Source organism: Coturnix japonica, chromosome 3 (assembly GCF_001577835.2).
Source record: "Coturnix japonica isolate 7356 chromosome 3, Coturnix japonica 2.1, whole genome shotgun sequence".
Taxonomy (NCBI): domain Eukaryota; kingdom Metazoa; phylum Chordata; class Aves; order Galliformes; family Phasianidae; genus Coturnix; species Coturnix japonica.
Window position 1 is genome coordinate 66,370,702 of NC_029518.1, and position 144,179 is coordinate 66,514,880.

A 144,179-nucleotide genomic window follows, 5' to 3' on the forward strand; every position below is an offset into this window, starting at 1 on the left:
AAAGGTTGGAATCACACAGCTGAACTATGAAGGACTTTCATAGTAATCAAGGGAGGGAAGGCAGGACCAATTTTAGTTTTGAATATGGTTCACATTTCATGTAAGATCAGTTGTAGAACTTTGTTTTCATTGTGAAGAAATTGCCACTAAAAGGGGTCAATTAATAATGAAGATCAGATTACAGTGTCTGGTGCATGGTGGAAAAATGTGGTCTTATATATCCATTTCCCACATGCCCCTGTATCTACTCCTGCAGACCTGGTTCATAGTCTCACTGGAGCCAGATCTCAAAGGGATTTGAATGCTCCCCACTTTATGGACAGGCAAGGAGGGCAATTCAGTGGGGCTGAAGGTGAGAGTACATGAACCCAAGCAATGGCAAGTCTCCAGGCATTCATTAAAGAGAACTGAAACCTGTCTGTGTTTTATAGAGAAGAATGGTACCAAAACATCTGCTTGTGCTTCCACATATAATGTCACGATGCCAACATTAGCAGCAGTGAATTAGCTTTATCCACATGCTGCTGCCTCTGAGGTGTGCAGCTGACTTCAGTGTTGCTGGCAGCATGCTGTTTAACACTTCGGTGAGCTAATGCAGGTACAGCTAGATAAGCTTTCAATTAACTCTCACAGCAGATTTACTTTGAGAGAAACGATGGCATCAGACAGTCTGCCACCTGCTGCTATATCCAAATTGCATGACATTGGGATTGCCTGAAGAAAGCACACAGACTGGTAAATGTATAAGAAAGGGATTTTAGAAGTTGGCCAGTGAACACGGTGCTGGTATTGGTCTCCAGGAATGAAAAGCTGTGGTATCTGTAGGTCATGTTTCATATGCGAAGAAGGAAAGTTTGATGATACTTCTATATGAGAACATAAGGATCAAAATGAGTTAGACCTGGAGTCCATCTAGCCCAGTGATCTCTCTCCAAGAGCAGACACAAGCAGATCCACAAGTGTGGAGTGCAGTAGGCTGCCTAAAATAGTTTTCTTTAATGATGACTTTGCTGCATGCTCATTTGTGAACAGCTTGTAATATAATGGTCAGGGAATAAATGATCCTGAGGTAAAAACACTTAGCGGTCATTCTCATGTTCAAAAATTGCTATGTGTGCACTTGGAAAATATTGTCTTTGTAGGTGAGACAAGAAGAGAAACTCTGCAAGAAAGAAACTTCATGTGATTCTTACAGAATCAGAAATCTGAGGAAGAAGGAAGTTTGAAAAGGTAATGAAAGTGAAGCAGTGGTTGTTTCAGCACAGAGAATGGCTTTGTCTTTCTTGTTTCTTCATGGAAGGTGACAGGTTGTGCTTGTGTTCTCTAGCGGTGTGTAACTAGCAGATATTTATATTGCTGCATGGTGGAATTAGCTATGTATCAGAATGACATATTTTAGTCTTCTAAGGATAGGTCTCTATCTTGTGTTTCACTGTTTGGCTGTATTTTTCACACTCAGTAATTTATCAGTGTATGTGCTGATTTCACAGAAAGTCTTTGGATGCAGATACAGTATGTTCATATAAGGCTCACTGAAATAGGCAACTGGACAGTTCAAAGTGTCCTGCAGTGTCTCCCTTCTGAAAGAAAACCTGACATCTGAATGCAACCCTCCAGAGACACAAGAGAATCCATAAGAGAGAGCTATTATGAATGTTCCAATTGTGAGAAAATCTTTAATCAGATATCACACCTAATTATATGCCAGATAATCCAGCTACAGGACCTGAATTCATTAAAGCAGACTTAATTCCTCCTTCTCCTGAAGGATCCTAAAAGAATTAAATGTGTTAAGAGGATGGGGCTGTTTTTGAACTTGACTGAATGAGTATTTTGGAGAAGCATTGTTTTGTTTAGGAAAGAGTGAGACTGAGCAGCATGTTGTCTAGGTAAAAACTGGTGATGCAGAGGGATGTTTCAAGATTTTTGTTTTAAACTGGAATACATCATGAAGCAAAAGCCATGAAAGTAATTAGCTTGGAGGACAGGAGAAAGCTTGTTAAGCACGTTTTCTGTCTTGGGGAGTGTCATATCATACAGTACGGATATTACCGCAAGTATTAGAACAATGCAATCAACAGTGCCTTGAAATTAATGTTTCTGGACTTCACAAGCAATTTCAATTATATTATGCTAATATGTTAGATTGGGAAAACAAGAATTATGTAAGGCTTTTAGATAACATTAGGGTGGTGAGCTGGTAAATGAATTAAGGGAATTCTCCTGTAGTGGGGAAAAAAGGACTCAGAAACAGTTAAAGGAGGAGAAGTGAGCAATAACCTCAAGCTGAAGCAATCAGCTACTGGGAAACAATAAAAAATAAGGACAAAGATGTCACCAAGAAGGGGTTCTTTGGGGTGGGGTCTCAAAAGCAGGTGGAAAAGGAATCAATCACTTTAGAGAAGCTTTCTCTAAAAGCATCTTTAAAAGTCTCTGAGGATGGTGTTACCATGCATTTCAAATGGCATGTAGAAGTCTGGCCACTCACATTCAGGAACAGTAAATTGCTCCTGACAGCTGAAAATATCAGGGCATGGCAAGATTATGGTGGAAAAAGGAAAAGGAAAAGCAAACTAAAAATGGAAAAGGGGTGCAACAGTATGAAAACACATCATGAAGGTAAACTTAAGGGAGAAAGAAAACAGTATCTTCCCTTTTAAGCTGAAGAACAGGACTGTCACAAGGTGACATGGGCTTCAGTGAGGAGGAATACATTACCTATTGAAGCTGAATTATTCCAAAGCAGCAGAACAGCTTCCTAAGTAATTTTAAGCTAAAGTATGAAAAAAAGTATGATCAGGCTACTTCTGAGATTTCTGCCCCAGAACATGTTCTTTCCATCCTGTATTAAATCCAGCTATCAAATTGACTGTAATGTAGAAAAAAGACAGGAAGCTACAGGGTAGGAAAAAAACGGGTCTAGCAGATCCCTTACAAAAGTGCAATGGCTGGAGGTGAGCTAGCACAGGTATAGGTGAGTGGTTACATTGGTGTACAGCCATGATGTACAATAGCTGAGCTTTTTCATTCTGCTTGTGGCTGAGCTGTGCTGTGCAGACATTCTGAGTACCTGAAGTGGGCTGTGCCGTTCATAAACTCTGCCTCCATTCTTTAATGCAGGGGATTGAAAACACTTTTTTACATGACATACTAGTTTGTCTGGAAATCAAAGGCCCTAATTTTGCAAACATTTGTGCAGATTATTTTCTTAAGTACGGAAGGAGCATTATAGCCTTTTAGTTCAATAGTTGTCATGATTGAGGAAAAACAGCTTTTAAAATGCTGAAAGTCATTTCATTCAGATCTATTTCATTATCTCTTTGATCTCTTTGGTTGAATGGGATTAGGAGAAGTGAGAATTATTATCTTTATGGTGCACATTCCTGCATTTTTTTTTTTTCTGATAAGAAAGGGATCGTCAGCTCTGTTTTCATTTGTAAATATGAAGTTGAGCCTCATAAAAACAGGTAAAAGAACTCTATCTTGCTCTTCAGTATACGTATCTCAGAGTATGTGAAAGCATTCATCTCAAATACAAACTAAAATGTAGTGCATCAGAGACATGTAAAATCACAAAAAAAGATTAAGGTTTTGGTTCTGTTGATTTTTTTTGTTGCTTGTTTTGTTTTGTTTGTTTTTGTGAGAGGTTCTGAATGATAATATTGTGCCACTGCTTTCAGAGCTAGTGAGAAAGAGGTTACCTTTTAATATCAAACAAATGGAAGATGAAAGAATTTTTCAGACATCCAGCATGAAAGGCAGAAAAATGAAAGAAGAGGTGGAGACAAAGAAAGCTGCACTTTTGAACATGCTCTCTTTTTGACCCAGATAATGTATGGCTGATGGGTGGTCTTCAAGCTCAGTGCTGCTTATAGGCAGTGTTGTCCAGTTCTCAGAAGTGCTGGGAAATGCAGCTATGCTTTTTTGTTGCTGGGCAGGTTGTCCAGAGTGCTGGAGAGCTCTGTGGATCAGTATGGTGTGATAGGATGGCAGCTTTTCCAGTAAGCTAGAGAGCTCTGTGGTACTGGTAGTTCCAGGATTTACACACTTAAGGACTGTTATGAGACAGAGCTGATAATGATGCAGGACATGAGCTGTGCGGGTGGGTATTGCTGCAGTAAATTTTATGGCATGCTCAACTGCAGCTTATGTTTGTTTTTCTGTTAATCATGGAATCTTGGATAACAGACTACTACACAGCCCTCCTATGATATTGGTCTGTTTTGAGCTCAAGGCTGGGTTTCTTACAGTACAACCATATGGCAGCTTGGAGCAATACTGGAATAAAAGGTTTCCAGGGTAAAACTGCAATTCTGGATGTGACTTATGCATGCAATTGATTGCATTACAATGTATTTGATTGACAAGCAGAACCAATTAAAAAACGCCTGATAGCCCATGTACTTTGTTACATTTAATCTGCGTGCTCACCAGTGAATTAAACCTAGTTAAATGAGGTTGAGAGGGTGGTGGTGGTAGAGTGTAGGGCTCTGTAGCTCAAGAGTGCAGAGGCTTGAATCTTTCTAGCTAGGTATGCATTTTTTTATTTTTTTTTTCTTCTGTCAAAATAGTCAGAACATGAAAATATAGTTTCAGTTTAGGAGAGGATATGATATGGAAGGTATCATGATATGATGAGGAAGCCAAGCTGACATAAGGTGGACCCAATGTCAACAAATGCCAGAAACTGTGATGGTGCTGAAAAACAAAACTGATTTCAAAGTGAACTCAGTAACTTGAAAAAATTAGCCTGAACAATGACAATGACCTATTAAATGATTGCTTCTACTGCAGGAATAACATGATTATGGTATATCAGGAAGGCTATGACCATTTAGAAATTATTTTGACTTGTTTTGCAACAACTCTTCCATTTTGATCAACCACATCCCACTGAGTGTGTGCTTTTCACACATGACAGAGGCCAAGTGAAGAATGAAAATGCAGCTGATGACATTTTCCTCATTCAAGATTTCTGTCACTGAAAAATAGACTCCTCTGGGGAAGAACATTGAAATTAATATGGAGTTTCTCAGATTTATCTTAATATTATTTTAGCTGTTACTGAAACATTGATGTTATTTTAATTTTTTGATAAAGGCAAAAATGTTGAGAATAATGTTGATCTTTCATAAATCTATCAGTTAGAACAAAGTGAGGGACTAATTTTTACTGAAAAAATTACACCTAATTTTCAACTTTCAACACAATCAACTTTGTTTTCTTTGTTTTCTGAATTATCACACATAAAAATAAATTGCAAATAAATTGTTACTGAACTGATAATTAATGTTCTTTTTAATGTGATCTTAGGTAGGACTGAAGATGAAGACGAAGTAGGTGCATTGAGATGCTTCTCAGAATACTTTTTTTAACTTGTGACTCCTTCTCATGTAGTGGGAACTTATTCATTGCACCTCTACACACCTACATGAAACCATCTGCTCTGAGATATATTAAACTACAGCCAGGTATTCTGCCTAAAGGCCTGTTTTTCTATCCAAAGACTTTACTGGAATTAAAATATGTGTTGAGACAATATTACATCTGAAAAGAAGCTGCAGTTTAGTGAGTGTGAGAATTGATGTGTGGTATTTTGCAATGTGCAGTCAGAATGCAACCAGCTGATGTACCCATAAGTGTTGTAACTATTTGTCTTTACCTTCTTTATCAGCCTCACTGTGAAGTGCTAGCCTGTTTTTAGACTGTGCTGGCTTCATGTGCAGTTCAGTGCATTGTTTTGTGCCAAGGTACCGGCCTGTGTAAAGCTAACATGGGGTTATTGATTGTATCACTGCATGAGGGAATGGTGCCCACAGCCTTATGGTCACAGACATGGATTTGACTATGAACAGCTCCTCCTGCATCTCCTGTGCGTAACTGTTTCTTTTAGCTTTCATTACAGGGCTGTGCTTCCAGAAGTAGATCATTAAGTCAGCTGCTTCTGACATTTAGGGGTAGAGATCTGGCTTTCTAAATACACAAGGCTTTATGTCCAATAAGTTGGTGAATCCAGGGAGGGTTTGTAAGTGAAAGGGAAATAAAGTTCTGTTTTAAAAATAGAAAGCTATATTTGCTGTCTTAGCTTTACTTTCTGCTGTGACATGTAAATGCAAGAAAGAGAAATTAGAAGGAAAGAATAAATGAAATATGGTGGAGAGTTCTTTTCTATGTACAGTTAAAAACTAGTTCATCCCTGCACTTGTCATGAGCAAGTTCAGATAATGATAAGTTTGATTTGAGCAAATGACATAAGTGAAATAATTTTTTAAGGAATATATTCAGATTAGCAAATCTTTACTAGCTCAGGAGGAAAGCAACTTGCCTCTCTAATGGGAAGGAGAAAGATTTTCAAAGACCTTAACTACAAGCAGCTCTGTAGCCTAACATAATGTTCTGACTTGCTTTGTGATCAGTGGGACCAAATTCTCTATTCTACTGGGAAAATCCTGTTAATTATGACATTTATTTCAGTGATAGCTATTGATTATTATTATTATTATTATTCTCATATGTACTTGAAAATAAAACTGACACCATCATGTTAACCATTTCCTTTTGTAGAGATGTAGTTAAGCTCTGCAAATATAGGTTATTTATTGGGTTATTATTTTATATTTAGGACTAGAGAGAATGGTTTTAAGCTGTGGCAGGGCAGATTCAGGCTGGACATTTAGAAATATTACTTCTCAGAAAGGGTGGTCAGGCACAGGAATGGACTTCCCAGGGAGGTGGTGGAGTCACAGACCCTGGGGGTGTTCAAGGACCAATTAGATATTGTGTTGAGGGACATGATTTAGTGGAAGCTGTTGGTAACAGGAGAACGGTTGGACTGGATGATCTTTTAGGTCTTTTCCAACCCTGGTGATTCTATGATTCTATGATTCTGTTTTTTACAGTGAAGCAATGAAATATGAACACATAAATTATTACTTATCAGCTTCTAATTTTTTTTTATAATTTGTTTTGTGAGATTAAATAGACATAATAAAGCCTATATTCAAGTAATAAACATCTTACACTTTCAGGAAAATCAAATGATTGCTCTAATAGTCCTGCTTGACTATGTTGCAATAGAAAGACAAAGTAACCTCAGGTGTAGCACCATACCCATTCAGTTATATTGTTTGCTGCACATAGCAAAATGAAAAAAAAAAATAAAAATCATGCAGTAGTCTGTATGAATTCAGTCTGACTCAGTGCACTTGCAAGGATTTCTTGTATAACAGCTTTAAAAAAAACCAGATTCTGTTTGCGAAAGAGAAGCCATAAGAATGACAAGCAACATTCTGTAGATCCAGCCCTCAGTGAGAACTACAACAAGGAAAAGGAATGGTATTAGACCTACAAAATAATGATCAAAGACTGTAGTACACTTAGAAGTTTTTATTTTAAATATAACTATTACAGTAATTTATTAGGCTTATTTAGAGCACTATTATTTACATAAGTCAGTGTTTATGCTTTGGGGAGAATTCCAGTGCTCAGTAGGTAAGAGTCAGTGAGCTGCTTGTTTACCATGTCAGATTTCAGAGAGATTAATTTCACATAAATGATGAATGTCCTTGAAATGGTTACAGTTACCTGTAGCTTCATACATATCTCCTGACTGCTGTTAAATTGTGTTTAAGATTCTGAGCATAGTTATAGGTAATCAGAAGAAAGTTTAACAACAACATCAAATTAAAAATATACTGAAAAGCATCAGTGGTTAAACTTCTACATTTTTCAGACGTACCTCAGGGTGATGAGATTATTCAAAGGGAACAAAGAAATAGTCTGATAGAATCTCTTTTATAAATGTCATGAGCCAAAAGATATAATCACTAATAAATAAAAAAATGCAGCTTTTTACAAGATTTCCTTTTAACATGGCATCTTAAAATGTGCCTGAATGTAAGAATGGTTTTCATAATTTTATTAAAATCCAGTTTTCCATGGTTATTATTTCTTACACAGGAATTTATGCTTTATATATATTATATAAAACACATAAAAGTTTTCTGTACAAGGAACATCATTAGTTGAAAACATGAAGAAAGGATTTATATCAGATCCCATAGAATGCTACATGTGTAAGCTCCAGTATACAAGAAAGGGACTTTGGTCCTGATCTTGCACTAAGAGAACAAACGTGGTCCCATGTTTTTACATACAGAACTTACTATATTTGTTGAGACACAGTCCTGAGTACAACAATCAATAATCCCACATTAAGATGACTGATTCCCAAAGTGGATTTGTATCAGCACAGGCAGCTTGAGGGGTTTTCTCCTAAATAACATCAATATATTTTGGAGTTCAAGTTCATGCCATGTTATCAAAGTGTTTGACTATGGCAACCTGTATCATTTTGCCAGTGTACAGAAAGAAAGAATAGAAATGCAGCTCATAACCATCAGATATTTATCCGAGTGAATGTAACATTATCAACATTATGGTGGACCAGACATCATTGTTTATGACAGTGTGCTTGCTTTTTCAATAAAACATCTCAGATTTCAGCAGCATTACAATTTGTCATATAGTAGTTTCTGAATTACCTTTTTTACGGTTTTGAATCTCTGGCACATTTAAGACACCCACTCACCTGTTTAAATAATATTTTGAAGTAAAATTAATGTTTGATATAAAATAACAGTTGTGCTGTAAATGTGGAAAAATAGTCTACAAAAAATAAGTATAAAAATGATACCAGATTTGTGAATATGTATCGTATATAAACAAGTCCAGGTGAATAATCTTGTATGTTAGGAATGACCCTTGGTAGGCTGTGTCACAACAGTACATCACATTTTTCACAGTTCACAATAATACAGTTAGATTCACTATGTGATGACACCTTATATAAGAAAAATAGTATTTTACAAACTATACATTTGGCATCTATTTTTAGATTTTTTTTTCTCTGTTTCATTCTCAGTTCCTTTTCCTTTTTTTTTTTTTTTTTTTTTTTTTTTTTTAAATTTTCTTACAAAATAGTGCAAAATTACAGTGCGGTAGTAGAAGATTTGCAAATCCTAATAAAAAGTCGTTATATTTAACTGCTTTTTTCATTCACTGGAAACAGTTTGGCACATTAGGATTTTGTGTAGATGGAAAATCTTCTCACTTTATTGTCTTCAATGCCTTCTTTGTATCTTTAAAACATTAACTTGCACCAAGAGAGTTAACTTCCCATACTTTTAAGTCCTGTCTAACATATGTGTTACAAAAGAAAAAATCAAAAGAAAATTTAGATTTTAGGGATAAATTATTTGCCAAGCAGCATTTATAAGACTGGCCTTTTGTACCATGTTATAAAGAAAAGAATTGATGGGAGCATTTTAATCTGGTGACTGCTGAAGTGCTGAGTTATATATAGCAAATTTATCCCAATTTCGTATATGTAAGCATTGATTTGTGGTATATCTTGCAAATTTTGCAGCCATGGATGTCCCTGTACATCAGTCCAAACTGATATTTAGTCAGGGGGATAAGATTTCTTCACAGCCTATTTTACATTTGAGTAATTCATATAAAGACTAAGTAACAGTTGCTTTTGCTGCCAATTTGCAATGATTAGATAATTTTCTTATTAAGTATTTACTTAGGAATGTTAATGAAGAGTTCTTCCAGGTATAAATACTTCATTTGTCCAGACAAACACCATGCTTCAAAAAAAGCCAATGTTCTTGAGGACAGCAGAATCTTCTGTGCAATTGTAAGCAGTCGTGGTGCTGGCTGCAGGACTGAGAGCATCCTGGGCCATCCTGTCTGTGTGCTGAGAAATGCACAGAGATGTCAAATGACTCTCACTTTAGTTCTTTGTCTCCTTTACTGAAAGTAGAAATAAGAAACCCTACTGAGATAACAGTATCATCTACTAGACGTTTCCAAATAGCTGCCTGCACCAACCTACTCATAATTTAGGCTATTAACCTGGAGGTGAAAGGCTGTCTGCAACGCAACCAAATCTCTGAACTATCCACTGCACAGAAACTGTTGGTTTCAGTTAATTGCATGGAGAATGTGATGACATAAAAGATCCTCAATTAATTACCTTTCCAATAGCATAATTAAGTGACTTTTTCCAGTATGGAAACTGCAAGATGCTGTCTCTAGACCTAATTATTTCTCATGAATTTATGGTTTTATTATCTGTATCACTTGATAATATTTGTGCCATGAATTAAAATTACTATTGCATGGTTTATTACATCAATTTATTGGCAATCTTGTAACATTAATGGACACATCTAACCAGTATGATTGTTACACTGATTCTCTGAAGGTAGTCTATAGCACTAGAATTATTCCAATATTAAAGGGGAAGCATACATGAATAAGAAGGTTGTTTTAACTCCAGCCATTCCACTCTACACTCAAACCTGTATTACCATGTGGGAATCTTCCAAACCAGTTTCTGACTTCAGTGGGAGATTTCCCTGAGCAAGGAGTGAAAGTTAAAGCTGAAACATCTATTCTGTATGAATTACACTGATTGAAGTCTAACACTTAAAAATTGCATATGTTAGGAAAGAAACACACAAAAAAACCCTGAAACCATAATGGAATTATTAACCAGTATTAATTAGAAAGCCCACCAACTGTCAGATAATCACCTAGATTCTCTTTTCTTTAGCACACTGGTTTTTACTAAGGAAGCACCTGAAAATTTGACTAACTGACTTTGACTATCTGAAAACTGACTGTTAGATTTAAATAGGTCAGAAGCTTCCTTGTCAGCCTGCACAGATACACTGATACCCTTTATCTCTCCCAGACTGTGGACCTCTTGTTACCAATTTGCACACATGGCTGTTCGATCACTGAGTTCCATCCAGACCAAACAAAATATTTTCTTCCAAGAGGAAAGTCGTGTATGGCTTATTCTGATCCCTCTAGGACACTCTCAGCTGAGTAAACTGGATGCAGACATGATCAGATTTTATGCTTTCTTCCTAGGACTGTTGTCTAAATGCTATCTCATCTCCTCTCAGTTCTATTTCTCGCACACAAGCACACTCTCAGCAGTAAGGAGGGGTGCTGTGCTTAGTGGATGGCATGAGGAAATGGTGGAACAGGCGGTGTCCTGAAGCAGAAGAGTGGGGGGTAAGTCGAATTAATTAACACTAAGCCAAAATTAGTCCAAAGATTTTTCAGCTTGGAGTTGCAAGACTAATCACGGGGTAGACTCATGGATTCAATAAGGAGCACAGAAGATGGCCTCTGCTATATGCTGTGCTTTTTCACACAGCTCCCAAAGCCAATAATAATATAATGCTAAAAGCTCCATTGCATTAAGCCAGTTAAGATGCTCTTAAATTTAAGCACGTGCTTAAGTCTCCAAGTCATATGCATGTGCTTAAGGCTCTTCCTGAACTAGATCCAAAAAAGCATTGTTGCATAAAAGAAGAATCCGTTTCAAAATCAAAAAAGAAAAGATAATGAGATTCTTCATGTTGGACTTGAGACATGACTACCTCACTGACAGATTTCACCCTTCACCCCAAATGTTATCTTTTATAATATGAGACAGAATCCAGTACTAACAGGAGTGACATTCTTGAATGATCTGCAACAGTTATTGGTTATTTAACCGATGCTTGCCTGATTAGAAATGGGAGAATATTACATGGTATGTTTTTTATATTCAGGTTGAGAAACAAGCATGAGGAGCTAGAGCCAGTAACTAGTTGTTTTCATGCTCAGCAATGCTCACAGGCAGCGCTCAGTCTGCATGAACTTTGCAACTCTGTGTTTTGCTGTTCTTTTTGTCCATCTTTCATTTTATTTGATATGCTTCCTACAGGACAAATATGTTGCTCATAATTACTCGGACAATCTGTGGACAGCCTCAGATAGCAAGAGGCATTCAAAGAAACTCGCAATCAGCCTTTGCTAAGGAAGGGAGATCTCCTGTTGAGCAGGAGCTGCTGTGGTCATTGAGTGTTGGTAAAATTAAAGGAAAAGTCTATTTCAGAATGATCTACTGCCAGTTCATCTGACATCTGTTCATTCCCACATTCAGTGGGATAGCAGTGTATTTGCTATTTGTATTTTATCTGTTTTGTGTCTTATTTTCCATACTGATAAGGATAGTAGTGTTCATAGCTCATTGTATGACAGAGCACCTAAAAACATCCAAAAGAAAGTATTCTAAAATATTCTCTGCTTTTAATGAGGTAATTTGTGACAAGTAAGTAAGTAACTGTGCAACTGGATTATTGTGGGCTGGCAAATAAACACAATAACAGAAGTAAATTGTTGAGAAAAAATAAGAATTGGTTCAATTTCTCATCTTTTATTTCTCTTTAATTGTATGATTACCTTCTTTTGCCAGCAGTATCAAGACATAAACAATACCTTGTTTTCATTGAATAGAAACAGGACCTTTAAGATCATGTAGTTCCAACCCTGCTACTACAGGCAGGGACACTTCCCTCTAAACCAGGTTATTCAAAGCCCCATCCAGCCTGTAGATCCCTGTAAGATCTTCATAAAATGACTGGCTCACTTATATACAGTCAACATGCTTCAGGAATGTCACTAAAGCATTAGAGCCTTGTCTGTTGTTTAGAATTTAATATTAATTCTTTGTTGTTTCAATATAAAATAGATTTCTCTCTTGTTTTATTAATCTTTGAAACAATTTGACCAGTGCATCCTGAAGGCAACATATACAAACTTGAGTGGAGTTTCTATGAAGTACTCTGCTTCCATTTGCAGCAAAAAACTTTCACATACCTTAGAACTTAGAATAGGAATTTCCACACTGACTGAATCCAGTGCTCACTGAGGTCAACATTACTTACAGTCTTAATACTTAGGATATATTTCAAAAATTTTCAGTGTATACATCTGACCTGGTTTCAGCAGGGATAGCTTTCTTTCTAAAAGTATGGTGCTGTGATTTGGATTTAGTTGTTGCTGAGCATTTTTTGTGCTGAATCAAGGACAGTTCAACTTCTCATGCTGCCCTGACAGAGAGGGGGCGGGGGGACACGAGGAGCTGGGAGTAAACATAACCAGGAGAAGTGAACTGAACTGGCCAAAGGGATATTCCATACCATATGAACACTGTCATGGGCAAATTGGCTGGAGCTGGGCACTGCTTAGGGACTAGCTGGGCATCAGTCAGTAGTAATTGCATTGTGCATATATATATATATATATATATATATATATATATATCTCTTCCTTTTCTGTCCTGATAAACTGTCTTGATTTCAACCCTTGAGTTTTATATTTTTTTCTTATTCTCTCCCCCATCCCAGTGCAGGGTGAATAAGTAAATGGTGGCAGTACATTGTGTGGTACTTAGCTGCCAGACAGATTAAACCACAGCAGTCCTTTTGGCACCCAGCAGAGGGTTCAAATAGTTAAGAAAATGATAGATATAAACAGGTTATGTTTAAACAAAATTGTTGCGAGCATTATAGCATTTTCATTGTTGCAGGTCACAATGTTGGCTTTTCTGCTCTCCAAGTTGTGCTTGTTCAACCAGATGGCTGGAAACATATCCCATGCTCCATGCCTCCATCCAAAACACTATCCTGAGCCCTTAAAAGCAAGTTTTGTGGTGACAAAGCACCCCAGGAAGAACTAAATCAGATAATGGGACTCATTCTTGAAATAACTTTGTGAATACCTGAGCCAAGGAACATGGCACTGAGTGAGTATATCACATCCCCAGTCATGCACCAGCCTCTGGTAAAACTGAATGCTACAATGGACTTCTAAAGACTTCACTGAGAGCAGCGAGTACTGGGCCATTCAAACATTGGGATACACATTTAGCACAAGCCATGAGATTAGTCACTAGTGGATTTGACAACTGAGCTGGCTCTGTCCAGTCACATGCAGAAGGAGATAAAGTCCTTGTAATGCACGTGAAAAAACATGTTGGGCAAGACAGCCTGAGTTATTTCTGCCCCAGGCAAAGGCAAACCCAACTTTTGCTTGGGGACCTGGGTGCATTTGGTGGGTGACACAGGATGATAAGGAAGTCCAGTGTGTACCTCAAGGGAATTTGATGCTGTGTGAGAATAGTCAATGATTTGAATTGTATAGTGTTAATTGCTGCATAATACTGCATCACTATTATATGTAATCACTATTATGGTTGCCATATGCCATATTAATGGTATTACAATAAGAATTACCCAGACTAATGAAGAATGAATTCTGATGATTCTGAAATTCTGAAATCCTGATTCTTTAGTTGATGATGTCTTATAACAAGTCAAGGACTTTTCAACTCCTTGTGGTGCCCTGAGAATGAGTAGGCAGGTGTCACAAGAAGCTGGGATGGGACAGAATCAAGACAGCTGATCCAAACTGTCCAAAGGGGTATTCCATACTATATGACACTGTGATGAACAATAAGACTGGGGGAGTTGGCTGAGAGTGGCTTAGGGACTGCTGGAGTGTTGATTGGCAAGTGATGAGCAATTGCATTACATTCTTTTATAATTATTATTTTAAATTAATTCTTTAAATTAAATCTTCCTTTTCTGTCATGTTAAACTGTCTTCATCTCAACCCATTTGTTTCACATTTTTTCTGATTGTCTCTCCTATCTCACTTTGAGGGGAATTAGTGAACAGCTGTGTGGTGGTTATCTGTCTGCTAGGTTTAACCACAATACCAATATATTTTCATAGTAACAAGTAATATTTTTTGTCATTTCATTATTGTGCTCACTATTTAATAAAGTAAGAGCTGATATGCTGAATCTTGAAGCTAAGGAACTGGTCATACCTGAATAAGTCCTTGTAATACCCAGCAGAACTCCTGCTGTCTGGTGTGAGGAATGAAGTGCGGGACAGTGGAAGTTCACAAATGAGTGAATATAATTCTAGTGAGGTCAATGCAAAAAAAAATCTGAATTCCATCATCAAGGAGATCAGGTTACCTAACCACAGCAATGGCATTTTCAGCAGCTGAAAACTTCACAACCCTCCTGAAAACAAAAGGTATGAAGAAATAGAAAGGTTTTGTTCATGTAGGTAATAGACACTTGCCTTCAAAACAATATAAATGCTATTCACCTTACATATATGTCAGCACTTTGTTTTTAGAAGACTGTTTCCTTCTATTGCATTAATTTGTAAGGTAAGATCATCTTTTTTCCTTCTGGAATGCTGGTGAATCTAGAAGGCTCACATGTCTTGTAAATAAACTTTTAAAGGCAGCAAAATAAATTAATATCTGGATCCGAAAAAAGCTTTTGAAGCCATAGGGAGGATCACAAGTTTGTCTGTAACACTTCCAAATGAGGTTCTGAGTTTAAATGCTTAACTATATTTCTCATACAACCTTCCATGTTTGTATTCCAGCCTGAGGTAAAAGAAGTATCTCACAGATCACATTATTTTTTGCTAAATTTTATCATCGCTTATCCCCTAATCTCTCCATCAGAGTTTTGTCTTCAGGTTTAATCTTACATATTTGATCAATTATGTTGATTGAATAAGGTCTTCTATATCACATAAGCTGAAGTTTTTTACTAACTTTTATGATCTTTTCATCTTTTGACTTTTTTTTTCTTTTTGATAGTTTCTGTTACCAGGCCTTACTTTAGTAGCAGAGCATATATTTGTTCACAGTAAATGAAAATGCACCTTCATTCGTCAACATTTTTACAACTCATTTCATTTTACTCATGGATAGTCTTAAAAGTTTCAAGTCAATGTTCACTTGCTAACTATTGGAATAATGTACTAGTTTACTGTGTGATGTTTGCCAGTGAGTTTGTAACTTTTAACATTTATTTCAATTTCTTTTACAACCCTTTCTGTAATTTAAAGAAAATAATGAACATATTCAGTATGGTTTGAAACGTATTAAAAAAGTAGACATATGATTCTGGAGCTGTCTGCAGCTCATTAGTAAGAGTGATCTGCGATATTTGGCATAAAACCAAACAAGCTGATTTGCTTCCAGTTCCTAACGAAATATCTGTATGTCCATGTCATTAAACAAACCTTATACATAAGACAATACATAGCAATTCAGTATTTAAGTCTTGGCTGCTGAAAAAAAAAAAAAAAAAAATAGTAACAAGATCAAATAACAGACATTAGAAACAGACATACTTTAAACAATCATAACAATCATCACATTTTTGTATTTGCTATCAGAGCAAATTTAATACATAAGAACTTGCCTTTGAAAGCATCTACTGTTCTTGAGATTGCTTTTGCTTATACCTGTCACATAAAATAGTTTCAAAAACCAGAACTCATTAGCTTAATGAGTTGAACGGTTGAATACTTCAGCATAACTTATTTACTGATTTTCAGGATATTTCTTTCAGAAATGAAACTTGCCACTCAGCAAGTCATCCATCTATCAATAAAGTTCAACAGACCTTCATAGAAGTGGAGAGAAACACAATTACAAAAATGATTATGAGATAAATTTCCAGAATTTCTCAACAAGCTATTTCTAAACAATCACTACTACCAGCTGAATTCAGTGCATGAACTTGATTCAATCAAATGCCTAAATTAAAATCTGTTTACTTCTGCATTAGCATAATACCAATTACAGCCCAGGTTCATATAAACTGTACTTGAGACACGAGGAAACTTAAGGACACGCTACATTTAAATTCAATGAAAAGCTGGATAAACCAGGGCTTTGGTCCTGAAGATTGTTTATTTTCTCAATATGTTGTTTCTCTGTTCTTCAGAAGGTAAGAACTGACATATTGCTAAAGTGACTCTAGGAGTTGTTTATTGTGAAATCTTTTATTTTTTTTAAACAAAGACTGTCTGCTACAGGGATTCGTTTTTAAAAACTGTATTTCTAGATTGTGCACCCTTAAAAAGGGATGCATTTTATCACACTGAAATAATTGTAGATACTGAACTGTCTCTTTCTTGTTCTTTTTTGTTGTTGTTGTTTTAAATCAAATATTACACATATTTCAGACAAGTAGAGCAAATTATCCTTTTAAAATTCTCTATGGCATTTGGGAGTTGTGTTCTCATTTTGCAAATAGATTAGACGGTGAATAAAATGTTTAAAAAAAAAAAACTAAGGGAAAAAAAAACAAGAAAAGAATTTTTTTAAATGTCAACTTTATGTGTAAGACTGAGACATACTCCACAGAAAATGTGAAAAATCTTGTTTAAAAATTATAGTAAACAATCATATATTCTTCAGTGCATGTAATTAGTATGTACATTATAATTTAAAACTGCGTATTGATGACTGCTGCTCATAATTTTTAAAATCTCTTACAAAATATAAATAGGATTGCCAAGAGAGGATGGCTGATAAACCTTGTCGTAAGGTTCTGTGAGGTTCATCCTTCCTTCTTTTTTCCTTATTCCTTTACTCTTCACTTAGACTACAGATCCATTAGCTTCTTCAAAAAAAAGTGCATATAGACACTCATACAAATTAGTTCCAAAACCATTTTTCTAAATTTCCAATTGATTTGTATTCCTGGTGTCTTTTCACATGATCACAAGCAAGACATGCATGCGATTCCCAGAATTTAGGAAGATACACTGAGAAATCCTTCTTCCAGTTGAAGTAACTAAGGTACATCTTGTTATTTTTGTCAAGCATCAGAAGATATTCTGCCAGCTCTCTTGGGGATAGAAAATCTTCCACATGGATAAAGGAGTCTGCTGGAATGTAATTCTCGTAGTTTTCTCTGGAAGGGCCCAGTACAACTGGTACTGATCCAGCCAGAAGAGCATTGTAAAGTTTCTCAGTAATGTAATCTTTGTGGATTGAGTTTTCAAATGAAAGGTAGAATTTGCAACTGGAGATAGTTGGAATTAAGTTTTTATCATTGACGTAGTCTCCAAAGGCTTGCCCGTAGGTATGGATTTCAATGTATTTGCTAAGCTCATTGTAATACTTGACTCGAGCGTGCTCAGGGTTCCAGTTACTTACAACCCAACAAACCAAGTTTTCTTTACTTGGCACTTCATACGTAAAGGAGCTTGTACCGACCATCATGGAGCCATAAGGCACCTGAATATCTGAATCACGTCGGTAAGTCAGGGTTAGGTTAAAGAGGTGTTCAATGCCACTCTTCTGTGGTGTATGAGTTGGAGATTCCAAGTTCATCCAAATCCATTTCTGGAATGGTGGCCTGGCTTGCTGAGGTAAATTAGTCAGATCCCAGTTAATGTCCCTGTGATGAATAAGAACTGCGTGGGACTTGTTATATAGTGAGCGGTCAATAGTCAGATGGCACCCGTGGATGTTGAACATTGTTTGGCAGGATGTTAGATCAAATGTCTGGCCAAATGGCCAAAGCCAAACCAAAATAATAGTTTCATTAAAATTATCAGTTTTGGAAGAAAAGAAGCTCTTCATTTTCAAAACTGAGCTGGCTGATTCCACAGGACTAGAGATCCAGCTGCTTGTTGGTTTAATATAAATTAGTATAAATGCCATGAAACAACCAAGGACAATGAAGATAATCAAAAATGGCCGGAAAATTCCTTTAGATGTTGATGTCATAATTTGTTCTGAGGAAAAAGAGAGGAAGACAAAGAGAGAAAATAACATCAGGTTTTTCAAATACATATATACCCCCTCTTAAAGCAATCAGACATCAAAATGGACACCCTTCAATATTACTGACCTGTAACTTCAGGAACTTTTAAGTAAAAAAAGGATGCCCTACCCCTGTAAGTGCTCATATTCATGATGGACAGGGCTTTGAACAACGTGATCTAGTCCAGTGGAAGGTGCCCCTGTTCACAGCAGAGGGCTTGGAACGAGATGATTTTTAAAGGTTCCTTCCAACTCAGATCATTCTATGATTTTGTGAATCTATTCTATAAATGTATGAGTTCTTGAACAGCATTCATAGAAAAGTTTTAGATAATGACATATTCATATTTATCTTCTTCACACAAGAATCTAACATATAAATTAGAGTTTTAAGGTATGTCATACTGATATTTATCAGCACATATCTTAAGTGTTTTTACTTAGAACTTAGGCCAAGAGTTTGAGACTCACAAAATTACCTGTTGATTCTTTGCTTGCGTATGGGTAAGGGTTAATATCTTGCAGTTTTTGTCCATACATATTTGTGTGCATATAGAGGATATAGATTTAAAGGAATGAAAAAAAAAATTGTACTGGAACTTTTATTTCTGGATCAATAAGACTTAAAAAACTAACTTTTGACTGATGAGTATATGGAGATGAATTCTTACTTTTTCCTTGGGAATCCTAAAACAGATGATAGAGTCATAGAATCATAGAATTACTAAGGTTGGAAAAGATCTTAAAGATCATCAAGTCCAACCACAGCCTAACCATAGTACCCTAACTCTAACAACCCTCTGCTAAATCATATCCCCGAGCACCACATCCAAATGGCTCTTAAACATATCCAGGACAGTGACTCAGCCACCTCCCTGGGGAGCCTATTCCAGTGTTTAACTGCCCTTTCTGTAAAGAAGTGTTTCCTAACATCCAACCTAAGGGAAGGAAAGAAGTAATACAGGTTCTCAGCACAGACTATGTTCTCATAGTCAGCCTTACATAGTCCCTATACAAAGAAAAATGAACAATAAAATATCTTTAAAACATTTAAGCATGTTTTTATGTCATAGTCCTGTGTTAAAATTTAAGAAAAGTATAGATACCAGATACACTGCTTCTTTGTGAGGCACCTTTTCATTTTCTATAGAGAAAAAAGAGTGAGAATTTCATATAGTTTCCTTTGTCCTTTCTCTAACTGTTTCTTCCTGAGAGAATTGATATATCTCTTTCCAGCACTTGTCTTCCATATGTTTCTTGTGAAACCTGGCAGAGTTAGGGATAGCTTTTGGCTAACCTCTACTCCTAAATGTAGCCCTAGAACACAAAAGTTACGTATGTGAAAAGTGTTGGGACTTAAAAAGGAAAATGAATAGAAATTAGTTACAGAAAAAAAGTGTACTGTATTTGTTGGCATACAGTAAAAAGGCAATTGAGCATTTCAATTACTACAAAATTTGTTTGGCTTTCTTTTTCTGCATATTTCTCAGTGCTTTCGATTTCTGTTATCTTTGATAGCTAGCTGCACAAAAAAGCCCAAACAAACAAGAACAATAACAAAAAACACCAAAAAACAAACAAAAAAAAAGCATGGATATATACATATATATATGTTCAATTCCTAAAAATAGATGTAAAATATATTCTCTAAATAAAAGAAAGAAATTGATGGCAGAAAGCAGAATTTCTTTTAAGTCAGTTCATCTCGTTTAATGTGAGAGAAAAATAATTACATTCAGCACAAAGACACAATAGAATGTGATTCAGAGGTCCACTAATGCAACATACATGTACTGCTTTGTGAGTGTAAAAGCTGATGTGTGTGTAGCAACACAATACAACAAAAAGCATTTTCACATTCGTTATTGAGGAAAGGGACAAAAAGGGAATGTCCTACTGAGTTCTACACTAACATTAGATCTTGAGGAAAAAATAATTTGCCACAGTTTCTTCCTTATTTTGGGAAGTCACATAGTCTTTGTTCTGGTTGTATGTATTGTGATGGATTAACCTTGGCTGACTGCCACTTGCCCCCACCCCCAGCTGCCCTCTCCTCAGCAGGACAGGGCCGGGGGGGCGGGTAGCAGGAATTAAGATGGAAAGACTCATTGAGATAAGGGCAGAGAGATCACTTACCAATTACTGTCATAGATGGACTCACTTTGGGGAAAATGAATGTAATTTATTGCCAATTAGAAAAGATGTGGATAATAAGAAGCATACAAAAAATCAAACACTTCTCCCCCTCGCCCCCCTCTCCCAGACTCATCTTCAGTCCTTCATTCCCACTTCTTCTGCATCCCATCTGAGCATTGCATGAGAGCTGGGTAACAGGGGGTTGTGTTCAGTCCATAACAGCTCTTGTGTCTCTCCTTCTTCCTAACACTTTCCACTTATTCCAGCATATTCCATCTTCACTGCTGGGTCCAGCCATGCCCTGGAGTGGGACTGAGGGAGCAGACTGGAACCAGTTGTGTCTGGCATGCAGCAGCCTTGACTTTTCTGCACAGTGGAACCTGGCAGCCACCTGCCATCAACTGGACATAGGCACCTAGTACAGTCATTTAAAATATAGGGATGTGCTGAGTATGCCTGTCATCTCAATCCCCTCCTTTTGGATAGAGTTTAGCAAGTCCTCTATGCTTTTAGCAAAGCATCTTGAAAGGAGTAGAGGGGAAAAACTGTTGTGTCCACAACTTTTTCATTTAGTCCAATCAGTTCAAGTTCAGTTTGTGGTTCTGCGGATATATCACATAGGCTTTTCTTCAGCTTCTGTTGATTTTTGCTGGAAATACATCTAGAGGGAAGTTTATGACCTGACCCATGAGAACAGAAGACTGTTTTCCTTCTTTTCTATGAATAAAATTGGAGCATGTACTCTAAGGTGTAAGGGATTTGGGTCAAACAGCTCAAAGAGATTAAACTTGAGTTAGAAACAAGGGGCTGAACCAATCTTCATGTGGCCATTCTTAGTTTCTCTTCTACTGAAACTAACACACAGAATAGGTATGTCTTTTCACTCAAGAGGTACCGTGAGTTGAGTACAAAAATAGGTTGAGGAAGGTGTCTGTTCACAGAAGCTGATGATTTTTTGAAGACCAAAATTGCTGGGAAATCAGAAAAGTACCTTAACACTGTGTCTTGTTATGTACTCACCCTCCAATTAAAAGCTCTTTGGTGCTCTCTGGCAGGGGCTATTTTAAACTAAGCTCATCTGCTAACTAATGAAAACCCCTGCATAAACACATGATAGTTCCTGCTATGTAGGAAATAGTCAAATATTATTTATTCTGTTCTCTGCATGAAATTCTGTGTCTACTGTGTGGTATTTATGCCTTTGAATTTTAGTGTCAATGTGAGGATAAACTGCTTCTGTATCCAGAAGGCTGATATTAGCATCTTGCAACATTAAACAAGTAAGTTTACTTATTCTGTCTTTTCAACGTCTTTTTCCTCACATTGCATTGGTGCCCTCTGTATTCAAGTGCCCCCTACTGATATGGGATCATGGTTCTTAGTTTTAACTTTCACCAAAACAGTAGCCCACAGCCAGGATACCACTGTTTAGTTTTTCATCTTTGGGGTTCAGAAAACTATTATTATGCAAACTCACACATCTATTAGGAGATACATAAGTGTTTTTCATTTTGAAGCTTCTGCTAATGGAATGCTGGAAAAGTGTTGCAAAAGTAAGACACATTATAACATGGAATGAGAGGCTCACAAGGAAGCAGAAGAGATAATACTTCCAGCAATATTATTTGCCTATACCCAAAGAAGCTGACAAGATTTTGTTTTAACTCCGGCAATGACTTTTGAGATGTACACAGGGAATAGCAGCCATTTTTCAGAATGAAGTACTAATCTCAGAAGCAATAACTTTTGTCCTCAGTAAAGCAGACTGAGGAACCAACAGACTGCTTTCATGACTTCTGGGACTCTGTCCTTAACAAAGACAGCAGCACAGTGAAGGCATGTGGTAAACACCTGTTAGCAAATTGTATTTTCTTGAAAAATAGCTTGTCTGTAATGCTAGTATATATAGGTTGATTCTTTGTTTAATTTGCCCACTAAAATTTGTGGAAGATATTTTTCACAATGTTATTCAAAATGCATCTTTCATATTTAACATTTTCTTCTTCCCTTTTGTACCCAAGGTAGCTGCTGATCTCTTGCTGTGTTTCTTTCTCACTATAAAGGTGACATACACCATGGAGACATTCACTGCAACACATCCAGCCAAGTAACCTTAGCTCACCCTTCCTCTTTCACGGCTTTCTTTCCACCACAGAAGCACACACTTCCCTTTTGCAGATCCCCTCCCCCATCAATTTCTGTCATGGCAGCCTTTAAAAAGAAAACTTGTCAAAGAAATGTGTTTACTGAGACCATTACCAACAAGAAGAATTCAGTATCCTTTGTAGTTTCATTATGAACTACATCTCTGAGTGTTGTGGCCTATCAACAATTTTCTAGGTGCCATTTTCCTATTTGAAAGCATAGTATCATCAGTGCAAGACTATTTTCCTCAGCAGAAAACTTTGCAAGACTTTCTTTTAAGTGCAGACTTCGGCATTCCATCACCAAGCAACTGCATGTAGTAGCAACGCAGCCACAGGGATAGTGGGCAGGGAGCTAGCAGCATTAACCCTAAGTACACCAGGAATGGCTTGTAAAATATTGTATGTGTGCATCACGTTCTCAAATAAATAAAATGCAAATCTATAGGACCTATTTTATCATGACTCCTTTACAATGATGACTTCTTAATTATTCCAGGATAGGTATACCCTCAAGGTTTTGACAGTAGCCCCAAATATGAGACTACTGGCAGAGGTATAACTGTCGTTACTAGTCTAATACTGAGATATTCCAAAGGCTTAGTGGTGCAGTCCTATGATTTTGCAATCCAAAAAAGCTGGCTGCTGTGTCCATGGAAAAAACACTTACTGTCAGCACAGGCAGCCACTGCAAATCTTCTAGAAGAGCTAAAATGACTTTCTGGAGGATTTTGAGGTGTGCAGGAATGAAATGTTTCCAAGAGTGCAAAGAGATACTAAGGACAGTATTTTAAAAGTAAGCTGGAACAAAGGTACAGTGTTGTTTCTGAAATCATTGACATTGATTAATGAATAAAGATCACTTGTTACTTCTCTTGTCTTACTTAGAATTCTGAAATATTCCAGGCTAATTCTTATCAGCACCCTGTATCAGGAGAGTTCAAGAATATATACTTTAAAATCTCAAGTTATCCTTGGAGGATCACTCTGGGGATCAGACTTGGCATCTGTGGCACAGCAGATTTATTGAAAGTGAGAAGCAGAAGGACACTGGGGCAAACAGAGGTGACAGAGGCCCAGAGGCCCTGCTAGCAGGAGATAGCATCTATGGAGATACTCTGGAAATATTAAAAGAACATTTGAATACAGTGTGAACTGATAAGGATCACATGCAAACAAACATTGTTGGAAAGAACACTCCTTTGAAATTGCTGTATCTGTCCTTTGGCATATTGCACCAGTCCCAGCCACTGCATATCAACATTTATGCAGGGAGCACTGTCTTCTTAGACCACACTTCCAGATAGCCGGAATTTTTCACTTGCAGTATAAAATGAAAACTTAATGCCTTAGGATTGCATGAGTGTAATTTCTTATCTTCAAGTGCCCCAAGCTGCTTTTGGTTCAGTTCCCTGAGACTGAAGAATGCTTCTTTTTGATGGAATTAACTCTTATTGTTCCCAGTTATACTTCCTTTTCAGCAACTGGAATGGTAGATAGTTTTCCCTACTGTCTAAACATGAGCTAGCTACCATGCCTTTACATGCCTGTCCTGCAGATTTCTGAAAGCTGCCTAGTCTGAAAAGACACAGCTGAGCTGCATACAGTTAAACGCTTTTAGGCTGAGAGTTGAATGAGCTGCTAATCTCAGGCTGTGTATTTTTATTCTATTGTCTGCAGCATTCTTTTTCTTTCCCTCACCACCTCCTTTGTTTTCAAGTTATTTGTTCAGTTCCTTAGATTCCAGTTCCGCATATTTGCACTTTGAGAACAATATAGAATGGTTCCATACAACACTGGCATATATTGTTACGAATAGCTTAAAAAAAATAAATAAATGATTTAAGACCTTAATTAAGATGGACTAGTTTAGGGGTGGTGCTGGAGCTGCCACTGTAGAATGTTAAGAACAGGTTAGACATGAATCCTTCAACAATGAGACTGGACTCTGCCCGCAGGTTCTGGGTTGGGTTAGACAACCTCCCTTGATTCCTTCCAGCTCAGTGATGATATTAAACACAGATGATTGTTGTAAAATGTACCTAGTAAAAATGCAACTTGGTAACCAACAACTGCAGAAAACAGCTGAATAAATTGTGTAAAAAAATCTTCCATCTTGAAGCTTTTGATGAAGTCTATGGAAGAGCAATACTTCATACACTGAAAAGCTAAGAGAAACTGAAAAATTGTATGGGCAAAAAAACATTTCCTGTCTTCAAAGGCAAAATGTAAAGATTCCTGGCAGTTGCTAGCTGGGGTACTGCTTCTATTTTGCAAATCTCCGAATCTCTATCTCTCACCCAGTTTGGCCTTGGTGAGAAATAGCCAACTCTCAGCTCCATTCTCCAAGTTGCCATGCAGTGCACAGTGTGCTGCAATGCTTCTGCAGCCTCCAGCCTTCCCTTGATTGTCATACATCTTCTCCTCCTCCCAGCAGCACTCACATGCTGTCATTCCCCAGCTGCTGAAGCACCAGTTCAGTGGTTCCTTTCTGCAATCTGATTGCACAGCAAAAGGCATCAGCCAGCTGTGCAGGGTCTCTTAATAACAGAGGAGTGTGGCTATAGCATTTCAGTCCATACTGGCATACTGGAGTGATTCTCCTTCAATCCCCTACAGCCTCATATTTATAAAAAGAAAAAAGAAAAAAAAAAAATTAAAAAAAAAAAAAAAAAGAAGAATTACATGAAAATCCTATCTGTGAGAAGTATTTTCCAGAAAAATACATTATTATCATCAGAACCCTGCTTCACACTCTAGCTGTACTAGTTTCTACACATGAACCCTAAGGTCTGACTTGGAATATAAGAAAACAGTTGGTTCCCTCACTGGCACAACTAGAAAGTTTGTTCATGCAAAGCTTTACTAAAATTTGGCAGCATTGTCAGTCTTGATAACATGCAGAGATAGGTCCATATTGACAAGTCTACGTCAAATCTAGCTTACAACTAATAACCTTCTCTGAAGGGAGTGGTGGCTTTCCATACTGTGCTAATCACAGAAAAGAATGCTCTTCAACAGCTTTATCTGCCTCTCCAGGAAAGCACCTTGTCTTCCTGAAGATAAAACTCATCCTAGCTATACAGCACAATCCAATCTTCTTTCAAAAGCACTGAAAATGCTCTGCATCAAGTGAAGCTGTAGAAAGAAAAGCAGAAGTACAAAAGATAGTTTCTTTCCATTTCCTTTGGGGACAGCAAATTGCTGTTCTCTCCAACTGAGGAAAGAGCTGTACAGTAGATTTGTGGCCGGCTGGTAAAACTGCACCCAATTGAAATACATAGAACATAACTGAACAAACGATGCATATGTGATGGCCACCAGCCCACCAGGAAGTCCTAGTTAACTCCCAGTAGCTATGAAAATGGTATGAGTTAAGGCAAACAGAGATGGGACACAAAATAGCAAAAGAAGAACCTTAGGCTTTGCTGTGCATGTATGCTAAATTCCACATCCTATCATCACTGTTATTTCTATCTGATTTCCTACTATACATTTCTTTGGTACACTGGAAAAAAATATAAATATTTTTGTTGACAAAGCAGACAAAGCAGTCAGTAAAGGGTGGAAGACACCTGCTTAAAATAGTGATCACTTATTAGAGGGCATTACTTTTGTGGCAGAGAGGCTTTTGGACCTCTAAGTACCAGCAGTTTCTGTAGATACAATTAGAGGCTGTATGCAGTAGTCACAGTGTTGAATCTTGCTGCATAGGCAAGCTTGAATATTTTAATTGGGATTTAATGCTGCTCTTTTTGTAGATACAACTGCACTAATCTGGAGGATTCTGCCTGTGGCAGTGTAGCTCTTGAGATGGTTCTGCAGTCTAGTAAGAAAACCTGAAAGCCCTCTTAAACATTGCATAAAATCCTCATAATTTGGTCTCTCTTAACGATTCAGTTCCCTGTCTGCCTCACACTTTTTTCTTCAGAAACTCATTATACCTTTGTGTTTGGGATCTCTACTGATGTCCCTGTTTTTTGGGGTCTTTTTTTTTGGATGTTAGTCAACAATCTTTCTTTAATTTACAAAGGATGCTACTTGCCAGACAGACAGTGACTACCCTAAAGAGTGAAGGGAGAAACTGAAGTGCTCACAACCACTGCAAACAGCTATGCGCCTGAAAGGGAGAACGACATTTACTTGGACAGTCAAAAGGAAAATGGAGAAGAGAGCTGTTGATTTTCAGATCTTTTCTCCCCTTCTTTTTAATATGGCCATATTCTTTGCAAATAAGACTTCTTCTTGCCCTTCAAAGGGTGAAAGCACAACTGTTCTCTTAGAAATCCATACAACTTATGTGATTATCCTGAGCAAAGAAGTAACCAAATGTTGGTCAACAGGACTCACGGTGGCTAAGAGTCCTTATCCAAGTTCTGCATCTTGAGCAGAGTCCCACATTGCTCCTGTTTTCTTAAAAGAGAGTTCATTACTCAAAGCTTCAGGTGAAAGTCTGTGTATTAAAACTACAAATCCATCCTATCTTAAGATCATGTGTGCCAAAAAAAATCACTGCTTATTTTCCATCTGGGAAAAATGCACTTCAGCTAAGTGAGAACTTGTTGGTATAATACCTAAGCACAAAATTAATGGACAATTGGAAAACAAGAAGAATAGAAACAATCACTGTCCTCTTGAACCACAACAGGTTAGCTTTCAAGGTGACTTGTATTGGTTAAGTATTAACTATTTTAAAGAAAGAGCCTGGTAGGTGTGAGATGGAAGGTAATCATAAGAATAGGACTCTTAAATAGTTTGCTGTAGCAAACAAGTTACTAATTCACTATGAACATTATATAGGTTTGGTAATTAAAAAAAAATTTAAAAGGAAACTTAATAAAAAAAAAAAAAGAACCCAAGTGACTTCCTACTCATCCACAGAAATAGAGGAAGATTCAGAAATTAAATGAAAAGTTGTTTCTAAGAATTTTAAACAAAAATAAAAATGTAATCCCCAAAATCTAAGCAGCAAAACACAAAACAGCGAGAATGAAAACATATTTGAAATAGAATTATTTTAGATAGTATATATTGGAAAAATGATTGATACAGCATATACTGCAAAACCAGCAAAAACGACAACACCAAACCTCACAAACTGCACATTCCTCTGAGAAAACAAAACCCCAGTTGAGGGAAACCAGTGGTTAATTCCTTGGAGTTTTTCTTTGTGTGCACAGTAAAAGGAAGAGCGGTGAGCCGGAACTACTAGTCTAACAAGCTGAAAAATACAAAGCTTAACAAAAAGTCACTGAAAAGATATTTTGTATAGGAAAAGAAAAGCAATCCTCCAGTAAAGAAACAACAAATATGTAAGAGTAATGAGTTGAAGGAATTACAGACTGGAAAATATCCTACAGCAGTTACCAACACCTACATGTTTTAAGATGTTTACTTGTTACTTCTTATTGTCCAGGTAAACAGATGGACTGATGCCTTGAGAGCAACTCTCAAGCTTGGAATATGGGAAGGAAGAATATTCTGCACTGTCTGTTGACAGTAAATTGGACAAAACAGGCTGATAGTTTGTACAAAGCTTGTGCTTAATTTGGAAAGACTCAAGAAACTTGCGGTGGAAGCTGCTATTTCCTTGCTTATTTTCTTCCTTCTATGCCTGCTGAAAAAACAAGTATCTGTGGCAAAAGTAAAAAGCAGTCCATTCTGATGCTCAGTTACTGAATTTTACTGTCATACATTATTCTATTGTTAATAGAGCAAAAATTCCATAATGAATTCATGTCCTTTTTACCACTATAGTAGCGAGTTAATATAAAATTATTTACTATATCTTGAAAATAGAATTTCCTAGGCAATCTTTTTACCATTTCAAGGTTTGTAGCCCATACTTTTCCTCTGCTACAACCCTGCCATACATATTAGAAAGAAGCATTTAAGCAGGGGAAAGAAAAAGTTCTAATTTGTTTCTGATACACGAGGAAACCTGTATATAGCCATCTTGCTCAGAAAGCAGCTTATAAAAGAAAGTTAATTGAGATATTTTGGAGGATATACAAGGAGAAAGAAAGAAGTAATGGAAAAATAAATGAAAAAGAAAAAAAAAAAAAAAAAGAGCTAGGTATGAGGACAGCAGTGCTCTACTTAATTCTGTATTCCTCTGCTTTGAGGATGCTGGTGTAAAGAAAAATTATGGCAAGCAGTTGCCTTTACAAACAATGTGTGTCTCCCTGCAATTAGCACAGCTCAGCAAGAATGAGTAAGATTAATTTGATGGCAAGGGTGATAAGAAGGGTCGAACCCCATGCTTGGCTAGTCTACTCCCAGTCCTAAGGAGCCCCAAACCAGAAGCAGGCTCTACTAACAGGGCTCGAGGGAAACACTGGTGTGACTTTGAAAATGCAACCATGAAAGCCTCTGCTCGTTTGTTTTTCAGTGCTAGTCATGCTTTAACTCCCCCTGGCTCTCTGCCTTTCAGCCTCCTGTGCACTCAGCAGCCTGGTGCCAGCACATGCCCAGGAGGGGCTCATTCTTCATAGGGATGGGGACACTCATATCAATAAACCAGCAATTTTCCTAGCTCTCAGCCCTGAGAAGGACTTAATGGCTTCACTTACAGCAGCAGACTCCATCTCAAATGCAGTGGTAGCAGCTGCTTTTTCTTCTCTATTTCTAAAGGAATAGGCATAGGGTGAAGTCAATTTATGCAGCGTTTGGAGCTACAACCTTGGATGAGGGATACAAATCCTACTTGAGTCTGATCTGGACCTAGAGATTTCACTTGCCTTAAAAATTTCCTAGCTCCTCGATGGCAGTGGCAGTTGATTCTAAAATGTGTGAAAAGCTTTATGATTAGGTGGAAAGAATCCTTTCATCCCTACTGCTGCCCTAGCTGCTAATCCAGACACTACTCTTTTCCCTTGACCTCTTTCTGTCTCTTGCCTATTGACTCCCTAATGATTTATGCCCAGGGCGCATCTGCAGCAGTAGACCGTGGAGTCTGCCTCCTTCCCTGTGTAGTTGCAATTTTATAATGGGAATACTGTAGGGGGGTGGCAGAGGTGGTTTGAATCCTCTCTTTTGGAAAGATCAGGAAAAAAAAAAAAGACCTTATTTTGAATAATTGTTTTTGCCATTCTCCTCTGGCTAGGTTTAAGAGGTGTAATACCCTGATTTCTTCATAAAGGAAAGGAGTTATCCCTCTGAGCACAAGGGAAGATAAACAGCTGTAAAATTCAAGAAGGAGAGCCCAATCCTGAAGAACACCAGATGTACTTTGGTGATGGATGGAGGAAGGCATATGCCAGTCCTGTTCTGGGCAGCCTCTTCCATTGCTTGTCCTGCATGTCTCCATACTTAGAGACCTAGGTAAATTCTTTCAGTAAGCGAACACCCTAGACACTCTAAGGAAGCTTTTGGATTCCTATCCCAAGGCTGGCAGTTAACAACCAGCCCTGCTAATGCCTATTTTGAGTGCATTACAGGCTTTGGTCTGTGAGGTCAGATGCAGACTAGACATCAAACAAAACAGAGATTAAATTACCACGAAGTCTCCCTCCCAGCCAAATTAAATGGAAGTAAATAGGATTCTTATATTGTAATCTTTCATGAGGGAGTGAAATCAAAAGCAATAAAAATGGTATTAGGAAATATTGGTATTACTGCCCAGCATACAAACAGGATGAAAGACAGTACGGTTTTGCCATGACAATTAGAGTCTGTTGGTGCCCTAAAAAGCATCTCCCATAGTACAGAGGACACGGAGAACTTCCTGGCTCATCCATCACTTTAACTTCAGTTCAGTTAAATGAAATTAAATTTGAGTTAATCTAAGAATTAATTGCTTTCTATCTCATCTTCTGCACTATAGTATGAAATGCGATACTTCTCCTTCAATAAACATTAAAATCTGCAGATTAAAAGCTAAACCAGTACTGCTTTGGATGCAGCAACACTTCTGAAATGCCTTAAATATTCTTAAGGGCTTTTATTAACGGTAGACATTCTAACAAACATTCTAGTCACACCGCAGTTACAAAACTACTACTGAAACTGCTTTAGTGGGAGTAAAGGAGGGATGAAAATGAAGTCCAAGTCAGACTAAGTGATTAACATAATACCATAAAGTTTTTATGATATGTGACAATGATTATTTTAATTTACATGAAAACAGTTGCATCTGTGGGATAGAATATTTTTCTTCAAACAAATGTCACATGAAAGTAGTCATACCACATTAATTCAGATCAGATACCACTGGCATAGATCGTTGTTTCAGAGCTCTGAATGCATTCTGATCTTCTTGACTGTAGTACATTAGTAGAGGAAAATGGAAGGTATAATCAGGTTTAAGCCAATGACCTCTTGATCTGTGCAGTAAAAAAAATGCAGAACACTTCTCAGAACTATAGTAGAAAATCTGTCTGTAAAGTTGGATTTCTTGAATGACAAGAGAAATGAGAGATGAAATCTTTTTCACTTGAACAATGACAAGCCTTCTGTTAATTTCAGAATGGTTAGGGTTTTGTTCTTTGAGTTGAATGCAGCTACATGTGAGAGGCAAGAACAAGAGAACAAAAGCTATTCTTCTGTGAATAAAGTCAATTTAGAAATGAAAAACCTACGGCAACTCAAGGCACAGCAAGGCAGATATGAGACACGATCAGGGAACCAAAACTCTGGAGCAAGTTATAAATAATGAACACTCCCCTACACAGACACATATGCACCCATGATCTGTAACCTGAAGAAATTTAATCATGTATTCAAGGCATCTCAGTTTACATTCTTGCAGTGCATTATAAATATAAATATGCACACATATATATGACATTTATGTGATATTTGAAACACATTTTTTAGATTCACTGAAATATGTCGTATCAATTCTGCGTCCATATCTTTACATCTATATGTGTGTAAGTATATATACATGCGTGTCTGCTTATGAAACTACTGTCCAGACTGGTGGATGTAGGCAGAAGCAGTGGACACTGAGCAGTTGTGGATGGCAGTGGAGCAGCTACTAATGCCACAGACACCTACTGGGAGAGAAACAGAAATCAGTGAGGCACCAAGCAGAGAGGGATGGGTAGAAAGAGGAAAGCAAAAATGAAGATGGGGTTATTGTTTATAAGAAATACAGTATTTTTCTTTCTTATGCCTTAACCCTTTTATTGAGGAAGAAATGAAAGAGAGCATTGATTTCAAACAGTTCCCTTAGAAATATGCACAGCAGCAGGCTGAATCCTGCAATCCTGAAAATCATTTATAGCATGAGACTTCTGTAATGTATCTGGAGATCTAGAATTTTCTTGAGGGTTTTGGAAAAAATACAGCAAGGAAGAGAAGGCAGTTGCTCATACAAGGATGCTGATATATGTGTCCATACCATGCCAGTAGGTTGGATTTACTCGAGAATTGTTCCTTATACGCAAGTGAGTGTATCTACTGGGTAGCTAATGTGAATAGAATGTGAATAGAAAGCCTTAAAATCCTTATTATTTTTCATTTCTAGTCTGCCCATTTTTGCATTTTCAGTGTCAATGATTATCAGCTGCATTTTAATTACCAGTGAATATCTTTCAATTTTACTGTTCTTTCAGGTTTTGGATCATAAATACGATAAATATGACAACTGTTTACATCCAGCTATTTCTAGTGGATTGACTTGAGCTGGTAATGCAGAGGTCTAAGATTTTTTAAATGAACCAAATGAAAAATATTTCTAAGGACATTTTAGAATAAGTTCTCCAAATGTTTCAGGAAAAAAATATATTTATTTGTTTACATATTTATTTACCACATATCTTCTGTTCATTTTATGAGTTATTCTGATTAGGTTCTTGTGTCATGTCTGACAACTTACCACCTGGCTTTGCTACTTGTTCTTATGGAATTTCTGCAATGCAAAAATGGAAGGTTAAAGTGTAAGCAGGATATGTTAGAATTTATTCTGCCTCAACTGTTCTGTACTCATAGAGGTTCTTTTGCTCTATATAAGAATGAGAGAAGGATGACATGAGTGCACACAGCTGCTTTACTTCCTTAATATTCCTGAGTCTAGGTGCCTGGCTGGGAAAATGTACCTTTAGCAGAGTCCAGTTTTTGTGCAACTTCAGTCTCTTACTGTCAAGTTTCTATCATAGGATGTTCACTGATAGAGAGGATTTCTTTCGCAGAGCTCCTGCAGACCACTAGAGAAAGTATGGCCAAGACAGAACAAGGAAGACATTGTAGGAAATTTCATGAAGACAGGAGAGTTTTTAATTTTGGTGTTTTTTAGCTTTGGCATTCATTATAGGATAGTCAGCAGGTAGCAGCTAATGTGTGCTATATAGTAAATGAATACGGCATATGTCACACACTCTGTGAATTAATTTTGCTTCCTTTAAACTATAACAACAACTAGAACAAAACAAACAAACAAAAAAAACCAAACAAAAACAAAACAAAACAAAAAAAAACAAAAAACCCACCCAGTTTCCAATTATTAGAAACTAGAAACATTCATTAGAAGCCAGAGATAAAAAATCTATCTGTGAGTCATTGCTACCTTATGTCAACCCTTTTGGGCATGCATGAAAAAGAAGACCCTTTGCAAAACTCGAGAACCATTTCAGGCTGTGGTGGGAGGTCTGGATGTTTTGTGAGCCCTGTTGCTGTGTGCAGGTAGGGTTCATGTTGCAGAATCACAGGCTTCCTTCACATTGATTTGGATCTGAATACACTCACAGAGCTCTGGAGTAATTTTGAAACAAAGCCTCTGATTAGTATGTGCACACCTAATTCTCTCTAAGAACTGAACCAAAACAAGTAAGGAGAGACAGAAGGGGACCCCTATGTGTTTCAAAATTGAAACATGGCTCCCAAGCAGATCTATATAGGGAACTGGCACAGCAATGAAGTCACAATAATAATGAACTGTGGTTCATTATTTTTTATTTTATTTTATCTTTTTCTGTCTCAGCAGTAAAATGTGCCAAGACCTGGTATATCTGCCAAAGGGTCAGAAATAACCCTGCATAGCTATATGCCTAGAGATATAGTAGCACATTTAGCATATCTATGAGCTCTTTCTATGACTGTAGCTTTGTAGCTCCTGATGAGCTCTCAATGACATCTGTTACGAACACTAAATACAACAGGAGAAACACTATATTGACACATCAGAGTGCTTTTAAAAATTGAACTACTTTGGATTTTCAGAGGCATGTCCATGTGGAAAAGACATTTTCCAGATTACAAAAACATGTAATATACCTTTAAAATATATTTTCAACATAATAGGAACTCATTAAACATTTAGAAATATTTGTAAAGCTTAAAGGAAGTCTTCCTGCTTTAAGCTACCTTTTTGAATGCCAAAAAAGCATTCATTCAATACCCATAGTGCAAGTATTTAAACAGAAAGTAAAAGATCGCTTAACAGAACTGATGTATGATTGACAAATATTGGAATTTGATTGTGTTTCCGTGTTACTTAAGATGATAACAAATGAAATGTGTGCATCAGGAAAAAACTGGTTTTGAATAGATGACCTTTACTTGCTGATAAAAGTAAAACGAAACAAATTACTTTTCAGCTGCTCTGAAACTACCCTATTATGCTGAAGTGAACTGTAAGTATTTCACCAGGAAGTTCTAACATGTTTGCAAAGATTTTCTTTTTTTTTTCTTTTTTTTTTTTTTTTTTTAAACAGAGAATAAAATATGATAATCTCCCAGGAGACTTCTGGAAAGGTACTTTAAATTGTCATTTTGTGCAAGGAAGCAAGACGGAGCTCTACAGAGCTGAAGCATTGATAGTATGATTGCTCCAGCTAGATTTATTTTTCCATTGGGATTTTACATCACTGCTTTATTTAACTGCAATATATAGGGGAAATTACATAAAAAGAGATAGTGTTGAGGCAAATGTAGCACAGAATTTAGATTTGGAATATTTTGATTTATAAAGCTAAAAACAATAGAAATGTTCTGTCTGCTTAAAATACAGACATGAGTTTTATTTCTTTTACAAATTCCTGCGCTGTGTAGGCTGTTGTTCTCTATTAGTGTAAGGCAAACTGTGATTTAGTGGACAGTTAAATGTAAACATAAAATATTGACTTCCTACTCATAAAATGACTTTTTTGTTTTCACTAGACAAGGTGAATTAAAGTATTTTTGTTTCTTACTTTCTCTCCATGCGTTATTTCAGAAATGGTTTTGGATTCTGATGTACTGAGCATAAACTATGTTTTTTTCCTGTGAAGGTTCAAGGATACGTGATTACAAAATATTAAGTGAATTGTGAGGGGTTGTTAGAGTAAAAGCAAAACCTTTCCCAAGAACATCAATTTTGTTAACACCCATATGTTAACACCCAAGGATATTTTTTGGCAGATAGTGAAAAAATATTCAGGAAAGCCCATAGATTATTTAACTTCAGCATAGCTTATTAGGAGGGGAATGGTTTGAAAGATTTCAATTTTGCCCTGATGAAAGTGAGAACATTTTCAGCATCATAAAAATTTACAGAGGACAAGAAATTGTTCTAGCTATCAATTCACCATAACTTTAATCACTGGAGGATGATCCTTTGTGAAATCTGAAGGACATGTACACATTGTTGCACGATGCCAGGATGGGACATGATTACAGCATTACCTATTGATCTGTACAACTGGAACACCTAAAGAAAAGCAAGGGCAGAAGAAGTGCACCTCACCTTGATACAGACATAGCCTGAGGGAGAACTAACTTCTATCAGGAAGCAGTCCAGAAACTGTAGCTGAGGCAGCAAATACCCAGAGGAGTACCTTGCTTCCCAGTTCTCCCTAAATTTTTTATGTAAGGGTAATTTGAAGACTCAACCTCAAAGAGCTTGAATCTGCATCATCCCCATCTACAATATCTCTGAGACAGCTTAGGGAAATTTCAGTATTCTTACTAGTCCTGCACTAGTCACCTCTATAAACAGCATGGAACACAGTGAGAACTTCGTGCTCTCAGCCTCAAACATCATAATTCCTACTGAGAACAATCTCAACTCACTCTCTTAACTGCCTATCTCTTACTTTTCCTCCATTTTTAATTGATATTTCTACTGCTCTCCCACTTTCGCTCTGTTTCAATCTTTACACCAGTTGCTTTTGTGGCAAACTTGCAGTCTCTCCATATCTCAGAGTTAGCATTAAATATGGGAATCTGGCAGCTCCAGCAATATCCTAACTATCTGAACAGTACAAATAGTACTGCTTTTGACACTTTTTTGTCTTTATTCTTCACTTAGCTTTTGATGTTTTCTGTGCATTTTCAGTGTATTTTAAGGATGATCAGTGAATTTTGAGTGTTCTTGGTAGGATATGGTGTGTTAATCAAACAATAATTACTACGTAAATGGAATAAAGACCAATGAGAAGATCAGGAGGTAAACATTTCTTTCTGGCGATATACTCCAATGAGGGAAGGAAAATATGATTATCTGACTTCCTAGACAAAGAAATGGAAACTTTAGGACTCTGCTCAGGAAAGACAGGACCTCTAGGCCTGCCCACAAGAAAGATTGCATAATAGAGACTGTTGATAGCAGTATTTGTTTGCTAAGGATATTTTATATTACATACAGACATAAAGAACCATGAGTTTTCTGTGTTATTTTCTGTGCAGAATTAATTCCTCACCTACAAGTGTGTATCTAATTAACAGAGCCACTGTGACTTTCAGGGAGATATGGTACAGCACGTATTACTTCCTGCAGACTTCTTACTTAATTTTACACGCATTCCATACCAGCCTCACTCTGCTTATTACTCATTACCAGAGTTACTCCTTGTTCCCCCAGCAGCATACGCTCCAAATTAAAAATGTCTGCAGAACCCAAATCACTGATGCTTTCAGGTGAAACCTCTGTCCGATTAATCAGCATAAATTAAAATCCCATGAATTTGGCTATAACAGTGGTGTTTTGCATACATTTTCTGGATTTATGACTGCAGGCATCGTGTAGATGACTATGTAAATGCCTCATTTGAAATGAGAGGCCTTATGTTTTTCCAACTGTGTTCCTCTCTGTCTGCTTCCAGCCCCATTTCCCTCCCCACTCTGCTTCTCAAGCCTTCTGGAAGATTTTGGATGCAGGTGACAGTGCTGACAGCAACTGATACCACGCTGATCCATCAAGTCACTATTTCCTCTGTTCTCCATATGCCATTTCCGGAGCCCTGTACTGACTCAATATCCATCCAGCAAAGGTTCTGAGCTCTCATTTACTGAAGCTGCATACCATGCCTCAAATTGTTTTTACCTTGCCTATCGGGAATTACTGTTCTTAGAGTTTCTCTGGTGTTTGGCCATGGTCCAGATATGACCAGTAAGCCATCAGGATCTATACACTCCAAACCGATTGGCCATAATGCCGCATAAAGCAGCATAAACAAATGATAAACACTGATAAAGAAAACTAATACCAAATTGAACACAGGAGACTGAAGTCACACTTGCTTTAGTCGCAGATGAGAAAATCACTATGATACAGTATGGCAAGGGAGGCTTAATAAATAAATGATATCATGAAGGCAACTCTTTGCCCTCTTTCTCTTGATGTTAATGGAAAAGCCTCCTAAGCAGAGTGATTCCAAATGGAGGGTTGAGAAAAGATAATAGAAGTACTTTTCTTCTAAGTGCAAAAGCACATCCTGCAAATTTGGTTTTCCTGGTCCTCAGTCATCAACATACTCCCTCTTGCTTTACATCTTGCTGTTGTCACTCCCTGCACAGTAAGTCCCACTTTCGCCATAATAATGTATTAGATGCTTGCTATTGTGTGTCATAAGTCTGAAGGCATATATCCATTGTTAACAAAGAGTGTAAGACCCAGTATTTGAATGTCATTCCCACAGCTCAACTAACACTCTGTCACTGTCATTTCAGCATCCCAATTACATCAACATTGTCCTTTGTGACTCATACTGCAGATTTCCAATCAAAATGTCTCTGATGAGGGAAGAAGCATTATGGCAATCAAGCAGTAGAACATAGAACAACATCTCTGAATAATCCCAGCTTGTTCAACATCCAGCTACGCTGTAGGAAGGTGATCTGAACAGCTAACTATGTCAGAAAAGTACACATCTCCCTGTGAAGTGCTCTGTCTGAAACTGATGTTCAGAAAACTTTAAATATGGCTGAGAATTGCCAGAGTTCCATGCATCTCACTTGCTGAACCCCATAATGGTTAATGATCATGAAGAACAGGTGAAAAAATATACTATATGCCTGTTGGTAACCCTCTTGTATCCTTGTATCTGAACTACTGTATTACTGTCACAGAATGACTGCTATAATTCGGATAAATTTTTAATTGATTCAGTACTCCATGCCACTTTGCTGCATTCTGTTAAGCTAGACAGTATGTGCTATGAGATATTTTTTGCATATATTTTTGGTATTCTGTTTTTCTCCCAGATTGATCCATGAGTATCAGTAGTGGAGTCCCCTCCTCTCTGCAGTGCCCCAGGACTGGGACACAGGGAAGACCAAGTCAACTCCTTAGGCTTGCCTCTTCCATGAGAACACTATACCACTGCTGTCTGTGTAAGATTGCCATTTGGTCGAATAACCAAAGCCTGTGGTTTGCCTGCAGCTTTAAAATCACTGCCCTATTGCTCCAACATGAAGAAAGGTAAAGAACATTTTTATTCTGTGATAGTGGAAAAAATTGCAGAACTTCTTCTGGGAGAAAGATATGCAGAAGACAGAAGGAAAATGTCTTGTTTCAGAGATGCTTATAAATAGTTTAAAGTGTCTTGATTCTTATTTTATTTGAAAAATAAATCAACACTCTTGCAGAGCTTTTACTTCTGGGATTTGCTTTTGGGCAAAACTCCTATTCTGAGAACTGTCTGTACTGATCAAACTGCTGGCCAGCAGCAAGTCTTCCAGAATACACACATCCCTCCCATTCACATTCTACTCTCTTCCACAGAACTTCCTCAGATTCTCAAACTTAACACTTAATTATGGTACCATTTTTTGCCACTGCTTCTAAAAAATTCCTAGCTGGTACAGCACAGGTTTGGAAATGACAGTATCTCTAGGGTGGTAGCTAGATAGAGTTCTTGCCTGGCCAAGCTGCCAACAAGCTTCTTTTTCAAAATAACTATGGAAAGCATAATGACTGGGCTGGTATTTAATTTTGCAATGAAAAAATGTTTTATCTTACTTAAATAAAATCCTCCCTCTAGACCAACAGGAAGAGTTTTATCTCAGTATAAATTAATTTACACATTTAAAATATCATTTAATCTCTTTACATAGAAAAACACTCTTTAAGCAACGATTAAAAAAAAAACACCTATGATCATAGTTTTGACAGAGAATGGACATGAGAGGAAACAACTAGGAGGATATTTGCAATTTCAGTGCTGGATGACATTTATATTTGCTTTGTTTGAGTGGTGGGACAGATGATGATGACACTGAGAATTTGGATTTCCATTCTATTTGAGTTTCCTCAAATGTAAAATGAAATTAAAGATATGTGCCTTGTTTGTAAAGTGTTCTGAAAAGATGTTCAGAAATTACCATGTAACTAAAATTAGTTCCCTTGTATTGATTCAATCCTGTGTTAAGTGAAAGTCTGGGAGCTGTGGCTGCTTTGTGATTGCAAACCAGCACAGTTTAGATCTAACAGATTGGAAAACTTACAACCAATGTATGATCTATCAAATTACTTCTTAATATCAATTTTATGTCATCTGTAAGAAGTAGCATTTACTGACGGCAGAAGGAAATCTGACTTGATCTACTGATAGACCAATAGGTCTATATCTTCTGATATAGAGGGCTCTTGCCTCCAAAAATGCCCAAAGTCACTTGACTTCAAAGATGATGTGAGCAGATCATCACAGACATTATCTAGCTAAGATGACCTATTCAACCTTTAGCAAAGTATCAGCAAGGTAGGCTGTGCTGATGATAGTAAAGACAGCCCATAGCAGGGCTGGCTCGTTTATCAAGTACAGCCAGAGCAGTTATAAAGCAGAGATTTTATCAGTACAGATATTGCGATAGTCCTTATAAATGATAATTAAGTTTTATTAATTTGTGCAAAGGGACAATGAGGTTAGAATTTTGCTTACATAAGGTGATAACATACTGCACAGTACTTGCCATCTGAGAGACCGTCGTGCACTTTTTCTGATGGTCATCGAGGTTTTTTGTTTGTTCTTGTATGACTTGAATACCTGGAAGAAGTGCATAGTCCTAAGATGAGATGAAGGGACAGATGGAATTGAGGCAAACAGAGGAATAGGTAAATACACTCAGAGCTGATATGTAGTACATCTATTACTTTTGCATTTCCTTTCTTTATATAATGTATCGCTGGATCAATAAATATTCTATAAAAAAGCAATATTAGGTGAAGATAAATATGTCACAGTGCTATGACCCAAAATTTCAATGTTTTCTGTGATATAGGAGTAGATATTATGAGTAGTCTCTGCTAATACATTCAATACTTTTACAAACAGTTTCATTGCTGTTTAGCTGGCATGGCTCTAGAAACAAGTAAATCAACAAATAAATAAAATGACTGTGACATAGTTATGCATTACTTAATAAAACAGGTATTTATGTCTTATATCACCACCTTAGTGAATGTTACTATTGAGGTGCATAATCCATTTAAACAGAATGACAAATCACTATACTGGAAGGGATTATAAAGTTGCTGGTGGTGATGACTGTACTCTCCCCAAGGCGGAAGTTACCTCTGACTGAGTTCTTTACTCTCAGATTTCCAGATTATTTGTGCAAATCATAATTTCCAATCCAGAAATATTTTGTTGTCAGATATGAATTGCAGTTGTGATCACGGGTAACACTCTCTAGAGAGTAACTTCAAAATCATCCATTGCAAATCTGTAAGACCATTCCCTTTGTAAACTCATAGTACTGTTTTATAACACAATCATAATTATGCTAAGGGGGAGTGAAACCCATGATTACTGCACATACAGAAGTATATATATATATGTATGTACCGTATAAATATCACAAATTTCAATGGTATACATATATATATATATAATCTTACAATTTGCATCTCATAACAACAGCCACATTAAAGTTTCTTGATTAACACATCCAATGGTTTTAAAACCAAGTATAATTTAAACTATCGTTATAAATCTTGGATTTCTCACAAAATTCTTCCTTGAAAAATGGAAATAGTACATTTAGCGTGCAGTATGTGTTGCACAGTTCTATAAAGCTACAAGTTAAAAAAGTATGCTCAATGAAATGCATTAGTGTGCTATTTGCAGAGGTGTTATATGCCTATATGCTTTGGAAATCTATCACATTTTTAAAAACTAGCCAAGGCATTTTCATTGGGATTTCGCTATCCTAAAGGTTAGGTATCCATTTTAAGCTGGTAGTATAATCTACTTATATTTAAGGAGAGAGACTCAGTAAGCCATTCAGCTCATCATAAGATAATTGTGCTGGAGGATAGATGCTTACTTCTCTAAGAGAACTTTTTTTTTTTTTTTTTTGTATATATTTCACTGGATGTATTTTCCTTAACCTTCTTTTGGAGTTAGGTCAGTCCTTTCTGGGTTGGAAGGAGAATCAAATTATAATCACACATGCAATTGATTTGATTTCCTATCTTCTAGGCAAGACACCTAACAACTAAGTCGTAACATGGCATTCAGAAATAAGATCTGTAGATCTGTGCATCCCAAAGTGAAACTTAAATTCTTGTCTAATACAGCAGAACCTGAATCTGACCAAGCCACTGTGGTTGTGAAGGCAAATATCCTTTTCCTGTGATGCATCCCAGAACAAAGCAGCTGCATGTGCGGGAGAGGAGAAGGTGTAAATCTCTGCTTTGGATCTTCAAACCAAACAAACTTTTACAATATCCTGTGGCATTGAGAGCAAATGCTTTTAGATACTTGTCAAATAGCTGTCCTTCCTCTCTGCCCATGCTGACTCAGGAAGCTCAGGCAAAATTGCTGATGGGGTCCAAATACTCAGGCAACAAGGGCAGAGGCCTTCTATCAGAGGTGGCCCCTATCAGAAGAGCCCCACTGCATAGAGCAGAGCCAGCTCCAGCTGCTCTGATGGGACCCACCGCTGCTGGAGCTGAGACATGAGTGATGTTTGGTGTGCTCTGGGAGAGCAGATTTAAGAAAAGCTGCTAGATAGCAACAGCTGAGAAAGAAGAGCGAGAAATGTGTGAAAACAGGCCTGCAGGCACCATAGTCAGTACAGGAGGAGCTCCAGGCACATGGCAGCAGCTCCCAGCAGCCCAGGAGAGGCCCATGGAGGAGAAAGCCTTCCCCCCACAGCCTATGGGCACGTCAGAGAGAGAGTGGGTGGGGTTGGCAGGCGCTTTTAGCTCTCACTGCTCTAATCTACTATTGGTTAGCATTAATTTCCTTATACTGAGCCTGTTTTGCCTGTGATGGTAAATGGTCAGTGATCTCCCTGCCTCTTTCCAGAAATGCCTATAGATCAAACGTTGTATGTCATTCAGTTAATGTGCTAGGGGAAGTACCTAAAGTTTCTGGGTACAATTCATTGATTAATATTCATATATTTGTTTGTTTTGTTTTTTAAATACTCTCCTGCTTTTCTAAAAAATAAAAAATAAAAAATAAAAAATAAAAAATAAAAAATAAAAAATAAAAAATAAAAAGGCAGCTCCTGGTGCTTCAAAAAGTGCTTTTAATTTTCATAACAACAGGTCTACTAAAAGCATAAAGCAGAATAAATAAAGAGTTAAGAGAATGTAAATAATAATTTTTAGTGCCTTGTTGCGTTTGAAAACTGAATCCAACTAAGACTACGTATTTTCAGTTCTTTGTCTTAGTAAAGTTGCCGTGGGTGTTTTCTGCTATTTAAACCATCAAAACATGGAGAAACATCATGATTATTTTCAGATTTGTGTTTAGATATCTTCACTATATAATTGCAAGAGAAAACTGCTTGAATGTATTCAATATTAAAATCAGCAAATAGTTTTTAATGCTGAGAAGGTAATTAACTTCCCCTTTTAATGATGCTTCTAATTTAGACTACGTATGAGATGCACAGAGATTTTGCAGGAAAAGACTGTTCTTTGGCTAAAGTACCAAACTCAAAATCAGCAGAATTTGATTCAATTTACACATCTTCAGCAGATTTCCTGTGTAAATCTTAACCAAAGTATTTAATTATTCTTCTCCTCAATTTGTTTGTAACACTGAAAAAATGACAGGGAACTTGGTGAGAGAGAGGTTGTGAGAATTAATTACTTTATATTTATATATTCAGATAGACTACAGATAGAATTACATATGGTGAATGAGTAGTTTTATTTTGCTATTATGAAAATCTAAAAACGTAATCTGGCTATTTTACCGTACAAAAACATTTACTTGTCAAATATAGGCTTGCATCTAAAAAAAAGAAATATATAGAAAGTTATTCTGTTGGCTCTTAAATCCAATTAATGCTCAAATTACTTCCAGAAAAAATGGACAACAATAATATAAGAGTTTGCCTTTGTTGTTCCCACCTGCTAGTTCCATAGAAAACTGAGTAAAGGGTGTCTTCCAGATAATATACATGTACCATAATCTAACAGTGTAACAACAACCAAACAAACAAACAGAAACTGAAAGCAAGCAAACAAACAAACAAAAAACAATACACAGTATGTGGAATGCAGGCTTAGGATGCAGGTCCTGGAGACTAAATAAAATAAAATAAAATGCTTTCTGCTTCTGGCCAGAGCAGATAAGTATACTTAAAGGCACAGACAGGAATTGTTTCAAAGATGATGGGCTTTTGAAGTACAGGTCATGACCATAGACCTTCTGAATCTGAGTATGGCAGACAGTAAGTTGCACAAACACATCAGGGAACAGTTAAAAGAAAAAGGCTGCATGCCCTTTACAGCAATTGCACAGTAATATTCATGATGTGTAAGTACTGCCATTTTGAATCAACAAGTCAACAATCACCATCCAATTTCTTTAAAATAGTTTTTTTGGGGGACATTTGTGGTTTCTTTGAGATTGGTAGATCAGGTTTTTCCTGTTCTTATGATTCAGAATCAGGCTCTGTGGAGGATTAAACTGCCCTCAAATAATTCATTTTTATTCCATGAAAATAATACCTTGAAATTTTGTGTGAATTTTTCCAGCTGCCTACCATATGATTCTGGCTTTGAGCAGCAGTCAGGCAAGAAACTATGTGCTTCAGAGGTCCTCCTGGTTTTCCTTTTTTTATGTTGTAGAACGAGTAGAGCTCACATTTGCTCATCAAGACTAAGAAAAACAAACTTCTCCAGGCTAATAGGGGTGTTAATGCTTGTTTATGGCAATGTAGGATATAGAGTTTTTCAGAAATATTATTTTCAAGTCTAAGGGTGATACTGATAAGAGAATTATCAGGAGAGTTTCAGGGCAAAGGCGAAAAATCTTTCCTCCTTTTTTTCTATGTTGCATTTATGTAAGTTGGGTATTTAAAATGACCTGTGCCACAGCATTCACAGAAAATACATAAAAAGGAGAGGTCATTGTGGACAGTTTATTCTATTAGGACTTTTGGGGGCATCAAGTGGCAAGAACCTTCACAGAATGCTTCTTTCACATGGTATATGTTTTCCTTGTAGCCTTTTACTTCAATGTAAAAAGAAACAGTGGCTGGTACTTTCCTATGTACCAGCATTGGCTTTCTCTTTTTTCATTTTTTTCCCCTTCCCCCTTAGTGTTTGCATGACCTTTTTGTTCTCCAAGCTGTCCTTCAGTACTACAGTTAAAATAACTTTTCCTTGCACATATGCTGAGCTGTGAGCAAACCTGGGGTTTGCTGTGTTCCCTGCCTTGATAAGGGGCAGACACTGGCATGCAGGACTCATCTTAGGATATGGTCTCAGGTGTAGCAGTCGTCCATTCAATGTCTATTCCTTTTAATTCTAGGAATGATACATACTATCTTCTTCTAGCTTGTGCTGATAAATCAAACATGTAGGAAGTTCAACTTGATAGCTGCACTTGTTATTTAAAGAAGATGAAGACCTTTGTCCAGTTCAAAGTAATAATTCACGCAGTATAGCTAGTAATGTCAAGGAAGTGTTCGAATTATTAAGACCATTGAACCCTATATAATCAACAGAACTATGTAAGAAATTTTCAAAGGGCACAACAAAGTTTTCTGATAAGGTGGTTAGTCCTGTTTAATCACTTTAAATAACCTTACTGAGACCTGACAGGATATGCGAAAGACAGAAAAGTAAGTCCAGTAATCAAAAACTCTCAGGTAAATTCCTAAGAACATGAACCCAGAAATGGTGATTGCTCAATGAGATTCGTTCATACTAAGGCTAAGGTCTTTTTAGCCAGTAAATAGAAAATAATAATAATATCACATGTTCATGCTTTAGCATGCATAAAACTCTAATGATACAACATAAAAAAATAATTAGCATGGAGAAAAATCTAATGCTATCATTAAAAATATCTAATAGTAAATGAAAGTAAGAGATTAAGAAGTTTCTTTGTTGTCACAGAGAAGAGATACACTTGCAAGTGTAAAGCATAAATATGTTTATCGATATACCGCAGTGATTAAACTACAGTGAACCATAAAAAAGACCATAGTTTAACAGCATTCAGTGGAGAAGTACACACGGGCATTTACTGCATGGAGGACAATGTCAGACAAAACTGTCACAGAGACCCTCCCATCAAATCAGTAGGCTTGCTTTCTAAACTCCTCAGAGGAACATGAGTGTAGCTGGGTTCAAGTTCCAGACTCAATCAACAGTTGATGCTTAAAGGATTATGTTCAAAATCAGTCCAAAATTCAGTTTAGCAAAGTTTGCAAAGCTATTAGTGACTTACTGAGAATCTGTTGTGGGTAAGGAATCTCTCAGCCTTGAGAAGTAATCTTGAGAGGCGTCCCAACTCAAGGGAAGATCTTCGCATGCAGCCCACTGCCATGCAGGAGAGTTCAACTAGTTCTTGGCTATGCTATTTATGGTTTAAGATATTGACTCATATTGCATACCAGCTGTGTTTGGTTCACGCATGCTCTGTTAGCCATTGGTTATTGTGTAACCAAACGCAGCCATCACAACTGCCACTGGCTACTGCTTGAACAAGGATTCTGCAAAATGGACGTGTTGAGGAAGTACGCTGTCACACCTGTCTGTGTTTAACCAGCTCTGTGGACTTTGCATAGATATATTGTCATGGTAATTAATTATGAAACATGATTAAATTGGAAATGTTCTACACCCCATCTAGGCTGAACTGTGTAATTTTAACCAGTAAAAGCAGAGTGTAAGGTGGTAGATACGCGCATCCTGTCTGCATTTTAGAATCACTATCTAATGAACAGTGTCACTAACTAGTATGTTAAAGGCTTTGAGAAGCTCGCTGTCAGTCAACTGCCAACATGAACTCAGGACTGAACTTCCGCCAAGGAAAAAAGCAATTGCAAAAATGAAATGAAAAAGAAGACAACCCTACCAAATAAACAAAAAAATCCAGAAGTGCGTGTTATAAAAATCTTAATGCAAATAAAACATGATTAAAATAGTTAGCAAGGCAGGACACAAGTATGACAGTTTAGTTTTTTTTTGGTTAAAATAAAAACTTATCTTTAAAATTCAGAGTGATGTTAGTAGCATGAAAAATTATACATAAAATTTATAATAATGTAGAAAACCAGTGATTTTTTGAACAGAATCTCTTCTATCAAGCTCAGAAGAAATTGTATGCTTTTTGTGAACATTCTTAAATTGGGAAAAACAAGATACAGAGGGAAAAAAAAAAAAGTACAATTTCATATTATTGCCATATTATTGAATGACAGCTATGGGCATCTGACCCTGGCAAGTGAAACTGCCAAATCTGAACCGTGCAATAAATAACTAAAATTCCAAATGCGCTGAGTAGACTAAGATTATAAAATAAACATTATTTCTGACTTACACGTCAAAAAATTAGGAATGCCCTTAGGAGGACAAGACTCAGATACCTCAGATTTATATGTTTATATTTTTAACGTGTGTTGATTACTTTTAAAGCCCTGAATACACATTTGCAATCTATCAGATTAATGTAACTAAATAAGTGTCAGATGTGATTTGAAGCAACAGAAGGAGGCAATGCAGTTAGAATATCAAAAAGGCACAACATGGTTAGCTCTTTTCTGCCTTCTGTTCTATCCAACTTCCCTACATGTTTGCCACACCTCTCTGCTCTGGACTTGAGGGAAACAACCGAATACGTAAAATGTAAGGTATCTTACAGAATTACAGCCTTTCTCTCATTTCTTAGAAATTACGGATACTTTAGATATTTCAGTTGTTGCATAGATTTTTCCACATATAAGCAGAAGTTCTTATTTTGTAAAGTTTAAAAATGTTACAAAAAAATTGATTTTTATGTGCTTCATACATGCTAAGCAATAGACTGTCACTGACTTTATCAGGAAATGACTCAGTGTTGCTCTTGGTTAGCCCCCAGTTTTCACTGGATTATGCCTCATTCCCCAGCAGCATTGAGGTCAAAGCCAAAGTGTTCTGAATATTTCCAGGTCTTGGCTGTGTAAGACAAGCATTTCAAGTGACCTTTGTTGTTTGCATTAAAATTATTTGGTCTGCTGAAGATGTAGTTATTCCTGTCCAAAATATATAGGAGGCTTTGGAGCATAACTCCTACTGGTAAAGACGATGCTGCATAGCGTTACCTTCTAGCAGTCAAAGAACCTGTAGCTTAGGGGATTTGTTAAATACATTCATATAAGGATAAGACTGTTCAGCTACTTGCTGCTACACTGAAATTTCCTGGTTAGAGGCTCCCATGAATACCCTGGGCAATATCTGACAGAAAATATTGGAAACAGATAGCAATACAAAACTTGTCAACTCTTTTCTTTCCAAGGGCATTCATTACCACCCACTCTCCTCCAACAGAATTTTTCTCACAGTACCTCTGTTTACCTCATCAGAGAAATCAAAAGAGAGTATGTACTTTTGTTCCACCTCATATCACGTCAGCACTCAATCACTCGCATTCTCACAAGCTCTCAGTCTGATCTCGTCTAGGAATCATTAACTTAGCTTAAACAGAATTTTATAAAGATATCACTAACATAGTGCATGTAGTACATGGCCAAGGTTAGGCTGCTTAATGTATGTGTTTGCCCAGGTGTTTTTGTTGTTTTTTTTTTGTAGGTTTTTTTTTTTTTTTTTTTTTTTCCTGCAAAAGTGAGCTTGTGGACTGGCCTAGCAAGCTGGATGCTCTCAAAAATTATAAATGAAATAATTAGAGGTAAGTTTCTTCAGCTGCATCCATGAAACTGTGTACTCAGACTAGATTTTTAACAAGATGAAATACCACGTCTTGCACTTTGGCCACAACAAACCCAGGCAACGATACAGGTTTGGGGAAGAGTGGCAGGAGACTGTGTAGAAGAAATGGACCTGAGCATGCTGGTTGATGCTCAGCTGAACATAAGCCAGAAATGTGTCCAGGTGGCCAAGAAGGCCAAAGGCATCCTGGCTTGCATCAGAAACAGTGTTGCCAGCTGGAGCACAGAAGAAATAGTCCCTCTGTACTCAGCTCAGGTGTGATAATCACTGGGTTAGCCCATTCTCACAATAGGACTAGAGAAAATGGCCTCAAGTTACAACAGGGAAGATTTGGGTTGGATATTAGGAAATACTTCTCTGATAGACTGGTTGGGTGCTGGAACAGGCTTCCCAGGCAGATGGTTGAATCACCATCCTTGGAGGTGTTCAAGAAAGTTTTAGATGTTGTACTGAGAAATATGGTTTAGTGGGAAATACTGCTGATACATGGATGGTTGGACTGGATGATCTTAGAGGTTGTTTTCAATCTTGGTGATTCTATGATTCTATGTTCTTTTACAGTTTTAGAGACATAAGTTTAACTTTTTTTTTTCAGAAAAATATTAACTATTATGTAGAGAAAAAACAATGTTAAAGGGCATTGCATTATCTGTGATTTACTGAAATATTTGTAAATGTTGTCTATACCATGACATGTAGATTAAGAGTAGGGTTAAGATTGCAAAGGGAACTTGTGAGTCCTAATGATAATCATAATTTATCTATACTACTATATCACCAGAAAAATTGTCACGCAAATACCATGCATAGAAAATTTCGGCCATACAGAAATTTTAAATGATTTTGCATATCCAGAATATGAATTTTGGTACTTCGATGAAATTTGTGTTACTTTTACTTGTTAAGAGTGATGACTTACTTACATGATGGACAGAATCTGCTTCATAACTGGAGCTGTGAGTGATGAGGATATACCTTTTAGCATTTTGCAAAATACCTCAACGTTTCTTTTGCAGAGGCATATATTTTTGGCTGGTTGATGCACCACCTAGTTAGAGTTTCTATATTAATATAGAAATAACATCTATTTCAGTAGGTTCCTGCAGTACTCCATCAGAACAGAAATTTTTATTTGCTTATTGAGCATTCATGTGCACATGGAAAATTTTCCATAAGGAATATTTTGTCTGAGCAAAGATACAACAAATGTTTGCAGCAAAAGATAAAAAGAAAGACAAGAAGAAAAACAGAGATAGCAGAAATAAGATCATGTGTTTAAGTATTCATACTCAAAATAGATTTATATCAGCCATCTCAGTTGCTCTTGACTTCCTATCAGATCAGAGTACTTCTTTCCAAACATTGTATCCTTAGATCTTAGTGGAAAGACACTAGGATAAATTTATAGAGCTACTGTAAAAATGTATTGTAGAATTAAGAGGCTACCTAGGAAGAGCTTTTAAGATGTTTGCTCCCGTAAACAAAAGAGTGAATAGAGATTGTAGAATCATAGAATCACAAAGTTGGAAAGGACCTACAAGATCATCTAATCCAACCATCCTCCCGTAACCATTGCTACCACTAGCCACTTAACCATATCTCATAGCTCCTCATCCAGATGCCTCTTGAACACTGCTAATATCCTCCTAATATCTAATCTAACCCTCCCCTGTCTCAGTTTAAAACCATTCTGTCTTGTCTTATCACTATCCACCCCTGTAAACAGCTGTTCCCCCTTCTGTTTATCTGCACCCTTAATGTATGGAAAGGCCACAATGAGGTCTCACTGGAGCCTTCTCTTCTACAAGCTAAACAGTCCCAGTTCTCTCAACCTTTCCTCATAGGAGAGATGCTTCAGCCCTCTGATCATCTTAGTGGCCCTCCTCTGCACCTGCTCCAAGAGCTCCATGTCCTTCTTCTACCGGGGGCCCCAGACCTGGACTCAGTACTCAGATGGGGCCTTAGAAAATCTGAGTAGAGAGGGACAATCATATCCCTCTCCCTGCTGGCCACCCCCTTTTTAATGCAACCCAGCACACAGTTGGCTTTCCAGGCTGCAAGCATGCACTGCTGGCTCATGTCCAGCTTCTCATCCACCAGGACCCCCAAGTCCTTCTCTGCAGAGTTGTTCTCAAGAAGATCTTCCCCAGATTTGTATAAATACCTGGGATTGCCATGACCCAAGTGCAGCACCCTGCACTTGGCCTTATTGAACCTAATTGGAGGGCATGTTTGAAAGTGATGTGCTGTGTCAAGACTGTAATGGTTGGCCCTGATTTGGCAGGATACAGTGCAAAAAAAGTAAAGCTTCAAAATAGAGGCAGGCATGCCATAATATTATCTTGGCAGCTCTGTTTTTTATAAGCTGAAGAGTGGCTTAAAACCCGGCAGAGTAGATAATGGAACACCGGTGACGGCTTTAAGACCAGTGACAGGAAAACAGAATATAAACCACTTAGTTGGAACAAATGGTAAGAAATGGCCTTATCATGGCAACAAAAGCAAAGCAGAAGAAAGACATGAAAACTCTCTTGTTAAGAGCTCACTCTTTTTCTGGTTGAGTTGTCTGTGTGCTCTGCAAGTGCTGTCTCATGGCAATTCAGTCTGAAGGTGAGAAGAGGTGGCCATCTGGGTAAGTGAAACACAGAGCACTCCTGTGTACACTACTTCTCATCAGTTTATTCTTTTTCCTGTGTACACTGAAATTGTTCAATTTAACAAACATTTCCCAACACGGTCCAAGTTTCATATACTGATTTCCATTTGTTCATTGTTTGCTGAATCCCCTAAATAATCCAAATACTTTAAATCTAAATGCATTATTTATTAGCTTAGGGCTGTTTTGTGTTTTGTTTTTTTTCTTTTTTTTTTTTTTTTTTCCCCTACAACTAACTTTTTATTTTGCATTTGAGATATAGGAAGCTGTGAGGACATTTTACTGGCTGTCACTGCATTATCTACTTTTTTCTCTCCTGTAGATAGGGCACCTCAATAAAAGTGTTCTAACCTTGCCCCTTAGAATGAAGGGATTTTCTCTACAGGGTATGTCCCCTTTGAGCTCAAGTTAGGAGGGAGCTTTATAAAATATATTCATGCTCAATAGGTAGAAGTTAAAAGACACATTTTGCCAATCCCAGGCATGCTGCTTGTGTGAATTGTTTCTCAATAATTGCACTGCTCCTGAGTTAAATGATTTCCTTAGCCATTTTCCATCAATTTTATCCATCAAATCACAGATGCATTATCTAAATGTAAAATAGCTCTAAAATTACCCTAGCATACTACAATCCTTTCCCAAACTGAAAGTTTCCATCCCAGATTACATTTCACAAATCAGCTTTCCATGCTGCAGCTTCTCACTTCACTTCAAGCATTAATCTCTGAGATGAAATCATCTTAAATACTTTTTGAAATAAATCCTGTGCAGGAATTAATGGCAATTTTCCCTGCTCAGAACTCATATATATCTTCTGTCCATTTCTGCAGGCAGCAAAGTGGCCACTTCTTTCTTATGCTTTTTCTTTCAGTAGCAGGTTGATTTTAATGGAACTCTCAGGGGTATTTTCTGCTTGTTTTTTTGTTTTCCAATGGAAGGAAAAATGGAGAATGGGAGAATACAGTGCTCAGTGTTACCTGTTTTAAGAGCTAGAAAAGGGTTAAGGCAACTTCAGTTTAATGCTACAGTGACCAAATCCTACACACTCTAAACAGAGTATAACATTTGCACTGAAATGTAAGTTTGCAATATGGTCACTTGTACCCTGGTGTGCAGTACTGCTGGAAGGGTGAGGGAAGAGATTGTCCTGCTCTGCTGTGTGCTGGTGAAGCTTCATCTCCAGCACTGGGTGCAGTTGTGAGTGAGTATTGTTAAATATATAAAGAATCAAAAAACGATCTAAATGAGCTGAATATCTGATGTACTTCACATTAACAAAAGTCACTATAAAGACAAAGACATTTAGTATAAAATTATAGGAATGTACCGCTCTTATTTTTCAATGTAAAATTTTTAAATTTTACCTACATGATTTTCAATTCAAATAGCTAAGCTTGATATGACTATCTTTACTTAGACATTTCTTTTGGCATATTCCAGCTTCTAGAAAAAAGGGCAATGAATCACTACAATTTAGTGGTTAAGAAGGACAACTGGACCAGATTACCTTCAGAGGTCCCTTCCAACCTAAAGCATTCTGTGATTCAGTAGAAAAAAAATATGTATGTTGTTTCCTACTGGAAATTCTGCTTTAACAAAGAATACACAATCAATTCCCATGTCAAGGCTTAAAAGAATATAGGTCCCAGCATGCATGTCTGCATCCTGAATCCTTTGAAGAAACTGCAGATAAGTCAAGGTAAGTAAATTAAAATGATAAACTATAGATTTGTTTGAATAAGGAAGGCATGATCAGGCTATTTACTAGCAGGCTGGAATCTAAGGCCACCGGACATTATATGGAAAACAGTATTCTGTGCAAACAGTGAGTTTGTTAGAATTTAGAATTAAAATTATTATTATTTGAGAACTGGTATCTATATACCAGGGATGTATAAAAACATTATATTTCTGCTATATTTCTGCAGGTGCTACACAACACATGCTTGATCTGTGCTGTTGCTAGAATTTTCATCTTTATGATTAAGGATAAGCTGTTTACCTCAGAGCTTTTTCCTGCTCACTGTTTCCTCTTACTTACTATTCCCTAAAAAAGTAAAATAAAACACAAGTGAGTTGCTAGTGTTAGACAAGGCAAGATAAGTGACGTTTTGCTGTGTTTCTCTTTTATCCACCTAAGATGATTAATTGATGTAGCACAGACATTTCTTGAAGAGAATCCTAAGATGCTTAAATCCAGGTGCATGAATCTTTTCTCTGAAGTGAAATGCTCTTAATATTGCAAATGTACAGGGCCGAGAAGCAGATACCTGTCCTTTTGTTAGTGCGTCTTTCAGACTTATGTTATTTATGCTACCAAAGAATGATATAGCTAATGCAGTCTGTGACACCAACCCAGATAAAACAGTTACATAGAAAAAATATATTTGTTTCTTTGTATGTACACAGGAATTAGAGTGTTCAACCATTTCCTGTAATTCCTGAAATTCCTGTATATATATATATATATATATATACGCAATATGTATATTGTGAGTGAAGAAATAATTTCCATGGGATAAGGTTTGTAAAAAATGTGATTCAAATCAAGAAAGAAATTGTCTGGTCTAAATTTGAATGTTGCATAATTTCTCAAATAAAGTGATTTCATTGTGCATTACATTGATTAACTTTTCCTACTTTATTCTCAGAATACCCTGGCATGATGTCTTGATATTACTTCATACATTTTTGTGCCTCTCAGTCAACTCCTCATAGTGGTGAATTGTTTATTTTATGACTAAATATATTTATGTTGCAGGTTAAAGTGGATCTGGTCTGAATTTACAAGTTAGTCTAGATCAGCATTTGAACTTCATAATTTAAAAACAAAGTAAACATTTCTGAGGAATTTTTGCATACTGTTTCTCAACTATGCTAATTTTTGTAAATGAGAACCTGTTTGGTGCAATTTGCTGCATTCTGGAGTAAAAATAATAAAAATGTGTAAATAGAAGCTAGATTCTAAGAACTGTTTCTCTCTGCCATTTCTCTGAGTTGTACTATTTGTTCTATCCAGTCTTGCAAGAGCTGAGATCTTCTCTGGTAAGAAAGGCTTGTTCAGTTCTCATCACTTGTCCCAGCAGCTTGATGGATGCTAAATGACTTTGAGTTTATTACTTCTGATCATATACCAGCAGGATTTTCTCACTGTCACCATTTTGAGATTACTTTAAGTCTACAATTTTCTTATTAAACTAAGTGGGGAAATAAAATGACATAGGCAACTGCAGATATAAACCTAAGCTACTTGGTCATAAAAACATGATATATTTACCATAATTTCTAACTCTGTGTGAAACAAGCTGCAGATACTGGGTTCAGTGAACAAAGCTCCATCTATTTCTTAGCATCTGGACCTCCAGATTTCTAAAGCAATAATACCACTATAAAGTCAAAGTTGCCTGCCATCTGTTCTGTTTTATGAAGATTATTTGTTGCCTTTGTAATACTGGAAAAATTCCAACAAATATTCTAGGAAATTTGAGTATAATCAGGTGCAAGGCATACAGCAATTATTGTGTGTGATGTGCTATAAAGCGTGAAGCAGCAGGGAAACAAGAAGGAAAACAAAATAGAGCACCAAGCAAAAGAAAATAAATGTTATTGGAGACAAATATTTTTTGATAATTTTTTTTCCATTTCCGTTGAAAAGTATTTAAGTTCTATTCATAGAAAAAGGCAATGATAAAAGTTGCAATTTCAAAAATTTGAAAGCCAGAAAATATGCTGTCAGTGAACTCTTGATCACCTGGGGATGGGTCTCTTTTTGCTTTAGGAGAATCTGCACAACCTGAGTAGAGCAAAGCCAACTTGTGGCAAGGAATCCAAGATAACAGTGTCAAGTGTTAAATGGATGGCAGCAAAGAGCATATAACAGGAGGGAGGCAGAATATTTGGGTAAAACTTCAAATTGAAATGAAATGTTGGTAACAACATTAGACTTAGAAAAATGTTCTGATCGGTAGATACACAACAGGAGGAATGGTGTTTTGAACAAAATGGAAGGCCAGCATTTCTGATTTCTGTTCAGAGTTTTAACATAGCCATTGTCTCTGGTCATGGAGAAGACATCTAAGAGCCTGGAAGGTCTGGCAGAAATTGAACATTGGTTGACACAGCCAGTTAGAATCTTTTTCATTTGGACTTCTAATGCACTTTTTTAATTCTTTGATTTCATCAAAATTTAGTTGGAATCCTATGAAATACCAATAGAATTAAAGAACAAAAACCAACAGCTACTCCTCAAAACCTGAATGGAAAAAACAAAACAAAACAAAACAGTTTTCATCTCCCATTCATTTGCATTCAGTTTTGTGAGCTGGTATGAGATATTTGGTTAGTGCTTCTATATTACGAAATAGAGAGATCTTGAGCAAGATACAATTTAAAATGGTCAAGAATAGTCAACACACTGTTGTTTCACTTTTCCATCAGTATAACTATACTTTCTCTGGAACCATTCTCCTCAATAGGCTTTTAGCATGTTTTGACCAGCCAAGAAACAAACACAGTCTTTATTTTGAAAAGAAAAGAACAAGGCTATGTACCGTCATGAAGAGAATACAAGCTACTAGAACTTTCACTTTACCAGAAAACTGAGAAAATATATTCCAGTTCAGGATTTATTTAGCTGTTTTTTAGTTACGATACTTTTTCATGTAACATTTAAAAAAAATAAAATCAAATAAAATAATATGTAACTAAGCTGTTTTGAAGATGCATCATAAGAAATAAATAAAAAGGCCAAATCTTTTTGTACCACTCAGGGGAGGTTGTGGCCCGAAATATCAAAGGTTTAGGGAGTACTGATGAAAACAGAATGAGACTGGGAAACAAGAAAAGTGATAAAGAGTTCTGAAGGAACTGTTTCATGAGAAAGATCAAAAAGGTGAAACAAATCTATAGCTAAGCATTGGATAAGGATAAGAGAGAGCCATAGAAGTTGGAATGCTTTATGGCCATGCAGGGAAATGATAATGGAATAATACCAGTGTTTTAAGGAATGATTGTCCTGTGAACTAATTCTGGAAGGAGCAGGTAGAGGAGCAAAGGAAGCTGACTAACATCTTTGAAAACAAAGTGAGAAAAGACATTAGTCATTGTAGGCAGATGACAGGGAGAACACAAATAGATTTTTAGTTCCAAACTCAGTTAATACAACTGCAGAAAGTGATGCTGGCTTCTATAGTACCTGGTCTCAGCTTGCAACATTACTTGCATTTTTTTTAGCTATCACCTTTATCATACTGGCAAGGAAGTACAAAAATATTGCATACGTATGATGCTAAGTTGCTTGTGAGGCATGAAGAATGTAAAACCTTCATTCTTTTGGAATCCAGTGCATAGGATCATGGAATAACTGAATTTTTAAATTAGTGCCTGACTATCTGAATTCATTAGCCATAATCAGTCATTCATAAGAGGACAGACAAATAACTTCTCAGTCAAGTGACCACAAATCGAATACCATCCACTTGGAAAAGAAATACGTTTTGTTGACCTAAATTGAAATACTGAAGAAATTATATAGTGTGTGAGTTGACAGAAATATACTGATATCAATCACCAAAAAGGCATTCCTGAATTTATTGTATGAATTACAGAGCTTGGAAGGAACATCTGCAGGACAAAAAAAGCCAGTAGGAAAATGTTCACTTCTTTCTCTTTTGGAAGAGGCAAAAATCCTTGGATCCCTACTGGGGGAAAAATACAACATATGTATGAGTGAACCTGTCTGCTAGTAATAAGTCTGGTTCCAGGATTTATGGCACTGAAAAGCCAGTGGCTGGGATGTAGCATATCAGGAAGGAGATTAAAAATATATATTAAATATATATTATCTGAATATTCAAAGAGAACACCTGGGTACAGGAAACTGGGATGTCCAGAAGCATTTAAATGAGTGTACATTGAAGTGAAATCAAAGAGGATTTTACCTATTTCTCTAGAGCACTAGATTTAAAGCTAAATCTACTGAACTGTATCTAACTGACTTTATGAATAATCTCAACAGGACTTCACTTCCACTTTATTCAAAATAGAAGCAAGCTATTTTCTTCTTACAGTTACACTGACTTAAGTGGTTGCTTTTCTATACTTTGGCATATACAACGAGGTGTAGGCTTACTGATATCCTAGAACAGTACCAAATAAGAAATAATGATTCAGTATATTCAAGAGAAAAGCAAGATTATAGCCCAGAAGAACATTCTTCCCATTATTTCTATGTATTATTTAAACAAGAAATACAGAACTATCATTTTGTTACCAAGCCATTTTGAAAGGCAAGTTAGTGATGCTCAAGTGACTTACAATACAACAGCACTTTCCCTAAGCTTCATTTTCAATCTAATTTATTTGCTCTAGCAAACATAACAATACAGCGTGCAAGGTAGACTTTTCTAGTTTAAGATTAGTTTGTATGTGAGAAAGTGCATATACTTCAGAAAAAAAAACAACTTTTTTTGCTTTATCTGCCAATCAAAAAATATTTTAAATACAAGGACATCTTATTTATCTTGTAATTGCCTTTGCCAAAGTTGCTGGTTTTATACTTATGCATTGACAACAATGTTAATTTTCTCCATTGCCACAGACATTTGAAATCAATGATACTGACAGCATAACTGGAAAATCTACACTGTAGAGTCTACACATGCTAACTGTATCAACGTAGAATGTTATTAAAACAAAGTAACAACAGAAGCAAATTTGTTAACTAGTTAGAGTAATGGTGAAATCAGATTTTCATTTATGTTTACTGTGTTGAGAATCTTTGTACTTTTAAAAAATATGTTTTAAAATTATCCTTTTGTGTATACATTTACTTTTTACCTCTCTTATTCTTCCTTTATTGTTTGCTTTCTCTGCCCTTCTTCTTACATTCTGGAAGTTATCCAATTATCCCTGTCTTGGATCTTGACACTTGCTTTCCCAATTATGTTCTAACTATCTCCTTCCCTCCTTTCCCTACTTCTTTGGTATAGACTCATCTTGCTTTTATTCCTAGCCATAGCTTGATACCTGCTACTCTCAAGTGTGAATAACACTCTGTAATGTCTCAGGAGAGATAACAGCATGAAGAAGAAGCATGCAAGGTACTGGAAAGAGGGATGGATAAAAATTCAGTAGAGGAGAATGGCTGAACTGAAAAGAGAATATTCAGAGAGAGACCTCACTGTTCCTTCACACCAAGTGACTCAGGGTAGAACTGACATTGAGTTGTGTGTGATGAAACATCAGCAGAGTGGCAGCTGTGGTGGGCTTCCAGACAAACACGGAGAAGGTAATATAAAATTAACAAAAAAATTACAGCATATACTTCTGATATATACATCATTATTGCTATTACATTTCCTTACTTTTTGTGTTTCTGGTTTCAGAACTAGAAAATCTCTAATCCTTTCAGTATTTTTTATATCAGAATTGATCTCTTTTTAAACACTGTTTCAGCCATCAACTACATGCTTTCACCATAAGCTGCGTAATTATGAGAACTGTCCTAAAATAATGAGCACTGTACAAATTAAATTATCTGTGAAAGATGTAAAAGTAGTTCTAATTATGGAATAGGAAACCTTAGAGTAAACAATCAGAGCATTGCTTGACTTTCATTTGAAGAACAAGGCACTGTAATTGAGTGTAAGTTATACAAAATAAAAATCATTAAAATATTTATTGCAACTAATTAATAAGTACAATAATACAATAGTACAATTCAGAAGTCACAATAGAGATGTTAATATTTTCTGAAACTCTCTTAAAATGCAAAGATATATGCTTTTTACCAGAAGATTTAAACCATATCATATTTAAGTTTCCTGATTAAACAGTTATTTTGTAAAATCTTCTGCACTGTAAAATGAAAAATACCACTTTTCATTAACTGAAATTAAGTGGGGTAGTTTCAAGCTATGTACCTTGGATTTTTAAAGAAATCTATTAAGTAATTAAGGATAAGAAGATGGCCAACCTCATAAATAATGAGGATATTTTGTTTTCAAAGTATAAATATGGATTAGCATTTATTCAAGATGGAAAAAATTGATTTTTGCTGACAGATGAGGAGGAAAAAATGTTTTTCATGTGGAATTACATAACTTATATCTTAAATGTGATTACAGAAATACTGTATGATTTCTGATGAAAATATTAAAATAAACCACATTAGAGGAAACCCAGGTGTCTCCATAAATCACCATTCATGATTCATGTTTCAAATTATTTTTTAGTATAGTGACCTTCTGAACTTTTACAACACGGAGCATCCTCTTCCAAATTTGATGTTATGGAGAGAAAAATTGAATCCTCACTGTTGCCAGGTGAACAGAATAGGTCATACTCTACTGGTACAGCATAAACCTCTAGATCTGGTGCGTTATTTTAGGCCGATTTCCCAAGAGGGTTTAGCATTTTGATTCAACGAAATTAAAACAGGAAGCAAGTATGTATTTCAGAGGAACAGACACTGCCTGTGCAAATGTGCGCAAGAACTTCTTTACGGTGAGGGTGACGGAGCACTGGAACAGGCTGCCCAGGGAGGTGGTGGAGTCTCCTTCTCTGCAGATATTCAAGACCCGACTGGACGCCTACCTGTGTGACATGGTGAAGGGAACCTGCTTTGGCAGGGGGGTTGGACTCGATGACCTCTAGAGGTCCCTTCCAACCCCTACAATTCTGTGATTCTGTGACAATGAGGATGTTGCCACTCAGAGTGGAGAAGCACAGCATAACTCCACAGAGGTGTTTGCAAACAACTGCCTTCTACAATAGTCCTTAATCAAATAGATTGCTCTTCTTTTTGTGTCCTAAAGCCCCTCATTTGCCCTTTATTTCCATGTATTTCTTCTCTTGCAGTCACTAGGGATGACAGAGAGTTCATGTAGCACTTTTAACATTGCAAGGAAGAAAGGACAGGTCTTGTTCTACTGACTGAGTGGGATTCTCCAAGGGCCATGCTACTGATAGTCACTATGAACAAACATTGGGCAGATAGGAAGTGCATACACGTTCGTGTGTGACTCAAAACAAACCTAATTAAAAAGAAAATTATCTCTTAAAATTGCATTCCTGATGTGTAGGGAGAAAAATTTCAATTAGAATTTCATGATCCCAAATGGGAAATAATTCTGAGATGAAGCAGTGCTTGGAAAGCACTTTTAAATTTTGTATCACATTCTTGGAGGTAGAAGCTAACATATTCCTGCTGTGCACTCTGAAGTGCTGTGACAGGTGCCTTCATTTGTTACATTGCTTGGCTTTTCTCAGATAAAAAGCTATTATATCACCAACCCCACACTGATTATCTTGTAATTATGCCTTTTATTTTTCTTAAGTTACCTTTTTTTCCTCCCCAGTTTTTAGGGTAGTGCTAATAATTATTTAGAAAAAAAAAAAATAAAAATTATACTGAACAACATTTTTTACCATTTATATTGATTACATCTTTACGTGATCATCCCTTTCTATTGATTTATTTTAGTAATCGCCTCCATGTTCATTAGTTACATCATTAACAGAACTTTTTTTTTCTTACATCTGTAATTTATTAATATAATATTTCCTAACTCTTTTCATGTGGCTTGAAGTGTGTGTAACAGTTGTTGTGCTTCTGTGTTGTGTATTCTCTAGACTGAAAACAGTGGATGCTACTTTCTCCAAGTATTTAATATGATGCCTTGAAAATATTGGTATTTTAAATATATATTTAACAATTTATTTCAAATTATAATAGAACAAATGTACAGAAAATACACTTTTTTACCTTTGCAGACTAATAAAATCTAATTGCCATTGTAATTTAATTATGAGTATGCTTAATAAACATTAAATGTTTGCATCAAGGCAATGATCCTTATCTGAAGTAAACATGCAATATCTTTCTGTATGTAACATATTTACGAGAATAAGAAATGTGAGTGGAAGAACAGAACAATAGAACTAAAGAATTTCCCTTCATAACAGGATCAAACTCTTTTTGCATCCTAGATTTTGTGGGGCAGAATAGACTCAACTCAGGATTATTTATTTTGATGTCTTCTAGTTGGATGGATAAAAACATATCTAAGTAGATAAATGATTTCTTGTAGGCATCACAGACGAATAGGATATTCAGAAGGAATGTAAAAGAAAGGCTAGGAGATCTATGGCTATTTTTAGATGAACTTATAGGCAGAACACAGAGGAAAGAAAGAGGCATAGGAGAAAAAGAAAACAAGAAATTGAGGCTAAAATAACCACACAGAAGAAGCTGAGGTACCAATATTTAGTGCAGACAAAATGCCCACTAAGTTCTGCACCTGAAGAACTAGCTAACAAAACGGAAAGAGTGTATACTAATGAATTTGTAGAAAATAATTCTGTTAAAGTCTGTTCTGCTAGTGCATTCCCACCCTGAATTAGAAGAGACCCACAAGGGTCATTGAGTCCAGCTCCTGGATAACAAAAACTAGAAACAAAAATAGAGCACAAAAAGACACCATGATTTAGTATTCAGTTTCTGGGAGCAAAATTATACAAATTTTATCAGCTCCTAGAAAACATATTAAGGAATTTATTTCTAAATGCATTGTTCCCTAAAGTAAAAATATACTTCCATACAAGTATGGTGTTTCAGGTATGTATATGGTGGCCTGAGTGGTGCACATTGGGTTTTTTTCAAGGAAGTGTTTACCAGAATAAAATTAAGTCCTCTAGGACCATGGACAAATGAATGCATATAGGATCAAGTGGTTATAGTGCTTGAGGTAATGTTTGATTTATGCAATGTTATTCAAATGGAAAATGTGACAAGAATATGTAACTTTTAATGTAATAATTCTTGCAAGTACAAATAGTTTCAGTACCACTTTTTCTGTTCAAGAAAGACTGTAGAACCTCCTATGCAATATTTAATTTCAAATAATTTTGTTTTCTTATGTTAATTCAATGGAGAGAAGAAACCTAAGAAGTATCCAAAAAAGAAACATTACCTAGGGCTGTGCTGGCTTCTGTAGAAATAAATAGCGCAAAAGGACTTGTTTGTTTATTCAGGTCAAGAGACAGATCTTGAAAATTCTAATGTTCACATTCTTATCCACCTGGTTTCTGCAGTCAGCTGCCAGTAAGGATGAAGTTACTCATGTGCTGGAGATTCCTAGGTGCTGATTCCTAAGGCCTGGTCCCTCCTGAGTTGTGAAGTATAAAGTGTAAGCCTAAGGTGTGCGCCTGACTGAGAATTTTGGCTCCAGCAAATTCTGAGTATTGGTACAATATTATCAAAGAACTGAAGAACATATTTGCATTTGTTAAAAAAGACCAAAATCCTTTTCAACTCTGATTTTGGGCCATAAAACATCACAGGGACTGAGCAATTTACTGAGCACTTAATTATTGAGTGCAAATTTTCTCAAGTGCCTAGCTAATGGGTTTAGCAAAAACAAGAAAAGAAATAATCAGAAAGAGATTCAACACAGGCTGAGTATTATGGATATAATGTAAATGCCTTAGCCAATTTACATATATGTAACACCTGATAAGATTGCTTTTTTAATTCCAACTGGAAAAATTTTGCTTCTATAATCACCTTTAAACCTTACAGTTTTCTTGCTACGTGCTATTGATATGGTGTTACATTTTAACTCCAAACTGTGTATTCTTTCATGGCTTCAGTTAACATATTGAATAAGGGGATGAGCCTTCATCTTTGATTCACATGTATATTCTTTATTTGATTCACATTTATATTCTTTACTTATCTGAGCTATCTATTCATAAAAGTAAAAATCTGTAAAAATTACTTTTGCAGCTCTTCAAGTACTTTCAACTAAAACAGGAATTACAGTTCTATAGCAGATTTCTCATCTCTCTACTACAATATTTTGTTTCTTTTGTAACCCACGCTACAGCATTTAGAAACTCACATTCTTTTGCTAAAATTGTGCTTCCTTTAATTTGGACTTTTCCAAGGTTTAAGACTCAAAACATGAAGCCACTAGGACTTTTGTGAGTAGTAAAGATCACAATCATAGCATGTCACGTTCTTTATTCTCTTTTTATTGAATGAGACCTAACATAACACAAACATAGTTATCACACAATTGATCTCACTGCATTACACCTTGTGGAACAGCTCACAACAATATCAAAGTGGTGTAAAAACCCACAAGATCTGAATAGTTCCTGTCTATTACCATTCTGGAACTACATTGGTAAACATGTTCTGATAAAGGAGAGAGGGAGTAAGACAAGGAAGCAGACCTCCACAGTTTAGACAAAGTTTAATTTGGGTTTATTACTGAATTCCTGTAACTGGCACAATGCCTAGTAAAGTCTGTTTCTTGCATAAAATTCCAGAACATAGGAAAATACATCTTTCTAACCTGGTAAAAATAAAATTTCTTTATAATGTGGACTGTTGAAAATCATTTTAGATTTGTTGTCAAATAGACTCACTTAACTACTCAAAGAGCCTTGCAATTTTCAGTCTGCATCAAGAGAAAAAGTCTTCAACAGTGAAAAAGGCATGAGGGAAGTGAAGCACATTAGTATAGCATGCCAAAGGGTAACCAAAAGAGAAAGAAACCACTCAACCCTTAAAATTAAATGTTGCTGGGTGTGCTTTAATGTGTTCTATATAGGTTACTCTGAAAGTAATGCCTCCTATTACTATGAAAATAACAAATACAAGGAGAAAAATAACACTATTTGATGCATCAAATTCTTTCCTACAAAACATTATTTTTCAGTATATTCACTACCATAACCTATGCACTTTTGCCACTGATGAACAAGAGCCTGCATATTGCACCCTTAAAAATCTGCAAGGACATCCAGAATACGGCACATCTTTCATGTAGCAGTCACCTCTGCTGAACCACCCACTGCCTCACTGTGCACAGTGAGTGTTAGGCAAATGTCGATGAATTCAGTAGGTGCAATTCAATGATACACATTTCCTTCATATGCTCTTCCACTTCAGGCATCATTCTGTCAGACTGCCCCTCTGCTGCCATCTGTTGCACAGCAACAAAACATAATGGAATACTGGCAGGAAGGTTCAATCTCTACTGCCATATCACCAACATCTGCCTCTGATGTCGTGGGCCAATGTAATAAAATAGGAGGTGTTACTTTTGGAGCAGCCTGTGTATAGCCAAGGCTATTCTTTTCACTTTTCTTGAAGGTCCTTTCCAAGCCAGAGACAACAGCTATTACTATAGACATTCAGAATTAATTTACAGCATATTTTATTGCATATATTTTACAACTAAATTTCTATTCAAGTCAGCCTTACCAGCGTATAATTATCAATCATGACTTTCTCCTGGAATATTATCAGTAAATTTCAAATAATCCTGCTGCCTGGGAAATAAATGGAATTCACAACTCTATTTCTGTAAAACCGTTGAGATCAATACTTCTGAGGCTGTGGAGTACTCTATTTTTATGAATATTTTGTGAATTATGTTATTGCCATGACTGATGTGCTAAAAAGCATTATTTATTATTTCAGCCCAATCTCACTGAAATCTTTGACCTGTTCTGATATGTAACTCAAATTCTACTCATTTTCTCCCAATTACTAACTGACACAGAAAATAAAATCAGTCTACAGAATTGTTCCCAGGATATTCTAAGGCGAAACTTCATTTACCTCAGTAGTGCAGGGCAAATTCTAGTAGTTTTAAACTAATAAATTTGTTTAACCACATCAATTTCTGAACTGATCTCCTTTATGATTAAGATACATCTTCTGCCAATGTGTGTACTGGTAAAAAACATATGTAGTAAACAGGGAGATGTACTAGTAAGTGTATTACTTGAATATGAAGATAAGTTTGGAGTTCAAATCTGAAGTATTAGGACACATTTGTAGTCGCCTATTTTCTGGGTACTCTGTAAGACCTTGAGCCACTTGCATATTTTAGGAGTACTGCTCTGAATGTAATACCCCCCTTTTTTTTATTTCATTTGCCTGTGAGATCAGAGGAAGATATTGGTGGTATAGCAGTAGAAGTTAAATCTTCCCACCAGTATTCTCTTACATGTTTTTGCCACAAGACAGATGGCAGAAGGGGGTAGTCTGAAAAAATGACGTCTGCTATGGAAGTGCATATGAAGCAAATGTGTGTCACTGAGTTGTACCCACTGACATTCACCAACACTTGCTGATCAGTTGTGGAGACCAAAGAGTGGATATTCGAAAACACAGTAAAATAACTTAATAAGAGCACAATAAAACAGGAGGAATTACTTTTGGAGCAGCCCTTGTATTTACAAATAATATGTAGTTTACAACTCAGAAACACATACATAGTGTAAAATACTTCCTTGTTTCCTGCACCTTATAAGGTCAGTAAACAGAGACAGAGAGAAAACAGAGCCTTTAACTTAAAGATACATAATATTTTTCTCTTAGAATAAAAAGGAAGAATTTTGGAACAACAGTCAATATTTTTCTGTATGAAAAGTGTGGTTTTCCAGAACCAAAATTGCTTGGGTAAACAACACTTCCAATGAAACGTATTTTTAGGTAAATGTCCAGAATAAAATATCACATAATAATAACAATGACCATGACCATATTCCTCCTGTCAAAAAGCTTTTTAACCCTAGGGAGGAACTTTTAGTCAAGATATTGGAATATCACATTCAAGAAAGTCTCCTGACAACAGTGACTATAAGGTAATTTGTCTGAAAGAAAAAAAGTGTCAGGAGCCTAAGGCTACTTTATGCCCATGTGACTAAGCAGTAAGCACTTTTTTTTCTCTCTCTCTTTTTTTTTTTTTTTACATTTTTTTTCCTCCTAGAATGGATAGAGTCACCCAGTTGGCTGAGTTGATTCTATGTGTTTTGCCAACTTATGAACCGTGGCTTTGGCATTTTTTTTGCACATGAGCAAATCAAATCAGTGCATGGGCTAAAAGCTGAAGAATGCTGGTGGTACTAGAGCCTTGCTTGTTTTACCAGTGCTGATATAGACTTCATGTCCTGCATTCCAGATTTCCCTTCATTATTAGGGTTATTTTTAGAATAGCAGCAGAATGTAAATATTTACTCTCAATAGAAAGGGGAACAATAAGATCAACTTAAGTCACTTAAGTATAGTCACTTCCGAATGCCTCAGTGCAAAGCACTGGAAGAAAAGCATATGAAGCAGGAGAGAGGAGTGATGTTGCTCATTTTGAGCAAAATTAAGTCAGAAGAGCCACAGCCCAGTTTCTGTTTCCTGTTTTGTTTTGTTTTTGACAAAAAATAATAAAAATAAAATAAAATATAATAAAATAATAAAAAAATCAATAGAAAATCATCAAACATCTGTGTCACTCACCCCTTTCCTTTATTTAGTGGCCCTTGTATGATGCTTTCAACAGCAGAAAATACCCCTAGCTGTTTTTACTGTTCTGATTAGCAGTGCTAGTTACTCAGGCACTTGGCTAAAATGAAGCAGCCATCCTGTTTCTTGTTCTGAATATAACCTATTGAATCTGAGGACTTCTTCATGATTTGGTTGTATGAGCTGCACCTTGTCCTTCATAGTATTGGCTGAAACAGCACTGTGACACAGATGACTGCCCTACACTGATATATGTTGTACAGTACTGCACATGTTGTCTTCTCCTTTGAGTACCAGTCTCCTTATAGCCAAATACTCAGGACTGAAAGCACTATGGTACTTTACACTGATGTTTCTGTTCATGCCTATTGTAGCGAAGCAATGATGTCCCCTCCCTGATCTAGACACCATGTTTTTGTTTGTTTGTTTGTTTTTTTAAAGTGCATCATACTATGCCATAATCAAATTATTGACCACAGTATTTTGTTGCATAACTTTGTATTTCCTTTCTACTAAATAATCTCAAGTGGGATTATGTTTTCTTCAATGATTTTAAAAGAGACTTACTTTCTTCCATGAGATATGTCGATCCTTTGTATAAATTATCAGATTTCATGAGGGCTGGGTTTTGAGTTTTTCTCTTGATACCCTGTATAGCAAAAGCTAAGAATATTTCTTTTTCCAAATCACTTTTAAGAAGTTATGTAAAGCTACAGTTACCAACAAAGCTGGTTACAAAATACTGGACAATTCATCAAGTAATACATTATGTTGTATTCTTTATATGTAGTCCTTCAGGATGTGAATTTTTTGGATTCAGAAAAGACCAGAACAAAAGTAGCATTTATACATAGCTATTTCATGCCTTTTGTTTTTTTCTTTTGGTTTTTTGTTGGTTTTTTTTTTTTCCTTTTTTCCCCCTTTTTTTCCCCACATGTTATGAAAAGAGAATAGCTTTAAGGTTAAATAAAGTGAAAACAAATCTACTAATCTTTTCCTAGATTTCTGTGAATTATTTTGATGTAAGGTCAGGCAGATGAGCTACAGCTCACTTTGGTAGTGTAGCAGCATGTCAATCTGTGTAGAAAGTACAACGTAGATTCATACCATACTTTGTTATCTTTATAGCTGTCATTTTGTGCTATAGCAAAATGTATTGTTAAGCAATGTTTAACCCACATATCACTAGAATAATGTCATGGAATAAGATTACAGCATTTTCATTGCATCTATAGAAATCATCTGTCTGAATTGTGGGCTCTTTTAAGACTGACATAATTTCAATATTGTGTTACAAAGGAACATCATTACAAAAGTGCAATTTAAAGTAACTCCCATGCATGTACAGTGTCCTTTTACACAGCTGCTTGAGAAGTTCTTTGGGGGAAGCACAAAACCTAGGAATTTATCAACTCAGTACTTCGCCCAAATATTTGTTACTTTTTGAAACAAGGTTTTTATCTGACATTGGGCCAAGAACAGTCTACCCTATCCAGCAACATGTTGCCACAGTGAATGATGCTCTGCTATGACTTCCCCTGAAATTATGTATAAAAAGTCCATTTTCCACTATTACCTTGTCACAGTGCTCTACACTTCCAAGAGGAGAAACCGATACTCATCACAAAATGAAAATACAGGGTCCACAAAAGTAGTATCCAGAACATAATTATTTATAGTTTTCAAGCACACACTTCTGTTAAACTCCATGTAATAGATCTGATGTGAAAAATTGTTTTGGAGTAAATGTCTCATACAGTGTTCTCATTGAACAGTCTACTCTATGCAGAATTGCTATAGGAGACAAGAAAATATTTTAGTGTTCTAATGACCTGTTATACCCAAACTGCATGGGAATACTGAAGGGTAATTTACAGCTAAATTAATCAAGATAACACATAATATACAAGGTCAGACTGTGGACTTTACAGAGTTTTTCCCAATCAGAAGCAAATACTTGATTTTATTCTTCAGGGAAATAATACTGCTCTGTGTTTCAAGACATACAAAGGATTTAGGAAAGCAAATAATAATGAACCTTGTAAAGAATATTAGTTCCAACCTCAAAAACAAACAAACATAAAACTCAAAAATAGCCAACAATCTAAAAAACAAATCTAAATAACCAGACCAAGCCCTTATGTGTTAGAAAAATATTGTTATCACATGTAATGCTGAGTGTTACATCCTGTCATTCAATCATAAATCACAAATCAATCGTAAGTCTTTTTGTTGTCGTTATGTTTTAGCCATTCTCTCCCTAAATAATGAAAAAGTGCAAAGATGTTAATGATTCTTTAGTCCTACCATGGTTTAATAATTTTGTTATTTTGCTATCAGTATTCCACATCATAACATCATATAAAGCATGAATAATTTTACTGAATCTGCAAATTACAGAAGAAGACTACATATCCCAGAGAACATCACGGTCAGAGATGGGTCACGGGACCAGGACACTATATAATCTCACTCCCAGGCAGGACTGATGTCTTTCGAGTTCTGGCGTTCAGGGGAGTGTGTGGGAGCCTTCAGCCATTTGCCTAGATTCACAGTATTCCTCTCAGTTTTGGGACTCATTCTCTCTCCTATTTTGCTTGATTCATTAGCTTAATTTCAATTATATTATATTGTGTTATCCCGTATTTCGATATAGTATTTAGTAAATAAGTGTGCCTCCTTAGATCGTTGCCACTGTTTTCTTTTCCTAATTAACTTTTCCTTTCGGCCTAGGGCCCCTGCAGGGCCCATGGCCCCCCTGTCACGGACGCAGGTAGATTTTCGTTTAAACCGTGACAGTCCACAAGGAGGGGATAGAAAATTCTAGAGAAATAGTATTCAAGGAGAAAGGGATAGATCAGAAAACTGGCAAAATATAACAGTGATTCAAAAGAGCCAAAAAGAAATCCACATGTATTTATACATATTAGAGTGCTGGTCCTATTCAAAAACCTATTTCTATTTCCATGAAATGAAATGACATCTATCACATCTTTCCTGAAGATTCTCTTCTGTCCTAAGCAAGTGAACAAAAATAATGAATTACTAAGTCTGGATCTAAAAGCAGAAAGCACAGGAGGGATAGATATGGTCACCTTTTGCCTTATCAGTATTGGGAGGCTCCATAGGCTAGTATCCATTTTGACCATAAGCAATCATTACCTTTTTCCATGTCTGCAGTCCTGTAAAGTGATCATTGATCACTTCATGGATTTTAAGGCCAGAAGAGAACACCACAGTCATTTAATGTGACATAGGCGGTAAGAACTCACACAGTAATTTCTACAGAAGTCAATAATTCATGGTTGAATGTAGCACACCTTTTAGAAAGAAACCAATATCTATTTTAGAATGTTGTATGATGGACAGAAAATCTACTACTTTCCTTCATAAACTGACCCACTGGTTATTTTCCTTTCACTACTATAACTGCGTCTCATATTTCCATTTTGAATTTCGCCCATCTATAAAATGTAGGCATTAGTTTTTGCTGTAGTTATAAATAAAACAGTATCCATTATCCTTATTCTAATGCATACTGCTGTGGGAGTATTGCAGGGCAGTATCTTTATCTTCCCTTTGATAAATAGATTATTTCCTTAAGTATTTTCTTGTAAAGGAGGCTTTGAGCCCCATGATTAATTCTTCTGAGTAACAAAGCCAGAAGTTATGTTTTCAGTCTACATTTTTTAACTGTAACCAACATATAGATCTTCTCATTATAGAGGCAATCTCCATTTTTGAGTCCAGTTTTCTATGTAGCTATGTATACACAAATAAATTAACCCAAATATCTTTTCCAGTAATCTTATGAAGACAATTGTGGATTTTGCAAGTGCTTCTCCTAATGGGGAAACAGCACTTTCACACTAACTATGTGGACAGGATTTACCATTAAATGGGTAAAAGGAAAGCAAGCCATGATTAAGCAGAAAGTTACTCTGTCCCCGAAGATTTCATCATCAGTCTAAACTGCTCAACAGACTGTGGAAACAGAGAGATTCAGATGACAGAAAAGGTTAGAAAGTATTAAAATTATGTGTTATATTCTGTACCATAACACATAGTGCCCTGGTACTGGGAACACCATACTGCTTACAGCTTAGGTTCATGTGTACATTCTGTCATAAATGAGAAATATATCTTCTCATTTATTATATATCTTAAAACGTGCTTTTACATTATTAAGTGCTAGAAATTAGGTTTAGTGTTTGAAATGCTCTTAGAAAGTCAGATGAATGCACTAGCTAACTTTCTGTGTTAATACTAACCTCAAGTGTATTGTAGAGGACTTATTTCACTAGGGAAAGTAGTTTTGGAAAGTAGTTTTAAATTTTGAAAAGTAAACTAATTTTCTGTGTGAAGTTTTCCCTTTTCTTTCAGAATAACTAAATTTCCAGTTTGACTTGCTTCTCTCAAGATCCTCAAAACCAAATGAGATGTTCTGCATTTCCTGAATTATTCTAATGTCATAACCAGATTTCACAAAAAACAATAGAAGATTTATCATTTGCACTAATGGAATCTCAAATGGAAAAAAACCTAACCATAGCTAATCAGCTTTTGTGCATATGCTAGCTCTGCCAACCTGAGTTATACTGGGGAGCCAGTCTAGAACTGGCAGGATACCCAATGCTGCAGTTGCCATTCAGACTGTCAGAAGTCATTCTCGATAAAAAGTAGTGCTACACTACTATCACTTGAAACTACCTCATTTCATTTGCTGTAAAAGCTGATGTGTTCAAGCATTTGGTGACAGAAATAGTCCTGGGCTTACAAAGGACAATATCAATAAAAATTTCTAAGATTATGAAAGACCAAATTTAGAATCATAGAATTGTAGGGGTTGGAAGGGACCTCTAGAGATCATCGAGTCCAACCCCCCTGCCAAAGCAGGCTCCCTACACCACGTCACACAAACGGACTTATTTAATCTTTAATTAGCAGTAAAAATACATACAAACTAAGCAGTAATCTGTATAGACTTCTAGAGTCAATGGAGGGAGATGGTAAATCATGCCTGACTAATCTGATTGCCTTTTATGGTAAAGTGCATTGGTCTCTGGCAAGAAGAGAGCAGCAGATGTAATAAATATGAGTTTTAGTAATGCCTTTGATTTGAATGCCAGTTAATAAATAGGTGATACTTGATTTGAAGGCCAGTAACTAGTGAGTATGACAAGGGTCTAAAAATGGATATGCCCTCTTTAACAACTTTACCTGTGATCTGGAAGAGGCAATGGAGTGCACTTGCACGTTTGCAGATGATAACAAACAGGGGACACCAGTTTGTTCACTTGAAATCAGGACTGTCATCTAGAGGGTACTAATGCCAATTCAAGGAATGGGTCAGCAGAAACCTCTGGAATTCAACGAAATCAAGTCCTGAACCTAGAAAGAAGAACCCCTTGTGATGAAATGTGCTGGAGACTTAACTGGCTTGGGAGCAGTTCAGCGGAAAATGACACAGATATAGAGGTGATTTTGGCAGACAGCAGGTTAAACATGAGCTACAGTGTGCCTTAGATGAGTGTCAGGATCTACATTAAAAGAGGATCACTACCAGGAGATCAAGGAAAGTGATTATCCTCTGCCTGACAGAGAACATCAAGAAACAATGTCCAGATTAAATGCTCTTCCTTCTTCCCCTTTGACCCCTTTCCTCTCTAGCCCAGGGAGAGCACTAGTAATCTAGAGAGAGCCCAGCAGAGGCCACCAAGATGCTCAGTGGGCTGGAGCTCTTGCCATGTAAGAAGAAACTGATGGACTTTGGTTTGTTTAGTCCTCCTGTAGAAGCAGCAGCTTTCAAGAGACCTAAGAGCAGCCCCCTCTTAGCTACAGGACAGTCACTGAGAAGGTGCCAGCCTCCTCACAATGGTAAAAATTGAAAGGATGAAAGAGAATAGATATAGGCTGAAACAAGAAAAAATCAGGATAGATGTAGGCATAAATGTTTTCCATTCAGGACAGTGGACAATGGAACAGGCTACCTCCAGAAACTGTACAGCCTTCATCCTTGGAAGTAACAAACATGTGTGTTTAATTCTTATATGAGTATTCTCAAGTAGCTATTGAAGTGCAGGATAAATAAACATGAGAAAAACATCCTTCAAGACCACAGTCGAAAGAGTAGCAGAAAGTTGCAGAAGCAATAGCATATCCTGCCTGATCTCCTTTGCTGTGGAATAAGGACAAAAATAGGGAGCTGGAGATGTCTATAAACATATAAGAATCTTTGAAAAAGGAATATGGACATCCTGTTCATAAGAGTAGAAAAGTTGTGTATGTTTCTCAAGCCTCTTTTCCTCGTTATTTCCAGTCTTTCAATTCAGCAATTAGTAAATTAATACATTTAATTAACAAATAATTGCTGAATTTTCAATTACATGATTCTAGTACACATGCATTAACAAATTAACATGATTTGAAGAACTGTCCTTTCTTCTTTTTCACCTTCCAATAAAGCCATCTGGATCTGTGCAATAACTGCATAAATCATTCATTTTCCTTTTTAAGCTGACCTTGAGTTGACTTATTCACATTCCACACAAGTGACTGAATTTAGTAGCAATTATTTCCAGATCTTCTAACACACTCTCAATTCTTTTCAATGTAATTGCCATAATCTAATTTTATAATAAACTTTCACATGCAACATTTTTGCTATTTGCTTTGCTTGTATAATTTTATTTGCACCACTGTGTAGGCACTCTGTATGTTCAAAGGTGGATAGAAAGATAAGCCTGGTAAGTGTATTCACAAAGGTAATTTTGGCATCATCTTTCAAATGTGCAGGTAATGATGACACAACGGCAAACATACATTCTTTAAAATTAGGCTTGTTGTAATATATGTCCAATAGATTAATGTCTCAAGTAGTATAACTGTAAAACATAATCTAAGTCACCTATTCTATGTTGGAAATTTCTTTAATCTTTGTCATATGCTGAGGCAATCTCAGTTCAGTAGGTCTGTCAAATTACCGAATAACATTTTGTCTCAATAACTTCATATTCTATAGTCACTTTTACTCAGAAGTTATTATAAATTAAAAGACCACCTGAAGCCCCTCAGGTAATTTTCAAACACAAGGAGAACCTCTCTTGTAGTTATACTATTGTTCCTGTCAGTCTGTGAAGATATTTTAATCTGACATATTCATTTTGCTGCATTAAAATGAAAGGAAGAAATATATTATTACTGTCTGTTCCTACTATCAGTAATGCTTAAATCTTTTGACATAAGTAGAAAGTATAGGTTGTAAATCTATGGCACAAACCCAGTATATTATTTCATTCAAACTGCAGTAGCCTGAAAAAAAGTGAAAACATTCTGTGTAGATTGTCATCTGTAAGAAAGCCAAGTTGCAGAAGAATTTATCTGACACTTCTGGTAATTAGTATACATTTGTGCAATGATAGTTCATAGAAGAAGCTGGCAAAAGTGCACTCTAAAATAGTAATTTAACTGAAATGCTTGAGGATTTCAGGGTATTCACTGAAGACAGAAAATAACTGTCTAAAAGCTGCTTCTCTTTGTACATCTCTCTCAGTTTTACTCTATGAGATTCTTGATGTACAACATGGTTTATGACCTGTCATACTACTGGATGGACTGTAAAGTGATTCTCGTTCTTCTCAAGTTTTCTCTTGTTTTGGCTTTGTTAACTTGAGAAATCCACCATTTCTCTTTCCGCAGGCTACTTTGCTACTAGGTGTCCAAAATCTTCTGATAATGAAGATACTTTTCTTCGGACATGTCTTTTATGGCTCCCCTGCTCATGCTACATCCTCTCTATTAATCACTGACTCCTGTAATAGGGATTTGAACCTAAATTTCATTTCATTAAATCACTGTGAAGTCAAGGCTCTAACCAATTTGCAGTGTTTTTTGGTTTTGGTTTCTTTTTTTTTTCCCAGATGTTATTATTTTTCTCTACATACTGACCTACTGCTGGTTGTTACTGCTAGTAAGTTACTATTAAGTAATATGAAAGAAAAATGTAATGATTAAGAAAAATCCCAGTTCACTTACATGCTTTGCAGTTTTATATTATTCCCTTTATAATTTTAAAGAGCAAAAATCATGTTTTCTTGTTGCTCTCATAAAAATAAGTATGATAGTAAACGTGTTTGAACTGTCCCATAGAAGAATCAATTTTGTTTCTTTTTTTCCTGTTAAGATACTAAAACTGTGCAGAAGTAGTGCAGATAATGAAGAGAAGTAGGAGCAGGGAGAGGGGGCACTTTCTGAAAGTTTATCACCCACCTCCAGCACAGCAATAATGTTTGAATGAAAACATGCACGTCTTCCAGCCATGAATACAGCAACTGTGATTCCAGCCCCAGGCTTTGATAACACCATTAAGGTTAGTGTAGATGTTTCTAAGGTCAAAATGCAGCAGATGATAGTAAACAGTTTTAGGGCAGTTCCTAAGGCTGAATTCCTTGCTTATCCAAAATCAAAAAAGTATCCTGTACACTTGAAAATTCACATCAAGATATTTGTGCTTTCAGTAGCCTTTAGCCACCTAGTTTTAAAATTAATATCATTATCAAACACAGGACTACAGTCATTGCCTCGTAACCCCAGAGTTTAATATTCAACTTGAGAAAAATATGCTCAAGCATCAAAAATAATGTAAAATAAATTAAAGCAATTAGCACATAGGTAGACCTCTTAAAATATCTATAAGTACATTGCTTCAGATTTTATTTCCTATTTACTTGAAACAAGTGTGTTTGCTAAAATTCTGCATAGTATCTTGTTTTGGGAATCAAAACAAACATAAGACTGTTCACTCCAAGAAATATCCAAGCACAAAGAATGGTGGTCATAGCGTCCACCCCAACATTAACTATAATTCTGTTTTATAACCTGATTTAAGAACTTAGATGTGTTTGCATTTACAGTTTTTGATTAGACAAGCAAAGCTGCAACTGTGGAATATAAAATGGATTTGTTCTTTACTAAAGAGGCCTTACTAAGAAGGCCTTACAGTGCGCAATCACTTAACCATAAAAACAAACAAACAAACAACAACAAAAAAAAACCACACAAAAACGCCACAAAACAGGAACAAATTTCTGTTAACTGCAACACGTCACATTCAGCAGTGCTTTAAATTTAGTTCCAGACTGAGAGTGCTAAGCTTCGAATTAACTCTCGTTTTGTCTGACTCAAACAAACAGGATATCAATATTAAAAACTAAAAAACAAGCAAACAAAAACAAAACAAAACAAAACAAAAAAACAAAACAAAACAAAACAAAAAAAAAAACAGATAGAACCACAAAAGAAGAGTATGAACATCTCTGTGATCATGCATAAGAACATTTGTATGTCTCTGGCAAATTTGCAGCAAAATTAGCTGACTAGATCCAAATTACAAAAACAATGAATTTTCTCACCAGACAGCCTGGGTGAGAATGAACAAGGCAGAAGATAGAAAAACACAAACACTAAGAAGAAAAAAGAAAGAGTTAATATGTAAGTGCAAAGGAAGTAAAGAAGAAGAGGAAAGGCACAATAGGTGAGAAATAGAAGGTGAATGGATGTATTAGAGACAGGAAAGCTTTAATAACACTGTTCCCTGAGTTTGAGTTCTTCCTTTCCTTTTGTTCTGAGGGTTATTAACACTGACCCCTCAAATAAAGAAGAATCTGTGTAATTTTTCAAGAAAGTTTTATAAATATATAAAATACATAAAACACTTTGATATCAGATTCTATCTTGAGCATGTACAGAATTACAGGAGGAAATACAGAAAATAATTAAGCTTAGCACAGCACATCTAAGCCCTTGCTTAACGTTCCATTGGGTGCCATTGTTTTCAGTGCAGGCTGAAGACATCTAAATAGTAAGTATCATCAACTGAGTGTCATATAGAATCATAAAATATCCCAAGTTGCAAGGGGCCCATGGGGAGTACTGAGTCCAACTCCTATGCAGCTCCAGTCAGCAAGCCATGTCCATCATATATTTACACTCACGTTAGTAGACTGTTGGTGAATAAGAAATCATAGATTCATGTCCAGATAAATGCCCATATTAAACATTTAAAGCCTAATTAATCGTACTTGAAAGTGCATTGGATGCAGCCTAATAGTTTGAGAAGCACCATCAATGCAAGCATCATCACAAAGTTCATAGACAATTTAGAAGGATATTAAGTTACAGAAAATATTTAATTCAAGGAGAGGAAATTTTGAAACTATTCAATTTCAAATTCAGATAATTACATCTTGTGCTAATCAAAAAATGACTTGTAGACAAATAAAGATTATGTTTGAAAAGCTTAAATACTTTCTTACTACTTGCTTACAAAGAACAGCCCTGGAAAAAGGAAGTATTTCCAGGCTGCAATTATTTAAGTATAGTTTTTTCTTTTGGGTACAAGTGATGATCCCATTATCAGTATCAGAGAAATTAATTAAGAGATAGTATAACAGCCTCTATTACTCAGAGGAACTAATAGCATAAGATGATGCTGCTAGAACACCAGTCCTGCTAAAGGAAAGTTACTTTTAAAGGTTAATTATGTGCCATTCACAATAAATTTCTTTCCTCAGCTGAAGCAAAATGTGCTGAACTCACCCAATACTGTGACTAAAAACTACAATGATTGACTATTTTTTCCCCAGGTCTTGAAATTCCTTCAACACATTATTCTTCTAGACCTCCAGTTTTAATGTGACAAGCTGTTAGTGAATCTTGTTAGCTATTACAGCATTTTGGAATGCTATCTGGGTTTGCAGTCTTGAATAAGTAAGTGTTGGATCATTTCAAAATACATCCTGCTGCTCTGCCACTTTTGTCCAGTTTAGAATGACGTGTCAAAACTGTGGATTATAAAAAGAAAAAAAAGAGGAAAAGAAAAAAGAAAAAAAAAAAGAAAAAAAAAAGAAAAAAAAGAAAAAAAAAAGAAAAAACAACAACAACAAGTTACTCCCTTTAATTCTTAGAATGCACTTTTGGCTATGAAAGAATGCAACAGAAAAAAGACTTTCCATTAATCCTGGACCAATTTAAGTGTCTTTACTTAAATTTAGTGAGTAGGTTAATGTCCTGCCAATTGGATCTCAATTACATGCACTCCAGTTCTTGCATTTAGATCATTGTACTTCTTAACAAATCAATAAATAATTCAGCTCCCTAGGGAATAAACTATTAAACCAAAATCCAGTATAATTTAAGAGAGGGACGTTTGAACTTTCCAGATTATATGGTAAGTTTGATAGTAATTATTGTGTAAAGTGGTAAAAAAAATATGACAATAATGAGACCATCTTGCAGTTACATTGACATCACTCACCCATTCTCTTATCATTTATTTTTACCCATATTTTATTTTTGGTTAATGCAAATGGAATGATATTGTTCACAGTTTTCCTCAGGTCAAATGAATACTCTTATACATTGTGCAGCCAGTTATCTTTATTTACAATGCATCCCCAAGCAAGCTGTGTGCCACAGAGACTGCTTGTGAGGACTGTTATGGCATTGGTGGGCCTGACTGTCACCCTCACCCAGCCCCATTCAGGCTCCCACCACCCTGTTCATGGACCAGGATCATACTTCCATCCCATCAGTGCTATAGGGCCTCCACCTTGCTCAGGAGCATGGATAACTGAGTCACTTGCCATGTAGACAATAATGACGTTTGAGAAAGATTTACAAAGTCTTACAATGAAATAAGGCTTAGAGGACATGAGCACAGGCGATGTGTTTTAGACTCAGAAGAGTGTAGGAAATGACAGTTATGGTAAGGTGTCATGGTTTAATAATTTTGTAATTTTGCTGTCAGTATTCCACATCATAACATCATATAAAGCATGAATAATTTTACTGAATCTGCAACTTACAGAAGAAGACTACATATCCCAGAGAACATCACGGTCAGAGATAAGTCACTGGACCAGGACACTATATAATCTCACTCCCAGGTTGGACTGACGTTTTTCGAGTTCTGATGTTCAGGGGAGCGCATGGGAGCCTTCAGGCATTTGCCTAGACTTACAGTAGTCCTCTCAGTTTTGGGACTCATTCTCTCCTATTTTGCTTGATTCGTTAGCTTAATTTCAATTATATTATGTTATATTGTGTTATCCCGTATTTCAATATAGTATTTAGTAAATAAGGGTGACTCCTTAGATCGTTGCCATTGTTTTCTTTTCCTAATTAACTTTTTCCTTTTGACTAGGGCCGCTGCAGTGCCCATGGCCCCCCTGGCATGGACGCAGGTAGATTTTCATTTAAACCATGACAGATTTTGGAGCATTGGCCGGGAATTGAACCCGGGCCTCCCACGTGGCAGGCGAGAAAGGTGAACTTTCAGAAACAAAGAGGTCTGAAGGATGGCCTTTGTTTTCAATGGCAATTTTATCAGTTGATTAAACCAACTGGTTGTGTAAATGGCCTTCACTGAGATACCCAATAGAGAATACTGTCTTTGCATCCTCATCAGCATTTGGGAAGTGTATATGTGCCCGAGTGCAGCACAGAATATGATAGCTGACAACCTACATTACACAAATTAAGAGAGCAAATGACTTTGCTCTGCATAGCACTTTCCAACAATGGGGTATGCAGTATCATGCCAATATGCATACGTAGTAGCAAGAATAACATTTGAATCATAGAATCATATTATGGCTAGGGCTGGAAGGGACGCCAACCTCCAGATCTTGTACTAAACCATGCTGCCCAGGGCCCCATCCAACCTGGTCTTAAAACACCTGTACAGACAGGGCATCCACAACATCCCTCAGCAGCCTGTTCTACCACTCTCTCTGCTAAGAACTTACCCCTGACATCCCATCTCAGCTTTCCCTCCTTGAGTTTAAAACCATTCCCCCTTGTCCTATCACTGTCTACTTTTGTAAAAAGTTGATTCCCCTCCTGTTTATAATCCCCTTTTAAGTACTGGAAGGCTGTGATGATATCTCCTCATGGCCTTCTCTTCTCCAGTCTAAAAAAGCCCAGCTCCCTCAGCCTGTCTTTATAGGGGAGGTGCTCCAGCACTTTCATCATCTTCATGGCCCTCCTCTGGACAGTCTTTTTTCCCTGCCTCTTCTGGCCAATGTACCTATAGAATTCCTTCATTTTGTTTTTAACATCTCTCATCAAATTCAGTTCCATCTGTGCCTTGGCTTTCCTAATTTCCTCTCTGCAAGTTTATATAGCATCCTTATATTCTCTCCAAGTGACGCACCTTTGTTTCCAAAACCCATACAATCTTTTCCCTCAGTCTGACCAACTGGTCCTTGCCAAGAGCAAACATACTGTGATTTGACTGCATATTATGAGTATACTCTGCTTGTATTTTTATTTCAATACAATGTTGTATCATTCTGCTAAAACAAAACCCTGAGTAATATCAGGTATCTCCAAATAACTAAATTTGGTATTAAACATTAAATCTTCATTATGTGGAATACCTAAAAGAACCTAATAAGAGAGTACTGGATTCTGATGCTGTTGAACTTCACTGACTTATTTTTTCAGAGCATTTTGTAGAGTGATTCTCACTGTTAAGACAAGAGGTAAGGAGGACAAATTAATACAACAACAACATGAAATCCCATTTGAACACAAAAAAACCCTGAACACTGTTTTTACAGTTGAATTGAAACAGTTTGCATTGAAAGGTTGTAGAATCTCTGCAATCAAAGCTATTAAAACTGGAGGTTTTTTTCTACACAATCATCGAAAACTTGCTCTTGCTGATACTGCATGAGCAGGAGGGTTGGACTAGATGACCACAGAAGGCTTCTTCCAGTTAAAAGGATTTAGTGAGTCTACACAGCAGGAAATTCTAAGCAGTGTTTCAAAGCCAAAGGGAGATCTCTTAAAGTTGCAATGTCTAAGGTTCCTCATCATGGAATGAAATTTTCTGTAAAACCTAACTCTGAATTTGCAACTTTTGTATATGAATACAGATTATGAATACAAATAAAGAGTGATATAATTCCAGTTTAAATGTAAACTTAAGCATAAAATGTGTGATTCTTCCCTTCATGAATTAAAAGTGAAAGGCATAACATTTTATCTAAGGAAGCTATAACCAGTGGATTTTTTAAATAGTAATATTAATTATGTGGTTCTTGAGACCAATTGATTAAATCCTGGAACCACTGAAGTCTGTGGAAGGTCTTTCATGGACTTAAGAAGAAAGAGTTTCACTCCGTGTTGACCAGCATTTATTCTCTGGTGAGAGACTTTACACATACATGTCGAAGTATCTGTAGTGCACCTGTATACTTCTGAATGAATTGATTTCTTCCACTCCTCTCTTTTCAAGTTGTTTTATATGTGTGTGCATCTTTCCTGGCACAGTACACTTGCTGATGCACTCAAACTTCTCTGTAGTCTCAGGGTAGCTCTGTCCCAGTCCGTGTCACCACTGTAGCACACGTTTAACACCACAATACTGAATAATTTACGGAAGACAACACAGCATATACAGCTTAAGCACTGAAATGAAGACACAGCTGTGCCATGCATCTGGATTCTGCCTCAAGGTTTGGTAAAAAAATCTGCAGAAACTCTTCAATCATTCAACAAAGTCAAAATGAACAAAATCAGAAAGAAGATCCCACATAAAATTCTGCATTTATGATCTGAGAAAAACAGGTGAAGCCCTAAGATGTGCAACCAGACAATTAGGTCTGTGTCACCAGACTGCTGCACAGCACACTCAAGGAAGAGTGCTTGGCTGCATGCTACAGACTTGTCTGCCCAGCCCTTGAGTCCAGTTCTGAGGACAGCTTATTGTCTCTGCATCTATGCATTATGACACCAAGATTCTGAACAACTTCCAGTGGCTGTAGTGGAACTCACATCAGAAGTTAAATTCTATTAAAGATGACACCATGCAAGCAAGTAGTAGAAAAAGTAGATAAGTGTGACAAATTAGATTCAGTCTTGGCAAGATATGATATGCTTCACCTTTCACCACTGACCTGACTGGTCTAAAGAAGCAATTTGAGATAACTGGATTCTGTCTAGTGCAGCTTGAATATCTGCCAGAGGATAAAGAGAGATGACAAAACAGGAAATACTGTTCTGAAAGTAATGATTTTTATTTTATTATCTTGGCCTACAACATCGGAGGTGGATGTTGGTGGTATGGCAGTAGAAGTTTAACCTTCCAACTAATATTATGTTACTTTTGAAAAGTGTTATGTCTAGAGAAGAATGAGTATTGGGAGCACATGGTGCTTATAAATTGGGGATTGAAAGAGAATGACTGTGGATATTATCTTTAAACCAGAAGTGGAATTTATACCTTTGCTGTGGCAAACATTTCCAAAATCTTTCTTCTGTACATTAAAAAAACTCTGCTCAGCTTCTACTGGCTGTTCTTCCTTCCAATGTTGATTGTGTCTACACAACTCAGTTGTTAACTGCTCCTGCTTCAGTCCTTATGGAAAGTAAAACTGAGATGATACTGAAAGGTTGCTAGGAAGCAGCCAGTTGACAGTGAGGAGGAGAGTGGGTTATTTCTCATCCTTTCGTTGGTTAAGATCACCATTGATGACTTGCTGGTTGGAAGAAATATTATTTAAAAACATAATGATTGCTTTTTATATATGTGCTTAGCAAGACAAATGCAATGCTGTCTTTCTGAAAAGATTTTGAAACCTTCCTCAGCTCATCTGAAGTTCACTGTACGTGGAACTACTCTTAAAATACATTCTAACTCAGACTGATGCAGAACGCAGCAAATTATTTGGAAAGTATGTATATGTATTTTTATTATATTTTATGTATCCATTTATAGTTTACTCACAATGAATATTTCAGTGCCTTCCAGTAGCGTGTTAAGCAATGTGACTAACACTTGTTACATGTTTATTCTTTCATTCCTCTCCCCAGGGGAAGATGTGTCTACTGTGCAATGTTTTCCTTTACAACATATAATGCTTGTCTGACTGTTGGTCTAACCATTTATGTTACAGAAGGAAAGATTAAGAAAATCCAGTTTGTGCATGGAAAGGAAGGTGGCAGGTAAACTTGTACCTCCTGAAGGAGCTGATTTCTCAGTCCTAGCAAAAGTGCTCTTTAACAGTTCATAAGATTTACTCTCCTTGCAAAGGTTTCTGTTTGCCAGTTGAACAAAATTTTCAACCACTGTCTTAATTGGGGGACTTCAGTTTAGATACCTCAAGCTCTAGACTCAAAAAACTCATAAGAACATTAAAACTTTGAGCGTGTTTCAGTAGCTGATGAGAATGGAAATGGTGTTCTATAATCCACAGTCTCTAGAAAAGTTCCAAATTCTCTACAGCTTGTGATTATCTTACCAGAAAATCTGTTCCTCTTGCATACAACATTGCTGCCACCAGCCAAAGCACTGCAACCAGGAATCATATCAAAGGTGAGTATCTTATATGCTTTGAGATAAATGCTTATTTATGCAGGAAGCTTCTGAATCTGAAAAATGTATAAACTGATGGCATTCAAATCTCCATAGGAAAACCAGAATCCTGGAGAAAATAATAGCTAGGAAGTGAAAGGAGGGATATGTGGTCCTGTGTTATGGGATTTGTGGCCTATTTGTTTGTATGTGTTTTTAAAATTAAAATTAAATTAAAAAAAAAAAAAAGTTTTGAAAGATATTATACCATTACTACTTTTTCCTAAGTTTTCAATACAATGTAGAATTACTCAATAATTAATTGATTATTGTGATAATTGATTGATTACTTAGTCTAAGCCAGTAGATTCTGATATTAAACCTTTTCTAAGTTTGTAGTGAATGGCAAGAAATCTTGAAATAGAAAACTATAAAAGAGATAGTGATTTCAGCTTTATCCACACTTTACTCTATAAATAGTAGAACTTTATCATAAAATTGTTACTTTATGCTTTATGGTATTTTTATGCTTTAGTTGTATTACTGTCATTACTGTATATTTTACATTTTAGAGAATATAGTGTATTGGAGAGCAACAGCAATGTCTTTCCCTGTACCAGGCAGTATCATAAGGTGCCCTGAAGGTATGGCATAATATTTATAGACCATCTTTGCAGCAATCAAGGCCACATGCCCAGTCCAGAACATTTGGAATGGCTCCGGATTTGCATGTTGTAGAAATTCAAAGGAGTTGAACAGATGTTAGGAAATTCAGAAAAATGGGCTATCTGCTTACAGCAAAGACTAGATAATTGTTTCCTAGTTTGCTAATATACACATCCCTCTCACATGTCTTCTTTTGCATTTAGTAAATAGCTTTTCATGGCTTTTTTTTCTTTGCAACTACCAATAATCTTTAAAATGCAAAAGAGATTAAAATAATTTTTACATGGATTTTACAGGCAAAAAGGGAATGACTACTGTAATGTCTAATAATTTTTCATTTCTGTTTCCCTTTATATCTTATTGAATATTAATTATAACTTCTCATAATTGTATCTCCGAAATATCTTTTATAGAAGAGTATAAAAGTAAACTTTTTGTGTACTACAGTTTACTACAGGAAAACAAAAAAAAAGGAAAACAAAAAATATTCTGCTTTTTTTGTCCTTTGTTTAAAAACATAGCATCAGTGGGATATATGTAGGCGGATTCCTTTTCGCACTCTTACACCATGAAATATAACTTGATGTTGCCTCTATGAAGGCAACTTTTGTGATCTCACTAATTAAAGTATCAGGAATCTGACCCTGATTCCATTGATGACTGTGAATAACCTATCACTCAAATCAGATGCAGATGTGATTCATAGTTCAATTCATGTTGCAAGTAGACATAGGGCTGAACAGAAGTACTGAGTTTACTGTAACTTCAGTGATAAAGAATTTTCTTCAGAAAAGCAAAATCTAATCCAGAAATAAATATATGAGGAAAAATAAAAATATGCCATCCTCTACCTTTGAAAAAGAAATCTAAGTTACTTCTGAGATCTACTGCTGTTCTTACCTGACTATTCCCATCTTTGACACTCCTTTGTACTTTACTCTAGTTAGATAAATGGCAATAAGTTCCTTTCAGGTTTATCCTATTTTTTTAATGGATTCATACCAGTCATAGCAACAAAGTTGCTTCAACAATAGTTGAAGAACTAATAACAAAAATTCTGTCTGTACGAGAGTCTACTTTATAATGTGTGCCTTCAAAAGATCCCTTTTAACAACAGCCATTGTCACATCTGTATAACATCTGACAGAATTTTATCTTCCCTTTTGAGGGACCAGAAGAACTAGAATTGAAGATAACCTAAATGTTTTCTGTTTATTTTTCAAACAACTTTTGGATTGACCCTTCCAAAGGGAAACTTGCCATATTTACCTAATTTTTAAAAACAACTAATGATTATTTTTCCTATATTCATCAGGCTATATTTTGTATCTTAGGAACCAAATCCTTTTCATTACCCTCCTGATAAAACTCCCTCATCACACACTTTGAAGTATCTGATATAGTTTCAATCTCTACCATTTATGTAAAATTTATTCAGTCAGGAAAATGATCAGAAAAGACATACTATGATGATCAGAAGAAGAGGGTTAGTTGTCTGCCCAGGGACCCATCCTGGCCCCAACACTTTCAAGGATGGGGCATCCACAGCTTCCCTGGGCAGCCTGTGCCAGTGTCTCACCATCCTCTGCATAAAAAGTTACCTCCTAATATCTAATCTAAATCTCCCCTCTTTAAAACCATTCCCTCTTGTCCTATCAATATCTGTTCATGTTAAAAGTCTGTTTTCCTTCTGTTTACAAGCTTCCTTCAAGTACTGGAAACTCCCTTTAGTTGCTGGATTCTAATTTAGAATTTGCTCCAAAAATCTCCTATGGTGTGCATGGGCTTCACTTTCAATAAGAAAGGATGTGAATACAATTTGAGATTACTGACTAACAGCCAACCATCTCTTTTTTGGGGGAAGCTTCATCAAAGTATCAACTACATACTTTTTGTATGTTCTTCAAAGTGCTATAGGATGGGATTTAGCCCTGCAACTCAGAAATGGAGACTGATCACTGAAATGTAGTCACAGTGTTGGAACATCTTACCATCATTCATAGAATCATAGAATCATAGAATTGCTCAGGTTGGAAAAGACCTCAGAGATCATCAAGTCCAACCACAGCCTAACCAGAGTACCATAACTCTAACACAGAATCACAGAATCACAGAATCACACAGAATCACAGAACTGTAGGGGTTGGAAGGGAACACTAGAGATCATCGAGTCCAACCCTCTTGCCAAAGCAGGTTCATGCTACTCTGCTTTTTAATTACTTTTATTTGTGGAAAAAAGTCAGATGAATGAAATAACATATTCTGTTTACAGTGGTTGATTTTGTATGTATGGCCTAGTAGAAGCTATGTAAAGTCAAATGTCTTGAAGGATCACCACTTTCAGCTTAGAAAAGTGTGAAGCAAAGAGGTATTATGCTGTTAAATATTGCCATTAAGCAGGAAATACATATGCAACTAGATCACCTAAATTTATGTACCAATTACAAGCGGTGTTTACATGCTTAGCTGGCTTTCCTCAAAGGCTTACCCACCTCTTTTTATGCTTCCAATTACACAGACAATTGCTATTATTAGGCAAGCAGTACAAAATGTATCTGTTAAAAAATTTGTGTCATTAGAAGGAGAAAAAGGCTGTTGAGAAGTAGTAGACTTTTCACCTCCATTCTCAAAAGAGAGCATATTTTAGTTTGGTTTGGTACAGTAAATATCCTCTCCTATGTAATATGTTTGTTTCATTTACAATTATATTCATTATATTCATAATTTGTTTCATTTGTTTTAATTAGAAAAATAAAAGAAGAAGAAGAAATCTTACTCTATTGAAATCCATGGGATCTTTATAACTTGTTCCCTGACTCTCGAGCAAGAAAGCAGGACCTTCAGCAACGTTTTGCTAGACAAGACTCTGAAAACTGAGAAAGATGTCAAGGTTTTTTTGTGTTAGCTTTTGTTGATCTTTATGTTATAATAAGTAAGTCCATGAGGCCTGCTGGAATTCACCTCAGAGTACTGAAGGAGTTAGTGGCTGCTGTAGCTGAACTTCTCTCAACAATTTACCAGAGTTCTTGGGAGTCAGGAGAGCTCCCTGTTGACTGAGAGGTAGCCAGTGCTATACCCAGCCATCAAAAGGACATGAAGGAAAATACAGATCTGATAGTCTATTCTCCAACCCTGAAAATGATCTGAAGAGAGTTATCCTGGGTGTTACTGAAAGTCAATTAAAGAGCAAAGCTATAGTCCAGTCATAGTCAATGTCAGTTCACTATGGGGAATTCCAACCTTAACAATTAAAACTTCTATGATAAGGTAAACCACTTGGTTGATGAAGGGAAGATAGTGGATGTAATCTTCCTAGATTTTAGTTAAGCCATTGATACCATCTCCCACAGCACTCTTCCAACTCTGTCCAACTGTGATAAACAGGTCCACAATACACTGGGTGATGAACTAGCAGAACTCATAAGACTATAGTGAATGGGACTAGTGGCTGGTGGCTGGTCACTTGTGCTTCTCCATAGGACTCATTTCTAGGACCAGTCCTATTCAACATTTTTATCAGTGATCATGATGCAGGAGTGGAGTGCATTCTCTGCAAGTTTGCTTGTGCCACTAAACAGGAAGGTGATGCTGACTCCTTGAGGGATGAGGGGACTTGAAGAGGGATCTAGACAGACTGGAACACTTGAAAATCAGCAATGGCATGAAGTTCAAAAAAAGTAAAATGCTGGATTCGGAGATGGAGCAATGCCAATCACAGGTACAGTCTAGGAAATGAGTAGCTAAAGAGCAGCTCAACAGAAAGGACTCAACATGAGCCTGCAGCATGCTCTGGGATCCAGGAGGGTAAATTGCATTTTAGAGTGCATTAAATATAGCTTAGGTGAAACTTCTCCTTGAATATTGTGTGCAATTCTGAGCTCCACAATATAAAAAGGATGTTAAGGTCCTTGAAAGCATCCAGAGGAGTGCAATAGAACTGGTAAAAGGGCTGGAGGACATGTGCTGTGCCAAGAGGCTGAGGTCTGGAGAAAACACTAGTTTTCTAGTCTGGAAAACAGAAGGCTGAGAGGTGACCTCATTGCTTTTTACAACTTCCTGCGGATGTGAAGTAGAGAGGGAGGTACTGGTCTGTTCACCCTGGTAACCAATGATAGGATGCATAGGAAAAGCATGAAATTGCCTCATGGGAGGTTCAGACTGGACATGATGAAAAACGACTTCTCTGGGAGTGTGGTCAAGCACTGGAACAGGCTCCCTAAAGAGGTGTTTGACGCTCCATGACTGTCAGTATTCAAGAGGGATTTGGATAATATCATCAATAACATGCTTTAGATTTCAGTTAGCCCTGAATTTGTCAGACTTGATGCTTGGTAACCTTTGTAGAGCCTTTCCATGTGGACCATTCTATTCTAGTTCTGTTCTGCCATTCACAATGATAAAAAATATGCTAATCAGTAGAAGTTTGGCAACATAATACAAAGCTGGGGTTTTTTGTTGTTTTGTTTGTTTGTTTTTTGTTTTTTGTTTTTTTTTTAAATCAAGAATACATCTTACAATACTTTGTATTAGCTGCTATTGCTTTCATTTTCAGAGAATTTGAGGAGACTGCTACAAATTATGGAAAAGGAAAAATTCAAAGTATTTTAGAGAGTATGTCAGCTCTCCAATTTATCTGATTTTTTTTTATTTATTAGATTCACACTGCAATTACAGTGGCTCACTGGAAGAGCTCCTCTTGACAAAAAAGATGATATACAACAGAGCTTCCATCTGTTCAGAGAACCAAAGCAATTGTAATGTGGGTCAAAGATGGTGCATTCAGTTTATATTGTACTTGCTAGCAAGGAAAAATGTGCTGCAATATTACTGCAACAGGCTAAAGCAAAACCCACTACGAATTACATTGAAAAACAGATATAAAATATAATGAGCACTTAGCAATAATAAAAGTTGGAAAGTGTAAACCAGGGCTGATGCAATTTGAAACGTTCACAAGGGGAGATACAGGAAAAGTTAAATTTTGCAGCAGCACAGTCAATACTTGTATCAGATGTAGCAAATCAAGTGTTCTGCATCTCTGGGGAACAATTCTATCCAATAGCATCTAAGCATATGTTTCCAAATTCAAAACACATTTAAAAATTGGAAATATCACAGATAGCCCTAAGCTTGTTTAATTCATTTGTGGGAGTTTTATGCACTGTTCGTGGAAAACAGCAAGTAAACTAGGGCTGAAAATACATAGGTCACTGAAAGTAATGCCTCCTGTTTTTTCCATGGAAACTGCAACAGAAAACAAAGAGTACAATAACACTATTCAGTAGAGCAAATTCTCAGCTACAAAATACTACAGCCACCAACATTAGCTCTGCACTTTTTTGCCAGTAATGAACAAAAGCCTGCATGTCACATCCTTAAAAATGTGTACCAGTGGAAGTGGCCCACTGTTTCAAAGCTGCTACAACAGTGTTGTTGCTGAAACACACCACTCATCACCTCACAGTGCTCACATTCCTGGTTGGTCACAATAAACATTCAGCATGTGTCAATGAATGTCAGTGGGTGCAATTTTTTTCACATGGACTAATTCATTCACTTTTTCTTCATATGCACCATCATGTCAGATGCCATTTTGTCAGACTGCCCCTTTGCTGCCATCTGTCACATGGCAATAAAATATAATGGAATATTTGTGGGAAAGTTCAGCCTCTACTGCCATACCACCAACATTCAGCTCTGATATTGTGGGCCAACATAATAACACAGGAGGCATTACTTTTGGAGCAGCCCTTATACATTGCAAGAGGAAGAGAAAGCAGCCTATTAATAGCATGACAAATCAAGATAAAATGAGTAGTTCTGATTCATGTCATCAAATTCCCTCCTGCAAAGGGCCACCAAGATGTTGAAGTGCCTGGAGCACCTCTCCTATGAGAGAGCTGGGACTTCCTAGTCTGGAGAAGAGAAAGTTTAGGGGGGACCTTATGCTGCTTATAAATAACTGAAAGGAGGGTGCAAAGAGGATGGAGCCACACTTTTTTCAGTGGTGCCCAGAGCCAGGAAGAGTGATGATGGGCATCCTGTTCTGAGTGTCCCTGTTGAAGCGGGGGTTGTTCCAGGTGGGCCCTTCCAACTTCACCCACTCTACGATTCTGTGATCATTTAGAAAAGCATATCAGAATGAGAAGACTTAATTGGGAACAGTGAGTTTGGCTTTGTCTGCATATGCTCCTTTCCATTATTTCCTCCTCCCCTATATCCTTCCCCTTGTAATTCCCTTTCAAATATTTCTTCAGTACTCCAATCATACTCTGTCTGTAAAAAAAATTCAAGCAGCATCACATGAATGTCTGCATTCCTAGAGCCAAATTTCCACTTTGGTGTTTATCACCCCTAATTGTGTTTTGACCTTGACCTTTTCTAGTCTGAGAAATACACAAGCTTCTGATATGCAGGCATGATGGCTGTTCTCATGAAAAGGGAAAAATCATCTCACAGAATGAAATAAATATTACAAGTCACTTGGTAGCCTTATCCACCTCTCCTAAGCACAAATTATCATCCTCGGGAGATACACTTTGTATTAATCACCCTACATTATGCAGCCATTGGTTATAAAAATGACAAAAGTTGTGGCCTTTGTGAAGTTAGTTGTTACTGACAAGTTTCACTGTGCCTCAGTGACGAGTAGATCTCATTTTTTGCCTCCCACACCTGTTTCCAGGCACATAAAACAATACTTAACCTTCAGTGTATGTCACATATTCAGCTATGACTCTCTGTTAATTAGATACTTTATATTTATAGGAATGTCCCTTTTTATTGAGTTGGAATATCTTTCCTTAAACATGCTTTATGTAGCAATTATTTAGTTCTCTGCAAACTTGCTGCAATTCAGTTTCCTGTGTGCTTACATAATATACTATTAGCAGCTCCTTTAGGTAAACAGAAAAGTGTGTAAAATGTATCATTAGTTGGATATTAAAAAATGAAATGTTTACGTAAAGTAACTAGTTTTTATTACACCTGCTTTTCTTACATATTTTTTAATGTATTTTCAGCTCTTTTCATATAGGCACAAGGGATTTGATACTATAATAAGTTCTTCCTCACCCTCAAAGGAAATAAAACTGATGACACAATTTGCTATTAAGAAAGCAGCAAAATCAATATGCTGACAAGATGGTGTTGTTTTTTTTTTAGTTTTCTAATTTCTTTTTTTTTCCCCATGTTACATCACTGTAGTTAATTGGGTTATTGTGTATATGTTTGTAGTTTTAAACCTAGGCACCAACTGTGTTGCCACTTGTTTTCCACATCTAAAATATCTGTGAGTTCATCCATTGATACTTCAAACATTCATTTATATACAAATATATTTACATGGAATTATTATGCATTTAAGCTTTTGTTCATTTAAAAAGAGTATGCTGTGTTAATTTTTGAAAGGAACTCCAAATCATTCAATTATGCCCTTAAATGAAGCTCTTGTTTTGGAGGAAAGCCAGTTTCCCACTCTGCTCTCTCCCTCACTATCCCTGTCCACTTATTCCACTGGTCATGAAAAGAGATTTTCTTTCACGACAGTTTCAACATTGAGTGTTCTTCTCTTGTTAAAAAAAGTCAAGCATTTCATACTAAAAATTAAACTGACATTTTCACTATAGTGCTGATTCTGCTGAGTGAGAGGACCTCAGACAAAGGAAGCTCATACAAGGGAGCTATTCACAGGAGGTACTTGGTTCCTTGGGAATGGGAAAAGCTTTACCTATTGACAACTAGGGGCTGCAAAACAGAACAAAACTGAATGCAGTAACAGCGCCTCAGATTTCCCAAGCTGAAAGCAAGAGTGATCAGTTAACAGCACTAGCACTGATCTTTTACAGGTAGAAGATAATGAAGATGAGTATCAAGCAATAAAAAATAAGGTAGGACAGGGTAAATGATGTGATATTAGCTCTTTCTCACTTTTAATGTTACCTTTATTAAAAAAAAAAAAAAAAAAAAAAAAAAAAGTACAGTAAAAAGAAGGCTGAAAATGCCATAATTGCAGAAAGGTCATTACACAGATTGTAGTAAGAACATCATCAAGACCCTGACTAGGATGAAAAAAAAATTGCCTCTGATAGTAAGTCAGATGTTAAGAATTTTGATGCTGCCTACTTCAGTCTCCAAAGACAGCTTCCTCCTTGAGCTAATTTGGCTGTTCTTTTAAGATTAAAAAGGAAAAATTCTCAACCTGTTATATTTGGCATTACATAGAACTAGTGGAAATTATTTTAATTATTTGTTAATTTCTTTGGCCAGCATTAGTACTGTACAATTAGAAGCTGTTGTAGGCAGCTGAAGCATGAAATTTGCCAGGCTCAATCATAATCTCTATGATCACTTCTTTAGCCAGTGCACTCCACCAGGACACAAGAATTACAATTCTTGATATCAGCTACTTCCTATCTGCGAATGATGACCTCTAAATCTAAGCAAGAACAGTTTCTATCTAGAGAGGACCATCTCTTCTTACCTGATTTTATCTGCAGTTTTAGTTCCTTTCACTGTTAATGTCATCAAAATGAAAACAATAATAGTAATAAAATAAAGTAGTTCTTTACATAACACAGTGCTTTAGTGACAGATTATGAAGGTTTTTTTGCTAGAATCCCTGAATTTTGTAAGGTCCTTCTAGCCCCAAGTCCAGGTTTCACATACTCTGAAGGTCCATGTGAGTATGGATGGAATTTCAAGCTCATCAAACTCTGTTCAAGCACTGAGAACAGACTTCACCTTATCTCTGCCCTTGGTCTGTATCTGCAGACATGGAAAATAGGCATCAACTGATAATTTTAGCTGAACCCATCCTGCAACAGATCACACTTCCTTGTTTTCCTAAGGAAGAATACCCTATTTTTATCACCAAATAGATATATATATATATATATTTTCCCACTGAACAAGAGAAACAAGCATATGCAGTGCAGTAAACAACATCCGGTTATTTAATATTTGAAAGAAGTGTCATCCCATGCACATCTTGCAGTGTTATTGAGTATGCTTCTTATAAATGGAGTAAGAGCCAAATGTTGGAAAAAAGAGTTACCTCTGGCTTTCTTTTTGAGTGCAGTGTCTTTTCCACTTTATTTAGATGTGTACTACATGCACACTGCACTGTATATGATTGTTCCTGTGCCCTCACATATATATCAGAGAACCATCTATTTCTATTGTCTTGGCTAATGACTTCTTAATGTAAAATGATTAAGTAACCTCCTTAGCAGAGCCAAAATTTCCTCTTTTTATCTGACAATCCTGTCTTAAATAGAGATTGAATCCACCTTTTACTTATTCTTGTTTATATGTATTTTTGCTGTACAGTATCTCAATGGGAGACAGTTAAGGGAAAGGAAAAAATGTGAGCACTCTATAGGTTATGGTCCTCTTCCAGAAGTGGGAAGAGTGCAGGAAAGTGTATTTCCTTCATACAGTGAATTAGCTTGGATGAGTTTACCACAGAAGACTTGAACATAGTTACTTCTGCTGCCAGCCATTGTATCTCTTTAAGTAAAGTCCAGATCAGCTTTTCCAATTGCTTAATATGTGGCTGCACTCAGAAGTTTTTTGCTCTTTTTGTACACCTCAGAAATAGAGCTACATAGGCTTGCTACACAGTACCTATATTTTTGTAAATCATTTGTCCCTTAGAATTTTTGCTCCCAGATTGATTTTTTATAGATCCACTTTCTTTCTGTAGTAATTCTGCAGGAAATTTTTATTTCTCTAACTCAAAACACATTTGGAAGTGATTTAGTAATTCAGTCATTCTGTCATCAAAAAGTTCATCTTCAGTGCCTCTTGCAGTCTTCAACATTTCTCCTTTCTTCTCTCTCTTTGCTAAGTAGAAAACTGTGGTGTTTTTCATTTCTTAAGTCATTAATTGTTTTCTTTAAGCCCTTTATCTGAATGAACATTCTTAATCTGCAACATACAGATACTACTCATACATTATTTGCAGTCTGTCAAAACAAACAAACAAACAAACAAACAAAAAACCCAGAAAACAAACCAACAAAACCCAAAACCTTTTTTATCTCTGCATCATAACATAACATTGAAAGATCATTAAATTATCTAATATGAACGGTGAGCTCACTGTAGTTTCTTACTACTAATAATCTTTCATCATAAAGAGACAAATATACTTGGACATAAGGTTGTCATTCACACAGTTTCCCTCAGTATTCATAGAACAAGATGAAAAAAGTCCAAACCATTCCTAACTCCCATTAGGCTATTTCATGAGGAAAAGTTACCTTCCTGATAAAACTGTTCTGGGACGGCCAAGGGGCCAGAAAACTCCTTTTAAATACTGAAGCTCTATTTGACTCTCTTCAACAGTAGAGTTTTAAAGATCTTGGAAAACAGGAAAGCAGTCTATGTGAAGAGCAGTACAAACTATCTCCATTCAAAAAGAACTCAGTAAGAAACTGTGCACCTTTTTATTTATTTATTTGTTTATTTATTTATTTATTTATTTAATAGTCTATTTATATAAGAAAGTTCTAAAGTTAGAGAACGGATTCTTAATTATTAGTGCACTAATTTCACTGAAAAAACAGACAACTTGCATTTAGTATCACAGCAAGAGCTTTTTATACTACCTACAAAAATATGAACTGAACTGAGCTTAAATACTTTATAACATAAATAGAAATAATTGTTGCTGTACAGACTGTGAGAATCAGAACCAGAATAAATTTAAAGTGCTGACAAAAAATAGATTATGCTGACCATACCCCAGCAATTTTCTAAACTTAGTATTGAGATCTATTCCTATGCATGCTAAGTTTCATATTATTGAAACTAAATATATCTAGATTTAGCATAATTTAGTTTCATTATACACTCACTGTGCATCTATATGAAGAAAAACTACATTTTAATCCAAACAACACTTCCTTACGTAGTCACAAAAATAATCATGATTCCTAAGGACCGAAATTTATCGTTTTTACCAAGACTTGGCAAGTTCTGAAAAATGGACTGATAGCTGTACCATGGCTATAATACATAAAAAATAAATCACATGGAGCATAGCAGTCAAAGCTCTTTAAACAATACACAACAAACATGACAAACACAAACTGTGAAGTATTTTGAGTAGAAATTTAGAGATGAGGTTTTTTTGCTTTGGAGAAAAAAATGAGTCCTCTCGAAAGTAGATTAGAAAGTAATTTTTGTGCAACAGGCTTGGAGGGCAGGCATCACAGAGAACTTTTCACTCTCTGTGAAAATAAGCATATTTACAAGGATTGGCTCTGCAGTCCCTGTGCATAAGCAGTTCTCTCATCTTCCACCTTCTTGGACTATTTTGGCAGCCTGGCAGGGTGTGTGAGAAGGACTATGATGTTAAACCTTCTCGCTTCAACTCTTTATGGCAGGTTCTTCATGACAGCTCCCCTGCTGATGTGTATCTAAAGGTGAGGCCCTGGAGAGCATCCAGGAGAGCTGTGAGGGATGCTACTAGTTGTGTGACGGAACATTACCAGCTCCAAAGCAGAAGGGAGTAGCAAAACTTCCAGGCATCAAGGATTGAGTCTTTATCTGGATGCTCAAACAAGTCTATGACAATCTGATGACAGCTGAAGCTACACAGAGCAATGGGAATGACCCTGTGAAGATATTTCCTAGAGGCCTGGTACTGGTGCTTGCAAGGATACCCAAACAGAAATAATGGGAAAAGCACAAAGCAAAGTATGCTTTCTTTTATACTGTTTATTAAAGTCTTGCACAGAATTTAGTCAACTGCATAACAAAACTAACATTCAGAAAAAGATTATATTTCAAAAAACATATTGAAAATGAATTTTTTATCAGTTACTCTGAATTCTGATGTCTACCATAAGTCTTCTAGCATCCTGTAAAGATTGGCTTAGAAAAGAACTGTAACTCAAGATAGTTCAAGGACTTTCTAGGTCTTATATCGGAAATACAAAGGTGAGAGCTATCTAAAATCTATATTTGTCTGCATAATGTCAGTTGATCCATCGATGGACAGAATAGAATAAGACCACAGTGCTCCTTGAATCATGCAGAGGTTATGCTATTGGGCTACAAACTGGTCAAGCATTCCCTTAAGAGAACTGAGATTTTCTATTTTGAAGATTCATTTCGATCCTTTCCCCTCCCCCCCCCCCCCCCCCAAGTAATCTGTGGACTAGAACCCATTTTAATGAGACTGTATGAAAATAAAATAAAATAATATAAAATATAAAAACATGTCATAAAAGCCAATAATCTAAATAAATTTAAAAACAAATAAACAAACAAAGAGAAAAAAAAAAACAACTATGAAAAAACTTCTGAAATTGTCAGAAACAAATTCCTGTATTTCATACTGCCATGTATTGACTATTTCAAAACTCTTTAGAATATTATGGTCTGAAGTGTAATATGAAAATAAAATTTGAAATGGGAAATATTTCTGCTTGAGGATATTATTCCCAGAAAATCATGAAAATGTCATTGATTTCTAAAAATATCAAGTAGTTAATATATTTAAATTATTACAGCATAGTGCTGACACAGTGTTGGTAGTAATTTAACAAAATGCAAATACTTATGGAGTGACAGGTTCAAAAACCAGTAAAAAGCGCATCAAGCTAAAACTCTAGATAAACCCCACTGTGATGAGTGATAAAAGAGGCAACTTAGTAAACATGAAGTGTAAGCAATAGAAATACTACGACTCTTTTTTTCTTCCACAGCTAAACTCAAACAAGAACCTCTCCTGTGAAAGCGAGAAATCATCAGATAGACAAGATATTAAACAATACCTTCTCTGTCCATATGGAGGGCTCAGAATGAATGTTGGCAGTACACAGCCAGGGACTTGAGTATTTTCCAACTGAAAGTGATAGTCAGTAGGATAATTTCCAGTAACTGGCATGTACTCACATGCAGGCCTTTAGTTCTTCATAATATTCATTTAGCTCTCAAAAATGCAGTAGAAAAATGCACAACCCTACTACTCTGCAACCCCCCTCCCCAGCTATTTTTGTTACAGTTGAACACTCAGTGATTCATACTCCTCTCTCCTGTTATTTTCTCAAGTTATAATTTAAACCTGCCTCCACGGGTACTTATCAAAACTTTCAGCAACTTCTGCAAAAGCAAAACAGAAAACACAGATGAAAATACTTGGCCATCTGGGAACATACAGTAGAGTTAAGTACGCTGAATGAAGCGGCAACATACAAAGAGCAAGACCTAATGAGCAAGAAAAATATGCAGAAAATCAAAGACCTAGAGTAGAGCATTATGTTTGTCAGAAGAAGCAGCTGCTCTGAGAAAGCTGCATCTCACAGCATCAAATTGTAATGAGTCAGCATGACCAATTCCCCACACACAATCCCACAACATAAAGATACATAGACTCACCAAGGATCCAAGCGTAAGGTTTAACTTCAGATAAGAAACAAGATGAGCAGTTGAGGGGAGTACTACTTTGCAAAAGATGATAATTACAGCATCAGAAGTTTTCATGCTGATTACAACTCAGGGCACAATTTTGCACTCTTTATTCACACTGATTTATAATCCTACTGATGAATAGCATTATACTTGTTGCTATTGATAGTACTACCTGCCTAAGTATGTGTTCATTGAAGTAGGAGGGAAGCATTGAAGTAGGAGGGAAGTTGGGGTTAAGATTTGCCAAGGTTTTAGATGGTTTAATTTATATCTAAAAGAGATGATTTCTTAAGAGCTAATTCATAAAAATCATTTTGTGTAGAAGCGGAACAGTTTTATTCCTACTGGCCTTGTTTTGTTTCATCTCAAGAAATATATGTTCTATATAGAAAATATCTTTCTATTACATAGCTTCATAGTTCTCAAAAGAGTGTTAGAAATAAAATTAATTGGGGATTTGTCAAATTATATAAGAATGTGTATAAAATAGAAGAGATTTCTGTCTTATTTTGAAGCACAAACCTACCCAGCTTCAGTGAACTCACTCAAAATCACTGTCACTCTTCAGGTTACATCTCAACTAACTCCATAGTAAAGATTTTGTAGTCTTGTAGAACTGCCAAAAGAGCTCAAAAATGGTAACTCAGACCACATGAGGCTACGAGATAGGCTAAAAAAATGACATTTAAAAAAGAAATTTAAAACATAATAATATGATTTTCTCTTTCTTGTTTCATTTTGTTATGAGATGTACTTTGAAGCTGTCTTACATACTCATGATATCTAGAAACTTAGAATTTGGAAACACCTCATCCTACAGTTCTAGTTGCAGATGTGATTAACTTCCACCCACTCTCATCCCCCCTACTGGCAGCTGGAAATTATAACTTCTCTGATCCAGCAGTTGAACTGCTCGCATTACTATACGCTCAGACAAATTGCTCATAATTTGCTCATAAATTGTTTTGAGCTAAGTATCTAATCATCTCACTCAAATACTTTAAGTAGTATCTGTTTGCTAAAATAATTGGCCGACAATAATATTTAGTAGGTTTAGAAGAATTTTACATACAAAGTGCAATTTGTATCTTCCCATCTCTCACTCCCTCTCTCTCTCTTTTCTTTTTTCTTTTTCTATTTTTTTTCTATCTAATTGCATTTGAGATTTTCATGCATAACTGTAATTTTCTAAGTTGGAGCATTAAGAAAGAAAAAAAAAAAAAAAAAAAAAAAAGCACATATTACAAAATAATGAGATTAGGTATCACCAGCCCTTTCCTGTGCCCACAAGCACAGTGGGAATTAAGCAGTGAATCTGTATTCATATCTGAAAGTATATCTGAAAGTATAGAAAAAGTAAAGCTGTAACTTGTAATGTCTTGCTACATTTACTCCAAAAGATCAGTAAGGAATTCAGATACATATGAATCCAAAAAGAAAGAGCAGGACCTGTTGTCCATAATCTTCTTTTAGAGCAATGGGAAAAGTCATGAGAATAGATGGTGTTCTGACAGTTCATGGGATGGATCAAGAGTAATTCCCTCCTAGCAGATAATAGTGATAAAGTTAGTTCAGCCCGATATTTAATTGCTTTAGAATTTCTTTCATACACATTTTAAAACTTCCCAGGCTAGAAGGAAACAACAGACTGCAATCCCTATGCAAAATAGTAGTAAACCAAAATGGGGAACAGTCTCCATCCCTGTATTGCCATCCTTTTGCAAAAAACAAAAACAAAAACAAAAGCAACAAAAAAAGAAATTTAATTCTACTAAGTCACTTCTCTCCCTCTTACAAAATGGTATGTATCGCTAATATTTCAGAGTCTAATTAATGTGACATCCACTCATCTGACAAGATAATAGTAACTGCACAAAAAGTCGGTCTTGCTTTGCAGCTTCCTGAGAAGGCTGCAATTTTACACTCCATAGTCTTGCAGTTCTAAAAGGAAGTACTCTTGTATCAAGAGCAGCTTCTTAAAAATAACTCTGAGCATTTATTGACAAATTCAGGTTGTGAATTATTAGTGCACTATTAGTGTTAGCACTAATGAATGGCATGCACTCATCTATTAGCATTCATTTTGTATTCATTCCCAGAAATGAATGAAAGAACTTTTCTATAATCAAATTAAGTTGCATCACTATGTGCCCTAGTCCAGAACTGAGTATAAGGATGTTTTCATATTTTCCCTAATTGGCATATTCCTTAAAACAGGCGTAGATACATACAGAAATGACAAGACAATTTGAACAATTGTACTGCTTCTCAGGGAAGACATATTCTGTAACAGAAAATGTCTTGTACAGGATGTCTCTGAGCTTGTTGCATTTTTGCTGTGTTTTCTTCCAAAGCAAGTAAGCTGGAAAAAATGTATCTATCTGTATATCTATAATATTCTACTGGTCTACTTGCTATAAGCAAGTTTCATTGAAAATGAGATACTGTGCCAGTGAATTAAGCTGGTTTCAGCAGTGTTTCTTAGCTCAGTGTGCAGTGTCACAGGAACACAGCTGTGCTGCTTCTATCCCCACAACAGCTTCTGTGCTGCCAGCTGAAGTCTCTCTGTACCGTACTTCTCAGCTTTCCCAAATACAGGGGGAGCACAGCACGCTCTTTTGGCTCCATTCCTTCTCTCAGGATATAGTCCAAGTCAGCCACAAGTCTTGAACTTGGAAACTGTAAAGCCCTATATAAAAATTATTGATGGTCTTAAATAATGAAGTCACATTTTCAAAAAAGGTAGATATATTCTCCACAATACTCATAGAAGTTCCCTTACATTCAGTAGAGCAAAGAAGTACTCTCACAGGATAATTCCTTCCAGTCTAAGAGAGAGGTCCAGAAAACACAGTGAATTGCTCTCTGGAGACATCTTTCTCTCTTTCCTAACTACAGAGGAAGTCATGAAGGTTAGTGTACTTTTATTTTGTGGCTAAATTGACGCGAGATTATAGTTATCCATGAATACATAGTTGTGAGCTCTCCAGGCTCACAATTTTGGGTCTATTATAGTTTTTCAAGCAGAATGAGGACTCCCAGTGATAACATCCTGCTAAAATGAATGGAAAAATCACAAGAAAATGAAACTCAAAGGTAAAAATTATTAGTGACTGTAAAGACGTCAAATACAGAAATTAAAATACACGGTCCTATCTGTAAAAAGTTTAGGAGGCTTCACACAGAACACTGGGCTGAGTTATAAATTTAACATTTCACAGACAGAGATACATCTCTAGCTTCACTCTCTGTCTTTAAAGGAAATTTAGAAATTTCAAAATGCAAATATTTAAAGTAGGCTTTCCAATGTGTGTTACTATATTATCAGATCAGTAGGTGAGGATTTAACATGAGCAGAAAGTAAGGACAGTTCCAGAATGTCTATGTATCAGTAGGAAAATGCAGCCTTTCCAGAACTCAGAAAGAGACATGAACCCAAAAATGATTTGTAAGACCAAGAGAATGTGGAATAGATATATTCCAATTGCTGCACTGTAAATCTAGGGAGATTCCTGGTCAAGTCTGGTCCATCTAACAACTGTAGACTAATCATCCAAAAGGAATGCTGTCTATATTAACAAAACTCCATATTATCATTTGGAAAAATAAAATAAAATAAAATAAAATTAAATTAAATTAAATTAAATTTTAAAAAAATCATGTTGAACTCACTACAATTTAGATAAAAATATTCCATGAAAACACACTTCTGGACCTAGAGGAAGTCATAAAATCTTAACACAGAAAGACAGACTACTATCTGAAACAGATTTGTTTCCACTGACAGCATAATTATCTGGGATATTCTAATGGTCTTGTCAACTCACTCCTGCTTCGGAAAGATTTCAATCTAAACAGAAAAGAATAAATTTTGGTAGCTTGTTCTCTTCCATGATAGATATCAGAGAAAACTTACTGCAGATATCACAGCTTTCACTGAAACCATATCTACAATTTGATAATGGCTCAAGGAGCATTAGGAAGTATGAAGGCCCAATTCAGCCTGAATAAATCAGATTGTTAAGGACTTCAGCAAGGCTTTTTAGTGTTATAGAAATCTATGTAAAAGTTTGCTTTGTAAAATAAAGTGCAAAAGCAAGATTAGATTATGTTGAGTTATCATGTTAGTACATAGTGGCTTTTAAGCCTACAGGGACAAATATGATAAAAGTCTCTACTGTGAAGACCTTGATATTTTAAATGAGAAGAGAGACAAAGTGCTGGCAAAGTAAAGATCTTTTCAAGTAAATAGAATGCCAAAAATGAATATCTATGAGAAAATTATATATATTTACTTTCCTACAAAGCATAATTCCTTGAACTAATATTCTCCTTCTCCTATGGACATCAGCTAACATTGTGTTTTGGCTATAAGCTTGAATATCTTCTAAAAACAAATGGGGGCAAAGAGATTAAGGATTGTGGGAAAGCTATGTTACTGCTCACTGCACTATATCTATTACATGAAAGAGAGATCTTCATTTTCCAAAATGGCAACTAAGCCATTTTTATAAAATATTAAAGTTTCTGAATGCTTCCTATTAATACCTTTCTGTCATTCTAAAGGTTCCTCTTAAGCACTGTCTTTTAACACCCTGGCTTTTTTAATAAGGTATAAAGATAAAACCTATCAAGGAGTGCAGTGTTTGGGCATCACTAATGCTTTTCAGCTCTCAAGCAGCTGCAGCCCAGCATCTCCAAGCAGTGTGATACTCATGCACTGGATTCTCAAGTCCTGACCCTGCTCAAGTTCTGAGCACAAATTCATTCACAGGAGCAGCAGGCTCACCTCACAGAGAACACCAGTGTGTTTTCTGAGAACAAGCATGCCAGATCAGATGTCACATACATGGGAAAAAAAAGAAAAAGTAGGAAACAAGACTTTCTGAAACCAAAGTAAATGAAATTCTCAGTTGGGAGACAAACAACCCTACATCACTCGATCTATAAAAACTATTAGATTTGAAACAGTTTCCCTCTCTAGAGGATCCCAGTAAGCAGAAAGTACTTGTTATCTGGCAAGACAACTTTTTCATTTTCCCCTCCTGTTCAGTTTGTTTTTAAATATTTATTCGGCCAAATAGCAAGCAATTAACTCCACAGCCCCCTCTTCTATGAAAAAAGGGGGTCAAGTTTAAATTCCTCCTCCATTAGCTCTTTAATTGATTATACAAATTGGCAACATTTCAAAAGGAGAAAGTTGCTCGCTTCATATGGAAATAATCATTCAGTCAGTAGCTAAGGCACATTTTTGACCTGAAAGTGTTTCTGAGGTTTATTTTTCCAGTTGATAAGTGTGGGGAGCTTGTTAAATGTCATCTATCCAAGTGGTGAGTCCTGCAATTACTGGATATTTAGACATCAATTAGCATCATGTTCTAATTATTTTGAAAAAATACATGTCAAGGTTATGGGCTTACTTTCAGGAGACGGCAGGTGTTTGCCTTGTGTTGAAAGTAGATGCTTTAAGGTGTAGGTTGTATGTGTATTACTGGCCCACTGTATTTCCTTCTAGTTATTTCCTTGTTCAGATTCCCAACTTTCCTGAATTCCACTTACGTCTCCTATGCTTTGCATGGGAAATCCGCCTCAGGTGAGAGAAATGAGTCTTAAAAATGCCGTACCTAACAGTAAGACATTACAATGTATGATGGCAGCATCCAAGAAAAAATAATTGGGTACTAAAAGGCAGAGTAATTCATTACTTCACTTTTGTTATCCTGTTGCCACATCACATAAAATATTCCCTATTTAAGTGGTACACAATTCCCCAGGAGGTCAGGTGAAACAGGCTAGGTTGTGGATACCCTGCACAGAGAGTAGAGATCTATGTTGAAGTCAGGATGCCAAGTAGGCAGTTTGATGCAGAATGGAATACGTGTCACAGAGCCTGTTTTAAATTCCATCAAGCCAGAAGTTAAGCATTCTGCTTAGGGTTTATGAATGTGCATCCACCCGTTTAGCCCTTAGATCCTGCCAGCAAAGTAGAAATAGAATAATAATTTTTTTCTTTTTTTCCCTCTCATTTTAGAAACTGAATGGAAGGCAAAAATAAGCAGAACAATGTTTTTCTTTTAAAATAGAAAGAATAGAGATGCATTGGTCATTCAACCCTCAAATAAGACTGTGATCCAATGATCCAATTTGTTATCCAAAATGTCAGCAGTCTGGGTTCATTTCTGCCAACTGCGTATTCTGGCTGTGACTCCGCAACCTGCATCTCCCAGACAATATTCTGAGATAAAACATTTGCCATACCTGTAGGAATCATGCCTCTGCATGATTAGAATGTTTAAATATTAAATATTTGTTTGCCCACAGAAAACAGTGAATGACTTATTAGTCTAGTATCTGTAGCAGTTGCCCAGGGAATGGTTTCCTGGTTGTAGCATATAGACCATATGATGGCACAATGAAAGATTTACACAAATCCTTGAATTTGTTCAGTCTTCAGAAGACTTAAGGTGCTTTTTGGGACCTAGATAAATAGACTTCTAAAAATAAAAACCGAAGTAGGAATAGATAACTCCAGAGCACTGTGGTGGTGGAGTGTGCTATTCAGAGAACTGGAGCCTACACTGCCCTTTGACTGGGACAAGTAATGTGGTTTTGTAGTGCATCCTAATTACCATATATTAGTTTGATTTCAAAGCAGTTTTGGTGTGTGCACAAACTACATGGTTTTTGAAGGAAATTAAAATGGAAGCTCTGCTTACAGTCTGTACCAAATGTACTCTGTCCTGCACGGGGAACAAAAAGACCTGAACTAATTAGTTCTTTGAGAAGCCTCAGACTAGATGCAAGGTAAAAACATTTGGTTCGAGACACCAAACTAAATCTAGTCCATGACAAAACACATTGATCACATACTCTAAATGTAGGGACCTCAGTACTAACTGCTTTGATCTGCTGGTCTGATACTGTTGTGCTGAATTACTTGCTAATACAGTCAAATGCATCCAAATCATGCTTTTGCAGCCAAAAACATCCAACATATTTAGCTATAATTTTCTGCTTTGCTTTTGCCCTCTATCATCACACAGAATTACTAGAAAAAACTACAGATTCCCTCTTTTATTTATTTATTTATTTATTTATTTATTTATTTATTTATTTTCCTGGATTTCATATTATTAAGAAGTGACAATTTGAGAAACCATGCAAAGAAAAATACAAAAATGCTCAGCTGAATGAAGTTAATTTGAAGTGTAAATGATCCAAAGGTAAAAAGAAAAGGCAACGCACTGGAAGGAAAAATGGGAAGGTTTCAGTGAAGTAGGAGAAAATACTACTTTGAAACAATAATTTGTAGAAATCTAGAAAAATATATACACATCAATAGGTAGTTTACCATCTAGTCCGATCATTGACTATTCTCTCAAGTGTATACTGCCATTTCCTATAGCTGCTGAAATAGCCTGTAATTACCACATATTATCTTCCCTTCACAGCATCAGAAGTATCCTCTAGTTTTTTTTGTGAAAATCTGTGCTGAAACAATTTTGTATGGTAGAAAGAGTCATGGCTGGAACTGAGGATTGAGAATCTGGTGGCTTGCACTTCTATCTTTGTGTTTCTGACCTTCACAGAAGCAAAATTCTGGGGCAATTTCTTCCACTTACCTGAAAACTACAGGTAATCCATAACCATTACACTGCATTAGCCACTTACAAAAATAGGGCACAAACATCAAAATGACTTATTCTGTAACAACGCAGTGAAAGGAACAAAAATTATCTGCATTGTGACGAGAGTGAAAAGAATTACAAATTAGGCCATTCCAAGAAAGTTAAGAAAATGAATAAATCAATAATTCTAACACAGGAAATTAGTAAGAAAAATTAAAAAATCTCATTTTTTGCAGAAGATGATTTTTAAAAAGTATGATGCCTGAAAACCTCAGCTGCCATTGTGGACTAGTTGAAAGAGGAGCATTCATGTATGCATGAATGTATGTATGTATGCATGAAGGTATATATTTCTATGTAAGCAAATATATATATGCTTAAAAAATAAAATTTAGGCCTATTTGAAAGTATCAAGATGTTATGAGATAAAGCAACTTGCTTCAATAACAGTCTCCCAATTGCAGGTTGTTATTCTAAGACGGGGATGTTTTGTAATCATACCTTTTAACATGTAAAAACTCTGACTGCTGTTATCTTTGTTTTTCCACTGATGTAATTCACAGGTTTCAGTCAATTACTTTGTTCCCTTCCCTGATTTGAACGTGACTGATTTATATTGTAGTTTATACACATGTATGCAAACCATTGTCTTATTTGTTTCATCGACCACATAAAATTAAATTACTCCCAGTCTTTATGGTGAGTATTATCAATTGCACAACAACTCCCAGCCTTAAATTTCATAGCAGAGCTGCTGTGCTTAGCTCCAATGTGCAATCAGTTTGGAATGCCTTCCTATTGACCATTAGCATCACTTGTTATGCAAGGCTAGAATTGCTTTTTTGTGGATAGAACTAAAAGCCAGATGCAGTTATTGTTGTTAGTGTTTTAGTCTGCTGTAAGTGGTATAGCAATACAAATGCTGTCAGCTACTTGCACTTGCCTAACTTACCATAGGATACCTTTGGAGAGAAAACTCTTAGAATCATAGAATCTGTAAGGTTGGGAAATACCTATTAGATCTTCTAGTCCAACTGTTGATCCACCCCCACCATGCCCAGTTACCAAGCCCCCCATTGCCACATCCACAGTGGCTCTTCCACCTCCCTGGGCAGGCTGTGCCAATGCCTTAGAACTCTTCCTGAGAAGAAATATTTCCTGACATCCAGTCTGACCTCCCTGGTGCAACTTAAAGCCACCATGTCATCCTATCATTGTCAGCAGGGAGAAGAGGATGATCCCCCACCTTGCTACAGCCTCCTCTCATGCAGTTGTAGAGAGTGATAAGGTCTCCTCTGAGCCTCCTCTTCTCCAGACTAAACAATCCCTGTTCCCTCAGCTGCTCCTTGTAAGACTTGTGCACCAGACCCCTCACAGCTTCATTGCTCTTCACTGGACACGTTCCAGGGCCTTGATGTCTTGTAGTGAGGGGCCCAAAACTGAACACAGTACTTGAGGTGTAGCCTCACCAGTGCTGAGTACAGAGGGATGATCACCTCCCTGCTCCTGCCAGCTACGCTATTTCTGATTCAGTAAGGCCTGAATAAAATATGCTTTATCTAGTTATAAGACTCCAACCGCCAGTATATTTAAAATGTTATTTTGTGTCCCTTAGAAAGCTTTGCTGAACACTGTGCAACTATGGTAGCCAGTGAGCAACCATGGGGGAGGCTTGGAGATCTTCAGGAAGTGAGGCTTGCTTTCTTGCCTGAGATTCTTGCTTGCAAACCTAATCCAAGTGCAAATATCTCATGTAGGACATCATAGTCTTTTGGTGTAGGTGGTTGAGGCAAATGTTTGGGACAGTCATTCTCACTTAAAACTCTCCTAATTATTTCTACTTCTAGAATTAGCATGTTTCTTATGCTCCAAAATGGCATTTGTTGGATATTACCACATTTTCTTTCTATATTCATCCAAATAGTGCTGTATAAAAAAACTCTGGTAGTTTGCAAGAAACCAATTAGCATTTGTGTCAGAGCAGGTTTACTTTGTTATACTTAAATGTCGGCCTTTAAACTATGGGTATTTAGAACTGCTGAATAATAGTCTTAAGCAGTTAGTTGTGAAAATCCTGTATTGCCAGTCTAAATAGATTGTAAAATCAGGATAGCCTAGGTTGATAGCCTTGGCTATTTAGCTGATAAATTTTATTTCAAACATAACGATTCAAGCAATAATAATAACTTAAATGCTTTCTAAGTGTAGTTGGATGTTCTCCCATTCCATTTAAATGCAATATTCTGTGCTAGTGACCATAAAGTATTTCCTATTTCGAATCTTTAGTTTCAAAACTTTATGATTTTCCATAACTCTTTTCCTGTAAGCCAATGCTTCTGCTGCTTTGCCAAACAGTAGTGAGGAATTAATTCTAATAAAGTTCAAGTGCTTATCACAAAAGTAACGTGACAAACACAATCGGCCAGTTTATTGGAATACACACATTCACAGAACTTGTAATACACACAGATGATTTCAGGACTGGTTCTTTCATTTGGCATTGCCTTAGTTTTAAGGAAGGTCTTTCTTACTCTGTAATTAAAGCCACTGAAGAAAATTGTCTGAAATCCTATTATGATGTTAGAATATGCAGTTTCACTGATATCACAGTGCTCCATGAAAATGAACTAATTTTGCTAGTTTTGCTGTGAAGAAAAATCAAATAAAGGAAATATTCAAATCATTTCTATTTTTTGGGGTTGTATATTACAATATTTTAAAAGTCCAACTTGAACATTGCAGCCTATCTGAAACAATTTGGGGAAAAGACTTTCTTGAGGACTTCTAATTCATTTCAAAAGGACATAAATTTTGTAATTTCAAAAAGCTCTGAAGGATCACCCTGATAAGTAGAAAGAACTGGCTTTGAAACCTTATGAGCTTCCTTTACCCTATGGTATCTGGCAAGGTCCACATGCCACCCGCATCCATCTGTCCTTGGTTAGAAGTCTGCTCTGAGTATGCAGTTGGTACCTGACTTCCTAAGGTGTGATGACTCATAAGAAAGCATTTTAAAATACAGAGAGATAAGACTGCTTAATTATTTAGAATCTATTTTAAAATATTTTGAACTCCTACCCAGTGGTGGCTCCATCCGGGGTGAAAAAATGGGTATAAAAATGCTGCAGGAGGAACTGTGTGGAAATGCAAAGACAAAAATGCAAACTATGCTTAGTGATTACTTTATCCTAAGGACAGATAGATTTCAATCATAGTAGTTTAAATTGTCAACTTTAATTGTAGTTCAGCACCACGTATTAAGCAACTGCAATTAATCTTGGACTACGTTATGATTTTTAGTTATTTTCTTGAAGAATATTTGCATATCACTCACCTAATCAATAAAGAGTATCAGCCAGCAATTTCTATAAGCTCTGTAGAAAATTTGATGTGAAGTTTTGCCAATCACAAAGAAGTCTATGTCTGTCATTTGTTCCAGTTTTTAATTCATGCATTTTAATATGGCAAACGATGCATAATGTTTTAATATTATTTAGATGCTTTGAGTTGGAAGTCAACACAATGCAGAAAATATTTTCTGGAGTTTTTAATTAGGTGAACAAAAGTATAATAAAGGTACTAGATAAACACAAAATTTTAAAATATATTCTGTATTTAAATAAAAATCAACATGCATTTGCTAAATGAAAAAACAACAGCAACAACAACAAAAACCAAAAACAAAAGACCAACAGCTTTGAAGCATATGTTTTACATTGCTGTGCCCTCCAGAGTTTGGACTGTATAGATCTCTGCCTCTCACTAATCTTCTAACACTGAAATAGGAAAGCAGGCTTTCCTGCATGTTCAGTTCTAATACATTTTCTCAGTTTCAAACTGCTGTAGTTGCTGTCCTGAATAAATTAGAAGAAGTCATCTGCAGAAAAGACAATAGAGCTTGGACCAACTGGATTATCACTTAGATATACAAAAGTATATTTTCATTGTCCGAATGGTGGGTTCTTTTAAGTTCAGTAGATTTACTTACACAGTGAGTTTACACTGTAGTATTGCGACAATAGTTTTTTCTCTGTTATCTGTTTAAGTTTTTTAGCTTTTAAGTGGTAGAAATCAGGAAGGAAGAAAAGCATTAGTACTGGAATGTGTTAATTTAGCCAGCTGAAATCATTGTCTACTGCCAGATCAAAATGTAGCACTATGTGGTAATGTAAAAAATATATGAAAAATCATGAGACTGTTTGTTCATGGATTAGATATATATTCCAAAACCAAATATCTGACAACATTAACAGTCTCTCTACATAATTAGAAGAAATAGTGTGAAAAAATAATTAAAACAAAAGAAAAATATTTGTGTGTTATTTGATTCATTCCACTCTGCTCCAATTTGTGCAATAGATACATGTACTTTCAGTAAGATATTTCTCAAGGACTAAATGTCTCGGGGAGTGGTAATCACATTTTTGGAGCCTTTCACCTCAAGTTCACTGTTTCAAACACAGCCAACATGTAGTTGTGATGGAAAATCATTGAGATTTGAAAGCTGGTTTGTGGCTGTATGAGATGAACTGGTTATTTCATTCAGTTTTTCAGAGGATCTTGGAATGCATTCAGAGCTTTCAAAGGACCAGCGATGAGGAGCTGAGCTCCTCAAAGGATCTGGCCAGGACCCATGGAGATACATAATTACAGAATCGCAGAGTTTGGAAGGGACCTCTGGAGATGATCTAGTCCAAACCCTACGCTAAAGCTGGTTCACGATCATAGCTGGATTTTTCAAGGGTGGCAGAGGCCAAGACTAACAAATAAAATCCCACTTCTAGGCAAGTTTCCTCAAGAGGCTGACTGCTTAGAACGATATCAAGCATTGGTCCCCATCCAGCAAAGCAGGGCTTATGCAGCACCACAGTGTGGGGACGGAGGCACTGCTGCTCTTTCTGCTCCACAAATGTAGGGCACAAACAGCTTCATTTTCTATTTCTGCTTGTATGGCACCTCTTTATTAGCATGAAATACCCTTGATTTAGGGGAAAGCCAATACAATAGATAGATAGATAGATGATAGATAGATAGATAGATAGATAGATAGATAGATAGATAGATAAAAAGAAAGCCCACCACCACCCTGAACACAGAAATTGATGTTTTTGGTTTTGGTTTTTTTTGAGTGGGTTGAGTGTATCAATCTCATTTTATGCAGAGGTACACACCTATTCAGAAACAGTTAATAAGTTGTCCTTTGTCAAGAGCGTACCAACTATACTGTAAAAGACACAAATGACGATAGTTTCTTCACCAGCTATAAATTATCTCAGTTCTGTTCTTCCCAAGGAAGGCTTTAAAACTGTATCCTCTATTAATTCGTTTTCTTTACATGAGGGACTTTTCTTTTTGAGAAAATATACACATCATTTTTCTGAACATTTAACTTGCTGTATTAGGAACTTCCTCAGAGGAAAGGAAGAAGAGTCTGTCTTCATTAACCACTAAATTTAAAGTGGGGAAATTAAAACATCCAGATGTCATGTCAGCTATATACATTGTCTTCTATGATGTCACATTTGATTTTCTTATTTTATGACTCTGACAGCATCATATTAAAAATTTGATTGCACAATGACAGTACAGGTTTTGAATTATTCAGCTTAAGACTGCAGTCTTACAAGAAGACTATTTTGTATTTCTTGCCATTTCTGAAAAACTGACATTTAAAAAAATTGAAAAGGAAAGGGAAAAATGATCACTAATAACTAATTAATATCTCAAGCTTGGCAAAGGTAACCTCATTTTAATAGAATATCACACAAATTAAAACCAGATTAAATATAACACACTACGTATTTCAAAAGTCATTTGAAACATAATTCTCTGGATGACATTTTGGCCCCAGTGAGATCAATGGCAAGATTCCAGTCAGCTTCTGTGTAGCCAGGACTTGCTCCTAAATAAAGAAAACCATACATTCTCCATGTGTTTCAGTAGCTATATGTCAGCACCCTTGTATTTACTTCATCAGATTGCCTTTTCCCACCTCTTCTTTAACAACATACTACAGGTATGTGTGCTTACTGAAGTCAGTGGGGCTTTCTCCATTGGACTTCCAGTCCTCAAGTCAGACTCTTTACGCAGAAACTTTTATGGTGATATTTGTAACGGGCTTCCAGGGTTTACATTGTGTATTTTCCTATGATGATACTGTCAGCTTTTGGTTTTGCTCCACTTTACCTCTGTTTCATGCCAAACAAGTGCAATTTGTTGCTTCATTTGTATCAAATAATTTCAGGTGCAACCCTTTCTAGAGTGACCAAATTTGTTTTTTCTCCATTACATTTTAAGCTTATTTTTAAATCACTAAAGATAATTTTTAATCACTAAAGTTGGAAACAACTGCTCTTCATCTTGATTAAAATCAGCTAGCCCTTTTAATATCAGAACCATAAAACAAATAATGTCATTTTAAGAAAAATTCTATTCCAACTGAAAGTAAAACATTACTAGTATCAGCTATGGAAATACCAAAGTTGAGCCCTTTTGGCAGGAAACGCAGCTATTATTTAACTAGTAGGGCCCAGTAAAAGAGCTCATAGCTATACATACATATTATTTCTCACAATAATTATTTCAGCTGAACTGTCTGGACAGGTATGAACTGTGAGCTTGAGTGCAGCTCAGAAGCGTAAAGCTTGGAATATTCCATACCAGATATAAAATAAATGCTTCCAGCTATGGCAATGGGGGGAAAATACAAATGATCTTTTCACATCCTGGTTCCTTCAAAATGGTTAGCTCTTTGATTCAGCTCACAGCGATGTCTGAGGAGAATTTCATTCTGATTTGACCAAGATCAGAATCATCACCACAGTTATATGAAGAAATGTAGTTGCATTCCCCCAGGAATTTCTGAAGTTTATTCAAGAGTTCAGTTTGTCATTAAAAATACACATTGCTGTGCTTCATTTCCCTTGTACAGTGTCTCTATTCTAATATGAAGATGACAAGATTGCCTATATTCACTACTGGCAGTGAAAATTAGTTACAAATCACATACACTCTGTTGTTTTAGTTCACTTATTTAACCTGCACCTTGTCTGTTTCCACACTTAGTTCAACAGTGAACACAATGAATGCTATAGAACAGCATTTATTTACTCTTAAATGAGCAGTTACAGACATGTTGCTTTCTCACTACAAGCAAAAATGTACAACCGGAAACAAGATACCATTTGATTACATTTTATTCTGCAGCATCAATATCAGCCTGCAAAAATTCTGCTGGAAATAAAAATGCAAGAGCTTCCAGGATGAAGTCCTGCTGCCCTTATTCACTGCTCAACCTCTACACAACCAAACTCCAGCTGAAGACATCAGATGATGCCAATGCAGCTGCAGATGAAGAACTGCAAGATAATACAGCCCCCTGAAAATTCTATATGCTTTTAGCAACAGTCCTAACCCTAATCATGGTTTAACCACTGTTTCTGGAATACACTGAATTAAGCAGAAATCAAAACCAACTCTCTGTGGTCTGACAGGGGATGGGAAGATCATGACCAGTGTCAGAAGAACTTATTTCCACAATAACCTCTAAGTCTTGTTGTTTCAGACTGCCACCAGCTGCAGCAGTTAAGGTGTGATGAAAGCCTTCTGATGAGTCTCACACAGATTCCCTTCTGTTCTGTGAAACAAAAACGCACCATCCTGTGAACTGTAGAGAAAAGCTGCATCTATTGAAATACAAGTCTTCCTCTGCTTGTTGTATGCGGAATTACTTTAATCTCTTTACTCAGAGCAGCACAGGACTAAGGAGTCCTCTGTAACTAAGAAAGAATGCTATGATAAAAAAGAAAAACAACAACAACAAAAAGCCAACAACCATGTAATTGAAACAAAAAATAATAATAACCTGCAAAACCATTCAAAAACTTCAACAAAATTTAACAGAAAGCAGGAATTGTGCCCCTCGGCCCCCCTCCCCCATACAGAATAATAATCTTTAAAAATAGACGTTTTCCCCCCAGAGGCTCCTTCTGTCTTAAGTGTTATCATAGCACCAGCTTCTGGAGAAAGGAGTGAAGATTTACTGCAAATCTTGTATTCATACTTGTTGGCTATTTAGAAAAGAGGTGAGAGGTTGCTCTTTTTCTTTCTTTTTTTTTTCTTTCTTCAAGGCAGTTTCTGGGTCTTTAACATTACTCTGAGCCAGAGATGCTAAATAAAAGAATGGGGAAGCGCTGCTGCCATAACAACCCTTTCGGCAGGGAAGTATTGGGATACAGATAGTTACTACACTCCCTACAACCAGCCGTGTGCATCATGACACAGAAAACCAGAAACCGCTTTTTAGTCACAGCATCCTCAACATCCGCACTCTGCGCTCTGGGCATCGAAAGGAAAACAGGCACAGACTTCTCCGTCCCACCCCACAATCACTCCGACCTCATATATTTATTCGTTTGTTGAAGGAGAGGGAGAAAAGTCCACCCGGGTGTCGAGTTGCGCCTCGCGTTTCCCGGGGCCACTCCGGGCTTCACAGAGCCACAGCCTCCCCGTGCTCCGCTGCGTCCGCACAGCCCCGTGGGGGTCCGGGACCATTCCCCGGTCCCGGGATGCGGCTGCGGAGCAGCATCCAGCTGCGCTGGACTGGCTCATCCTCCTCCAAACCGCCTTAAAAATGGTCCCTTGGTAAAGTTAAGACGCTGCACGCTATACCGAGCCGCTCGGGAACGGGGGGTCCGGGCTACGGGGGGGGGGGGGGGGGGCTCCAGACCCAAGCACTGGGGGGATGTCGGCTTGTCTGTGTGTGCGAGAGAGCCCCGTGGGAATGGGCAGCGGGGGCAGGGAAGGGCACCGTGCGGCAGCCCCCTCCATCGCCGCCCCCGCGCAGCCCCGGGGCCACCCTCCCTGCCCCGCGCACCTCCAGCCCCCACGGGGAGGGCTCAAACCCGGGCCGGGACCCTCCATTCCCCGGGGGTCGGAGCAGGCGAAGTCTCCCCCCTTCACTGCATCCCCCTCTGCGTTCCCGGGGCCGCTCCGGGATGGGAGGGCGAAGCGGCGATGGGGGGGAGGCACGGCAGGTGTTTTCGGAGGCGGGGGGCACAGGGCCCCGTGACTCACCCGTCCGAGGCGGGGGCTGCGTGTAGCGCGGCGGCGACGCTGCCCCCGGGGCGCGGGGGGCGGCGGGGCAGGAGCAGCAACGAGCGCTGGAGCAGCGGGGAGCGGCGGGGCCCGGGCTGCTCCTGGGCGCGCTCTCGCTGCCCATCCCCGGCGCTGCCGCCGCCGCCGCCGCCGGAGGAGGAGGATGCGACGGAGAGGCAGCCCCGGGCTCGGGCACGCGCGGCGGCGGAGCGGGGGGAGGCGGGGAGCGCGGCGGGGACGCGCAGCGGAGGGGGAGCAGCTTGGGGAGGCGGGCGCACACTCCCGCAGCCCTCCGTCCCTCAGACCTTCGGCCCTCAGCCCTCGTTTTCTCATCCCTCCGTCCCTCGTGCCTCCATCCCAATCCATCCCTCCATCTTTCCATCCGTCCCTCTCTCGCCCTTCCATCCCTCCTCCCGTTATCTCTCTTCCCCCCATCTTCTCTGTTCCCACATCCCTTTCCCTTCCGTCCCTCTGCTCCCCTGCCGGCAGCTGCCGTCTCTCCGGATACCCCCTCTCTGCAGCAGGATGGCTGCGGAGACCCCCGGGGCCGCTGGAGCGGTGCTGCCCCTCCGGCGCGCCCCATTGGCGACCCCCGGGAAGGGCGAGCTGCCCCTGTGAAGGGCAGAGGGTGCCTGGCTCCCCTCGGTCCCAATGGGAAAAGCGAGCCCAGCACTCGCCCGTCGCGCTCGACCTCCTTTCCTTTTTTCCCACCCGGCAGGAGAAAGCAGAACCGTGCTGTTGCAGGAGAAAAAGGCGGTAAATAGGAGGAGAACACAGTGCAGTAATCACTGACTGTGTGAGAAACAAACCCCACGCTGGAGGAGTTTTTAAAAGCAGGCTTTCAAGGCTGCTCCTGCAACCTAGAGGACTTTCCAGATGTTTATTTAGGTTCAAGTATAATTATTTTGACGTTAAAAATAAACGAAACAACAGCTCCGAGTGCATCGTGTAAATGGGAGAACGGTAAATCACGTCTGTCACATAAACACACACAGCGAGAGCTGGCTATCAACTCCCTATCCCCATGCTGAACTCTCCCTGCATTATATAATGTTGATACACTGCTATGAGGATGTCCAGGGGAAAGAAAGAGCAGCAGTGAAGACATGGCACTCACCATCAGAGTGCATTGTAGCCTTACCTGCCAGGCAGTGCTTTCAGAGGCTCATCGGTGCTCCCCTCACCAGCCCTCCAACACAATTCAAGGGACGTTCAGTGCAGACATCCAATTCCCCAGTGTCAGCCTCTGTCTGAGATGTCTCCGAATTGCTTGTAGGTTATTAACTTATGGTGCTCTTTCACCCTGCCCTGTACTGTGCAGTTATCAGCAGCTCTCACTTGTGAGACCAAGGAAGAGAGAGATTGGGTGGATTTCCACGCAGCTCCGCATTTCAAAGTGCTGATTTGCTGTATGGGCTTCAGTCACTGAGAGAATCAGTCTGTGCCTCTAACAGGTGGATTCCAAGGAGAGGCCTGGCCCAGAGTCCACTGAAGACAGTACAGATGTGTCTGCAGCCGTGGTGGGAGTTGCATAAAACCGCTGTGAATACACTGTCAGCATGAAGGTATTTCTGACTGCTGCTGTTCTTTAGAGCTAGTAAGAAATGCCAGGAAAAAAAGATTATTTACAAATATGTACATCTTCCTCGGAAAACTGCTGAGAGAAACATGGAGACATGCTTCTGTTCTCCCCTAGCTGCTGACAGAAATATGTAATGGGAGGCAGATCACAGCTCCCAGCTCCCAGCTCTCTGCTCTCCATTGGTTCACATCAAACCCTGCAACCATCAGGCACAGTGGGCAAGGAGAGGGGGAAAAGGGGTACTATGAAATTCTTAGATCCAAATTTGGATGTCTGTAAAACCCACAAGTGTAGGACTCGGTTCTTCATTACTGCTCAGAAGTAAGCTGCCAATAAATTAATCATTCAGAGTTTTTGTCTTCTTTGGTCTCAGTCTTGGGATTTGATCTGAGCACCTTTGGCTTGCAGGTTTCTCTTATTTTCCCTGTACTGGTGGTCTCCCCTTCTCCTTTCTGCCTTCCATATTAAGGGCTCCAGGAACTGACAGCAATGGAAGAGTCAGGAAAGGAGAGGGAAACTGGGAAAAGAATAACATTTGGGCTATGTATATGTAATGACACTTTTGAATAAGAGCATATCTAGTGCGAGTCTCACAGGCACTGGGTTAATATTTTTTTAGTATAGCTAATGCAGGCTTTAAGTATATTTAATGCAGTCTTTAGTTTGGTTTTATTGTGTTTTTTTGTCCATTTTTAGCACTGTAGTTTGAGGTAAATGGCTGCAGTGGTGTAACAGGAGCCTGGTGGGTAGGGCAGTTCGTGAGAAATGGGAGACTGAGGGTGGAGACTTTTTCTCTGAGATTCAGAATAGGAAATGAACCACGGAGGTCTCGGGTGAGTGACTTAGCTCTCCCCTAGCTTTGACTCCAAATTTAATCTGCATCAGTGTGAGGATATATATACCCACTGAAGTTTTTCTTTCACCAAGGTGAATTTTTTTTTTTAAAGTGTCAGTTTTTCAAAGAATTCAAGCTGTATTCAGAATCTTGCAGATACTTCCATGTTCTTTACATATATATTTTTATATTCCTGTTGTTTTCCAAATAAGGATTTGGGAAAAATTGTGTTTGTTTGTTTCATATTGTTTCAGTATTTTATTTAAGCAGATCACAAACATTAGCCCTTACTTTTCAATGTCACTATTGTTAGTTGTCTGATTCCTAGATCCAAGGTTGTATCTCTGACATAAATTCTTTGTGTAGGAGAGATAACTATGTTTTGGTTTGTTTGTTTTTTTCCCCCACAGGAGAGAAAATTTAAGCCTTTTGTGGTCCCAGCATTGCCACAATAAATTGCCTTTGCAAAACATGGCTGCTCCCCTCGCTACCATCATGTTGAAATACATCTACACTGTTTTCTTAAGATTCAAAATTATTTTCAGAGAACACAGTTTGACAAAAGGTTTTGTTCACAATAAGGGGGAAAAAAAAGAAGATATTAAAAGAAATTTTAAAATAAAATTTAAAAAAATGCAGATACAGATATAAAGTTTTAAGCAGAATATTATAAAGGTCAAAAGAAGCAGAAAATGTTCAAAAATAAGCAAACCCAAACAATCCCTTCCCCAGACAGGTCCCTAAGCCTAAATGTAGATATTTATCATAATGATGAGGGGAAAAAAGAGAGTTCATTTTTTATTTAATAGGGTCTGAATATTTATTTGAGGCATGTTTTTAAAGAGAATCCATCAACAAACATCCAAAGTCCTACTAAGAACACGTGCAGTACAAGAACATGTGTTATAAGTATCCATACCAAGTTGGTCCTACTACTGTTCGTGGAGGCAGGGCTGCCTTTTCTGTCTGCATTTCACTTTGTATGGCCAGAACCCATGCCCATGAGAGCCCTGAGTGCATTTTCCTGTTTGTAATTGATTGTTGGTGTTGGGGTTAACTACACCATTCAAAAATCTATCATTCTTTGTTACACTGCTCATGATGATCATTAGTTATGGTTTGCCATAAACTTGGGCCTGATTCTACAACTGTTTTGACTGATGCCAGTACCCAGAGCTGTGCAATGAGCCTTACTGTCCCCAGTGACTGCAGTTGTCCATTGGGTGGCAACAGGATGAAGAGCAGGATCTTGGATCTAGACAAGGAATTGCATTGTGCAATGAGGCACCAACTCAGGCTGAGGTTTTAGGTATGACTGAGATAAAAAATAACATGAAATGCTACCAATATTTGAATCTCAGAAAGAACTGTGCAGTCTTGGGTTTTTTGTTGGTATGTATTATGGAGGGTTAAATACATTTAACTCTAATATATCTGTCCAGCCTGAGCCACACTTACAGCAGATACTAATGACTTCATTTCAGAGAGAACAAAAGTACTTTTAAAAATACCTTCTATATGTGACATGTTTTTATGGTGACTGGTATTCCACATCATAACACAATGTAGTGCACTGGGAGTTAAAGTGTTAATACTCCAGTTCCGGGTACCTGCCTAGAAGAGAACTACATTCCCCATGGGGCTTTGTGGTCAGAGAGGAGATAGAACTCCTAGCAAGGTCACAGTAATTGGGCTCTTCTTGCTCTCTTCTTTGCCTCTCCTGGTTGCTGCCCATCCCAACTGTGCACATCACTTCAGTATTACTGTAAGGCTTTTCAGATACTCTCTCATTGTATTTGATTTACTAGCTTCAATTCTAATTATATTGTATTATAGTGTGCTATCTTGCATTCCGATACCATATTTAGTAAATTAGTTTGTTTCTCCTCAGATCATTGCCACTGTTTTTAATTATTTTGGGGTCCCCTGTTTCCCTTTTCCAGAGGTGAGGATTTTGTGAAATCCCTCTGCCCCACTAGTCACAGAACCGGGCCAAACCAGCCCGTAAACCATTGACAATATGAAAATTAAGCTGGTGGGCTACATTAAAGCTTTAATTTATTACAGAATATTTTCTTTGTTTAGTGTGATTTATTAAAAAATAAAGAAGTCTAATTGAGATTAAGTAATCTATTGTAAATCAGACAGTGGTGTGTGTGTGCATAGTGCCATTCTTATTGAGTGAGACTCTTTGTTACGCAGCAGTTTGATATTGTATGGGGCATTCAGATTTACAGTTTAAGATTAAATCCTTTGCATTATGGCTTACAGGACTGACCCTAAAAATTGTATTGCTTTTACAGGCCAAGGACACTGCAAATGCTTTTCTAAAGAGCCCAAACTGCTCTTGGTTTCTTTCTGCACGAGAGATTTGCTTTGCTGCACCCAGGCCCTGGTCTCCACTAAAGTCAAAGGATGGCTTTGAAATATACATCTTCTCTAATTACCACTTTCTATACCATCACAATTATTATTTTTTTTAATTTATTTAACAAATTTGAAGGTCTTCTCATATCAAAAACAAAGAACATCACATGTAACTTTATGTCAGTTGATGAAAAAAGAAATTAAATAAGAAGGGAGAAATAAAACTTATTTACCCCTTCTGAATTAGAGGGTAGATTTAGGAGAGGTAAAATATCATCAGAAATCAAACACATAAGTGCTAGTAAAAATTTCTTCCTATTTTAATCAAATGTAAACAGGACAAATAATTGAACTAGGAAACTTCAATATACTTACAGATTCTCATAATATGCAGTAAATCTTTACAGTTCTACTCTCCAAGGAGATTTTTGAGTAAATAATAATGACTTTGGCCTCTTGTATAAATGAAGATGGATGTAGTGAGAAAAATCTAATTATGGATTTCTCCTGCCTTGCCTCCTGTCTTGTGTGCCAGTATTACATCGTTGATACTTCATATATCACCTTCATACATTCAGCAGTAGTGTACTAGTATGAAGCTTAATGTAGAAAAAAAAAAGGGGGGGGGGGGGCATAAGAACACCAACAGTTTTGTATCTTTGGTATTTTGATGTCAAATCTGGTGATTTTGGAAACAAAGTATGAACCAATTTATTCGAACACAGGCAAGTCTACCCAGTCAATACAACTACTCTGCAGACTGCAGTCTATTTCATGTATCAACAGAGTTGTTCACCAAGACCCATATCTTTAGTAGAAGTGATTTAATAGTATTCCTATACTGCTGTGCCATAGCAGCAATTCTTTCTTAGTAAGGATACAGCTTATCTTGTGAAAGCTATATACTACAGACTGATTACCTCCAAGTCAAGCAAGATAAACAGGTAAACGAACAGACAACTTTTAGTTTGTTTTTGTTGTCAATGCATGTGAATTTGTAACAGGAACTTTTGGAACCAAGACACCATAGCATCTGCTCACAAAGCTATGCCAGGAGAAGTCTATAGTGTAGGCACAGCTTAATTTCAGATTGACACAGACAGCAGAGTACTGGAAATGCTGAGTTTGTACTTGGAAGAAAATACCTGAGAACATGAAGTGTCTGGTAGTTTTCACTATTAACACTGAGAGGAATAGACTTGTTTCCATTCTTTGTTAAGAGTCCAGTGTGTGTGTGTGCAAACTTTAGGCCTTGAAAAAAAATTTTCTATTTGAAACATGGTGTCATGAACTAATGGAGACAAGCAAAACATTCAACTCCATAGTAACCTTTTATACAGTATCTTTTAAAGGATGCACTAGGTTTTAATAATCTTTTTACCCTTGTGAGAGTTAATCCTATTCTCTCTAAGTGTTTTTATTCACTAACCATTACAGCTGCTAATGATGAATCATGGACCTGTATCTTTGTTCTGACCTCCTCTGTAACATTCCTGACTTCATTCTTTTGTCTGAAAGAATCATAAGTTTTTTGAACTCACAAACCATCTTTTTGTTCTTATATTTTACAGTATGTAGCAGAACAGAGTCTCAGTTCACCTGTCTGGTTAATGTGTCAGCTTCAAACCCTGTACTAACAACAGGACTACAGTTTGTTGACTCCCCTATACTTGAATAATACTGTATATGCACATACTGTCTCTAATTAATTTGAATCATGTGACTGTCACAGGACTCTGCTGCATGAATGCCAAATGGCAAGATCAGGTCCTACCATATTCCTTCTAAATACCTAATTAAATATACTATTACAAATAGATCAGGGTCTAGACGCTTCTGTTTGAATTCATACAAATTTTAAATTCCTCTCTGAAATTTTCTCCAGGGAAAATCAACGAGTACGTGATTTTATGTATTTACTTATTTATTTTGAAACACGAGTGTTTCTAAGTGGCTAGCGCAATAAACATATCTTCCCTCTCTTAAAGTTGCTACTGTCTCAGCTATAGAGACTCATGATGGGCTCAAATTTTTCAGACTGCATGTCTGTGTCTTGTTCTCTGTCAAGACTTTTAGCTACATTGAGTTGTAGGAACACGCAAGCCAGTATGTGAGTTCATGATTGATATAAAGGGATGCAACTTCTTCAAAATTAATGACATTTATTTAAATATTCTTTTCTTTATGTTCAATGCTGGAAGAAAAGTTACAAAATATATTCTTATCCTCTGTATTACTCTTCATGAGGAATATAGTCTATGGGAAATCTGAAACCTTCATTCATTTTGAAATGATGACATTGAAAACAAATGCATGTAAATGACAACAAAAGCAAAAAACAGAAATGCCATTGCATGCTCCAGAATGTAAACAATTTTCACTCTGTAATTGCAGTTTGCTCTTTTCTTCTGCTTTGATCTGTTTATAATTTGATTTATGATAGAGTAGAAATCCAGGCCAGTGTTTTAATTTATATTCATTAGGCAGCAATGCAGATATACAGTATTATAAAAATGTTACATATTAAGAAGCTATCATTAATTTTCCTGGGGAAAATAGGCGCACTGTAATACCCCAAAGGTATCTGCTGCATGTTCAGTAACTGCGTGCTGTATACTTTATGAAATGTGCTGATCATGAAAGGCAGCCATGTAAAAACATTTTTTTAGCCTGGATGAGACAACATTGACTTAGTCTGATGCCTGCATATCAAGGACAGACACAATGACTCAGTAATAGTTCCTCTGTGGGAAAGAATTCTTCCGTTTTGCTATCTAGCCTCAAAATTTGTTGTTTGTATCCTACCTTTTGGAAAGGCAGTCAGTGAAGTATTAAAGAGTTTTGATAAATCTGCCGCTTCTCTTGTAAGCTCCAACAATGATTAACTACCCCCATTGCTATTTTTTTTCCTTCCACCTATTTTATATTCTTCTACCTCCACCTTATCCAGAACTGAATCTTGTTATGCTATTGTCTGTCAGACTAAGTGTCCCACATATCAGAAATCTTCCAGGTCCTTAGAGATCAAAATCAAGTTGCCTTTTAAACTTCTTTTTGAGTTAGTAGATAAATTGTGAATCAGGACAGTAGGTCACATGATGGCTCTCTCTTATGGTGGCACTGAAGTAAATTTTTGGCTCAGCTACTTGGAATAACTTCTTAAGGATGTCTTTATATATGTGTGTTTTTGTGTGTTTAATTGCAATCACACATTCCTAAAAATAATAGAAAAGAACAGCTCTTTCCCCTTGAAACTGTCTTTGCATACCTGATTCTTCTGAGTAGCTGTAGCCTGTATGGTATTTTGTCTACGTTATCCAGGCACTGAAATGTAGGATAAATTTACATATAGTCAACACTTTAGATGTTTGAGTAGATTTCTCACCTTTGTTTTGTAGTGTTTCAAAGCGTTTAGCTCAGCATCTCTTCCACAAACTGCAGTCCTGAGGCTTGTGTTGGCCAAAGTCTTCAGAAATTTACAATTAATAAATAAATCCAGGTTGTACCACAAGGCTGAGAGGAGAAAAGGCTTTGCTAGACAATTTACAGTGGGAGTATAAGCCATGCCTGTATCTTTATGTGGTCGTCTGTTAGGCATGATGTGGGCAGATTCTACCCCGCGTTTCCATATGGACCATAGTAACAATGTGGCACGAACCTCTGTCAAAACTGTGAAATTCTAGAAGGTGGAAGCCATGCAATATGTGCAGGGTTCTGTGGTGTCTACCATAAATACTCTGATTTAATGGATCTTCAGGATCAAAATCTCCAGGTATAGTTTCGTCTTGTCTGCATGTGGGATGGCAGTTTTGTCTTTTTATGTTCACCTCCAGTATGATGAGCATACTCCAGTACTGGAAAATGTTTGTATTTGGGAGATGAGGTTAGAAGGATGCTGATGGAGCATTTTAACAGAGCAGTTTTTCTGCAGACAAAGAAAGATGCTGAAAATACTACACAGATCTTTGGAATTACATCCAAATATTTAAACAAGAGAGAAAAACCATGTAGCACAGAATGAGATTCCAGGCCTATGCTCACATCAGTGCCTCCTTTTAAACACAATGGGAGTTACCTATCTATATCCAGAGGCAGAAAGCAGTCTTTAAAAGTAATTAAATGACTCTTGCTTATTGCCATCATTTGATTAGCATGGTGAATTGATGCAACCAGTGGGAAACCACTCAGCAGGCCACACAAAGTACTGTGTAAAATGTCCACATTTTCAAAATCTTGCAATTCTGTGAATCCTTTCAGGATCGCACAGTCTCCAGCAAACCAATGAACTGGGATCAAATAGTTTCTAGCTCAAGCTGCTGGCCGTAAACTGTCTTAAAATGCAACAGCATACAATTAATATAATAAGTGCAGCTTTCGAGTAATGTAGGAATATTGCAGATGCTGTACAGAAATGTTTAAAGGTACCTACATTTTATGTGTAAGTTATATTAGGTGTGTAGCTGTAAAGTGATGTTTTGATATTTCAGTACTTAATAATATGTTGCAAAACTGAGTACAGAAGATTTGAAAGTCTGAGATCACTATTTAATATGCCTCTTTTTAACCTGTACGTAGAAGGGGCAAGAGACAACTCTATTTCTTGTTTGCTGTCGTTGCTTGAGGTTTTTCTTTCTGATTGATTTTATTTTTTAAGATTGAAGATAACATTTTCTTCTCTTAATTTAACACTTTTTGGCACAAAAATATTCATTCCACAAATTAAACCCAAAAGAAAATAGGCTTGATTCCTGGCTGATGATAGTGGAATCATTAAAACATGCCAAGGTGTTCGTGTGGAAGTAGGCTGCTATATACATCCACTTAACACTATTTACTCTTTATGAGCTCTCCTCTGGATATTTGTGCTCAATGTATCTCAGTTACCAATCAAATTCCTTATCTCAAAAGAAACCCATAATTTTAGCACAGAACAGTAACATTAAATGAAGGTTTGTCTTATTTCCAACTACATTACTCCATACTGAAACAATTTAGATCTGCTGAAGTGCCAAACTATAAAGTATTTTGATACATAATCTAATCAGACTTAACTATTTTCAAGCTCATCTAAGATGTTGTGCTCTTTCTGTAGCATTTCCTACTGACTATTTTGGTGTCTTCAGTCCTGGGATACAGGCATGCAAATGTATTTTTACTTGATTTGAAATAACTGTAAATATACTATATGACAGACTTTGAGCTACCATTACTAATTATGACATATCCAAAACTACTGATGGAGAATGGGTGAAATTTTTGCTGATTAGTAAGACCAAAAATGAGATTCATGTATTTGTAACTTAGTTCCTATAGAGGAAATAATCAATGATAAATGACCCTGTGCCTATTATCAGATATTTTTCTTTATATATTGAGTTCTTCTTGCTGGACTGAAGCAGGGGTGACAGAATAGAGTCACTCAATAGAAGTTTCTCTCTATCCTGCCACAAACCATTGATGCTGCAGACAGGTGCAATATGTTAATTGAGATTTGAACTTTAAGATTTGATAACTAATGGCTCAACAGTTTATTGCACATACTCAGACTTTACTAGGCTATATCCAATCTTCTGATACACTATTTATTCTTACCTTGTTGTTGGAATCAATTTTAGGAGGGAGTTAAATGATCTCAGCAGTTTTCTCCGATAGCCTATTTTGATTTTTTGGACATAAAGGCTCACGTCATAATATCATTTCAATAGACCAAGTTCTCCTCCTAAGCATTTCCAGAACTGCCTCTTTGTGACAGACACATTCAGTGTATCTTCTGAGGTATGTTTAAAACAATGAAAGATTTCTATTACTTTCAGTGGTTTTGGAATATTTCCAAAGCTATATTGACTGAAATCAGTAAGAAAACCCTTTCAGCCTTCAGAATTAGCCTACTTAAAACCTCAGTGATATATAGAGGAACTAAGGTAATAAACAAGGAAATACATCTTTTATTGACACTGGACTCATATCTTCTTGCGCAACTCACTGTTTTGTAACTAAGAAAAGTACTATGTTTACTGTTTCTTTGCTTTCCAATGAGAAGCAATATGGAGAAATGGTTTTTGTTATGTTTTCTTGTTTGAGTGCTTTTTAGTTTTGATTTGTATTTGGAGAAAGGCTTATATAAACTTGAAATCTTTAGATAAAAACTGGATGTCTTCTTAACTGCTAGATTCTACCTGAGTAGAAAACTCAGTAGCAATAATTTGTACTTTAAGTAATAATAATTTCTTTTACTACAGAAATTATTAAATTGTTTGGCCTGTCCTAGGCAGCAAGTCAGACTAGATGAGCTGAATGGTTCTTAGTAGCCCTTAAATATGAATCTGTAACTTGTTCTGTCAGTTGCCATTGAAGTCCTTAACACCATTACTTTTAGTAACTGAGAATTCTAACAGTTAGTTCTGTAAGTCTGAAATTACTGCATGAAATACTATTTTGAAGAGCTGCTTTTCCCCCCTCACCAAAATCTCAGAAGTTGGGACTCACACTGGGAATTTTGGCTCTGTGAAGTAGTGCGCCAAACCACCTTTTCAGCTCTACTTACCAGCATCCCCAGCCATGAGTAAAAAGTATGTTTTCCACACAGTGATCAAATAAGAAGTTTAATGACTAGGAGAGTACCCCAGAACAGGATTCACAAGCACAGGATACAAAACTCCTAAGGCAATTAGAAGAAGTTGTAGAAAAAGAAATTGGCTTAAGGCCCTCTTCCTTGTAAAACAGAGATGCTTACATCCAGGATCCAAGCTGGGTGTACACACCTTTGTCTACTCATATTTTCTGGGTCTAGGTATTGAAGATATTGAAATCAGGTCACTTCAGTCCTTTTTTTCTTTCTTTTTTTTTTTTTTTTTTTCTTTTTCTTTTTTTTTTTTTAACAGGATTAAAAATACCCATAGGGCACACTGAATTTTGGTATTTCTTTCTCCATTTGCTGTCCCAACTTTGCTATCAAACTATAGAATATGATGTGACGTACTGTTATTAGTCTTTGGTGAGTATGTCACTCTTACTCATATAAATCCTTTAAATATTTATTCCAGGCCAGCGCTCAAATATACTGTGTACTAATTCATGCGTACGGTCTCTAGCCCAAGGTCAGTGCAAAGTGAATGTGTTGATTCTTAGATGGTCAGGGATACCTCTTCCTGTGGGGTTTATACCATGTGATTAGAGCATATGCCCTAGATCAGAACCTCGCAGCTAAGGAAGAGTAAAGTTGTTTGTGTGTTCCACTGCATTTTAAAAAGTAAATACACGGAGAACTAAACTGTTCATTGCTATCAAGAATTAAGTAACAGAGTGTCATAGGGATTTTGCTGATGAGTAAAAGCAGAAACCCTACGATGATTCCTGTACAGGGGGTTTGTACAGGGGAGGCCTCTTGTACATGTACAGGGGGGCAAGGGGGCAGGGCATTGCTTGAATTCCATAGAAATTAAAGAAGGGAGGAACCCTTACTTCAGAGGCAGAGTTTGGGGAGTGGCTTACTAGGAATAGGCAGGACTTGGGAGGAGTTTGGTAGAATCGGGGCAAGGCTTTCACTTATCAATAGCACATTGCAAAGGAAGGTCCTGGAATTCCAGACCTGAAACCTTCAGATAAGAAACTGGACCAATCACCACAAAGGAAAACTTATTCAAACAGACTTGACTATACACTGTGCATGTCCAAGAAGGAGTGAAAAACAAGAAAACATTCAAGGAATTAGCTAGCATAGGACAACCCACTGTCTAGAGTGAGTTAGCAATACCTGCTTTGTGGAATCATGAGTGTGCATTTTGTGTGGTATAAATATGACTGCTTGAGATACACTAGCTGTGCAATTGGGGCTGCACAAGACTCCCAGTGCACCGGTGTGTATACCTCAAATAAACTACCTCACAGTCTGACTCTTGTGAGTGCTGTTCTGCAGGTCACTGACAGAAAAAGATGGTCTTTAAGTGACTCCCGTGAGATAGTTTTGCAATTAAGTGCCTGAAGAGGCAGCTGTTGACCAAAAGGCCTGCTCCTGATCCTTGATTTTTAAATTTTTTCTTTTGGTCAAAAATCCTCTTTTAAATTCAGTATTTAAAACTTGAATAAAGGTTGTACCTCTACCACCTTTGTTCTGATGAGGGGCCAGATTGCTACATGTGCACAAAGGCACTGCATCAGAAACAATCCCCAGATTCCAATCCAGGGTACAGAGGCAAGAGAAAGGACTCTGGAGGTATGTGCAGAGAAGTGATTCATGGTCCTCATTACTGGAGATGTAGCGTGCTCTCTCTCCAGTGGCTAGTTTGAAGCACTGACTGGAAGAACAAAAGGTGTCCTGCTATTAATGAAACCAGTCATGGCTTTTTGGAGTGTTTAGCAGTACTAGTAGTTGTTTGCTACACCTCTCTCACTTGAGAACAAGCGCTGTTTTAACAGCCTGTGTATACTTGTTTTCAAAACAAGATATCTGTGGCCTCTGATTCCCTGAGAGAACACACTTGGGAAACTGACCCATAAGGTAGCATTTAGTGGCTTATTCCCATGTTGCAGGCTCAAGCCTAGGAATTCAAATACAGAATTCAGTAAAACCAAATAAATACAAGTGCTGACTCAAAAAGTTTTTCTCTTCCCTGTCAGAAAATGTAAACCTTAATCCTGGACTGGCATAGAAAAAAATAAAAGGAAAGTAAGTTAGAATTAAGAACTTAGGGTTTTTGACAGAAATACTAGAAACGCCATCTGTACTCTCAGTCAGCACACACTGGCACTACTGTGTTGATATGACTGACAGCAGTGAAAATACTCTTTTAGTCAGACAGTCTGACCATCATGCTTCCTTCTAGTCAGGATCCTGACTGCTGCAAATAAAAATGACATGTTTAACCCTAAAGTGGGTTTATACGTCCAGATGTGTGTGTGTGTTTATCTAATAAACAGAAAACTGAAATCTTTTAAGGACCAATTATTTCTCAGGAAAATAGAACACACTTCTAGCTCATTTCTGGCAAAGACATCTATCAAATAGTAACAGGGCATCTGTTGAGTAGATATGCACCCACAACACATGCAGGCTTAATTTTTATTTGTTGCTCGTAAAAGATGTTGCCACAGTTATATATATTCAGTTTGGTATAAACATTTAAGTGAATAAATGAATAAAGTACCCTTACAATGAATAAATGCCAATAAAGATTGTGATTAAACACAAAGCAACACAGCAGGAATTTGAATAGATTGAAACTATAGCCACATATACTCAAAAGGGTGCTAACAGTATGTTTCAGACTCCCTGCCATTGATTTGAAGAAACAAGAATGCCTGTTGCCCATATGCTTCCCAAATCAAATAACTTTATAGACTGAATTTCTTCCTGCGAGAGATTCAGGTATTGATTGTTATTGTCAGCATATAGTTCTGCTACTAGAGTTATTTGAATGGTTTATTTATTACAGGTCTTTTAACATTATGTAGGGGAAATGTTTAGATGCATTAATAAAGAACATACGTACAAGAGTACAAATATGGCTTGACTAATAAGCAGAGCAGTACAAAGGTTTTGATTACAGACGTACTGAATGTAAGAATGGAGACTGATCCTAGTGCTAAATTTATGGAGGAAATTACCCCCTATATCAAACTTGAAACTTCATTTTCTTTAGGAAAATGTAGCACAATTTTTTAGGTAAAAGATATTTAACAATCGAAATATGTTCACCATATTGTTATACAAGTTGTCCAAAAGTATTTCCATCCCCCTAATAATTATTCTGTATCTATTCTACAAAGAAATTCCTTGATACAGTAGTTATCAGTTGATTTCAGTTTAATAGATAATTGAAAGTGTAGGATGCTTCAATTTTACAATATTGAAATAAGATCTAATGGTTCTGTGGCTAAAAAGAAAACATATTTTTTAACGTGCCTCAGATCTTCTGTTGTTACTGCTCTGAGGGTAGTACAGTAAATCTGATTACTTACAAGTGGTTAATGTTATGTGTACTGACAGATCAGCTTGATTTGTCTAGTTAAGAGTTAGTGTATGTATTGCTTGTAGGTATTGCTTTTACATGATCAACTGTTCTGCTCCAAGAAGTGTCTGATGATTCATCTAAATGTGAAAATGGAAGGAGTTGTGTATTATTTTTTGTAAATATCATCTGAATTGTTATCTGTTTAGTAATAACTTTCCCGAAGCTTAGGAAGTTATTAAAGATAAAATTAAAAAGAAATTAAGTGGCAGGAAAGGTGAAGTGCAGTTATCCAGATAAGACCATCAAAGTTGATTACATCTGCTCTTTTGATTGCTGACGGCGTAGGTGGTCAGCATTTAAGCCACAAGCTTTCTGGCCTCTGTAAGAAGATAGCAAAAACACAGCTGAATCCTTCCTGGCTGCTATCTCCAGCCAGCATCCTCGCTCTCTCAGCCCAGGGGAAGAAGCAGGCTTGACCACACTGGAGCAATGGGCCGGCTGTCTGAGCTCGTGTAGGCAAAGACGCATCGTGTTTCTTTGTTGTGTTAATACACTCCTAAATCTTGTGTCCTACTTGGCAGTTACATGCTACTTTGACTTTAAGATGCTGGTCTTTAGTCATTTTAATCAGCTGCTGCCAGATGCTCAGAAAGTCTAAGTGTTGGCAAATACTCGCTAAATGCTTGCATACACAAAAGCGTAGCTGAAAAATCCAGTCCACAACACTGTGAGTGGCACACGCCCACTTTGGTTTACCGCAGGTTTAAATATTTCCTCGGCATTTTTTTCCCCCTACCTTCTCGTTGCTTCTGCTTCTGCTTACACGTTTGGATGGTCAGTTCCAATGCTTTATTCCTTTTTTCTCTTAAATATCCTGTGAACCCCTTCCCATCAATTGCGTCCATTACAGGACAGATCATCTGTTCTTTGCAGGAATTATGGATTGTTTCTGGAGAAGTAATGGCAGCTAATTGATTTTTTTTTTTTTCCCCTGCCCTCTATTCATGGTAAATGTGCTTTTGCCAGAGTGTAACTCAAGGCCTTCCCATCTCGGCCCTTAAACTAGTCAAGAGTTTCGGTTAGTGTAGATTTAAATCACTTCTAAAAGCAGATTAAATATTACTATTCCTTTTGGGGAAGGTAGTAATACTGATCAACGAAAGCTCTGATTAACTCTTTAGTGAAGGAAACACTAAGTGTGAGCAGAACAGTAAATGCTGCGGTGCCAATTGCTAAACAGCGCATATATCTCACCTGAAAAACTCAAGGGAGGAAAAAAGGTAGTCATTAAAATAATTCCACTTTCCAGCTGCGACCATAAAAGGAATTTCTAGTACATTTCTGACTTAAGTGTACAAAGTGCAGAAGACCTGACATCTTTTCAAAAATCAAGTTTACAATTTGAACTGTTCTTACTACAAGGGAACCTGAAGCATTCATGTTATTTTATTTATTTGCTTTCATCAGCAAATATTAGCAACCTTTGCAATCACAAAGAAATTTGCTATCCCAAAGCCAATATATCTAAACATTGATGACCTTATAGGTCAAAATGGAGCACTTCCTAAATTGTAATTTTAATCCTGATTAATTTTGATCATTTAAGAAGGATATGACCCCATCTATTTGTCGTGCTACTGCAGAAAGTTCTTCAGAATCAAAATTTCTGATGCAAAATCTTCCCCCAGACAAACTAATGAGTGGAAACCAAAGGGAAGAAAGTGCAAATCCAGATCCTAACACTTCTGCCTAGCAGAGCTCTCAAGGGAGCTCTTCAGTGGTGTACACAGGACTATGTTTCTCCAGAGAAACTCTCTGTGCATAGTTATGAGAAGTGATAATGTAAGCAGAATCTGTATGTGGGATGAAAAAAAGACCTAGACAGATGCTGAACTAACGGAAGGTGCAACCTTGCATATAGCAATTCCTTCCCTGAGAGGCACATTTAAAGTTGTTGCACTTACTTCTAATGTTACTGAAAGTTTGCAACCTGTGCATGTCTGCTGAAATTCATTTTGAAATAAACCTCTCAAGACACTGTTAAGTCAACAGCAAAGCAGAAGGGAAAAGTTTCCTCAGTCCTGGAGTAGAAACTCCTCTAAAATCTTATAAATGCAGTTCTGGTATAGCTCAACATTACTGAAAGCCAACTGTTTTTTTGTTTTATTTTGTTTTGTTTTAAAGGCACATATATATATTTTATGTAGATGATTGTCTCCCACAGTCCTTTCTATTAAAATCTAAGAAATATTGATCCTCACATTCAAGTTTTACACGCACAGTAATGCACAATGAAAGCAGCAGAGGACTGAGGTTTTTTATAGTCTCTTAAATGAAAGTGAAATATGTGACACTGTGAAAAAACACAAACTTCCTGAAGTCAATGAAAGATTGAACAGGGTAAAGCAGTTGACTAATAGTAACAGGACTAGACCTGCATATAAAACTGTTTGTTGCTGGGTAGAAAAAGAGTTGTTCTGCCACAATGTAAGGACGAGGAACATCAGGATAGTAGAAACTCTGAAAAGAAACTGTCTTTATCCTTCTAGAATGAGCTGTGAAGGGAGATGAGAGAGAAGCTGTCTATTACATATGCGTTGCTGGGTTGTCTATTACATGTGGGCTACTCGCAGAGGAGACAGCATCTTTCCTGTTGCCTGAACACGTTTATTCCAAATTTGAGTCTGAACTGTTTCTAATCAGAGTAAAAGCCCAGAGGAGCAATTTAACACAGCTCAATTAGTTTATTGATCAGAGCTATGAGACCATAGCTAATCAAAACCATAACACATGTGTTACCGACCTCTGCTTGGATATACCAGCTGCTTGGAAGATTCAAAGCATTTTTTTTCCTGTTTCTGAGTAATACTCATATCTTCCTTGTTAATGAGGCAACTCTGTGGGAAAAACGTAACATCTTTTTAATGCTTATCACAAAATGAGTGTTGTCTGCAAATATTACACACAATTTAAACAGGTGTCAGTATTTTATCATTTGCACTGTTTTTTCATTTTGAGCATGCAAAGCCCAACCACAGCTTTTTATGCTAAACACTGGGAAATGTCAGACTTCAACTGACAAGTTAACATCAACAGGAGGAAGGATCTTCATCAGTCAATATTAAAAACCATCTTAGGTAATATCAGATGATATTTTCTGCTGGTGAGTGTGCAGTGTAGGCATTGTCTTGCACGATCTGCAGGACAGACATACTGTAGATCAAGCTTCTGTAATTTTTGGATTTGTCAGTTTTAGTAATGGAACATTTTCCCTTGCAGCATTATTGACAAGGTTATAAGCCTGCTCATGATTAAAGTTTCTCAGTAACTTTGGGGTTAGTACTCCTGGCTGCTTAAAATAAACTAAATATCTATATTTGCCTTATAAGTAGGCTAGTCTCTCTATATTTTATTTCCATAGACTCACAGAACATCCTGAGTGAGAAGGGACCCATAAGGATCATTGAGTCCAACTTTTAGATCCACATAGGAACCCAGAAATCAGACCATATGTCTGAGAGAGTTGTCTAGACGCTCCTTGAACACTGGCAAATTAGGGCCATGACCACTGCCCTCTGCAGAAGAAACTTTTAGGGTATTTTCAGCTAAAATAGTTCAGATACTTTCAGAGGGTCAAACTAATACTATTTTTACCATTTAAAAATATTCTTGAATGTATTTCATTAGGTCTCTGTGCTATGGAGCAATAATCTGACATTTGGGTGATTTCTGAGGTAGTAAGAACAGTAAGAGTATTATTTTTTTTTTGCCATTCTTAGGAAAACTTCTCCCAATTTGAACTAGCTGTAAGATTTTGTATATAAACTTAATTGTGCATGAATTGTTTGAATGCACCATTTCTGTTTGCTGAAGTTGCTCTGGATTCAGCCTGCTTCTAGTTGCCTCCTGAGTTATGTCCCTGTCCTGAGTTTATGGACATGTTGCAGCCTGGTTCGGAGCATATTCCTGTGTCCATCACTGCTTTTGCCTTTTGGGTAGTGCTGCAGTTCCTGTTTCTGTAACTGTAGTTTCTGACTTCATGTATAAGGTCTGGCTTTAAGTTGCCAAGAAGAAATGAAGAAAACAATTCTAACTGAATGGATGCAGGGAGGATGGGAAGGGATAGGTAAGAATATTATAAGGGAAAGGAGAAGAAGATGCAGAATGGGAAAGAAACAGAAGAGCCAAGGGAGAGGAATAAGGAGAAGCTGAAAGACAAGAATAGCTCAAAAGCACTCTCCTTTGGAGGCTGAGCAGCTCTTTGATCATGCAGCTGGATATTTCTGCCATACTACCAAATGCATTTTTCTATCCCTCTCAGCATGGTGACCCACACAGAAGATAACAACCTTTCACAGATACTTGCTAATCTTTTCTTTTAAGTGTTTGAGTGCACTGTACTGCCTATCTTAATCCCTGCTTGATCTCATGAAGAGAAGGCTCATGAGGCAGGGTCCTACAGGGAAAACTTTTAAATAATATATACACAGCCTTCTACAAGAAACCTTATTTATGTCATTGTTTAACTGTTGAGATAATCTGCTTTGCAATTTTTATATTTTTAACAGAGAGTTTTGGTCAGAATATACTTGTATCTAGACAACTATCTGCAATCTCATTGAAGCTAGCCTTTGACTTTTTTCCAAACATCTGAATTTTAGACTCACCTGGGAGACCAGCAAACAGTGTCTTTTGTTTTGCTTTGCTTTGTTGTTTGTTTGTTTATGTACATATTTATTTATTTATTTATTTATTTATTTTCTTTCCCAGCAAAGTACCTTGAAAAGAGATGATTTTTACTGGCTTATTTTGTGATTGAACTATTCTTTGCCTACATGCTTGGTTACTTTCTAAAGCATACAGTTCTAATAAACACAACCTCCCCAAAACATAATTTTTCTACTGTGCTGCTTTCAGCTTCTTGAGTGAATGCACAAGCAGGAGGTTTGCTGAACCGGTTAGGTGCACATTTTCAGGGCATGTGACACCGAAGAGAGAAAATTGTGTTTAATTTCACCTTATGAAAGTCTATTGTAAAAACTGGAATACAATCAAGTCGCAATTAGAAAAGCAACTGGCTAAATTTCTTTCATTAAAAAGCAATAAAGAAGTATCACATGGAAATCTATTATTAATGGACTAATACATACAGTGCAGAACAGTAATTTGATAATTGCTTTTAAAATTTAAACAATTTCATTTATTGGGCAGCCACACAGATCACTTTCTGAAACAAACACTGTAAAATGGAGAAAAAATACTCCAAAACCAAACAAAAACCACCCCCTCCTCTCCCACCCCACTCGACCTCCCCCCCGCCCCCCAAAAAAAAAACCAACCCAGAAAAACTAATTATCAAACAAAAAAAGCCACTAAATTTATTTCTTTTCAACAGAACATGTCAACTTACATGTTTCAGTTTCTAGTGTAATTTGAAGGCTGTGGTATACAAATATTGAAAGTAGAGTTATTTAGAAAACATTGTAGTAGTCAAGTTCGCATCTCTTCTGTATTATTAAAGAGAGTTATTATCTTCAGTGATATAAGGACAGACAAGGAAGAAAGAACGGTAGGATCTTGAGAATGCTGAGGACAGAGGATGTCATTCAGTTATCTACCTAAGGCCTATGGGACTGTCTTTTCCTTGTTTTGTTGTTGATGTCTGGTCCTTCCAGCTTCTTCTTTACAACTTTGCCTCACTGTAGCAGTTTCAGATATTTTTCTGCATGCCTCTCCTAGGGATCAGGAGTCTCAGAACAATCATAAGCACTGGCATAATGCAAGAGTTTCAGAATGAAGACAGAATCATTGCGTACAAATCATGATGTTTGGGAAGGCTGTGTAGAATCCAGAACTACACCATACATCCCACACTCACCTTATTAAACAGGCTTTGTTAGTGTTAAAAATATTTCGCCCATGATTTTGAAAATAAATGAATATGAATGTAAATCTGAATCACAAAGCTTTCTAAGAAAACTATTTTAAAGAGACTAAGTAAGGGAAAAATCCCGAGTTCTCAGCACCACTAAGCAGCCAAACAAGAAGAATGTCTTCTGGAGCAATGAGAACTTTGTATGCATGTTTCTGGACCAAAAGCTTATTGGTGTCCAATTTATTTCTGACTAATTCTTTATGTTTGATAAAATAGACTATGTAATTTTCTGATCCAAATGCTATGTTACATTTTTAGACACGTTTGTATGCATTATTCATGCTTTGTTTGATACATGTCATTGTTATAAGATGCTTTTAATGAGGCATATTCTGCTTGCTTAAACTATGTGAAAACCTAACGCACAATTTCCTTTTCATGTTTCACTTGGTTTCTGTTTTGTCCAGTTTCTTCATTTCTTTTCTCTATTCAGCTTTTTGTGCAAGTCATAGCTCATATAATTTCACTGTGTAAAGTAAGTAGGCTTTTGGCACCTTTTGAAGAGTAGAACACTGAATTGGACATAAGAGGGACATATGTCTTCTGTAATAGTCCCTGAATGCTGCAGTGTAACTAACTATTATAATATACCACACCATAAGGAGAAATCATTTTTGCATAGATGGCATTCTGTGGAAATGCTAATTTACGGTGCAGTAGAAAAACATAGAATCTACTGTCAAAGAACAAAGTGGAAGTTGACAAACGGCACAAGGATATTTTTCAAATTTGATTTATTTTCCACATGACACAGGATGTTATACTAATGTTAAAATTATATTGCTTATGATACTGTTTTGTTATGGTAACAGAGATGTGATAATGATCCAGTATGAATTTCAAAAGGATAAAGATCATCGAATATGCAATAATGTGTTCAGGTGGATAATTACTGCCATGTTAATAGTTTGCTCTAAACTCTTAAGTATTTTTATAATTTTGTTTTTCTAAGTGTTAATCCTACCTCAGCATATCGGTAGATCTCCCAGTATTAAAGGAGGATATAACAGAAATGGCAGGAACCTGGAAAAAGCTGCAGCTGCTCATACTGTTCAAAGAGTTAGAAGTATCATATGAATTTGGCAAAGAAGCATTTCCATAGAATTGTAGAGTCAAAGAATCATAGAAAAGGCCTTGAAGATCATCTAGTTCTACTATTAACCTGACCTTTTGAGTCCCAACACTAAACCACATCCATTAGTGCCACGTCCACACTTCTCAAATACTTCTAGGGATGGGAATTCTATCATTGCCCTGAGCAGCCTCTTCCAGTGTTTCACCACTATCTCTGTGAAAAAATCCCTCCCAGTATTCAATCTAAATCTCTTCTGGCAAAACTTGGTACTGTCTCTTCACATGTCACCTGAGAGGAGACCAAAAATGTCCTGAAGTGACAACCTGTGACCAGCTCCATAAACCACCCTTATAGAGAGGTCAAATTGCCTGTAGTTTCCCAGATCCTACTTCCTGCCTTTCTTGTAGACTGATGCCATATTAACTAACCCCCATCCCAAAATTATGACCAAATACCATATTCTATATCTCATTCCTAGTCATAGTATCCCAGCTGTGGTGGGAAGTTCTAAAGCAAAGTGTATTGGGTATCTGATTACAAAACAAGCTGCCCTAGAGACTGGACATACATTATCATGTTAGCAATATTGAAGATTCAGCTGCACACATTCTAGTGTTCTCTATTACTTTTAGTAGCTGCTTTACACTAAAATACAATTTAAGGGAGAGGATAATCAGAAAGACTGAAAGCAACAAAGGGAAGAATTTTCTAGTTGAGCATGTGCCCCAGTGAGTACCGCAGTGCTATGATAGCAGATATCTGCTAAGGATCTGCCACAAGATAGAGATTATTCTATGTTTAATTCCCAGTGATAGCGAGATTCCATATATATTAAAACTGGAGCAATTAAATCTCAGCTGTGATGGATACAAACACCTCACAAGCATACCATTGTCATACCATCCTGTTGTTCTGTTGCTGACTTCAGTACATCACTTGTCCTTAGAAAAGACTGTTAATTGCACTGTATATCGTAGATGAACTCAGGTACTAAGGGAGGAGTGGCTTTGCTCTTAGAAGATAGCATTTCTTTTCTTTACAATGATCTTTTGTAGCCCAGCAAGATTTATGACATACCTGAAAAAGAGAAGGATTTTTTTTCTGTGTTTTTGGTTAAGTTGCTACATTTGCTCCTATTATTCCAGGAAATTTGCATAATCACACCCAGTTTTCCTAGTAAGTTCTTTGATACTCTGTCCATTAACAACTGACCTTCAGACCTTCAAATAAACATTACCTGACCAAAGGAAATCATAGCATTTTTACACCTGGGATGCTAAATGTAATGTTTATGTTTACAAGCTCCTACATGAGAATACTTCAACGTTATATAAGGCATTTCAGAATCTGAACAATATTTTAGAGCAAGTCAGTACAAGCAGAGGTCTGATGTTTCCTGTTTGATCACAGTTTTGAGGTCAGCAAGGACAATCGTTCCTGCATTTTTCTTGATGACCGGCATTTAAACTGGCTGAACCTAGTGATGCAGCAATTTGTGCAGGTAGATTGACCTGAAGAAAGAAGACAGAAAATAGATACTTACTAAAATATATTATACATCTGAAATGTTCTCTTTTCCAAAAGTACTTCCATGGTTCTTGAATCTCTATAAATTTCTAAGATTCAGCTCTCTCAGTAGTGAATAAAATCAAGCTTTTAATAATCATGGCATTGCACACCTTTCCAGCACTGCATTAGTGTTAACAAGAATGGGAAAATTTTTTACTAAAGGGCAATATTGTCTCTCAGACATACAGGCCAATTACACTGAAAAATCACAGCTTATAGTGAATTAAACTGAAATCAAAGTCATGAAACATTTTGCAGGATCAGGCTCTTTGATGCTAATTGATTCAGTCTACAAATGCTGCTTGCTATTTTCTCCTCCACTGGATCTTCTGAGTCTAAATTCAGGAGACCTGAGTTGGCTCAAGATTCAATTGAAATCATTTCAAGAAATGCAAAGACGATCATTTGCTCTGTCTGTGCACAGAGAGAAAGCACCATGGGTTTCACTTGACTACCTTTAATATCAGCTTCTCCAAGGACTTCGTATTTGTCAAGAAATTTAACTTTTAATACTGCCAAGGGGAACAACCAAGGGCAATCCCTTGGATTCTAGAGTTGAGCATACAGAGGTCCAAAGAGTACTACACACCAAGTGAAAATGGGACTTTAGTTGCACATGAATGGGATCGGGCTGCATCTGTACTGAAACAAAGCTCCTTTTAGAACCTTGACTTCCAGTGCTGAACTGGATGTTAAAGGAAAGGTTACTTCTATCCCTCATTCCACTGATGCTACTTGGACTAAATGAACTGAAGCACTTTTTGCTGCAGATCCATTCTCCAGTGCAGGCTTGCCTACTTTGAAGCTGTTCTTCATAGAGGGAGCTGGCTCTTATTGCTAAAAGTCAAGGAAGAAGGACAGCAATTGACTGAACACTACACAGGCTGCACAGCAAGGCGCACAAACCAACACCGTTTGCTCACCCTGTATGCTCTGTGGGTGGCAGCAAGCTGCTGGCCTCACTGAGGCTATGGATGGCCTGGTAGCCTGGTCCAGAGTGGGCAGTGCTGCCTGCTTCCACACAAGCTCAGCAGCCTGCCCACAAGCTGCCAGCCCCCTGGCACAGGCAGAGCACTTTTGCTGGCTTCAAATAGCCCCCATCAGCCCTTTTTTCTTCAGATCCCTTCCCCGGTGCAGTCTAACCTGCTCTGAAGCTGTTCTTCCTAGAGAGAGCTTGCTCTTATTGCTAAAAGCCAAGAAAGAAGGACAGCAGTTGTCTGAAGACTAGCGTGACTTTTATTAAACTATCTTTTCAGAAATTTGAAAGACCTCAAACTGAAATAGTATGATAAAAATGATGATTTTAGGGCAGAGATTCAGTTCTCTCTTGGTACGTCAACAATGATCCATAAAAACGACAGCAGCATTGAGGTGCTGGCAGGTTTCTGCTCTGCTGTCTCCCATTGTGCAGGCTTGATGCTGGCCCTGGTGCTGGTCCTGCAGCTGCTCCTGCTTCCATCTAGAATCTGAAAAGTGCTGGGGAGGCAATACATTGCTCAGAAGGCCTCTTGGCCTTGCTCTTCCACCAGCATGTCCCCTCCTCTGTTTTATAGGATGTACTCATGCACCCTTGACTCCTCCACTGGTGGCAGTGTGCAGGAGGAGGTGCCAGGAGGTTGCTCTTCAGTTCTGCTGCCTGACTTGTTGTTGACCATCATTGTTAGTCTTGGGACGTTTCAGGGACACCAAGAGCTGCCGGTACGGCCTTTCCATAGCGAGCCTGTCCGATTTCTCTGAGCTTCTCTGGTCACTGAAGCCAGAGTTGAAGGGCTGGCAGGTTTCAGTTTTGGTGCCCGCTTTTTTCTCCAGGCTCAAGGCTGGTCCCCGGGATGGTCTTGCTGCTGCTCCTGCTTCCTTGTGCCCTTTGGGAAGCACGGGGGGGCGCATAGGCCAAACACGCCTCTTGGTCTTGTATTCCCACCAGCGTTTTCTCTCTTCTGTTTGAATGAGGCCCTCCTGAAAGATCATCCCCTTCACTGGTGGCTTTGCGTAGTTGGAGATCTCAGGTGGCAGGTCTTTAACTCCACTGCGTGGCCTTGAACGCTGATGGAGACTCCTGGGGGTTCCATGTGCCACCAGAACCTGCAGGTGCTGGTCCAGTCTGGGAGGCCTGCCGGGTTTCCCCATGGAGCTCATGGTACCAGTGTCAGAGCCCATGTGAAGAGAAGGGCACAGACTGGGCTGCAACCAAGGCTGGGTCGTTCCTGGCTGGATCAGATGGGGCACGATGGTACTGCCCTGCTTTCGTGACCCTTGCTGCCAGGAGCCACGTGGCCTGCACAGGGGGCTCCTGTGCCTGCCTGCCTGACTCTCAGCACCTGTAAAACAGGGAGCGGGTCTGAGCCACAGTAGGGCAGGGGGCCACCGGGGATCTTCCAGGCCCACCTGGTCTGGCTGCTACATGACAGAGTCCGGTACGAAGCTTGGCTTCTCCCAGCAGGCTGGTCCTGCCTGGGAATGTGCCAGGCTGACCCTCAGGGGACTCACCTGACATCAGTGCTAACACTTGCTGACACCATCCCCACCATTGCCGGCACCGGTCAGAAACCTACAAGCACATGAACGTGGCACAGTGAGAGGACATGCAGGGCAGCCCTAACCCTCACTCCAAAGTCCCGAGTCACCTAGCCTCAAGTGACTCCCACCCTCAAATTTCCCTACCTGCTGGCGCCAGGAAGTGGTGAGCAGAGTCACCCCAGCCACCAGAAGGAGGCTGGAGATAAGGAGAAAGCTATCGACAGCCATTGCTCAAAGCTGGCCACGACCACACTGGGAGGGACCAGGTGCTGGCTGCTGGTTTACATGGGCAGAGCCATGAGGTCACAGTCTGGCAGGTGGGGATAACTCTGTGAGGTCACAGCCCCACAGCCCATATGGAAGTAGGCTGGCAGTAGCCCCCAGCATGGGGATGGGAGGAGTTATGGACATAACTTGAGTATAATCAAAAAGTGCATAAAATTGGAGCTTTGGCAACAAATGAACACCTAAAAGATCATCCAATCCTATTGTTCACCTATAACCAACAGCTCCCACTAAAACATGTGTATGGGAAATCACAGCTTGAATCACTGATTAATCAGCTGAGGCAAGTGTTGGGTCAGCTGTGGGAGCACAGGTGAGAGTGATCTAGCTGTGCTCCGGGAAGGGGTGGACTTCGACTCCACCCCCTCTGAGACCTCATTTAAGGGCTGACCACCACTGAGTCAGCATCTCTTGGAGATTGCTCTCCAGTGGTGACTGCCTCAGCTATCTGGTTCAGGCATTGTCATTAGTGAGTTTTCTTTACTAATAGCCTTTGACTATTTATCACCATCTTGGTCAATATCTTTATATTAGCCACCTTCAAACTATCCTCTGTTATCACCTTTACACCATGTCCCTCTACACAACATCCAGTCATTCCTTGAACACTCCCCTGCTGCAGCTTGAAACCATTCCCTCTAGTCCTATCACTAATGACACAAGAGAAGAGGCCGACCCCCTGCTCACTACAGCCTCCCTTCAGGAAGTTATAGATAGCAGTGAGGTCTCCCCTGAGCCTCCTCCAGGCTGAACATTCCCAGCTCCTTCAGCCTCTCCCCATAAGTCCCGTGCTCCAGACCCCTCACCAGCTTTGTTGCCTTCCTTTGAACGTGTTCCAGGGCCTAGATTTCTTTCTTGCAGTGAGGGGCTCAAAATTGGACCCAGTACTTGTGATGCGGCGGCTGAGTACAGGGGGACAATCACCTCTCTGCTCCTGCTGGCAACACTGTTTCTGATGCAAGCCAGGATGCCTTGGCCTTCTTGGCCAGCTGGGCACACTGTTGGCTCATATTCAGCCCAGCATCAATCAATACTCCCAGGTCCATTTCCTCTACAAAGTATTCCAACCACTCCGCCCCAGGCCTGTAGTGTCACCCAGGGTTGTTGTAGCCAAAATGCAGGACATGGCATTTAGTCTTGTTGAACCTCATCCCATTGGCTTCAGCCCAGCTATCCAGCCTGTCCAGATCCCTCTGTAGGGCCTCGCTACCCTCAGGCAGATCCACACTCCCAGCCAACTTGGTGTTATCTGCAAACTTACTGAGGGTGCACTCGATGCCCTCATCCAGGTTATCAATAAAGATACTGAAGATGACATGCCCCAGCACCGACTCCCAGGGAACACCACTCATGACCGGTCGCCAGCTGGATTTAACTCCATTCACCATCAGTCTCTGAGCCCGGTCCTCCAGCCAGCTCCTTACCCAGCCAAGAGTGTACCTGTTCAGTCCACAGGCTGCCAGCTTCTGCAGGAGAATACTGTGGGAGACAGTGTCAAAGGCTTTGCTGAAGTCTAGGTAGACCACATCAACATTCTTTCCCTCTTCCACCAGATGGGTCACTAGATCACAGGAGGAGATCAGGTTGGTCAAACAGGAGCTACCCTTCATGAATCTGTGCTGGCTTGGCCTGATACCTTAGTCGTCCAGCACATGCCGTGTCATCTCCCTCAAGACAGTCTGCTCCATAACCTTCCCTTCATCTTTTGCCCAAACATGGATTTCTAACTTCTCCTGCTTATCCACCACGCTTCATGCACTGGTGTACAGGCACTTCAGGGTGTGAGCTGAGCATGCCAATTTCACCCTAGGGGGGTGGGAGGTCACCTGGCCTTGATCAATACTAGAGTGCTGCCCTACCAGTGCAAGTCCAGCTACAACCCCACCCCCTTCAAATTTCATTTAAAACTCTGAGTTAGCCTCACTAATTCCTGTCCCAGAACCCTTTTGCCAGAACCCTTTTTTTGATCCAGTAGCCCTCCTCTCCAAGTTGGATCATCTGCCATTTGCCTCGGGAAGTTGTCATCAGTGCACTGGAGAAACCTCTTGGATGGCTTGTGAATGGCTGAGTAGGCCTTAAGGCAAGTACTGAAAGTCTAGGATTGTGATTCTGCTTGGTATTCTTTTCCTGACACATGATGTCCTGAACTCCACCATCTCAGAAACAAAGCCACCAATGCAATTTCTCCTGTTACTGTGGGTTCTGATCATGACTCGCAAGAGAATAATAATACAGGCAAGAAATAGAGGTGCCCTGCCTTCAGCCAGTGGGGTGAAAGGGAAAATACAGTGTATTGAAAAGTGTGAATTCAAAGGCCTGGCACCTCAGACCCACAGGTAGACACCGGTGCTCAGGGCACTCTAATGCCCTCTAGTCATGAAGGGACAAAATCAGTTTGTATTTCTGGAGTGACTGGGGGCTTTCAAGAATTAACTGTTTTGAAGGCAGAAATAAGTCTCACTGGTAAAGACTGGGAAAAACATCCTATTGTGACTGGCTCACGGGCTCCATGTATACTTGTTATTGATTACCTCAGAAGGGGGTGTATTAAGGATCCCAAGGCGTATGGATGAGCCTTTGTAATAGCTGCTTTAGAGACAGACTGTGTTAAGCAGCTGTTTGTCCTAGTCTGTCAGATGATCTGTCTGCTGTGGGGTTGCTATGAGTGGAAGAGCAACAGGTACTGACTGCTACAAAAACAGTGCACAGACAGCAGTAACACTCTCTCTCATTTTAATTGATTTAATAGCATCAATTCCAATTATGTTGCATTATATTTTGTTATCTTGCATTCCAGTATGATATTCAATAAATTAACTTTCCTCCTTAGCTTGTTGCTGCTGTTTTGTTTTAAGGTCCATCTCCCTACATTTTCCCTTTTCTTCCCTTCCCCCTCTCCTGGTGCAACTCATTAGTCACAGAATTGGGCCAAACCAACACATAAACTGTTGACACTGAAATTCTTCCTGAATGCAAGAGAATTCAAGAGTGAACTAATTTTCATCCATCATCTTCTACCAGGATTTGGACTATACAATACTTGCTAGCTATTAGAAATTCTGCTAATCGAGTAATGTATGATATAATTTGAAAAAAAATGCTACCACAACATACAATGCCACCATCATTCATTCTGTGTCCCATTCAGCTTGCTGTGTAAATTTTCTCTGTATATCCAAGAACATCTTTTGATCATAGGTTGCAGAAGTGCTTGCATATGTACGCCCTAATCACTGACTGAATGCTCAAGTGCTACCACAGCACAAACATATCCAGAATATAAACAGTTAAATTTCTGGTGTTTAAATAATCACCGATGATTCTGTGTTCTGAATGTCAGTAACAACTTTTGGAGAATGCCAGTCACATTTCCTTGTTTGCCATTTACCATAAAAGCTGGCCTGCTTTAGCAATACAAACATAAGTGGGCTATCAAAGATCAGGTTCAGTCTTGAACTGTGACATGCAGCAGGTTTTGCATTAATCCCTTGGATATGCTTGGTATTTATCTCAGGCTGCAGTCTCTGTGCTTTTAATATGACCTTGGAAACATAAGTTTTGTTTGCAACAGTGGGAAGCTCTCACTTCAGGTTGGTTTCATTTCTTACACTGCAAGTCCATTTTCTCTTTGAAGAAAAGAAGCCACAAATACAAGTGCACATTTTCACAGACTGGGGCTTACACATAATTTTTCCATTTCTTTGGAAGAGCAGGACATTATCAGGAGTTGTCACAAGGGGAAATCTTACTTAACTGACCTGGTAACCTACAATCATGTCATCGCTGTGTGGGTAGATGTGGAGAGAGCAGTGAATGTTGTGTATGCCTTGACTTCAGCAAGGTGTTTGATACTGTCCCCCACAAAATCCTTGTTATGAAACTCAGAAAGTAGGGGATAGATTAGTGGACAGTGAGACAGATTGAGAACTGTCTGACTGGCAGGGCTCAGGGGATTCCCATCAGCAGGGGCATGTCTGATTGGAAGCCTGTAACTAGCAGTGTTTCCCAGGCATTGGTGCTGGGTCTAGTCTTGTTCAGCTTCTTCATTGACCTTGATGAAGGGACAAAATCAACCCTTAGCAAGTGTGCTGATGATACATAGCTGAGAAGAGTGGCTGACTTACCAGAAGGCTGTGTTACTATTCAACAAGATCTGGACAAAATGGAGAGTTATGCAGAAAAGAACCTGATGAGATTTAACAAGAGCAAGTGTTGCACCTGGGGAGGAATAGCCACATGCATGGCTACAAGTTAGGGGATGACCTGCTGGAGAGGAACTCTGCAGAGAAGGACCTAGGTGTTCTGGTGGACAACAGGTTGGCCATGAGGCAGCAGTGTGCCCTTGTGGCCAAGAAGGCTAGCAGTATCCTGGGGCGCATTAAAATAAGTGCTGTCAGCAGATTGTGTGAGGTGATCTTCCCCCTCTATTCTGCCCTAGTGAAGCCACATTTAGTATACCTTGTCCAGTTCTGTGCACCCCTTTTCAAATAAGATGGGAATTGCCTAGAAAGAGGCCAGCAGAGGGCCACAAAAATTATAAGTAACCTGGAGCAACTCCCATATGAGGAGAGGCTGAATAAGCTGAGTTTGTTCACCCTGTGTAAAAGAAGACTGAAGAGGGATCTTATTAACATTTATAAATATTTAAAGGGAAGTGGAAGACAAATGGATGAGGCCAGGATCTTTTCTGAGGTGCCTAGTGATAGGAAGGGGAGTAATGACCTAAAAATGGAACACAAGTAGTTCCATACAAACATGCAGAAGAAATTCTTTACAGTAGGGGTAACAGAGCACAGG

At 37.5% G+C, this 144,179-nt stretch overlaps 2 protein-coding genes across 8 annotated transcripts; both read right to left on the minus strand.

Annotated features, from left to right (window-relative positions):
• Window positions 1-7,371: 7,371 nt before the first annotated feature.
• FUT9 (fucosyltransferase 9) lies at window positions 7,372-114,643 on the minus strand. 7 transcript variants are annotated; one of them, XM_032443562.1, is made up of 3 exons: window positions 113,247-113,429; window positions 39,902-39,979; window positions 7,372-18,485 (listed from the first exon to the last, which is right to left on the minus strand). In XM_032443562.1, exons 1-3 carry the CDS (start codon window positions 113,389-113,391, stop codon window positions 17,398-17,400), a joined length of 1,311 nt encoding a protein of 436 aa, XP_032299453.1. In that variant the 5' UTR covers window positions 113,392-113,429; the 3' UTR covers window positions 7,372-17,397. The 7 variants fall into 7 exon arrangements, with proteins under 7 accessions (XP_032299453.1, XP_032299454.1, XP_015714343.1 ...); XM_032443563.1 differs by having other exon boundaries at window positions 39,892-39,979; window positions 113,247-113,279; XM_015858857.2 differs by lacking the exon at window positions 113,247-113,429 and adding an exon at window positions 45,638-46,132 and having other exon boundaries at window positions 39,892-39,979.
• Window positions 114,644-137,712: 23,069 nt separating this feature from the next.
• Window positions 137,713-140,006, minus strand: LOC107311915. The gene is made up of 3 exons (XM_015858817.2): window positions 139,242-140,006; window positions 139,068-139,128; window positions 137,713-138,898 (listed from the first exon to the last, which is right to left on the minus strand). The coding sequence occupies exons 1-3, from the start codon at window positions 139,323-139,325 to the stop codon at window positions 138,204-138,206; spliced, it is 840 nt and encodes a 279-aa protein (XP_015714303.1). The 5' UTR covers window positions 139,326-140,006; the 3' UTR covers window positions 137,713-138,203.
• Between the last annotated feature and the right edge of the window lie 4,173 nt (window positions 140,007-144,179).

Excerpts from the sequence above, each read along its gene's own strand:
- LOC107311915 (XM_015858817.2), bottom strand. The coding sequence starts at position 139,325 with ATGGCTGTCGATAGCTTTCTCCTTATCTCCAGCCTCCTTCTGGTGGCT. Across the intron at positions 139,129-139,241 it reads CCACTTCCTGGCGCCAGCAG|GTTTCTGACCGGTGCCGGCA; the intron begins GTAGGGAAATTT and ends ATGTGCTTGTAG. Across the intron at positions 138,899-139,067 it reads AGTGTTAGCACTGATGTCAG|GTGCTGAGAGTCAGGCAGGC; the intron begins GTGAGTCCCCTG and ends CCTGTTTTACAG.
- FUT9 (XM_032443562.1), bottom strand. The coding sequence starts at position 113,391 with ATGGGCAGCGAGAGCGCGCCCAGGAGCAGCCCGGGCCCCGCCGCTCCC. Across the intron at positions 39,980-113,246 it reads GCAGCCCCCGCCTCGGACGG|GTATTCAAGTCATACAAGAA; the intron begins GTGAGTCACGGG and ends CACTTCTTCCAG. Across the intron at positions 18,486-39,901 it reads GACGGTCTCTCAGATGGCAA|AACAAATTATGACATCAACA; the intron begins GTACTGTGCAGT and ends CTTTTTCCTCAG.